Source organism: Emys orbicularis, chromosome 3 (genome assembly GCF_028017835.1).
Source record: "Emys orbicularis isolate rEmyOrb1 chromosome 3, rEmyOrb1.hap1, whole genome shotgun sequence".
Lineage (NCBI taxonomy): Eukaryota > Metazoa > Chordata > Testudines > Emydidae > Emys > Emys orbicularis.
The window spans coordinates 191,495,818-191,639,996 of record NC_088685.1 but is presented as its reverse complement, the minus strand read 5'-3'; the positions used below and the strand labels follow the sequence as shown (position 1 = coordinate 191,639,996).

Genomic DNA, 144,179 nt, shown 5'->3' with positions numbered 1-144,179 from the left:
TAATAAAGTTTGCGGATGACACAAAGCTGGGAGGTATTGCCAATACAGAGAAGGACCGGGATATCTGGATGATCTCGTAAACTGGAGTAATAGTAATAGGATGAAATTTAATAGTGAAAAGTGCAAGGTCATGCATTTAGGGATTAATAACAAGAATTATTGTTATAAGCTGGGGGTGCATCAGTTGGAAGTAACAGAGGAGGAGAAGGACCTCGGAGTATTGGTTGATCACAGGATGACTATGAGCCGCCAATGTGATATGGCCGTGAAAAAAGCTAATGCAGTCTTGGGATGCATCAGGCGAGGTATTTCCAGTAGAGATAAGTAGGTGTTAGTACCGTTATACAAGGCACTGGTGAGACCTCATCTGGAATATTGTGTGCAATTCTGGTCTCCCATGTTTAAGAAGGATGAATTAAAACTGGAACAGGTGCAGAGAAGGGCTACTAGGATGATCCGAGGAATGGAAAACCTGTTTTATGAAAGTATCAGAGGGGTAGCCGTGTTAGTCTGGATCTGTAAAAAGCAACAGAGAGTCCCATGGCCCCTTTAAGACTAACAGATGTATTGGAGCATAAGCTTTCGTGGGTGAATACCCACTTCGTCAGATGTTAGTCTTAAAGGGGCGTACGGGACTCTCTGTTGTCTTATGAAAGGAGACTCAAAGAGCTTGGCTTGTTTAGCCTAACCAAAAGAAGGCTGAGGGGAGATATGATTGCTCTCTACAAATATATCAGAGGAATAAATAGCAGGGAGGGAGAGGAATTATTTAAGCTCAGTACCAATGTGGACACAAGAACAAATGGATATAAACTGGCCATCAGGAAGTTTAGACTTGAAATTAGACGAAGGTTTCTAACCATCAGAGGAGTGAAATTCTGGAACAGCCTTCCAACGGGAGTAGTGGGGGCAAAAGACATATTTGGCTTCAAGACTAAGCTTGATAAGCTTATGGAGGGGATGGTGTAATGAGATTGGTCTTTGACTATTAGCGGTAAATATGCCCAATGCCTTGTGATGGGATATTAGATGGGGTGGAATCTGAGTTACTACAGAGAATGCTTTCCTGGGTATCTGGCTGGTGAGTCATTCCAACCCCTTCCCCAAATCCCCGTCCCCGCCTCCTCCCCCGGGCGCGCCGCATTTCCCCTCCTACCCCTCCCTCCCAGGCTTGCCTGGGAGGGAGGGGGGAGAAGCGGACCGGCGGCACGCTCGGGGGAGGAGGCGGAGGTGAGCTGGGGGGGGGGAGCGGTTCCTCTGCCCCCCCCCCCTTTACTTCCTGCGGCCCTTCCCACGCGCCCCACTGCCGCAGCTCACCTCTGCTCCACCTGCTCCCCTGAGCGCGCCACCACTGCTCGGCTTCTCCCCCCTCCCTCCCAGGCTTGCCGCAAAACAGCTGATTCGCGCAGCAAGCCTGGGAGGGAGGGGGGAGAAGCGGAGAGGCCGCGGCGCGCTCAGGGGAGCAGGCGGAGCAGAGGTGAGCTGCGGCGGTGGGGAACGGTTCCTCTGCCCCCCCCCCCCAGGGTTACTTCCTGCGGCCCTCCCCGCGCCCCCCACCACCGCAGCTCACCTCCGCTCAGGGCCGGCTCCCGGCTTTTTGCACCCCAAGCAAAAAAGAGGAGCCGGAGCGCCGCCCCTTGGAAAGTGCTGCCCCAAGCTCATGCTTGGAGTGCTGGTGCCTAGAGCCGGCCCTGGCTGGAAGATTCTTTGCACCTTGAAGTCTTTAAACCATGATTTGAGGACTTCAATGGCTCAGACACAGGTTTGATACAGGAATGGGTGGATGAGATTCTGTAGCCTGCGTTGTGCAGGAGGTCAGACTAGATGATCATAATGGTCCCTTCTGACCTTATAGTCTATGATTCTATGTCCCCCATTGGTCTACCCCGGCTCCCTGGCAGGGCAGCTCCACTACAGGCATGTTTCCCTTAGTCCTGGAAGTCCCTAAGACAGCCTGGAGCTGTATTGCCATTACTTTCTGGGTATGTATAGTTCACGGGGCATGGGGACGATGTGTGTCCCCACTGGTCCACCCACCTCTCCCACAGTCCACACATTTGCTTCCCCCTCCTTCAGTGTGGAACCCAGATTCCTAGAAGTGCTTCTACAGGTTTTAGGGAGGGAAGTGGCAGAGGCCACCTGGAAGCCTGTATTGCTGCGACATATGTTCAATGGGTAACAGGGGACTTCTGTACCCGGGGATGTTAGCCCTTTGTCTTCTGCCACCACTACATTCACTAAGAAAAAAATGAGATGAGTATGAAATATAAAAGAAAGTACTAAAAAGAGGGAATCACCCAGTAATTCTGTACAAAGGAAAACCTGATTAAATAAGTAGCATGAAAAGTGCTGATCAATTTACCTCACTAGATAGAGGTTTGCCCTTTTTATTTTAATCTTTTGAGGATTTTACACAGGCAATAAAGGATGATATATATTGTGGTTTTAATCTATATCCTTTATTTCCTGTTTTATTTTGCCCACAAGTTTTAAAATCAGCACTAATATTACAAGATAAAATATTTTGTAAAAATACATACAAGAAATGGAAAATATTTTTTCCAAAGATTCTCCCCCTGCCTCCCCGCACGAGCACATACATACGCACACACACACACACACCTTGTCATAGTGCTGGAGCTAGGGATGCTGGGGGTGTTGCCACACCCCTTGGCTTGAAGTGGTTTCCATCATATACAGAGTTCACAGTTTGTTTCAATGTCTCTCAGCATCCCTGCTGTACAAATTGTTCCAGCACCCCTGCACCTTGTTATCTCAAAAATACACTGAACAATTCAGTCACTCCCAAATTCCCACCTGTGGTACCCATAGTGATCCTGAAATATTTTGTTATTCCCAGAATCTGAACCTTAAGACAAATCTTTTGACTCAGGGCTCCTGGCCCTGCCAACTTGGGAAGGATTCAGATTTTTTTCAGAATCATTCATCCTATCCAGCCTTCTGTTTAAATCAAACGCTGCAACAAATATCACATTTAGCACAAGACATGCATGTAATGTAGCAGCTTCAGAAAATACCAACACAGGAAAACTCCAACTTTCAACTACCTGAAAGGGGGTTCCAAAGAGGATGGATCTAGACTGTTCTCAGTGGTACCTGATGACAGAACAAGGAGTAATGGTCTCAAGTTGCAGTTGGGGAGGTTTAGGTTGGATATTAGGAAAAACTTTTTCACTAGGAGGGTGGTGAAGCACTGGAATGGGTTACCTAGGGAGGTGGTGGAATCTCCTTCCTTAGAGGTTTTTAAGGTCAGGCTTGACAAAGCCCTGGCCGGGATGATTTAATTGGGAATTGGTCCTGCTTTGAGCAGGGGGTTGGACTAGATGACCTCCTGAGGTCCCTTCCAACCCTGATATTCTATGATTCTATGAACACCAGAGCTTTCCCTAACACTGTATGGAATGATAGTTTTCATTAAGATCATAGAAACTGAACATAAATTTCTGAGTAACTGTAACATTATAGTGTTACCCTTTTTGATCTGACTAGTTAGTCAAAATTCAGAGCCCTCGGGATGTCCCAGTTGCAAGCAGAAATTGACAATGGAGTCTGTTTTTTCTTTGATGCAATTTTGTTTATTTACGAGGAATGTACAAAGTCCTGCTTTTCTGAACACTGGAGGGACCAAAACCAAAAGGAGCAGTGTCTTAGCTAACAGGCCCATGCTTTCGTCAGCCAGCACCACCAACTCAGACCTCTCCCCAGGCTTCTCCAAGGTCACACCATCCTGACAGGCTGTTGCTTGGCTTTCTTACTCTGGCCCTGAGTCTCTCTCATTCTGTGTGTCCTGCCTTCCCTCTATCTCTCTTTGACACACATGCATGCATCCGAACCCAAACAATACTCAGTCAAACCCTGTGCCCACTCAATCCAAAACTCCTGGGTGGTTTTGAAACCCTTTTTTGCCTTAGATGGGGGATTTGTGATTAACTTTTCCTGACAATTACGTTAAATGAAGGGTGTGTTCACACCCAGACTCAGAGAGGTTTGTGATCCATGCAGAAACCAGTACCTCTCAGCATAACATGAGGATGAGTCTATGGCTTTGAAAAAGCAATGAATGAAGCCTCACAAAGCAAATTTCCTATAATGTTTTATATAGAGTAAAAAGCAACAGAGGGTCCTGTGGCACCTTTAAGACTAACTGTTAGTCTTAAAGGTGCCACAGGACCCTCTGTTGCTTTTTACAGATTCAGACTAACACGGCTACCACTCTGATACTATATAGAGTAGCTCATTTATATCTCCCTAAATCATTGAGACTGATTCTCTGTCTATGCCAATATTACACTGGTAAATTGACTTAAATGCTGTCATTGTTGATTTACATGAAAGGAAAGGAAAATGAGGCCCAGTGTACACATTATGTTATTCTAGGCAGCCACTACCCATAAGATACAGTCTTCCTTTGTCCTTTCTAGTTGAACCCATCAGTTCTGGCTCATGTCATTCATGAAGGTTTCTTTATCCATCACCTAGAATATTTTTTAGAGAATCACAAAAATTAAAAATGAAAAGGACCTAATAGTTAATCTAGACAAGGAGTACCCGACCTACAGCCCGTGGCTGGACACAGCCCAACAGAGCATTTAATAAGGTTGGCAGCCTGCTTCAACACAATATACTAATGGCCAATTCATTAGCATTTCATTGTCATGTTTACATAATTTTGGTTTACACAAGTGTGTAAATAGACACTACTGTACATAGGTTGTTTCTATCTACATATGAAACAAGCTGAACTTAAAATATAAATCAATACAGATGACCTTATATTTTATTAAAATATGTAGAATCTGTTTGGCTCACACAAGATTGTGCTTAGGTTTATGTGGCCCTCCTGTATAATAAGGTTGGGCACCATTGATCTAGACTATTCCTTTGTCAAGAAAGGCTTGTTCCATACAACATAGCAGAGGCCAAACTAAATAAAACAAAGCAGTCAATCTGAACGTTTCCAAACTTCAAAGCTGGCCCCTATGTCTAAAATGGACTGAACCAAAACCCCAGATCCAAACAGCTGCAAGTTTTCGAGAATTTTGAATCTGGATCCATAGATTCCAGCTTGGACCAACCTTTAACTAACAGTTCACTGTCAGGAAGGTGCCTTGGTATCCAGGTAAAACTTCTTTCCTTAATTTTATCCCAGTTTTTTCATTCTGGAGAGTGACTCATAGAAAATGTTCCTGTTAACCATGCTTTGTTTCTAGTGAGAGAATGGCTGTAGAACTCTTCTGTTTATCATATCATGAGAATTGTGTAATACAACATCTCCCTAGAATAATTTGCCTGTGCTCTGTGTTTAATTTTTCCACTTTTGGATTGTCACTTTGAGATTTCAACTACTATTTAAGTCATCTTAAAGTTACTATACATTTTAATTGGCCTTACAGTAAATTTGCTACTTTCCAAACAGCATTCTGGGATACAAAGGCAGACAATACCTCCATTTTGCCACTAGGAGGCAGCTGTCACATTTCTATATCCTTTCTGATAACTCAAAGCAGAATATTTGATGTAATCCCTAACTAATGGATCTGCAACATACATTTTAAAGTCAGTATTCCAAAATGTCCTTCATTGTTTAATAGCAAATTGCAGTGGTTGCCATTAAAAGTCTGTAGTTACCACGGCATGCTCTCTGGGACACTAGTAACGTCCCTATACAAAAAATTGGAAAGTAACTATGGTGTGTTGACTTTTTAATGGCAAACACTGAACAAGGAAAATCACTATTTTTCAAGGATTGTCTTTATTTTTATTAATCATGCATCTTCCTCTTCCTCCTCATCCTTATGACATTTTTGCTGTTTGTTAAGGAAGATCTTGGAAATGACCATGATGACAACTTATCAAAGGCTTTTAAAAATCAGCATGCCTTAAATATGCACTTACATTTAAAACCATAGATCTATTTTAGCCAGTGCTCACAAGAAAGGAACTGGCTGGTTAAAACTTCTGCTGTTGTTGTTTTTGCTGTCAAGTCCCATGACATTTGAGTATATCTTCTCCAGCATCAGACCATGCCCTCAATCAATATTTTCATTTAGGATTGTTTGTTTGTGTATTTTCTTCTCTAAGGCTCTACCATGCTGAGCCAACTGATGATTGCTGTCAATCAGCTTGCAAGAACTCTCCCACATGTTGAGTGCAGTCCCACTGACATCATAGTCAGCTGCATTCTTTATATAAGCATAGGGGTATGGCAGGCTCCCCAGCAGTTTAGGGTGTTACAGCAAAGTCAGTGGTCCACTGGGCTCTAAGCATAGAAATTTGAGGACATAAATCAAAAGTACATCCTTCAAGGGAGCCACGTTAAGTAATCCCCAGTGGGGTTTTGTGGTCACATCAATAGCTATTCTATTTTTTTTCACTGACCAGATAGATAACATACCGTATTAGTGCATCTGTAGTTCCCTTTAATTGAGAAATTCCTCCTAAGTTTGGTTCTTTAGTCCTTGATTTTTTGCTTAAAGAACAGTCTTTTTGTCAGAGACCAGAGTGATCATAGCAGTGATCCAAAGCACACTAACATCATTACAACTAACTCAGTGCTGTGCTAGAGGGTCCACTTGGAACTCCCAGGAGCCAGTCATTCATGTTATGTCACCAAACTGAAGGGAAGCTTGAGACGTTTTCCCTGCCTCTTACAGCGACCCCAATTGGGAGGGATAGCTCAGGTGTTTGAGCATTAACCTGCTAAACCCAGGGTTATGAGTTCAATTCTTGAGGGGGGCCATTTAGGGATCTGGGGGAAAAATCTGTCTGGGGATTGGTTCTCCTTTGAGCAGGGGGTTGGACTAGATGACCTCCTGAGGTCCCTTCCAATCTTGATATTCTATGAATTCCTCACCCCTGCTCCTCCATAGAGCACCCTCTGCCCCCTGGGTTTCTCAGAGAGGAAAATCTTGCAGGAGTACCTTGTTAAAATATTAGCAGCACATCAATGCTAATAACACTATGCTGTACAAGTTCCTTCATATGCTAGAACCTGTTACAATTCAGAGTGTTCATACTTTATCTGGATATCTTCCAGCGACTAATGGAAAAACACAATGACACAAACATTTATTTTAAAAGACATCAATCAGGCCATTTCCAGATTAGCCCAGATTGAATTTTCCTCATATTTTGTGAAGGTGTTCAGTGGATTCTGTGCAGCATTCCACCATTTGCTGCAAAAAAAAGAAAAATCTACTGTATAGAGTTTGCATATGCAAAAGCCTGAATGCCTCATTGTAGAAAATACCAACGTACAATAACACATCTTTTTGCTATTCACAAGAGAACCACTGAGTATTGCAAAACTTGATAATTACTGATTCATGTCAGATTTAGGAAAAACATCATCTTAAGTAATCAGGTCAGGGCACTGCTGTTGACCACAGTGTTGGCAAGAGAAGCAATTTCTTTCCTCATGTCTTTCATTAATGTTTAACATGTCATAGAATTTAGCTTTTAGCACTTCATTGGTCCAGTCCAATAAACAACTGATAGCTTGAAACTTCCAAATTACCTATGAGTAAACATCTATGTTTGGTATTAGCACTACATTCAATCACAACATTCAAAGACTCTTGAATTAGAATGATTGGAATCTCGGGGCCTCTCCTTCTGCCCCTCCACCCCCACAAACATGATACAGTTCTGCGGTGACCTGGAATCCTACTTTCGACGTCTCCGACTCAAGGAATATTTCCAACTGTAGCGGGGTGGTCACCCGCTCCTGCCTGGAAAGGCTTAAAACAGCCCTGGGAGAGGGCTGTGGCAGGGGAAAAGCTGAGCTGATTGGGAGGAAGAAGGCTCAGCTGGGGCCACACCCCAATCAGGGCCCAGCTGGCCCTATAAAGACTTGAGCCAGGAGCTCATGCAGACAGTCTCTCTCTGCTTGTAGAGAGAGGAGGGCCTGGCTGCAAGGGAGCTGAGCAGGGTACTGGGAGTGGAGCAGGGCTGGAGGAAGGCTAGAGGAGCTGGGGAGCTCCAGCCTGAAAACCCCCAGGCTGTGGGCCTAGCTGAGGGCCTAAGACCAGTACCAGGGCTGCAGAGGGGCAGCCCAGCTATAGAGAGAGGCAGCAGGTCCAGCCCAACCTTGCCTGTGATGAGTGGCTGATACTGCAGTCTGCCCCAGTGAACGGGGGTGTCAAGGCTGCTTCCCCACTTTGAACTTTAGGGTACAAATGTGGGGGCCTGCATGAAAACTTCTAAGCTTAACTACCAGCTTAGATCTGGTCCGCTGCCACCACTCCCAAAGCTAATTCCCTTCCCTGGGTAGCCTTGAGAGACTCTTCACCAATTCCCTGGTGAATACAGATCCAAACCCCTTGGATCTTAAAACAAGGAGAAATTAACCATCCCCCCTCCTTCCTCCCACCAACTCCTGGTGGATCAAGATCCAACCCCTTTGGATCTAAAAACAAGGGAAAATCAATCAGGTTCTTAAAAAGAAGGCTTTTAATTAAAGAAAAAGGTAGAAATCATCTCTGTAAAATCAGGATGGAAAACAACTTTACAGGGTAATCAAACTTAAAGAGCTCAGAGGACCCCCCTCTAGCCCTAGGTTCAAAGTACAGCAAACAGAGATAAACACTCTAGCAAAAGGTACATTTACAAGTTGAGAAAACAAAGATAAACTAACACGCCTTGCCTGGCTGTTTACTTACAAGTTTGAAATATGAGAGACTTGTTCAGAAAGATGTGGAGAGCCTGGATTGATGTCTGGTCCCTCTTAGTCCCAAGAGCGAACAACCCCCAAAACAAAGAGCACAAACAAAAGCCTTCCCCCCACCAAGATTTGAAAGTATCTTGTCCCCTTATTGGTCCTTTGGGTCAGGTGTCAGCCAGGTTACCTGAGCTTCTTAACCCTTTACAGGTAAAAGGATTTTGGAGTCTCTGGCCAGGAGGGATTTTATAGTACTGTACACAGGAGGGCTGTTACCCTTCCCTTTATAGTTATGCCGGGGGCTAGATGGAGACTGGACAGTAGCCTGATACTGAGGTGAGGTGGGGATAGTGGGTGGGGGTTCCCCTGGGAGGGGGAGACCCAGAACTGTGGGGGTACTGCCAGGGGGCAGCACCCAGAGAAAGGGGCACCGGGGTCCTGGGAGGGACACGGGGCTAATGGCAAGGCGGATCACCGGCCTGCAGAGGGCGTTCCAGGACGCTGGAAGAGCTAATTCCCATGGATGACCAGCAGGAGGCGCCGCAGGGGTAAGTCCGCACTGTCACACCAACACACCTCTGAACAGCACACTAGTCCACAGAAACCTTCCTACCAACACTACAAAAAAAAGGATTCTGCGTAGACTCCTCCTGAAGGTAAAAACAACAGACCGGATTTCTACATAGAGTGCTTCTGCTGACGTGCACAGGCTGAAATGGTGGAAAAGCAGCATCACTTGCCCCATAACCTCAGCCGTGCAGAACACAATGCCATCCACAACCTCAGGAACAACTCTGATATCATAATCAAAAAGGCTGACAAAGGAGATCATGAATAGGTCGGAATATGAACGAGAGGCTGCTAGGCAGCTCTCTAACACCACATTCTACAGGCCATTACCCTCTGATCCCACTGAGGATTACCAAAAGAAACTACACCATTTGCTCAAGAAACTCCCTGAAAAAGCACAGGAACAAATCTGCACAGACACACCCCTAGAACCACGGTATTCTATCTGCTACCCAAGATCCATAAACCTGGAAATCCTGGATGCCCCATCATCTCAGGCATTGGCACCCTGACAGCAGGATTGTCTGGCTATGTAGACTCTCTCCTTAGGCCCTACACTAACAGCACTCCTAGCTATCTTCGAGACACCACTGACTTCCTGAAGAAACTACAATCCATTGGTGATCTTCCAGAAAACACCATCCTAGCCACTATGGATGTAGAAGCCCTCTACACCAACATTCCACACAAAGATGGACTACAAGCCGTCAGGAACAGTATCCCTGATAATGTCACAGCAAACCTGGTGGCCTAACTTTGTGACTTTGTCCTCACCCACAACTATTTCACATTTGAGGACAATGTATACCTTCAAGTCAGCGGCACTGCTATGGGTACCTGCATGGCCCCACAGTATGCCAACATTTTTATGGCTGACTTAGAACAACGCTTCCTCAGCTCTCATCCCCTAACGCCCCTACTCTGCTTCCGCTACATTGATGACATCTTCATCATCTGGACCCATGGAAAAGAAGCCCTTGAGGAATTCCACCAGGATTTCAGCAATTTCCATCCCAACCTCAGCCTGGACCAGTCCACACAAGAGATCCACTTCCTGGACACTACAGTGCTAATAAGTGATGGTCACATAAATACCACCCTATACTGGAAACCTACTGACCACTATACTTACCTACATGCCTCCAGCTTTCATCCAGACCACATCACACGATCCATTGTCTACAGCCAAGCTCTAAGATACAACTGCATTTGCTCCAATCCCTCAGAGACAAACACCTACAAGATCTCTATCAAGCATTCTTAAAACTACAATACCCACCTGCTGAAGTGAAGAAACAGATTGACAGAGCCAGAAGAATACCCAGAAGTCACCTACTCCAGGACAGACCCAACAAAGAAAATAACAGAATGCCACTAGCCGTCACCTCCAGCCTCCAACTAAAACTTCTCCAGCGCGTCACCAAGGATCTACAACCTATCCTGAAGGACGATCCCTCACTCTCACAGATCTTGGGAGACAGGCAAGTCCTCGCTTACAGACAGCCCCCCAACCTGAAGCAAATACTCACCAGTAACCACACACCACACAACAAAAACACTAACCCAGGAACCTATCCTTGCAACAAAGCCTGTTGCCAACTCTGTCCACATATCTATTCAAGGGACAGCATCACAGGACCTAATCACATCAACCACACCATCAGAGGCTCGTTCACCTGCACATCTACCAATGTGATATATGCCATCATGTGCCAGCAACGCCCCTCTGCCATGTACATTGGCCAAACCGGACAGTCTCTACGCAAAAGAATAAATGGACAGAAATCAGACGTCAAGAATTATAACATTCAAAAACCAGTCGGAGAACACTTCAACCTCCCTGGTCACTCAATTACAGACCTAAAAGTCTCAATACTCCAACAAAAAAACTTCAAAAACAGACTCAATGAGAAACTGCTGAATTGGAATTAATTTGCAAACTGGACACCATTAAATTAGGCTTGAATAAAGACTGGGAGTGGATGGGTCATTACACAAAGTAAAACTATTTCCCCATGCTAATTTTTCCCCTACTGTTACTCACACCTTCTTGTCAACTGTTGGAAATGGGCCATCCTGATTATCACTACAAAAGATTTTTTTCTCCTGCTGATAATAACCCACCTTAATTGATTAGTCTCGTTAGAGTTGGTATGGCAACACCCATTTTTTCATGTTCTTTGTGTATATATATCTTCCTACTGTATTTTCCACTGCATGCATCCGATGAAGTGGGTTTTAGCCCACGAAAGCTTATGCCCAAATAAATTTGTTAGTCTCTAAGGTGCCACAAGAACTCCTCATTCTTTCTGCTTTTAGAAAATTACTACTGGGAAATTTATAAAATTTGTAACCCTTCAAATGCTCAGTAACACAAAATGCACTGTGTCACATATTAACTGGTGATAAATATTTCATTCAGGTTTTTAAGATGTTCATATGGCAAATAAAACCTACATTCCAGTGAAGGAAATGTGTGTTTGATCTTCATTTCTTTCTGGGAAAGTCAGCAGCTTTCCTCTAGTGAAAGTTATTCCAAATAAATCCAGTTTATACTCTTCCATGTCCACATGATTTTCCTTGACTGCATTACTGCCTTTGCATAACAATTTCTTAATGTCAATTAAAGAAGATTCTCGTGACTCTGAGATAAATCTTGTGGTACCTACTCAGCTAGAAGAGTCAGACACTAAGACCTTGTCTACACTATGAGGGGTAAGTCAACCTACGTTACGCAACTCCAGCTACCTTAGGTCGACTTACTGCCATGTCTACACCGCGCTGGGTCGATGGGAGATACTCTCCCGCTGACTTACCTTACACTTCTTGTTCCAGTGGATTACCAGAGTTGACGAGAGAGCAATGTGCGGGTGATTTAGGGGGTGGGACCCCCTAAATCGACCCCCGGTGCATCAATTGCAGCAGCGTCAATCCCCGGTAAATATGCCCTAAGAATTATTCTGTGAAGTTGAAGTTGGGGCAGTTGTTGATCTGCCCCACATAATTAATTGTTGTTTTTACCAGGAAGCTAACAATGGACTAGTCTTAACTTTCTGCATTATTCTGTTCAAATGTGTCTTATGCCACAAATAAAGTGTGTTTAATTAATTAAATCCAACCCTAGGGATAACTTTTAAGCACCACAAAACCACTATGCACTAGAACTAGAGCTGTCAAATAAGTGGGGGTTGGGGGTTGTTCATTTGTTTTTTATTTGCTGGCCAAACCAAAAACTCAGGGAGGGAATTAATTTTGGGTCAACCCAAGACATCATTTTTTTGAATAACCAAAAAAGTTAAACAAAAATAAGCTATTTCGGGTCAAACGAAACCTTATGTTTCATTTTCAAGGGGTGGGGGGTACCTTTTAAAAAAATAAAGCAAAATTCAAAACAAAAAGTTGTTATGAATCAAAAATCAAAATGTTTCATTTCTAAAATGTTGAAACAAAACATTTTGATATTTTCAAATTTTGTTTGTTTGTTTTGACTGGAACAATTTGACAAATGTGACATGAATTCATGAAATGCTTCAATTGACCCAAATCTGCATTTTTTGGAGAAAAAAAGATTTGCTCATGGGCACTAACATTTACCTAATCCAAGCCCCCACCCCACCCCTTCTCCAAGGCCCCGCCCCCCGCTCACTCCATCCCCCCTCCCTCCATCGCTCATTCTCCCCCACTCTCACTCACTGGGACAGGGGATTGATGGGTGGGAGGGGTTGGGGAGTGGGGCTGAGGGGTTTGGAGTGTGGGAGGGGGCTCTGGGCTGGGGCAGGGGGTGTCAGAGGGGGTGCGGGCTCTGGGAAGGAGTTTGGGTGCAGGAGGGGGCTCAGGGCTAGGATAGGGGTTGGGGAGTAGGAGGGGGTGAGGGGTGTGGGCTCCAGTTGGGCGGCACTTACCTCAGACCGCTCCTGGAATCGATCGGCATGTCCCTACTGCTCCTAGTCTCAGGTGCAGCCATACGGCTCTGCCTGCTGTCCCTGCCTGCAGGCACAGCCCCCACAGCTCCCACTGGCCGTGGTTACTGGCCAATGGGAGATGCTGAGTCGGCACTTGAGGCGGGGCAGCATGCAGAGACCCCCTTGCCGCCCATGTGCCTAGGAGCCAGAGGGACATGCCAGTTGCTTCCAGGAGCCGAGCAGAGCCAGGACAAGTAGGGAGCCTGCCTTAGCCCCACAGTGCTACCGGACTTTTAGCAGCCTATTAAAATCTCCCAGGTTGGTTTCAATAGCCTCCGGGAGGTCGAGGCCAGTTCCGGGAGACTCCTGGCCAATCTGGGAGGGTTGGCAACCTTACCTAAACTGTAGTCTCAGAGGGAGAGATTTATGTATTTTCTTGTTATAATTTCTAATAGTTAAAGAAAAAGAAAACATGATTTGGGGCTTCAGTAGCCCAAACACAGGATGTGGTCTCACTGAGGTGAGCAGGGCTGTGTTTACATGTTAATAGACATGTTCAACCACACAGACCACTTCTCTAGTCTGCCTGCTGACCCAGGTTCTAACATAGGAATATGAGGTTCAGGAAATGTAGTCCCCTGGTATCTATGAGGGAGTGTATTGCCAAATGAGCTGCTTTGAAGAGGAATCCAATACCCATCAAGGTTGCTGGCCATCATTCCAGGTAGAGGGATTGGATAAACCTCTGCTGTAAGGAAAACATTTCCCTTACAGGAGTGAGCTGGTAAGCGCATGCCAGAAGGCTGTTCCTGAGATGGAGAAATAAGACTCTGAAGTCTTGCACTCGACACCATCCTAAAGACTGCTTCTGCCAGGGGAGAGGCCTATGGAGCAACCCTGTTGAAAGGTACGTGAGGAGGTTTAGAGGAGTTTATTTGGATACATGAAGAAGAGAAACCCTGGGGAGAGAGAAAAAGAGGTGGGTGGGCAAGAATGGGGAGATACACAAGGAAAAAAGACAGAAAATGATAAACAGGTCATAGACTATAATAAAATGGAGTGAGAACCATTGCCAGCAGGAAAGAGAGATTGGAATGCCTACTATAGTAATGTGTCCCTGGGCGGTGTTTTGAAAGCCTTCTAGTGGTCTTTCTAATTACAGTACTGTTCACTGCAGGAGACACCTTCTGGATTACACTATCCAGAATCCTTAACAGGAAACTGGGCATGTCTGTGAAAAATAAAGCATATGGGATTGTTAGCAGCAAGCCTGTGTCTTTCCTTTAAATCAAACAAAAGGCCCACAGATATTGAAAACAAAAACAAGACATAGAAAGAAAGAAAGAAAGAAAGAAAGAAAGAAAGAAAGAAAGAAAAGTGCTGGAAATAGGGAAGGGAAAAAATTAATAATCAGGCAACTTTGGGGAAATAATTGTATTTATTTTTATTTATGTCCCCAAATGTTGCTATATATGATAACAGGGCCTCATGTTGTGACTCCTATGTATCCCCATTCTTGCTGAGGAATTGGTCTATGTCTGGTCTATGTAGGGTCTGTAGAGAGGTTAGCCGAGGCTCATCTTTCTCTGGGGCGGTGGGAAACCACACTGCCACACTAAACTTGGGAAGATGTCTTGTGGGGAATTAGTTTGGCCACAGGAGTCTTCCTCTGCGGCCTCTGTGAGGGCAGAAATAAACATAGTAAGCCCAGGCCCAAGGTCAGGGCGGGGCAATGGTGAGTCAGGCGCTCAGGCCCTCAGGCAGGGGCTGAGCAACAACCGTATATAAGAGTAAGCCCAGGCCCTAGGTCAGGGCCGGGAGAGGAGGAGACTGCCACCCGTGAGTTGGGTGGCAGGGAGGACGCAGGCCCTCCCACTCCACTGCGTCCCAGCCTGGGGCCCTAGCAGCAGCAGAAGACCCGCTGCTGCATCAGGATCCTGGCCACAACACTCTGACATGGGTTCTGGCAATGCTGCAGCCAGACTAGGGTCGGCAGCCCCCGGGCTACTTCCAGACTCCCCCTCTTGAGGTACCTGGGTCGGGTGTCCTCCGGGGGGTCCAGTACCATGGGTTCCTCAGGATAGCTGGCAAGGGGTAGACTCGGCAACTCCCCCGGATAGCTGGCATGGGGCAGGCTTGGAAACTCCTCCAGGTAGCTGGTGCGGGGCAGGCTGAGCAACTCCTCCAGATAGCTTGCGTGGGGCAGGTCGGGCCAGTCCTTGGGTTTACCGCAGGCCGCTGGGGTTTCCCAATCGTGAGCTAGGCTGGAGGCGTCTGGCCTCCCTGGCGGCTGCTCTCTCACTGAGCTCTGAGGTCGGGCCTTTATACTTCTGACCCTCTGGGGGGCGGACTCAGAGCTCCCTGGCTCCACCCACTCTGGTGTCTGGAGGGACTCGTCTCTCTCCGGGGTGGCGGGGAACCACACCACCTCACTACACACACACACCCTCAAGTCTGGCTCCCGCTCATCAGGGCCAGGCTCATCCATCCCTCCTAGGCGGGACAGGAAGTCAGCATTTGCATGGTCTTTGCCAGCCCTATGCCGGATGGTGAAAGCATAAGGCTGTAACGCAAGGTACCAGCGCATTAGTCTAGTGTTGTTGTTTTTCATTCTGGTTAACCACTGGAGGGGGGCATGGTCCGTGACTAGTGTAAATGGGGCCCTGAGGAGGTAGTATCGCAGGGCGTCACAGGCCCATTTCACCACAAGTGCTTCTTTCTCTATTACCGCGTAGTTCTTCTCACAGGGGAATAATTTCTGGCTAAGATATAAGACCAGGTGGTCTTCTCCGTCGATTTCTTGGGACAGGATGGCCCCGAGCCCTACCTCCGAGGCGTCGGTGTGGAGGATAAAGTCACGGTCAAAGTCCGGGCTATATAGGACCGGCTCCGGCAGAGGCACTCCTTGAGTGTCCGGAAAGCATCTTCACATTCTTGGGTCCATGACACGTGCCGGGGGCTGTCCTTAGTCAAAAGTCCTGTCAGGGGAGCTGCGATGGAAGCGAACTGGAGAATGAATCGCCGATAGTAGCCAGCGAGCCCCAGTAATTGTCACACTTGGCATTTCGTGGTGGGTGGCGAGCAGGCTGCCAGTGCTTGAACCTTCCCCACGAGGAGTTTCACTCATCCTCCCCCTATGCTGTATCTGAGGTATGTTGCCTCTTGCCATCCAATGCAACACTTTTTTGGACTGGCTGTTAGTCCCGCCTTTCTCAGGGATCTCAGGACCGTGGCTATGCATTCCAGGTGGTCCTCCCTCTGGTGGCTGTAGACTACGACGTCATCCAAATACACTGCTGCATAGTCTTGATGGGGCTGTAGAAAGGTGATCCATTAGTCGTTGGAACGTCACCGGGGCCCCATGGAGGCCGAAGGGCATCCGGGTAAACTGGTAAAGTCCCGTTGGGGTAACGAACACTGTCTTCTCCTTAGAGATGGGGTCAAGCGGGATCTGCCAGTACCCTTTACTGAGGTCGAGGGTGGTGATGAAAGGGCCTCCCCTAGGTGGCCAAGCAGTTCATCCACACAGGGCATAGGATATGCATCGAACCTTGAGATGGCGTTGACCCGCCGGAAGTCTATACAGAAGCACCATGTTCCATCGGGCTTGGGTACCAAGACCACTGGACTGCGCCACTCACTCTGCAACACCTCGATGACTCCTAGGACTAGCATGGCCTGTACTTCCTCCTCAACCTCCAGGTGGGGATCGGCCTGGGGCCCAAGGTCTGACGGATTAGCATCTGGCCACAGTCTGAATCGATCAGGGCCAGGGTTGGGTGGTCCCCGACAACTACCGGAACGGTGATCTTGGGGCCCTGTGGCAGCCGGGCCTGGGTCTCTCCCGCACAAATGTGGCCAAAGCTGCAGTCCATCTCAGTGCAGTCACACTGCAAGTGTTCATATTTCCCGCATTAAAAACAGGGCCCGAGTTCCGGGCAACCACCCCGGGTGGGGGCTCCCGTCGGGCCCCTGGGTGGACTCCAATTGGTCCACAGGACAATCGGTACGGGGCAGGGGGCGCGGATCCTTGTCGAGGTGGGAGTTTGGGGCGTCTGGCCCGAAGCCCCAAACGAGCCTCTTGCCCGTGGGGAAGACTCCATACTTTGGTCTGAATGCCCCCTTCTTTTCAGGGTTATGGTGTTCTGACCCTGGGGGGTGGGTTCTGGTAGCTGGCCCCACCAGCACTTCGGCCGTGAAGAAGTCTTCCATCAATGCGACAGCAGTGGCTAGCGTCTCTGGCCAATGGTGAAGCACCCAGACCCTTCCTCGCGCCGGGAGGATGTGTATGAACTGTGCTAAAATAATTTGTTCCGTGACCTCATCCGCAGTCCTCCTCTCCAGCTGTAGCCACCGCTTGCACACTTCCTTCAGCTCTTGAGCCACCAGCCGGGGTCTGGCGCCTGTGGGGTAGGTCTGGCTTCAGAACCGCTGCCGAAATATTTCCGGGCTAACATCCAAGGCATCCGGGATCGCTGCCTTGACCTGGCTATAGTCCCTTGCATCCTCCGTAGACAGCCCTCTGTACGCCGTTTGGGCTGTCCCGGTCAAGTACGGGGCCAAGAGAGTGGCCCATTGGTCAGGGGCCCACCCTGCAACCAGCGCCACCCTTTCAAAAGTTACCAAAAAGGCTTCAGGGTCATCATCAGATCCCATCTTGGTCAGCTGCAACAGTGCGGTGGTGCGGGGTAACCCGGCCGCGTCTCTCGGCTGGGGCGCCGCGGGGCGAGGCAGTACCATTGCCAGCTGCTGTATGCATTGCCACTGGTGTTCCTGGTTCTGAACCCCCAGGTCCCGAATCAGCTGCTGCTGCTGTGCTCCCAGCTGCTGGATGAGCTGCTGCTGCTGCTGAGCTGGACCGGATGCTGCTGCTGCTGGAGCTGGGTGGCCTTCTGCTGCTCCTGGCTCTCCATCACGAGCTTGATAAGTTTGTCTACATCCATGGCTCTTTCGGGGGTACGTTCCCCCCCAGATCCCTTCTCCAAGGGGTCAAGGGATCATGACCACATTCTCCACCATGTGTAGAGAGGTTAGCCGGGGCTCATCTCTCTCTGGAGTGGCGAGGAACCACACCGCCTCACTAAACTTGGGAAGATGTCTTGTGGGGAATTAGTTTGGCACCAGGAGTCTTCCTCTGCGGCCTTTGTGAGGGCAGAAATAAACACAGTAAGCTCAGGCCCTAGGTCAGGGCGGGGCAATGGTGAGTCAGGCCCTCAGGCAGGGGCTGAGCAACAACAGTATGTACGAGTAAGGCCAGGCCCTAGGTCAGGGCCGGGAGAAGGGGAGACTGCCACCCGCAAGTTGGGTGGCAGGGAGGACGCAGGTCCACCCACTCCACTGTGTCCCAGCCCAGGCCCTTAGCAGCGGCATCCATGGGGATCCTGGCCGCAACACACTGACATGGGTTCTGGCAGTGCTGCAGCCAGACTAGGGTCGGCTGCCCCCGGGCTACTTCCAGACTCCCCCTCTTCAGGTACCTGGATCGGGGTGGTGTCCTCCGGGGGGTCCAGTATCATGGGTTCCTCGGGATAGCTGGCGCGGGGCAGGCTCGGCAACTCCCCCGGATAGCTGGCGCGGGGCAGGCTCGGCAACTCCTCCGGGTAGCTTGCACGGGGCAGGTCGGGCCAGTCCTTGGGTTTACCGCAGGCCGCTGGGATTTCCCAATCGCGAGCTAGGCCGCAGGCGTCTGGCCTCCCTGGCAGCTGCTCTCTCAGTGAGCTCTGAGGTCGGGCCTTTATACTTCTGGGGCAACGCCTGACCCTCTGGGGGACAGACTCAGAGCTTCCTGGCTCCACCCACTCTGGTGTCTGGAGGGACTCGTCTCTCTCTGGGGTGGTGGGGGAACCACACCGCCTCACTACAGGCCAGAGAGGAATGTCCATTTAGCTTTGCGCCAGCGTTAGGCTGTGAATCCATGTCTATGTGGCTGCAGTAGCCCTAGTGCCCTGTGCAATCAGTATAAAAGGGCTGCAACTTCTCTTTCTCTTCTATGTCAAAAGGCTCGTGTTACAATCATGATGGGGGCTATGCAGCAGCCCCATACCCTGGCCCTAGATTGGGAAGGAGGTGTTTTCACCTTCCACACACAGAGTCCAGCTACTTGGGCTTTTTATGGGTGGAGTTGAATTTCACCCTGTGGGAACAGAACTGATGAGTTAAAGAACAAGCTCTGTCTAAAGCAAGTGAGGATAATGCTGCATTTGGAAGGTGAATAGAAAGGCAAGATTAAAAAAATTCTTTCCACAATAGGTTGTGGAAGAACTGGGAATGGAATATTTAAATACCTTCTAAATACCTTCTAAAATGTTTTCCCCTTGGAAAAGCCAGTCAGGCATAGTCCTGTGATGTGATCCTGTGATAGTTACATAGCTCCTTAAGGGACAAATTCTGTAATTTTGACTCATGTTTAGTAGTAACTGGTGACTAGTCACATTGATTTCACTAATACTATTTGAGGCATAAGTACTACTCAACATGTGTAAGAAGAGCAGAAGCTGGCTCTAGATGAGGACCCAAATTTGAACATGAGCACATTTGCCCCTAATCAGCAGTCCATCCCTATTCAGCAAAGTCTTATGAGCACATGCTTAACTTTAAGCCTGTGTTTAAGTCCCATTGACTTCAGCACATGATTAAATGCTTTGCTGAATAGGAATTTAAGCTTAAATGTGCTTAAATGTTTTGATGAACTGGGGCCATAAACCTGAGTGTATGTTTCAGATATATGAATCCAGGTCCTTGGATTGTCTAAAATTAATAAAAACAAAATAATAAATTTGAGCTGACTTTTTTGAACAGCAAAAAAATAGTTTGTAATCTGTTAGGTTAGAGTCGATGCAAAAGTTTGAGCTAGTTCACACTGTAATCAAATGGGCTGTACCCCTAGCTCCACATTAGATTCAAACTCCTGTGCTTGATGACAGCTCTGGTTTTTTGGGTAAAGGAAGAATAATGGCCACATTTACTTTACAGCACCTTGCTGTCATACAACTGAATTGGTGCAGGTTTCACAAACTGGAGTTTTTTCTACCAGCCACCAGAAAAAAAGCTGAGACAGTGGAAGGATTGTCTGAAGCACAGCTCCATACCTTATGAGGTCACTAATCATTTTAATAACCTGAGATGAATCAGTCTCATGCTAGAAAGCTGCATACGTTTTTCTGCCTTTACAGTTTTGGCGTTATCAATGTATAATGCAAGTTGGCAAAGAAGGAACTACAGTAAATGGATTTATATGCAGCCGAAGGATAAGTGGCATGATTTAAAGGTCATGCCTAGAAAACACACACCTGGAGTGTTTTGCGTCTTTTTATAATAACTGTTTGCATATTTTATCCCTCTTAGAGAAATTGTTATTTAAAAAATCATTTTATGTAGTTCTATTTCCTAATATTTAGGTATCGCCATCTCAAAACCAGTGCTACAAGTGGCACTAATTGCCATCTTTGTTGGCCATCTCAGTAGAAAGGCCAGATTGGTCATGGAGATTAAATTACCCTTTCACCTGTAGAAGAGTTCCTGAAGACTAGGGTTAGGATCAGGTAGGGTGGCCAGATAGCAAGTGTGAAAAATCGTGATGGAGGTGCGGGGTAATAGGCGCCTATATAAGACAAAGCCCTAAATATCGGCACTGTCCCTATAAAATCGGGATATCTGGTCACCCTAGTATCAGGACACATTAACGGGGCATCATTGGGTACTTAACACCACCAATGTAGCTGCTTGGTAAAAAATATAGAGGACTTCTGTCTACAGATGTGGCTCTAAATTCTCTCTCTCACACACATGCACGTGCACACAAAACCTATTATGTCTTATTTCCAGAGCTAATCAGGACAACATGAGAATAATCCTTGTCAAGGTCAGGAATCTTAGCACTTTCCTAAAAATATTATTTATAAATGATTCTACTAAATTAAACTATAACTCAACAGTTTGGGCAAACCCTAAGCACCAGTAATGCCACTGGGATATCTATGGGGGAAAGCAGGGGAAGAATCCTTCCCCAAAGGCGGCAGAGCTCTGACTCCAGGCTGGAGCAAACTCTGGTCTCAGGACTGGAGTAACCTTCGTGGCCTTTGTGCCCTATTCTTTACTGTGCACTGGCTGGTGGATCATTCAGCAGCAGGTCCACCTGCCCTACCCTCAAAAGCCACTATGTGTAAGGGGACTGTTGTCCCCTTACTAAAACTCAGTGGGGGTGTTCTGGTTGGCTAGCACCCAGTAGCAAAAGAAAGGGGAAAGGTCGATGGGAAATCAGGACCCTGAGACTGACGGTCCTCAGGAACAATGGGGAGAGGCCAATGCTCCAGGTCAGCCTGATTGACAGGGCGGGCAGGCTAATCAGGGAGTCAGGAGCCAGGGGGGTCCCGTCCTCCATGTGAGCTGGAATTGTCTGGGTCAGACAGAGTGGGGCTGAGCTAAGGAGAAAGCAGGGGCCCAGAGAAGCAGCCCAGGAAGCAGGTCAGTAGTGCTGGGAGCAGAGTCACAGAAGCAGCCCACAGAGCAGACCTGTCCTGGGAACAGAGCTGTAGCAACCAGAGCCAGAGGGGCCAGAGAAGCAGCCCAGGGAGCTGAAGGCAGAGCAGCAGCAGGGCTGAGGCAGAGTGGAGCTGGAGCTGAGACAGAGTGGAGCTGGAGCTGGAGCTGGAGCTGGAGCTGGAGCTGGAGCTGGAGCTGGAGCTGGAGCTGGCGCAGTCCGGAGCTGAGTGTGGTGAGCAGCTGGGGAGAGTGAGAGGGGACCCTGGGCAGCGGGCCCAGCGCAGGGAGATGCCCCCAGCCAAGACGCCTGGCAGGCCAGACTTGGAGGGGGATTAGGGTGACCAGATGTCCCGATTTTATAGGGACAGTCCCGATTTTTGGGTCTTTTTCTTATATAGGCTCCTATTACCCCCCACCCCCTGTCCCGATTTTTCACACTTGCTGTCTGGTCACCTTAAGGGGGATCGTAACCCCAACGGGGTGGGAGCAACGCTGGGAGGAAGGGTCCTGCCACCTATAGCCTTACAGCGTGTGGCCACCGCCTGAGCAAGTGTCCGACCCGCAGCATCCCTGCAGCACAGCCAGGGCCTGAGGAGTCCTTGGACTTGTGAGGAACAGACTGAACTTCCCTTACATTCCAGAGATGCTGGTTGTGATGTCTCCCTGCCACAGAGTGCGGTTATGTGTTTTCCTTTAACCTTTCCCATTTTTTTATTATTTTTTTAATTGATTGCTGTTTAATAAATTGTATTTGCTTTGAACTGTATGTAAGGATCAGTGGGTCAGGGAACCATCCAGTGCAGGGAGAGCATCCTGGAGTGGGGACATCCTAGCCCCTGCCCTAAGTGACCACGACAAGATTGCGGGTTGAGCCTCCCAGGAATCCTGGGCCCAGCCTTGTTGGGGTTACGAGGACTCTGCCACACAGGAGAGTGAAATGGGAGCCCTTGAGGTCAGGCAGGCCCCTGGGTAAAGGAAGTGGGAGCGAGGACTCAGATCCTTTCGCTAGCCTACTTCACCGGGGTAGTGTATAAGCCAGGAAAGTTCCCCACAATAGGGAGACCATTCCCCCGCTTACATATGTACACTCACCCAGGAAGCTCTCAGACTCATTTAGCCCATTTTGCACATTAGTGCCAATGTGTCCGGGATGCCCTGCACCTGGGGAGGACGGGGAGGAGAATTTGACCTTCAGTCCCATAGAAAGAAGAACCAAGGAAAGCCATTTTACTATCAAGCAATCTAGCAATTAACGTTCTTAATTTCCAAGATGACATGTTTCGAACTGAATGCACACAGACATCAGTCAAGAACTCAAGTAATGTACTTTAGAGACTTGCACATTAAATGCTTTCCCCAAAAAAATTCATAATTTCCTGTCAAATAATTAATAACTAAGCCACTACTTGCTGGCAAAAAATTGAGCCAGGATATTTCTTTACATTTGAAGAGAGAACAGCCAATCCTAATCAGTAATGCCTGTCTGGCTCTCGTGTTCTCCTTCAGAGTTTGAATTTATATGGTGAGGCCTGTTCTTTCTTACAGATATGTCTTTAAACAATGATTGATTAATGCAACCCTAGATGGCCAAGGCCTCAAAATCTGACATGTCAGATTACTGTTTCTAGAAGTCAAATTTCCTGCTGAATACAGTTCACAAATTTAAAATGCCATAAAATAAGATACATTTTGGGAAATGGGGGGCAAAAAGGAGTTGGAAAAGTAAATATTCTTTACACAAAAAAGGTTGAAAGGGTTCCTTAAGCAATAAAAAGGTGCAGAGCCGAGCGGAACACTTGTAAACAAAACACACTCCTCTTTTGGACCACAACATGCAATTCTTCCGAATGCCCTTTCTGACTTTCTGTTATTTCCTTATAAATCCAGAGAAAGGGGCATAGCTTTGGGATTTGGACTGCATGGAGGGTTTGATGATCCACTTATAACCTGTTCTGTACAAAAGGCTTTATATTTTCAAAGGCAAATGACTCTCCTTTACTTATATGGATTGTGTTCATGTACACCAGACAAACTGTTCTACCAGCTGTATGGTGATTTAGAGGAGCAGAAGGCACAACTCCAGCAAACAAAACACTCCCTGGCTGACATAAGAAATGGCGGATATATCAGTGAAGGAAGAGCTAATCCTCCCGTTAAGTCCTCTTTGAGTATGCTCCATATCAGGGATCATCAACCTTTGGCACGCGGCCTGCCAGGGTAAGCACCCTGGTGGGCCGGGTCAGTTTGTTTACCTGCCGCGGCCGCAGGTTCGGCCGATCGCAGCTCCCAATGGCTGCGGTTCGCCGCTCCAGGCCAATGGGGGCCACGATTGGCCGAACCTGCAGACACGGCAGGTAAACAAACTGGCCCGGCCCACTAGGGTGCTTACCCTGGCAGGCCGCATGCCAAAGGTTGCCGATCCCTGCTCCATAAGGTCACCTGAAATCACTGGGAGTTACCAGATTGCCTTACAAGCAGGGTGGAATCCCTAATGTGCTATTCTGCAGCCACCTAAAAGGGACATTTTAATATTTTAATCTCCTGAACTGTATTTACGATCTGCAGCTGTGGGGCCAAAGAGGCCCACAGTCCAGCACACACTGAGTCTATTATTGGCAGAGCAGAGCTCTGGGTCTTTTGGAGTGACATCAGCAATTTAACTCAATTATGCTAGGCTGCTCATGGCTGGGGGTTGTTTGTGTTTCTTTGAAGCATTCGGTTAATTTAGTCCTTTATCTTTTTTGGTGTAGCAATCATTTTTCTAAAGTTTTAATGGCCCTTAACATGTGCTAACTATTTTCTGGGGTGACCAAATAAGAACTGATTTCTGTATGGCTTCATGCTTTCATGAAAAGAGCCATTAAATTGTTTACGAAGAATGCCTACATTGAACATAATGAAAAGTTCTAATTCAGCTATAAAAAAGGAATATATATTATGCGTCAAGTGTTATTTACTATTAAAGTACATAGCTTGAAGCAAATATGCTCTACAGGTTTCCTTAGAGTTAATACTTAGCAAAACATAAAGAATTTTTTTCCTTTTTAAAAATTTGTTCTGTCTTGCACGTCACAGTTCTCCAGTGTCATCTTCTACAGCAATGTATTTACTAGCGTCTGATAAAACTAAGGAGTACTAGAAAAACAGAACTTTTAGGTTCCTTATGCTAGCAACAGCATCTTATTTGGCAAAGCCTGTTTCAAAAATCTAATTTCTTCAATTTCAAGTATCAATACCATGGGTTTCTTCAAATTTTATCTTCTTATAAAGGAACAGCCACATATCTGATTTTTAAAATCAACCATTGTTTGTTTTATTATTATTTAATAAGGGTGTATTCTTAAAAGCACTCAGTGTTGGCCTATCTTTGCTTACCCTTGGCAACCAGAATTAGGCTAATGCTGAGTGCTTTTGAAGAGCTCATCCTAATTTTTTTGGAAAGCAGAAGAGCACAATATAGAACATTGCACAAAAGCATTAGCAAAGAATGCAATAAATAAAAACAACAGACAAATAAATTAAAAAAGAAGGTTGGTTTTAACAATCCAAGTCTTAAACTGCTCAAATGAATCTGCAGTTTAATGATAGAATTCCACCATAAGGAAACAACATAGGAAAAGGAAGGAGATTCCAAGCAAGTGTATAAACAGAAATTAAGTAATTTTAAATAAGGCAACACACCAGAATGGGCTTGATCCTGCTTTCACTGAAATCAATGGCAAAACTCCCATTGCAGTCTCTCTATGTACCTTCCTGGTTCCTATCCTCATAGACTGAGATTTTCAAATAAGCCAGACCATCCAAATTCCACTGATTTTGAATGGGACTTGGACATCTATCTCCGAGACACCTTTGAAAATCCCAGATATCTGAGCACTCACAAATACTTATGAATTTATTCTCACCACACCCTTATGAAGCAGGGATATATTAGCTGCCACATTTTACACATTGGGAATGCAGGCAGAGAGAGATTAAATGACTTGCCCAAGGTCACATGGGAAGTCAGTGCTAGAGCTGGGAACTGACTCCAGATCTCCTGAGTCCTTCTGGAACTAAACCTTGATATTTCTATTTCATTTCCTGGACAGAACCAGGAATTGCATAAGAAACATAATAATAAAACAAAACAAAATAATAAATTCAAGCAGACTTTTTTCAACGTCAAAAAATAGTTTGTATTCTGTTAGGTTACAGTTGTGTGTAAAAGTTTGAGCCACTTCACACTATAATCAAACAGGTTGTACACCTAGCTCCGCATTAGATTCAAGCTCCTGTGCTTGCTGACACCTGTGGTTTTCTGGGGAAAAGGACAGGAAGAATAATGGCTACATTTACTTCACAGTACCTTGCTGTCACCTAAGCCATACAACTGCATTGGTGCAGGTTTCACAAACTGGTGTTTTTTTCTAGCTGAGACAGTGGAAGGAAAACAGGAATGCAGGAGGCAGTGATAATAGAAAAGACCTTCTCAGAGAAAGGTAATGAATGAATGGACCAGAAATACCAATACAAATAAAAGTTTTAAAAATACAGAAAGACTGTGAAAATTACACAGAGACTGATTAGGGAGAAAGAAATCTCAGAACAAAAGCAATTTAATTTAGGGCCTGAGATCCTGCAAATCCTTACTCCCATGTGTTAGTCCCTACTAACATGATTGCTATGTACTCATACGAGTTAGGATTGTTTATGTGAATAAGGGTGTGTAAGGTCAGGTCCCAATGTTTTATCCTTTTCAAATGCTGAGAATGCACCTGTAATCCATATCCTCTCTTTCCTCAGAGGCATAAGTAAGCCTGGAATCAGCTTATTGATATCAATCAGGACCAAGCTACGGTATGGAGAATACAAGCTATACAAGACACAGGCATAGGTGTACTGCACTGGCAGTGGGGAAGGGAGGGGCAGAGGGAGGAAAGGTGGATATGTCCTACCACCAAACCTTCATTTTGTATGCTGTTTACATGCCCTCCCACCAGCTTTATAACTAATTCCTGCAAGCCCTCCAACACCCTAATTCTTTATGGTTGCACAAATGGACCCAGGCAGAAAGGAAGGCTCATACAGAGGACAGCTAATTTCTGTGATCTCTCTCTCTCTCTCTCTCACACACACACACACACACACACACACACACACACACACACACACACCTGTTGATTGAGTTCTCCATGGGGGCACAATCCTGCATTCCCATAGCATTCAAAACTCCCATGGGAGCTTTGGGTGCATAAGGACCATATACTAAGTAAAATTCACATAGAAGAAAAAAATGCATGGCTGATGCACACTTTTGATTTTTTTAAAAGGCCAACATCACTGTACTTTATTAACTGGAAAGCATCACTAGTCTTTCACATGCTAAGGTAGCCAGAGGCAAAGCAGGTATCAGCACAGTAAAATGGGATGCATCAACTCCCATTCAGTTCATATTGTTAGCAAATAGTTAGGGTATGTCTACACTGCAATTAAAAACCTGCGTCTGGCCTGTACTAAGGGGCTGTTTAATTGTAATGTAGATGTTCAGGCTCGGACTGGAGCCCAGGCTTTAGGACCCTGCAAGAGATGGGACGGTCCTAGAGCCCGGACTCCAGCCCGAGCCTGAACTTTCACATCATAATTAAACAGTCCCTTAGCCTGAGCCCCATGATCCCATGTCAGCTGGCACGGGCCAACTGCGGGTTTTTAATTGCAGTGTAGACATACCCTGTGGGTAAAATCCTGACCCCATATAAGTCAATGGGAATTTTTCCTTTGTCTGTTTTGTCTAGTTAGATTGCAAGATTCATGGGGCAAGGACTGTTTCTTACTGTGGGTTTGTGCGGTGCCTAGTACAGTGCCTGATTTTGACCTCTAGTAACTACTGTAACACAAATGAATAAATATCGACAACAGTAAAAATATGCAATGCATTTCAACATGAGGCCAAAAGGAGAAAGGGAGAATATCCCTATGTTCCCCACTATCAACTTCCTGATCCTCACTGACTTATTTATAATCCTGGCATCAATGATCAGAAATTTTCTAAAAAAATTCTTCCATCTTACCATTCCCTGGCTTTCTACTGAAATCAGGAGTGATTTGCCATTAAAATTCTTCTTTTTAAAATTAGATTTACAATAAAGCAAGCAATCTGTAATCCTCACATTGTATGCAATACACTCACAATACCTCTCTTCAAGATAAACTTGTAATCTCTCACCTGAAATAAAAGTTCAACATTTGTCATGTTTAATCAGCAATAAATTCAGAAATGTAATTCCTCAGAATATATCCTTCTTCAACATGCTGTAAATTCCAAGTAGAAATGTGGAAAATGTTTAATATTCCCATGTACTACAGCAGACAAGCAGCATGCTATCTTATCAAAATAATTTATGTTCTAAAATTCCTTTCATGAATCCAACATGAAAATAACACCTCCATTCCAGCACCTAGTATAGACAACTCTACTGTTACATGATACATGCCCAGGAAAAGAAATCCTCCTAAACTGACACTGAGAGTACCCTGAGCTAATAGATACAAGTTACTTACATTCATTGTGTGCTTCATTTTTTGTTCAGATGAGCTACATTTGGCCCAGAAAAGGGGAACAGGGAGTGGGAGACAGAGGAGATTAAACCTTAAAGAATAATTTTTCTTATTCTTGGGCCAGTCTCTCTAGGGTCAATCTCAGGGCTACTCTACATTATGCCTGGCTGCCTATTGCCCCAAGGGGTAATTCCAGCAGCCAGGACTAGCTGTAGTACACATTCCTTCCTCAGCCATTCCCACCTCCTATCTGCCAGGCTTGTGAGGGAGGGTGGCATAGAGCTATTAGCAACATGTACATTTAAAAAAATAAATAAATTACTCCTTCCCCTTCCCAAAACAAAACAAAAAATGTACCAAAACAAAATACTGCACTGCACACACAATTATTCCCCGGGGACAGAATAAGAGAAAGAACTAACTATACGCGATAAATGTTAGTCATGTTGCTTGATGCACTACTGGAAGGCATTCAGATAGTACAGTTGTGAGGGCAGTGTAAGAACCTATAGAGAACAGAACAGAATTTTGCTAGTTCTACACCACCCATGGATCACGCCATGTCAGGGGAACTCTCCGATGGCTAGATCCACATTATTTAATTCCCTTTGAATCAGCAGAGCAGCATAAAGGGGCCATAACACAATGGAGAATCAGGCTCCTTAGATCGATAAGTGACAGGCCTGAGCTGCAGAGTCCGGAATTGAGCCTTAAAGTTTGAGGATTTGTTCAGATTCATCTCTGATATGAACCAGCCTGATTCTGTGAGGTGCTGGGTGCCTTTCACTCCCTTTGATTTAGTTTAATCCCATATGTTGTCAGTGAGATCTGAGTGCTTAGCATTTTGCAGGATCAAATCCTCAGATTTTAAAACATAATCTTATTAGGTGTGCTGACCATGCAGCCACCCTCATTTAAAGATGATCTAGAAAGTTTTCTTAAACATATTTTAAAGGTAAACTGGAAGGCTTTGACCTACCAAGATCAACTTTCAAGGTTCTGTGCAATAGACGATGAGGTCACTGACATCTAAAGCAGGGAACTGCACTTGATTGTTTCATGCATTAGTCAGTGGTGTAGCAAGACAAGCATAAAGGGCCACCAGTGCTTCTGATTTCACCCCCACTCAGATGTAAAAGGAGTGTCACCACTTAAGTCAAGGGAGACTGAGCAATGGTGCAAGTGACCGCAGAATCAGGCCTGAGAGCTCTAATGTGGAAATATAAGTGATACATAAAAAGGAGAAATATAAATAAATTTACACTTTAGAGCAAAATATATGAAAATCATATTTTTAAAATAATTGCATTATGGAAATCAGTTAGTTGAAGTGGAGAGTAATCAAGTACGTTAATATCAGAAAAGTGGGATAAAAAATAAATATGATGTGGAGTTATGAATTAGGGACCAACCTCTTGGGACTACTCATGGTAGGAAGCGTTATGCCAACAGTGAATGTTGGCAGGATCTGGCCTAAGGGATTCAATATCATAGAGTGGGGAATAAAAGACTATAGTAAAATAAATGGTTTAACCACACTTTTCACTGACATCTTCAAACATGTAATCTAACTTTAATTCATATTTCTAAAATAACAGGTAATCCACTGGCAACCAACTGTGACATTCCCCTCTGGTTTTATCCAGACCAATGATCTGCTAGGTCACTCCAATCCTTGACTCTGGAAGCCAGCCTTACCCTGCTCTGCTGTGAGAACCCCCACTCCAGGGCTGTTCACGCACAGCCTCTAGCATGTCAGCTGCTCCTTAGATTGTGCAACCAAATGAAACTAGCCAATATCTCAGGTCCCAGACACAACCCTAGGAACCTCCGTCTTGCAGTGTCCAGTTCTGGACGCTGCAAGCTTATATGAGTTCATCAATTTAACAAAGAAATTGATATGTATCAGGCTTGTTATCCCAAGGGGAGTCCCTGACACACTTAAAATCAAACGCACTGCTTGAGGTAGAATAAACAAACGGATTTATTAACTACAAAGATAAATGTTAAGTGATTATAAGTCAAAGCATAACAAGTCAGATTTGGTCAAACGAAATAAAAGCAAAACGCATTCTAGGCTGATCTTAACACTTTCTATGCCCTTACAAACTTAGATGCTTCTCACCACAGGCTGGCTGGTTGCTCTTCAGCCAGGCTCTCCCCTTTGATCAGCACTTCAGCATTTGGTGTGGTGTCTGTAGATGTAGGTGGAACACAAATGGCAAATGTCTCCCCCTTTTATCATGTCCTTTCTTCCCCCTTGGCTTTGCCCTCCCCTTGAGAGTCAGGTGAGTATCACCTCATCGCAGTTCCAAACTGACCAAAGGAAGGGGGTGACCCCCTCGAGAGTCCAACAGATTCTTTTGTTGCTGTCTAGGCCAGCGTCCTTCATTCCTGTGAGGCTGGGCTGGGTTTGTCCCATACACGCCCTGATGAGGTGTGAACTGCCTCTCAGCTCTTGGAGAGCTTTTGCCTGGGCTTATTTTAAGCCATGAGGATACACTTTCAGCCTCATTACTATATACATGAAATTATAACCTATAACATTACTATAACAATTACTGTAACTATTACTATAATATCACTATAACAACAATGCTCAGTGCATCATGAGCCTTCGAAAGACACCCAACATGACAAACTTTGCATTGGATACCACACAATCATTTTATAAAGATGAACATGGGGGTGTAGGGTGTTCCCCCAAGGTACAGAGCATCACACCAACACACTCACTCAGCTCTCTCAAATACTTCTTCAAATTGTCAAGGGTCTGAATCCTGCTGCCCTTTAAAGCCCCACTAAAGTCAGTGGAAACCTCCAGACTACAGGACTATGGCATGGACTTATCTCTATTTTTAAAAAGATATTATGGTTATTAATATAAAAGGGGAAATAATATTTCTTGGGATATTGTGGAGGTGTATTTCAGTGAATGTATCGCACTGTCTACAGGCTGGTACAGGGTACATGGTCTGCCAGTGTTCCTCAATCCTAGGCTTTTCCAGAGCAGGGACTATCTGAGATAGTTTTGTGATACAGATAACATTTTCCTTAAGTGCTAGGTTAAGACCAAACTGGTTTTTTTTCCTTTTTGACTTAATCTAGGTTTGAATCCAGATCTCCTGAGATGAAAGACTTACACATTCAAAATTCATTGACCCCTGCTTTTATCACATCTGTATTCTATATATTATTATTTTGCATCCATCGGATTATTGGGAAGACTTCTTTTGAGGAAAGGATGAAATTGTTTTCTCCTAATGTCTATGCTGCTGGATATAAGCACTGGTCAGTACATTTCCAAAGCACTGTGTAGGGTGTTAGCCACATGAATCCAATTGACATGAATCCAATCTAGGAGTCATGCAGTTAAAACCTATGCAACACTTTGAACTTCTGTTTCTAGGAGCTTTCTATACACTTTGAGGAAAAGAAACGGCTTTTGTCAAATGATAGCTTGTTAAATTGCCAGTTTCATGAAGATATATGCCAAATGCCCTTAAAAACTTGTGTTGAACATACATTTCTTGTACCACACTTTGTTGCCATTGCTATGCTGTAATTATCAATGAACTGTATGAACTTCAAATCCTGAATTTTTAGAGGGAGCCTCACTCACCTGTAACCATAGAAACTACAGTGGAGAAAGAAACAAGACAATATACTGTGCTTCTAAAGCTGTTTTGGAAGATGCTAACATGGCTCTTCTAAAGCAAGTGAGAAGAGACATAAATTTGGTTCACTGAATAAGAATTAGTGCAGTATATGGAGGTCAAACAAAGAGTTAATGTTTTGAATAAGGCAAGGCATGTTTTAAAACTGGGGATTTAGTAGATTATGTAAATAATCATGCTCTTGACCAGCTGCAGCAGAGTATTTGTTGCCTACCAGGCCGTGCAAATTTCTGATGGCCTCTACAAGCTCACCCGGAAAGATCAGCCTGCCACGGAAGGTCAAAAAATCTCACCCGTCTCTGATCTGTGTTAGTGATTCATAAGCTGCTGCAGAGGAGATGAAAACTCTTGTTAATGAAGTGCCTGCCTCCACAACTCCCTATGGACTCAGCTGTGGCTAGGGAGCTATGCAGAGCTGCACTACCCCAGCAGGAGGCTCAGGTGGCTTTATGCCACAGGCAGGCACAACCCCTGCAGGAGCACATCTGTTGAGCTATCCATTGGCCCTTATTATCCATATGTAGAGGGGCGTCCTTTTGCATGCGTATCTCCTCCTCCTACATCAACAGGATTCTCAACCACTTCCTCCACATTCCCCTACCCTCCAAGCTCCACAGAGGAATCTCACTGGCTTCAGGAGTGGAGGAGGTGGAAAGCAGGAAGGATGGGAGAAGAAGTGTCCGAGACAGGGATGATGCCCATTGTTCCCACTTCTGTACTGTGGGGATTCCCCATAAATAATAATGCAGCCCAGGATAGTATTATCTTTTCCATATATCTAGCCCCTAGCACAGGTGCTGGAATTAGGGGTGCTGGGGGCTAGATATATATACATCACCCCTGACTTGAAGTGGTTTCCATCATATACAGGGTTTACACTTTGGTTCAATGGCTCTCAGCACTCACACTATACAAATTGTTCTAGCACCCCTTCCTCTAAGCGCAGCCTGGAGGATCCCAGGGAGCAGAGCACCATTAGATTTGAGTGGCCTTTGAGTTCAGAGAAGCAGTTGGATTACCAGTGTGCCAGCCCCTGCACAGGGATACAGAGGAGCAGGAGAGAGAGAGATAGAGCAGATAGAGTGCACAGAATCCTATGTATTGAACCTATTCCTCTCTCCTCTCATGGGAACCACACAGCCTATGAGAGTTTCTATATCTCTGTGGAAACCCCTAAGAGACTGCCTACTGTCTAAAGGCAAAGCAGCAAGGCATTCATATGTACAGGTGCCCCAGGCTTGAAGGCCTAACACCTCATACACCAGATATCATATTCCTGAGCTTACCTGGGCACTGAAGGAGTCTTTTGAGCCTCTCCATTAATAGTCTTCTATTGATACCAAAGAGAGAAAGGGCCTCCCTGTCTTAACTATTGTAACATCTTCCTCTCTGGCCTTGACCACTACAATCTTGCTCCCCTCAAGTCTGTTCAAAGTGCTGCTGCTAAAATCATCTTCCTGGCTCCTCACTTGGACTATACCATTCCCCTATTTGAGTCCTCCCACTGTCTCTCCCTTCAGCTCTGCATCAACCACAAGTTTCCTGGATAGGATTTTCAAAAGCACCTCAGTGACTTAGGAGCACAAGTCCCATCGACTTTCAGTGGGACTTGTGCTCCTAAATCCTTTGGGCCCTTTTGAAAATCCCCCCTTTACTTTACCTTTAAGGCCCTTTACAACTTAGCTCTGCTTTACTCATTTGATCTAGTAATGCACTGCAACATCAACCCCTGCCTTCACTCCAACGTTCCCAGCCTTTACCACCCACCAGTCAGCTTCGTCCATAAACACCTCTGCTTTTTCCCATCTGCCTCTTATGAATGATAAAATCCATATAAACTTCTCCCTTATCCTCCTTCAAATCCGCCTGTAAGACTCACCTCTGTCATGATGCCTGCTGATCATGGCTGGCAGGTGCTGAGCTATAAGCATGCTTCTTCACTTTCCTTCCCTTTCTTACGCCCTAACTCTTACTGACTTCTCCATTTCTAACCCTACCAGTACCCCAATTAAACATATTAAAAGACAAAACAAAACCATCAACAAAATGTCACTAGTAAAGCTCTGCCAGTTCTTCACCATATACTTTGACTTTGTAACATTATATCCCCAAACCCTTGCTCTTCTGTTCTAGATAGGTTCTTTATACTGAGCTCATCACCACATTATCTGAGCACCTTCCGGTTGTGCATTAAGCAATGTGACTGCATATCTGTCCCATGTGTGCAGTGGAATGTTTTGTTTGGGAATTTTTATATTGATATATATGTAAGCAGAGGCAGGATGAGCTCTACCCTGACATTTGGTGGTGAACTGTGGCGAGTTGTGGAAAAGAACTTCAGGGGCTGATCTTGTTTGCATAGGCACACCAACCCGCCTAGCATGAGCCCACAGCAGCCCAAATGGTCACTTTAGCTGCTGTGGGATCCCCAGTTTCTCTGTTATTGGGGCAGGAAGAATAAAGTTTTGTTACCCTGATTATGTGAATCAAGGACAATGAAACTGTTTTATGACAGAGGGACTCGCCATCAACTAAGTAGCACTTGCTAGAAAAGGGACATGGGTTCCAAAACCCAGTGAATTGAGAGAGGCTGGAGACAGGGCCTAAAATACCAGTCATATCTCTTCCTCTCTTTACCGTGGAATATCAGAGCTAATTTTAATTCTATTAGGAGTCTAGTTACAGGCTACTGAGCTGAATTCACTTTGGGCTAATGGTGCACCAGCACTGAAGCTCCTCTACTACAAGCTGAAATCACTAAAGAGCTAAAATTACTAAGAGCTGAAATCACTGAGTGCTGTGGGGGGCCCTGAAGATATGTTGCTGAGTGGCTGGTGGAGCAGAGCAGTTTGCGGGACGACTGGAGCAGCTCATGGGACAGCTGGTGGAACGGAGCGGCTGGTGGAGTGGCTCGCGGTGAAGGCTGCAGCAGAACCCCCTGGAGAGACAGGGCAGTCGGCCTCGGACCACATAAGGGGCCCCTTAACACCACTGCCCCCCCCCCAACTGGGAGGTAAAACTCTGCAAATAAACTTTTGAACTCTGGGGCTGCACTGACCAGGGACAGAGACTTTTGGGTTGTTGGACTTTTGGGTGATTTTTGGGTTGCTGGACTCAAGAGACTTTTGGGGTGTTGGACTTTTGGGACTTTGGGTGATTTTTTTTGGGTTGCTGGACTTAAGACCCTGAGGGGAAAAGGATACTGCCAGACTTACTTGGGGGTAGGTCTTTTGCTCATGGTTGGTGTTCTGAATCCTGTTTGTGGTGTTTCCCCAACATAATGCCACATTGTTTCCCTCCTTTATTAAAAGGATTTTGCTAACTCGGACTCCATGCTTGCGAGAGGGGAAGTATTGCCTCTTAGAGGCGCCCGGGGGGTGGTATGTAATTGTCCCAGGTCACTGGGTGGGGGCTCGAGCCGGTTTTGCATTGTGTTATTGAAACGGAACCCCTAGATACTGAACCCGGCCCTTGTTGCTGCCAACTCAGACGGGCAGAAGGGTTACATATAAAAATACATCTACACACCTTCCTATGGGTTTATGTTAGAGAAGGCAAGGTCAAAGAAAGGCACCTTGCACTTAAAGATGAGAATGGTGAGGTGTGTGATGAACCTTAGTTCCTGTGGGAGTACATTCCAAAGTCTTGGACTGGCCCCCAAGAAAGCCCCCTATCCTCCATCTCTTTTATCTTTGTACAGCAAAAGCCCTCACTGCACTTATATCTTTGTACAGCACTCTTCACAACTGGACTCCAGTCACAATTAGGGCCTTTGAGTCTTTATCATAATACAAACATTTACAACTACTACTAATAATAATTGTGCTCTTCTGGCAGGCTCTCCAGCTGGAGGTCTGATATGTTGCTTCACTTTCTTCTTGTTTACTGATTTATGATTGTTTTTTACCCAATTCACCCATGCTTTTTCAAATTCAAAATGGATTGGCTGTAAAGAAAACTACTCAATACTTGAAGAGTCTTAGGCTGGATTAAGTTTTCAAAAGTGAACTAATTTATTTTGTTTAAATATACTTTTGCTTGTTTCACCCAAATCATTTTCCAAAAAGAATTGCACAATGCCCCATGAAAACAAGGGATGGATATAGTAATAATTCTTAAACACATCTTACATTACAAAAAGGCTTATGAAAAGATTTGAATACAGGATTTTTGTTTTTTTTAACATTCTAAAAACTCGGCCCCAATCCTGCAAATACTTAAACTTGTGCTTAGCTCTATGCATGAGTAGTCCCAATGGAACAACTCAGGTGCATAAATTTAATCATATGTATAAGCACTTATCTACAAACAAAAGTTGTACCATTTTAACTACCCCAGTATACTGAAAGCAGTACAACCCCCTAGAGTTGACAAAATATAGTGAAGGTTGCAAGGCATCTCATTCTAATCCTATCTTCATTCACAGCTATCCAAAAAATCTCCTTTCTATGTTTGGCCTCAACCCAATGGTGTATTTTAAAAAACAAGGGTAAGGAAAATCTCTTCATCTCTTTTTTCTTATTTGTTCAGGAAGGCAAATATAATTTTTCCATTAATTTGGACCCCAATGTCTCAGTGGGGTCAGCATGGATGGATCCTGATGGCTGGGCAGTTCCCTATTGAAGTCAGTTACAAAGATCCACCCATGCTGAACTCATTGCTGGATCAGGTCCAAGCCCACAAAACTGCACATAGTAGTTCCATTGGCCTCAGTGCATGATTAAGGTATTCACACAGAAAACAAAAATTGCCATGATCCATCTAGTCCAGTATCCTGTCTCTGACAGTGGTCAACATCAGATGCTTCAAAGAAGAGTGCAAGCAATTTTAGACAGATGTAGTTTAATCTGCCCCCCACATTATGTCTCCTCCTAATCCCTAATAATTAGACTTCACCTTAAACCCTGAATTATAAGGTTTACTACATCTTCCAAAATGCACATTAACATTCACTATAACAATGCTGGTTGTTACTGTTAGCCATATCAATATCCAATCCGGTGTTAAATCTTGCCGAGTTTTTGGCCTCAACAACATCCTGTGGCAATGAGTTCCACAGTTCAATTATACATTGTGTGAAAAAAAGTATTTTGATTGGTTTTGAATTTGCCACCTTTCAGTTCATTAAACACCCTCTTGTTCTTGTGTTCTGAGACAGAGAGAATGGAAACTCCTGATCTACCTTCTCTAGACCATTCATCATGTTATATACTTTTATCATGTCCTCTCTGATTCATCTCCTTTCTAAAGTAAATAACCTTAATCTTTTCGGCCTTCATATGAGTTTTCCCAAGCCCTTCATCATTCTCATCACCCTTTTCTTCATTCCCTCTAATTCTGCATTTTTTTTCTGTTAGCTAGGGTAACCAATACTGCACACAATATTCCAGATGAGGCTGCACCATTTATTTATATAATGGCATTATAATGTTTTCCATATTAATCTCCATCCTAGTGCACTCTGTGTCCTTTTGACCACAGCAGCTAATGCAGATGTGCCTGACTTCCAATGGCAAACTCTCTGGGGCAGGGACCTGCCTTTTATAGCCCCCAACTCCCACAAGCACTTACATTTGTGAGGAACTTTACACACAGTGGTCTGACTCCTGAAGACACTCCGGCACATGCTCAACTTGAACAGCACGAGCAGTCCCACTGCAACCAAATTGGCCCACTAAGTGCTGAAGTCTCTGCAGGATCGGGTTCTTCCCATTTTGTCTGGAAGGGGACAGACCGCCCCCCGGAGCTACCGAAATAACGACGCGTTCACATTATTCTCGCTTAGCCTCGGAACAGCCTCCTGCAGCCTGGTGCAAGGGGCGGAGGGGCAGCAGCTGGGGTTTCTTAACAAAGGTGACACGCTCCCCTGTGGGTGGCACCGCTGGGCGTGGGGAGATCGCTCCCTATCCCCCTGTCTGTCTCTCCTCCCCCCGCAGCGTGCGCCCTAGCCGAAGGGGTTAATGCACTGAGCACGGGGCCGGGAGGGGGCGTTCAATAGACACCACGGGAGCGGGCCCTTGTCACTGAATGCCAGGCCGGCGGGGGGAGCAGGCGCGCCAGGCAGCCTTGCGAGCGCTACCCACAGCGGCGTGCGCAGAGGACGGGCTCGGAGCCGAGCGCGGGGCCAACCTGCTACGGAAACTCGCTGTCCTCCCCGGCGGCGCTTGCCAGGCTAGCCCCGCTCCTAGGTGCCCTCAGAGGAGCCCTGCTCTGCGCTCAGGTAAGGCGCCCCTGAGCAGCCCGCGCGGGAGACGAGGAGTTGGGGGCGCACTGCGCACGGCTCGCCAGGGGCTGGTGGGGTGAGTGCGGGCGTGGGGCACACTCCTGCGAGAGCTGCTGGTGAATTGCTCTGTGGGCACCAGAGGCCGAGCAGACCGGGAGTGGGGATGGGATCACCGGGCTCAGGGCAGAACACGACTCCCGCGGGTTCGGGGCGCTGGCTTCCCCCGTTCCCCCTCTTCAGTGCGCAGGGGATGGGGGACTGCTTCAGTCTACTGCTTTGCTTGGAATCTGTCCGACGTTGGCAACGTTAATCAGGGCATGGGAGGAAGGTTGAGCAGAGAACTTTTCTGAGTTAATTGAAATAGGAACTAACCCGAACTGAAGTTGACTAGATGGGTTTATTTTTAAAAACCTTCGGAGAATTTAATACATTGGAACTTCCCACGCTTAGTTTATAAACTGGTTCTGCCAGGGACTTGGAGAAAAGTTGAATCCTGCCAGATTTTGGCCCCAGGCACATCATGGCACAACAGTGTCACCAACTCTGGATCAGGCACCTGGATGCTGCCGGATCTCCCATTTTCTGACCCAAATCTGAACACCCAGAGAACATGTTTAGCTGCTCCTAGCAACCTTAAAAACCCTGACCCTGATGCACCCCAGTGCAGCAGCACCACAAAAAGCATTTTTTGTGGCCACAGTATGTTGGTAAACATAAATGAATTCCTTGAAATGAAGGGTCAAATACAGTTGGGTGGTAATAGTGTGATTGGGAAGTTCATGGCCAAAACTCAGCCAGATTGCACTATAATAATAGGGTTCCAGATGATTGTGGTGGACTAAGAGAAACTGCATACATTTAGATGGGAAACTGGGGAGTAGGCAGCCAGCACTTAGCCAGATCCAGCAGAGTACATATGCCAAATTAGAGTTGTTGGTAGCTTCCTTGTACCTGGGTGAGTGGAGGTCCAGATTGTTTTGGTGGAATAATGGAAGATGGTACAGTTTCTGGGTTTGTGGAAAAATTGGGCAAGACCCAGCAGCATCTAGATTTCAGATTTTTGTGGGACTGTTGCATTAGGTTACATCAGGATTTGGATTTTTAAATTGCAGTCGGAGCAGCTAAACCTGTTATCTGTTTAGATGATGCAGTTTGGGGGACTAGGGCCAAAAATTGTCAGGATGCAGGTGCTAAATCTATCATTTTGCTGTGCTGTTTCATCAGGGTCTGGGATTTTTTGGTGCCGTAGATAGGGCTAGACTTAGTCTCTATTTTGATAGTATAGTATGGGGGTTGTTTACAAAAACTGGCAGGATCCAGGTAAATCCCATTTTTACCTTTTTTCCCCTGGTTCTTTTACCTGTTAGATCTCTCACACACACATTTCTGGTGGGACATGAAGTCATTTGAAAATTAATTTAAAAACCAAATCAGATAATTGTGAGGATGTTGTAAATATGTATGGTACTTGGGTTATGTTGTTTTAGAGAACAGACACTTGAGTGTGATGCAGTGTTAATTGTTATATTATTTTAATGTCTGTTACTTCAGCTGGGGAAAGATAAAACAGACTAAGACATTGCTAAATCTCAGCCACTTCCTCATAATCTAACAAGGGCTCCATCTTGTACTCCTTATTCTTCAGTGGAAGTCTTACCCTAGTAAGGAATGTGGGATATGCCCCCATAGCTGGTTATTCTTAGCTTTTTAACAGTAAAAGGTGCTAAAAATTGTTTTGTTTTATTTCTTTCTTTCAAGATTCATGATGTTGACAGTTATATTCTTAGCTGCTTTCACTCTTACTACAGTAAATTCACAGGAAACTGAAGAAACTATAACATACACGGTAAGGTTTAATAGACTTTGAGATACTTATTGCTTAGCAGGGATTCTTTTCTAAATAATCCTCGACAGAGAAACCATAGTTCTTTTCCAATATAGAGTGTTCAGTTCAAAGTTCTTAGACTAAGGGTGCTTTTATAGTGAAACCAAGTTTCAGACTTTGAACTTGTTGGTGATACCTTCTGTTTTGAAAGGTTTATTTAGGTACTGAATTATATGAATTGAACAAAATTATAAGATGAGGCTTTTTCCCTACCTTTCAGAAAGATTTGAACCCTCTGGAAGTATTTTTGTTTTGTTTTATGGATGCACAAAATAGACTGGAAAATCATAAATGTACAAAGTAAATGTCATATGACATATTGTTATATGCAATTCTAAGTTCTGTGAAATAAGATGCCCAAGCATCTTCAAAATTACAGAAATACTGTATATGACTTATTTAAAACAAATGTATTACATTAATTACAAATATATGAAACATCATATATGTCGGCTATTAGTCAAAATGTTTTGCTCCATTTTTGCTAGGGATTTCAAGGTGTTTTAACAAAATATAAGTACTGTGTAATGGTAGTCTTAAAATGTAATGCTGTATGTAAACTATGAAATTTTCTAGCTGGTATATCATCAGTGTCAAGAATAGTTTGGAACAATTATTTGAGTGGCTATGACCAGCTGCTAATAAAATATTGGAAATATGTTCTACTCACACCCTAAAATTGAAGTGATAAGAATAGAGGGGTAGAGCTGTCTCCTTTATATGTTACTTTTTCATCTATGTTTGCTCATTTACTTTTGTAATGAATATCACTGGCAAAGTAATGTTTACATTGGCTTGGATCATGAAAAAAACCACATTTTCATATTTGACCCCTATTACAAACAGAGGCCCTGATCCTGAAACTTGTTTCATGTAGGTGGACTGCTGTTCCTGCACAGAGCCCCACTGAAATCAGTGGGATTCCACACAAGCAGAGAAGTTTTTCCTTGTGTAACAAATTGTAGGATTGTGGCCAAAGGGCCTGAGATCATACAAGTGTTGCTCACATAAGTAGTCTCACTGAAGTCAGGGGACTGCTCACTTCAGTAAGTGCTGCAGAATCAGTCTATATGTTATAATTACTTATGTTACAGCAAAAAAACAATTTATAAAATGTTTAAAAGTGAGATTATGCCTAGTACCCAGGCTCATTTTCCATTTTTTATTGGGTATTCCCTAAAAAAAAATCTAGCATTTTTCCAGTAAGCTTGCCTAGTTTCATTTAGATCTACCATACATTTTTCGAAAGCCTCTAAGTGATGTAGGCTGCCAAGTCCCATTTTCCAAAGTGGCTTTAGCACTTAGAAGCCCAAACCTTATAGAATGTCAGTGGGACTTAGGCTTTAAGTGCCTAACTCAGTTTTAAAAATGGGATTTAGTTGCTTTTGAAAATTGTACTATATGCATTTAGGGCCAAATCTTGGTTCCACCGAAGTCAGTGGCAAAATTCCCATTGACTTTGATGGGAGCAGATTTGGCTCATTAGTATTAAGTATACATTACTTCTGTTGTGCATCAGCAGGAATTGGGTGATTCAGTACATACATGAATTTGCTTGTTTTCCTTTGGGCTTGGGTTTTCATAGCTACAGTAACTTTTGTGGTGTCAACTCAGCATGTAGTCATTCCTTTAGAGAGCTAGAATTATAATACAATTAGCTGTCCTCTTACCCCCTCCTAACACTAGAGGTTTTTCCCTCCAGCTCACTGCTACATTTGGCAGATCACTGATGTCACCTGTGAATAAACAAAAATGTTGTTGTTTCTACTGCTGATTCAATCTCTATTAGTAACAAGTTTCTCAAAACAACTTCAGCATAATACATTGAGCAATATGGATATCAACGTTCTGGGTCAAATTTATCCCTGATGTAGCTCCGCTAAAGCCAAGGAGATACAGCAAGAATTAATTTGGCTCACTGTGACTAGCTGATTTATTGAGTCAACTCCTTTTCTGCAACACTATGAGAAATAATATATCAAGCAGGACAGAAACACGTACTACATCTTAGTTTATCTGTTGATGTTTTACATCTGTATCCTCGTGCACTTCAATAGCACTACGGTGCTCAATCAGTTTCCACTAATTGTCATTTGAGATGATAATTAAGCCTCTCAAAAATTAGATCTTGTGTTCTAGAAAATGAATACTTTGGGGCAGAGGGAAGATGCCCTTCTAAAAAGTCCTGGACCTTATCCCTCAAACTCTTTCTCACATTTGTAGTCCATACTGATGTGAATAGATACATGGACTGCATGTTTTTTCTCATTTGAATCCTGCAAAGTCTTACTCACATGAGTAGTCCCAGTGTTGCAACTTACAATTTTATCATGAGTCTCACAATACTTGCTGTTTTTCCTAAAGCCCAAGCTCCTGGAGTCATATGATTATGTGAGAATCTCAACTTTCTTCTTTAAAAAAAGAAAGTAAGTCTCTAGCCCTCCTGGCTGCAGAAAAAAGCTTAAGAACGTGAACCTTAATGGCTCAAAATCAAGAAGGGAAATAAAAAAGAGCCCACAATTTATTATTTTTAAAAATCTCATGATTTGGGGCATGACTCATTCTTTTTAAGATGGCAATACTATAGTTACATTGACATCAACAGGACTATTCCTGTGGGTAAGGCTTGGCAGGATCAAGGTCTTGAACTGGAGTGTCATCTACACTTTTATAAATCAAAGAACTTAGGATCTGGTCCTGCGAGATCTTGAGAGCCTTCTGCAACAATTGACTTCCCTGGGAACAGAGGAAGCTCATGTCACCTTAAAAGATCAGGCCCTAAATTTGCCAATTTAGAATAGACATTAGGCCAACATTTAGGAAAGGATTATCCATTTCCTGTTATAAACTACTGCTTACTACTGAAGTGGGCATTCACCCACGAAAGCTTATGCTCCAATACTTCTGTTAGTCTTAAAGGTGTCACAGGACTCTCTGTTGCTTAGTTTTGTTACACAGCAGTATTGCACTGAGATCTATTTCCCTGATATTATCAAATATATATAACCAGCCTGGTTATTGTTTGTTCAGAACACAATTTTCTGTAGCAATAGCAAGTGCATGAAGTATTTAAAATATTAATTCATCGGTCATTTTTCTGAATCTCTTTTCTATACAGCAATGTACAGATGGCTATGAATGGGATCCTGTCAGGCAGCGGTGCAAAGGTATAGTAAATCTTTACAAGTGAACGAATTCTTATCTTCTACATCCCCTGTTTCGACGTTTTGGACAATACAAGTGTGCTTGCATGCCTTGTTACATTACTTACGTTAATGTCTGTCAAGGTCCTATTTTAAAACTTGACTTGTGTTGTTGCTAACCACAGATATTGATGAATGTGAAATTGTCCCAGATGCATGCAAAGGTGGGATGAAATGTGTTAACCACTATGGAGGATACCTCTGTCTACCTAGAACAGCTCAAATTATTGTAAATAATGGGCGAGAAGACACAGCTGCTGAATCCACTGGTGGACGAAACAATGTCATTCGACGGACCCCTGCTGATCCTCATCGACCACCTCCAAATCCAACTCACCAAATACAGTGTGCAACTGGGTATGAGCAAAGCGAGCAAAATGTGTGCCAAGGTAAGCAACTGCCTTCTGTTAACCTTTACATTCATGCTCAAAGTGAATGATAGAAAACCATATGTACACACAATGACAGCAGTGGAGTTTTGTCCTTGCCAGCAATTGCATTGCTACATCCTAGTATAGTACACATATATTTCCTCAGGATGTTCTTTAAAATTTGTCATTTATATATTTCACTGTCATAGTTCAAGGTAACAATATTTGCGATTTTCTGCAGCTTTACCAACTCTGGTCCTGCTCCTGCTCCCACTGATGTGAATGTGTAGAATCAGTCCTACTGTTTATACATCTTCATTTAAAATGTAGATAAGCAAATTCAGTTGTATTAAGCATCTTGGATTACATTAAATGTGTCTGAGATACACTGCATTGAAGAAAGTAGGAAACATAGTACCTGAGAAAGCAAGGGGTAGTCTTCCAGTTTCAGAGATTTCCTTAAACTATATATTTTCTCTAATTAAAATCTGAATGCATGAAAGATTAGTTGCACTATGAACTTTACCTTAGACTCAAACTATAATGTAGAATGTTTCATATATTTAGATCACATTTGCATACAGTCTCTATCTGAAAGACTAGGAACCAAACATCTGAACAACTTGTGCTCTTCCGATTTTAAAAGAGTAGATCGGCTGAGAGCCTGCCAGATTACTTCCAATATGAAGGTTAGCTAGCCTGTGAAACTATGGCAATGAACAACATCCATATGAGTGTACATACACCATGCACAGTTCCACAATTCTCAGAGTATTAGCAATGCTAATGTTAATTCAAGAGTCAAACTTGCAACACTATTCTAAACTGAGATGGTTTCTCATTTGTTATTTGTTTAAATAGTTTACTTGAACATCTGTTACTTTTAGGAAGTATACATTTATGAAAGAAAAGATGTTGGGCTAAATTCTGCCCTGGATTCATAAGCATTGTTTTCAAGCAAGTCAATAGGAAACTTGTGGAGAACTCATAGTGCCCACTGAAACTTGGCCTGTTCATTTTTTCCATCCTCTGGCTTCAAAATCAATGTAATCATATAAAATAGTAGTAAAGTGGCTATAATCAGGGCATGCTGTGTTACACAGCTGTAGTTCCTTTCTTCTTAGTATTCATTTATACAGTACCAACACCATTTACTTACTAATAAGTAGAAGCGTAGTTATTGTAATAGAAACTGTTTTTAGTTACTACCATAAATCAAAATTTCAACAATGATGCTTCGTCTGTCTGACCAGTGTATTTTATGTCTTTAATTTCAGAATTATGGTACATGGAACTGAACTTAATGTGACATTTGTTAACATTCATTTTGTTGAATTTCAATGTTATTTCAATTTAATGGATTATTTAATATATAATAATTATTATAGTGTTCATAAGTAACTCTAAAATGTTTTAAATAGAAGTGTGTTTCCTGCTACATACTTTTTTGGTTTACAATTACTTAAGGTGCCAGTGTGGAAGTGCTTAATTTTATGTAGTATTAATGCCTTTACTGTGTTCTGAGTATTTTGAATTTTCATATGAATTTATAAAATTCATGGTATAATGAAGTATTAATTTCGTAGTGTTGAACAAAACATTCTAATTTCTTATACCAGCATTTTTTGAGAGGAAGGGTGCTTGTGGTATTAATATTTTTGTCTATTCTTTGGCTTCCAGAAAGCTTTCCAATGAAAGATAAAATCAGTTTTGTAAAGGCTTTGTTAACTATAACAATAATTAACTAACTGTGGCTAAAATCTTAACTTTGGCTAATCATGTTGGAGAAGCAGAATGTATGAACTAGTGGCCCCACAGAGGATTTACTTTATTGTTGTTAAAAGTTCTTATTGCATATGACAATTGCAGGAAGTACCCAGGGAATCTGACTTCCATACATACAGGGCTTGTCTACATGGCATGGAAAAGTGCTCTACAGGGCAGGACATTAACGTGAACGCGGTACCTTTTAGAGCACACCAGCAGGGTCTACATGGGGAAGTTAGAGAACAACCCATTAGAGCTTTCTACAAAAAGGACCCTTGTAGCGTGCTTTGCCACACTGTGTAGATGAGCCCACAGTCACATTTAAGGATGTTTTATTGTTTAATTAATAAAAAAAAATAGTCCAACTCCTTCTAATTGTTTGCAGATGTATGACATTTTCCTTCCAGTCCAGCAACACTAAATAATATTTTACAACCAATGTGAAAGTTTGGGGACCTCTGTTTAAAACAATAGTATGCTCTGAGGAGCTATATTACTGACATGTTGAAGTAAGAAGGGCCTTCTGTTTTAATACAAATGTCCACTCCCTTTTTAAACATTGCATAGGTATGGTACGATAATCCAAATACATTCACTTTGGTCTATAAATTTGGAATAAATTAGTATCTAAAGATTAATCACATTTGCATTCAATTTACTTCAATTTTCAACCAATTTTAGTCAACGGGCAAAGTTTAAAGATACACAATGGGCCCAGATTCTGTTTCTACTGACATGGAAGGCAAAAGTTTCTTTGACTTCAATGGACACTGTATTCTAAGCTCTTCCTACAACAATGCTGCGACTAATGTGATTAGCAAAAAAGAGAAATTTAGCTATTCATCCATAATATTTCAGCCATTTTTGTTATTTAAAAGAAAAGACATGAAAATTATTAAGATATTTCACTTTGATTAGTATCTACTGTCCATATATGGTATAATAAGTACTTCTCAGGTGGCTTTTGCAACATACAATCTACCATATTTATCCAAAAACAAAATCTCTATTCATAATGCATCCTACATCAGATACATAATACAAAATTGAAAAATAGCATGAATATATACTTATATGATAGGAAACAGTAGTCTTTTGCCTTAAGTTGCAAAGCAAAGACCTTTATATAAAATGCATACAGTAAAATTAGGTGTCTGATTTAAATTCAAAAACTCAGAAAATTCAGAGTTTAAAAATAATCAATTAGGTTTAAAATATGCCCTTAATTTGCTCCATTTTGTCTGATTCATATAGACAACTTCCACTGACAAAACTGAGTTCACGTTACTTCTAAAACAGCTCTCCCTGTTGCATTCAAATTGTTACTGAATTGCTGAGCTAAGTAGACAAACCTTTATTTAGCATGCTGACTGGTTTCTAGACTTCTCAGCTCTTCTCACACTGGTAAATGTGAGGGCTAGTGGGAGAACATCACCCAAAGAGGGAAGAAGCAGCAAGATTACTGAACAGAAATAGCAGAGGAAATAAATTTTTAAATAAACTTTAACTAACGGCCATCAACATTTATTTATGATACGGGAGAGCAACATATTAAAGTTTTCCCATTGACGTCAATGGGAGTTTTGCCATTAACTTCAGTGGGGCCAGGATTTCACCTCTACTGTATACAAGGAGTATACATATTTTACTTTTACTTTATTGTTCAGATCACTGAGGGCCTGATCTCATTGAAGTCAATGGCAAAACTCCCAATGACTTTGATGGTGCAGGATCTGGCCTATATATAACTACTAGCTTTGGCTGGAATGGCATGACAATCAAAATGTACCTTAATGCACTAAGAAACTGCTACGTTTGAGAAGGAAAAATACATTTTGTACCATCCTATCATGAAAGCTCCACAAGCAGCTTAGTAAGCAAACTATTATTTTTCTCTCTAACCTGCCTGTAACCTTTGGTATTATGTACAAAACGTGTTTTTGTAGTAGTGTGGAACAAGCCCTGATTATATGAAAGAGTACCGTGTGTGTGTTACAAATACTTATATTTCATCATTAACAGTATCCTCTATAGCATGTAAGTATTTAATGTGTTCCATCATTATTTTCAGCCTAGGATACAAGTCTTGTAAAGGTGCATTTGAGTTTGTGCGTTTTTTTTTTTTTTAAACTGATACAGTTAGCTTCTATTTTTTGCATAGCCTCTTTTTGTGTTTTTTCTGGCCTATACAATTATCTACCGCATTCAATCCAGGACTTTACCTAGAGAAGTTGAATTAGTGCTAATTAATGTCACAATCCCTGGACCAATTTGTTTGTTGTTTTTTTCCACACAGAGATTAGTTTACATTATGTACATTAATTACACATTATGGTCTTGACTCAGCAAAACACTTAAGCAGTTGCTTAGCTTTGGCTTCAATGGATCTTAAGCATGTGTTTACTGAATTAGGGCCTATGTTAAGACACCTTTGTGATGCTTTGGTGTTCAAGCCAGACCAGTATGGGGTTGTGTCACTGCCTACCCTGCAACTCAGGGTGCCTTAAATGCTGTGCTACTGTGGCTTACAACCCTAACACCAACAACCAGCATATAAACATGCAGGTCACACCCTGGCTTCCACCGCCAAGTTACTCTTTGCAGGTTGACCCCAACATCCACCTAGTCCCAAATTTCCCCAAACCGTCTGCCCTATAGTGTCCAGCCCTCTTGCTGAACACTTACAGACATTATTAGGTTCGCTGCTTCTTTAAAGAGACAGTGCCAAGCAGCTTATTACCTTAACTGGAGTTAACAAACACTCTGTTTCAATCAAAGTATTGGATTGCATTCTAGTAAAAGTAAAACAAGTTTATTAAACAAAAAGTCATTGGTTTAAGTGATACCAAGTATAAGGAATAAAGATAGAAAGGGTTACAAGCAAATAAAAATAAAAATATGCTTCTAAATCTCTAAAACCTAATTTAACAAACTAGAGTCTCTTTTTTCAAAGTGTATCTCACCAAGTCTCTTCTCCAGCATGGCTGACCAGAATCTCTGGCCAGGACCCTTCACAGAGCTGAAAGTGGTCAGTCCCTTTGGCTTTTCAGGTGAAGGGGTTCTCTCCCCCTCTCTCTATAGTAGTAAATCTTCAAAATGTATTCTTCTGAAGGGTATCCCCAGATAAAGTTCCGTTTCCCTCCTGGCTGTAGACACCATGTTGTCTGGTGTAGACTTTATGCTGGTTCCTCCCCTTCTGGTGCTTTTTCCAATGCAAATGATGTCTTCCTGCAACCTCCATACAAATGAGTATCACATAGACTTTGGTCACACCTGGTTTGAGGTGCTGGTCTCTTTCCTCTGTCTGGATAAAACCAGTTTATCAACCTCCCTGACTCTCCTGGTTTAAACACACACATTTTAGTCACATGTGTCCAACACCGCTATAAAGTTCTTTGTGGGTTTGCCGTACATACGTGACACAAGAACATTAATGAACAGTGAGTTACTAATTTTCTAATGGTATATAACATGCCACTTTTAAGGTAAATATCATGACAACGGTGTGCCAGCTGGCAATGGGGTGCTCTACGGGTCATAAACTTCTTGTTCCCCTTAGCCCATCCTCTGGAGTCGGGTCATCCTGCAAGCATCTGCCATCTTTGTCTGTCCAAGGCGGCACTAAGGTCCATCCATTGCTTCCTAGGCTTTCTTCAGGGTCTCTTTCCTGCCAACATCTCCTTCCATGCTGTTTTCACCAGGCCCTCTTAATTCATCCTCAGTATGTGTCTGAACCAGCAAAGTCACACTTCCTGGATTTTGTTAGTCACATCAATGACTTTGACTTCCATCCTAATGATTTCATTTCAAAACCTGTCCCTTCGTGTAACTTGCATTGTGTGAAGATATCTTGAACACCACTTGTAGGCCATCTCTCTACCAGCCATGCTTTTACACCATATGACATGGTGGGGTGCACCATTGTATTATACAGTTGGGCTTTCAGTCTCAGTGTCATACACAATACCTGAGGTGTTATTCAGCACTATTCCAGCACTCCCCAGTCTGGACTGCGTCTCACATTCGAGCTCACCATCTTCCATAAACCTGCCACCAGGGTACTTGAACAGGTCAGTTTGGTGTAGGCATGCTCCATTAATCTCTACATCCAGTTTCCCTGTGGCACCTCTGCTGACCCACATTACCTCAGTCTTAGTCATGTTCATCCCATGTTCATGCCTGTTTAGCTGGCCAGACCACTGGTTTAATATTTCCTATATTAAGACACCATTTATGAAATATTTTATTATTTATTAAAGGGGCACTATCAAGCAGTTAAAGATTAACATTTGACCATTGTTACATGAATAAAGCATTCATATTGACCTCTTCATTGGAAAAGTTGCCAACCTTAACTGTAATGCCGTTGTTCTACTAAGAGTTCTTACACTTTTCTGCTGACATCAGTAAAAGGCTATACTTGCTCACTTACATGGTGAAAGGGTAATAAAAATTGTTGTAATACCCTTTTATTAACATCAATGAACAGGAATGGCCTTTTCATGACAGTACTGATCTAGCATTTCTAAAGCATGTTCAAAGAATCTTTGGAGAATCCTCCTCCCTTTGCTGTGAAATTAATATACCATCATGGTATAATCTTCTACCCTCCAGCAAGGAACTACAATAACTTCTTCATAGAGCCAGAACAAATATTTTTCTTTGGTTCACTTCAAATGGTTCCTTTTTGCCTCCATTTCTATAAAGGCTCTACGCCTAGGAGCAGCACCACCCAGATCCAGAACCCATGCCCCAACCCCCAGCCCCAAGCCCCCTCCTGCACTCAAACTCCCTCCCAGAGCCCATGCCCCGCACACTCTCCTGCACCCCAACCCCCAGCCCTGAGCCCCCTCCCGCACCCAAACTCCCTCCCTCCAATGGTAAGTATAACTCTTAGTTAACCGGAATTTTTGACTTACCGGCACCCCCCATTCCCTCAACATGCCAGATAAAGCTTTTACTGTACTAATATTGTACATCAATTGAAGGCTGTATCTAGCTTAATAGAAAACATCTTTATGGAAAGGTTGCTGCAGTCTATATTTCAGTATAAACATCCCCCAAATGGTATTCATTTGGAATTTCACTATTCACCAGTCAAAAGATTATCTTCCTTAATACGTATTGATTTATTTAGATTTATAAGGCTCCAGGCACGTTTCTTTTAATTAAAAGTATAGGCCATGTAATATATAAAGCCAAAATCAGAAACTAATGAACCAGAGAAGCCCCACCGGCTTCCTCTTCCCCTGTGATCCTGATCCTGTTTCTGCCTTCCCCACCCTTGTTGACACTGCAAGGGAGTTCTTATAGCCCAGTTCAGGGAGAAGCAGGACCAGGATATGCTAAGAGCTGCTCCAGATGGAGAGACAGTACACTTGCATGAGTTTCTCATCTGTTGAACAGCTCATTTGGAATACTTTGTGCAGCACTGGTCACCCCATCTCAAAACAGATATTGCAGAATTAGAGGCAGTTCAGAGAAGGACAAAGAGAATGATCAAGAGCCTGGGAAAGCTCTCAGATGAAGAGAGATTGAAAAGATTGGAATTGTCTACCTCAGACAGGAGATGAATAAGAGGGGACGTGTTAAAAGTATCTAAAATAATGAATACTCTAAAGAAAGTAGATCGGGGACTTCTGTTCTCCTTGTCTCATAACACAAGAACAAGGGGATATTCAATGAAATTGAGGAGGGTGACATATTCAAAACCAATAAAAGGAAATACTTTTTGACTTAATGTGCAATTAAATGCAGAAATCACTGCCACAGGAATTCATTGAGCCCAAGAATTTAACAAGATTTTAAAAAGGATTGGATGGGTTATTCAGATGAAAAAAAATAACTAGAACATTTTTTGATATAAACCTGATGACTCAGTGTTTAAAGCACTGGTGGACAACCTGCAGCCTGTCAGGGTAATCTGCTGGCGGGCCGCGAGACAGTTTGTTTACATTTGCACGGCTGTCCACAGCTCCCAGTGGCTGCGGTTTGCCGTTCCTGGTCAATGGGAGCTTCAGGAAGCGGCGGCCAGCACATTCCTGCGGCCCGCGTCGCTTCCCGCAGCTCCCATTGCCCGCGAACGGCGAACCACGGCCACTGGTAGCTGCAGGTGGCCGTGCAAATGTAAACAAACTGTCACGCGGCCCACCAGCAGATTACCCTGATGGGCCGCGTGTGGCCTGCAGGATGCTCACCACTGGTTTAAAGCAATCGCTAACTGCTAGAGATCAGGATGAGACCAAATACTGGAGGGACAGAGTACCGCACAGCTGCCTTCCTACCGTCAGATTCTTGCACCTTTCTCTGAAGCATCTGGTGCTGGTCATTTTTAGTGACATGGTAGTGGACTAGATAGACCTTGAGTTTGATCCAGTGTGGCAATTCCTATGTTCAGTGAGTGCTGTCCATGGAGCTGACATAGATCCTCTCCACCTCTCTGTGCACTGGATCTCAGATCAGTCAACCTAGTGAAAAACTGGTTTGTGTATTCATATGGGAGTCCTGTCCCCATTCTGCCACATGAACAAAGACCAGGATTAGATTTTCAGCTTCACTGTCAGCAAACCAGTTTATTTTTGTCATAAAACTAATATGCCATGAAGAAATCAGGGAAAAGAGAGTAAAATACAGACATTTTTCTGTAACATTATTAAGCTTATGTACAAATAATCATATATAAATCATATATAAATACATTAGCTACCTAATAGAATTTAATGTGTTTCCATATCAATAAATAGAAATCAGATAGGAAATCAGCAAAAGAGCCAAAGAGTCCTAATGGAAGGAAATATGCACAATACTGAAATATGTTAATTTAGTCATTTATATATTTAATGCCTGGAGTTCAGCTCTCAGACTAGTCTACATTACGGGGTTAGGTCGAATTTAGCCACGCTAGGTCAATTTAAAAATGACTGCATCCACACAACCAACCCCGTTCCGTCGACCTAAAGGGCTCTTAAAATCGACTCCTCCCCGATGAGGGGAGTAGCACTGAAATCGAGCTTGCTGGGTCGAATTTGGGGTAGTGCAGACGCAACTCAATGGTCTTGGCCTCCGGAAGCTATCCCAGAGTGCTCCATTGTGACCGCTCTTGACAACACTTTGAACCCCCATGCACTAGCCAGGCACACAGGAAAAGCCCCAGGAACTTTTGAATTTCATTTCCTGTTTGGTCAGAGTGGCGAACTCAGCAGCACTCAATAGCATGTGACCATGCAGTCCCCCCAGAATCGTAGAGCGTAGAATGTTTCTACGCTTCCCCTATCATCTCCGTCCCTGAGGTTATCGCAGATTAGAAGGCAAAAAAAATGCACTTGCGATGACATGTTTTCCGAGCTCAGCACTGATAGGGCACAGCTTAATGCATGGAGGCATTCAGTGGCAGAGGCCAGGAAAGAATTAAGTGAGCGCGAAGAGCGGAGGCAGGACGTGATGCTGAGGCTAATGGGGGAGCAAACGGACATGATGAAGCATCTGTTGGAGGAGCAAACGGACATGATGAAGCGTCTGTTGGAGCTGCAGGAAAGCCAATAAGAGCACAGAGTCCCGCTGCATCCACTGTATAACCGCCTACCCTACTCCCCATGTTCCATAGCCTCCTCACCCAGATGCCCAAGAACTCAGCGGGGGAGGCTCCGGGCACTCAGCCACTCCACTGCAGAGGATGGCCCAAGCAACAGAAGGCTGTCATTCAAACAATTTGATTTTTAGTGTGGCTACAATAAGCAATGTGGCCTTGTCCTTCCCTCTTCCCCCACTCACCTAGGCTACCTTGTCCGTTATCTCATTTTTTTAAATTAATAAAATGGTTATAGTTACTTTATTTAGAAGGGGGAGGGTGGTTGGCTTACAGGGAATTAAAATCAACAAAGGGGGAGGGTTTGCATCAAGGAGAAACACACACAACTGTCACACCGAAGCCTGGCCAGTCATGAAACTGCGTGCCTTGCTGTGCTCTTCTAATTGCCCTGGTGTCTGGCAGCTCAAGATCGGACGCCAGGCGATTTGCCTCAACCTCCCACCCCGCCATAAATGTCTCCCCCATACTCTCACAGATATTATGGAGCACACAGCAAGCAGCAATAACAATGGGAAAGTTGGTTGCACTGAGGTCTGACCTAGTCAGCAAACAGCGCCAGCGAGCTTTTAAACGTCCAAAGGCACATTCCACCACCATTCTGCACTTGCTCAGCCTATAGTTGAACTGCTCCTTACTACTGTCCAGGCTTCATGAGCAATGGGAGCAAGGGGTAGGCTGGGGTAGGTGCGACCGCGCGGTGCTGCCAGCTGGGAGAGCAGCCTGAGGCAGAAGCCTCCAGCTCGCATGATATTCCAGGCAGGACTGAATCTCCATGAGACGAAACTTAAAGAAGAGAATGACCTTATTAAGTTAAGTTAATGGAGATATCCTATCTCCTAGAACTAGAAAGGACCTTGAAAGGTCATCAAGTCCAGCCCCCTGCCTTCAGTAGCAGGACCAAGTACTGATTTTTGCCCCAGATCCCTAAGTGGCCATCTCAAGGATTGAACTCACAACCCTGGGTTTAGCAGGCCAATGCTCAAACCACTGAGCTATCCCTCCCCCCCGAGACCTGGAGTCCTGGAGTCTCTGGTTCCCATTCGGTGCTCTAAGAGGAGGATGGCCATGTCTGTCCAGGCGCCCCTGATCGACCTCACTGAGGAGGATTCCAAGGAGTCCTTCCAGAGCAGCAGTACCACGTCTGCCAGCAGCACCCAGGAGGACCAGAACAGATCCCCCGAGTCGTCGCTGGGCAGCAGGAGAGCAGAGTTGCAGGGGAAGTGGTGGAATACCAGGATGGGAAAGATTTTGGAATTGGGGAGCTCGTGTGGGGGAAGATCAAGGGCTTCTCCTGGTGGTCTGCAATCATCGTCTCCTACAGAGTCACGTCCAAATGTCAGGCAATCTCTGGAATGCACTGGGTGCAATGGTTTGGGAACGGGAAGTTCTCCAAGGTTTCAGCAGACAAGCTGGAGGGTCTGATGGCTTTTAGGCAGCATTTCAACCACTCCAGGTTTAATAAGCTGGTCTCCTATCGACGAGCCATACACCATGCCCTGGAGGTTGCTAGGATCCGGGCAGGGAAGACGTTCCCAGAACCCCCGGCCAAGTGGCTAAAAACTAACTTCTGCAACAACAGCAAGGAGCGGGTGGAGGAGGACCAGAGCAGAGAGCAAATGGTTTCCGAAGTCACAAACAACAACAGGAGCCTTGAAGACAATTGTTTATCTTGCGGGAGAAAAAACCCAGCCACATTCCACCCGCTGTTTGAGGGGGGCCTTTGCCAGACTTGCAGGGATCGATTCCTGGAGCTCTTCTACATGTACTACGAGGACGGGTACCAGTCCTACTGCACCGTCTGCTGCGAAGGCAAGGAGCTGCTGCTGTGTAGCAATGCCAGCTGCTGCAGGTGCTTCTGTGTCGAATACTTGGAGGTACCTCGGCCAAGGCAAAAGAGCAAGAGCCCTGGAGCTGTTACATGTGTCAACCACAGAAGTGCTATGGGGTGTTACAGCACCGACCGGACTGGAATGTACGGCTGCAAGACTTCTTCACCTTCGGCAAAGGACAGGAATATGATGCACCTAAAATCTAAAAAGGCCCGCACATTTCCCAGAGTCACTATCCTTGATAACAGAACGTCAATGATTGCATTGGCTACTTGGACCACAGCAGCCCCCACAGTAGACTTGCCCACAACAGCAGGGGTGACGGTCAGCTGAGCGGGCTCCATTCTTGCCGCGGTATGGCGTCTGCACGGGTAACCCAGGAAAAAAGGCGCGAAACAATTGTCTGCCATTGCTTTCATAGAGGGAGGGACAACTGATGACATGTACCCAAAACCACCCACGACAATATTTTTGCCCCATCAGGCATTGGGAGCTTAACCCAGAATTCCAATGGACAGTGGAGGCTGCGGGAACTGAGGGATAGCTACCCACAGTGCACCGCTCTGTAAGTCAATGCTAGCCATGGTATTGAGTACGCACTCCGCCGACTTAATGCGCTTAGTGGGGACATATGCAATCGACTGTATAAAATCAATTTCTAAAAATCGACTTCTATAAAATCAACCTAATTTCGTAGTGTAGACATACCCTGAAACTATAATTGTTTGTTCTGCAGTAGCACCTACAGACCTTAATGAGGGTTCCATTGTTCTAGGCAATGTACACATATAGAATGAACAGATGGTCCCTGTCTTACAATCTAAGACCCTGATGCTGCAAGCACTTACACATGTGCAAATGAATAATCAAGTGCTTTGCACTTTACACATGGGCCTAAAGTGGTTTCTTCCTCAACTGCTTTTCTTTGGATTTGATTCTTTAAAGTTTTAATGAATATCTCTTGTGTCCAGTGTAGCCAAAACATGGTCTCAGCAACTGATGGTTCGCAGAAGCTGCGTGGGCCTCTTGGGTTCCATATGCATGCCTCATCTGTGACCACATGGTGCCAGATGGGCCATTGCACATTGACCCCACCCTGAGGAAGAGGCAAACGCATGACAGTTTTGAACAGTAGGCTAAGAGAGAAAAAAAGAGACCAAGGGGACAATCTGGGTTTTCCCCAGACCAAGTACTCCATTCTGGGGGTTCAGCCAGGTAGAAAATTATATCTTCATTGCCTGAAAATAAGAAAAATGGCAATGGAGAGGAGGTTTTATCCATAACATTCCAAGCTGAATAGCCATGGGCACAGGATCTATCACAGGCTGACCTATTCAGAATACTGCAGAAACGTACTTAACACACCAAAAAAAACCCCACTCCTGCTCCATGCAGAACCTCCTTTACTCTACAACTTCAGATTCAAGATGGTATTAATATCCCCAGGAGATACAACGATGTGGATGGAGAGACTGATGGCCCTTAGAATCTGAAGTGAAAATAGGCAGTTTTGCCCATGCTTCTGTCTCTGTGTTTTCAGAGCATGTTAAGAGTAAACTAGGCTTGTTAACACATTTTTAAATATTCCGGTTCCATCTGCAGTATTTCCTGCATAGGCTTTATAGTTTACATTAAAAATCATTTACCAAAGAAGTCTAAGAAAATAGTGATGCACGATTTTGATTCTAAGCTATACAGATAATCTACGATTGAAAATTACTACGTGCCTTTGTGTATGTGAGCCTACCAGTTTTTATATTAATTTGAAAAACAAAATTTCTCTGTTCAGTTCTTGACATTAAGTATGCTTTTTGTCCCATCAACTGGGGTTGGCAGCTCTTGTTCTTCATCTCCAAGCATTCTTGGAAAAGTGTGTCTTCCAAGCTAACATCACCCTTCTTCATTTCCCCCTGCAACATCTTGAACCAGTGGGACGCTAGCTCATGTACACTTTGGCCATCATATCCCACATATTATCATCAACTCACATGACCAACCCATCTCAGTTGGAATGCCTTCAGCTTTTCTGTGATGTGGGCCACCTGCATCAAAGCTTGTATGGTTTCATTGTGCAGTTCTTTTTTGACCCAGCATCCACCTGAGCATTCTCCTTTCGGCAGTGTGAAGTAGTTGCTCTTCTCTCTTCCTCATTGGCCAGCATTCCAACCCATAAGTCATGGCTCGTCTAATCACAATCTTATACACGCTGCTCTTTAGTTTACTTAGCATATTCTTATCATAGAGAATTCCTGTCATCTCCCTCCATTTACACCAAAGCATTTTTCATGAAGCCTATAACATCCACATCATGGCTGAACACTGAAGTATTTAGATTGTTATACAGACTTTAACTCTATACCATCTAGCTCTACTGGCTGCTTCTCGTCCCTCTTAAGATATCAGAGACCATGGGTCTCGAACGCTGGTCCACAGGGTTCTTAGGAGCTAGTAAGTTCTGAACGATCACCCAGTGATCTGCTAACGGTTGCCAGAACTAAAAGCTCAACTCTGACAGAGGACTTCAATCCTGGGATCTGACTGGCAGAATTCTGGGGGTCTTGACTGGTTCCCTGCTTCTATTAAACCAAGTACAGGAACAGGAAGTTGTCCATGCAACTGGGTTTCTCCTGCTTAGGACTACCTTCCCTGCACTGCCTGCTCCTACTGCCTAACTCTGATATCCTGTTAACCTGATCCTGCCTGCCTCCTGACACCCAACTCTCAGTCTGTCCTCTGGCATATCTGAGAGTCTAATCTCCTAGTATCTGATGCAGCCTGGCTCCCGACTGACCTCTTGGTCAGACTGTCCACATCCTGATCATGACACAACAAAGCATTGCTCCTATTCTGTCTTTTCACAGATTTTCATTTTCTCATGGCTTACAATGTAAGCGATAGTTCTAGGTCCCTTTCCAGTTCGGATTTATCTTCACATCACCACATAGTGTCATCAGTGAAAAGCATGCTCCATGGAGTTTCTCCTCTAATCTCCTGCCTCAAGGTGTCCATTACAATCAAATAGGAATGGGCTTAAGGCTGATCCTTGATGAATACTTACTGTCACAATGAATGACTCACTGTAGCTACAGCTATAATACTGTTTTGCTACACTCGTACATGTCCATGATAGTCTGAATATACATCTCTGGCAGATGATATGGTATGACCACGGACACCACAATAACAGTTCTCTAGGAACTCTGTCATACGCCTTCTTTAAATCAACAAACACTAAGTGCAGTTCCTTGCATTTCTCCCTGTACTTCTCCTGCAATATTCAGTCTGCAAACACTGCATCCATTGTTGACCTTCTTGGCATAAATCCGAATTGGTTGTCACTTACTTGATGCTCCAGATCCTCCTAGTCTTTTCTTGATAATTCTTCCCAGCCATTTCATCATGTGACTCATTAACTTGATGGGTTGTTAATTACTACATTCTTGCATATCTCCTTTATGCTTGAAGATCGGGACCAATGTGCTCAGGCATTTTTCCAGTACAGAGAACTAAGTTTTAAAAGTTTGTCATCATCATCGCTCCCTCATGGCCTAATGCTTTGAATGCCTCCGTAAGCACACCCACTGTCTTCCCCATGTTTCATCATCTTTAGCACCATCTTTAGCTCCATGATGGTGATGGGCCTTGAGACTGTTGCTTGCTCATACTTCCCTCAACGGTTTCTGTGCATTCTCTTCACTGGGCAGTATTTCCTAAAACCACTGCCACCTGCTAGTGATTTCCTTGTCTTCCACCAGCACTCTTCCGTTTTCATCTTTGTCACACTTCACAGCTCCCAAGTCCTCTGTGCTTCTGTGCCAAATCTTTTCCCTTTCCTTCATTAGCAGTCCCGCGTATAAGACCCTTAGCTTTAACACTATTTTTACTATTTAGCATAATGGCAAGCAAATTGTTTCTTTTAAGATTTTTATTGACCTCTATTTCACAGCTGTCCTAATCTTCTTTAGTTTAGTGCTTAGTTTGCATAAGGATTAGATTTATGACTCAGTCTTCATACATTTATTATTGCAGAAATCTCACTAGTATCAAATATTACTTACAGAACACTGTATTTCTGTAAGAAATCTGGATCTTGGATTTAGCCAAGCACATAAAAGATACTATATATTCTGTTACTATTAACAGATGAAGACATGTATACCATTCATTATTCAGTTACAATAATAGACAAAAGAAGCTGCTGAATAGGAAAAGACCATTTGGACCAATAAGTCTAAATGTCTCTGTCTCCCCAACACTGTTATGTCACTACATTTTACTCCCCTGTCTCTCTCAATAATTTAAATTAGTGGGAGTTAGGTATCCAGGCACTTTTGAAAATCACTCAGGCACCTATCTGCATCTTTAGGCACCTAAAAATACCTTTTAAAACAGGTCCCAGTGGATTGTGTTCAGTCTGATTCGCAAAATAACCACCACCCTACTGCTCCACACCCATTTTTAGAAGTGAAATCTAGTCACGACGTGAAACATTCAGATAAGTTCCTTTCATTACCATTTGCTAGCCAGGATCAGAACTAGAAACGACAGAACACTGCAAGGACAGTTCCTCTGCCATTACTCCTGGCAGGGTATGGAAGTGTGAGTATCAGAAAGCTTACAAGAGAGTTGTTTTCTTGATCTTTTCAGACTAATTTTTCAGACTTAAGAGACCTGATTCTCCACTGCCTGGCACCTTGTGCAGAAACTCACACATGTTCAGAATAGGAGTGAAGTCTTAAGATTTTAACTACAGGAGTCAGTGACTACACAAGGTGAAAATGAGTGGAGATTCAGGCCCAGGAGGTTCAGAGAAGCATCCAAAACAGCCTCAAACCCTAAACTTTTTGCCGTATGCCCATTACCAGATTGTTGCTTTTTTCCCCCCAAAGAGCCTTCTACTTTTTTCTTATACTATTTGTTTAGTTCCTACTCATCTGTTACACTTTAGCCTCTTTTTTCATTTCCCTCCTCCCCATTTAAAAAAACGAAACCATTCTACATGTAGTCTTCTTAGAAGTCACTTAAATATGGACTTGGGCCTGAAAGGCACCGAGCATTTTCCACTCCCACTGAAATCCAAGGTACTAGAAGACACTCAGGATCTCTCAGGATGGGGCCTTAGCTTCTCCTGTTCTGAAGTATATTTGAAACCTAGAAATTAAGGCTGTCGATTAATAACAGTTAACTCACACGATTAACTCAAAACAATTAATCAAGATAAAAAAAATAATCACGATTAATCGCAGTTTTAATTGCACTGTTAAACGATAGAATACCAATTGAAATTTATTAAATATTTTGGCTGTTTTTCTACATTTTTAAATATATAGATTTTAATAACAACACAGAATACAAAGTGTACAGTGCTTACTTTATATTATTTTTATGACAAATATTTGCACTGTAAAAATGCTAAACAAAAGAAATAGTATTTTTCAATTCTCCTCATACAAGTACTGTAGTGCAATCTCTTTATTATGAAATTGCAACTTACAAATGTAGATTATTTTTTGTTACATAACTCAAAAACAAAACAGTGTAAAACTTGAGAGCCTACAAGTCCATTCAGTCCTACTTCTTGTTCAGCCAATCGCTAAAACAAACAAGTTTGTTTACATTTATGGGAGATAATGCTGCCTTCTTCTTATTTACAATGTCACCTGAAAGTGAGGATAGGCGTTCACATGGCACTTTTGTAGCCAGCGTAGCAAGATATTTACGTGCCAGATGCACTAAAGATTCACATGTCCCTGCATGCTTCTGCCACCATTCCAGAGTACATGCCTCCATGCTGATGACTCTTGTTAAAAAAATAATGCATTGATTAAATTTGTGACTGAACTCCTTGGGGGAGAACAGTATGTCTTCTGCTCTGTTTTACCCGCATTCTGCCATATATTTCGTGTTATGGCAGTCTCGGATGATGACCCAGCACGTTATTCATTTTAAGAACACTTTCACTGCAGATTTGACAAAATGCAAAGAAGGTACCAATGTGAGATTTCTAAAAATAGCTACAGCACTCAACCCAAGGTTTAAGAATCTGAAGTGCCTTCCAAAACCTGAGAGGGATGAGGTGTGGAGCATGCTTTCACAAGTTTTAAAAGAGCAACACTCCAATGCGGAAACTACGGAACCCAAACCACCAAAAAAGAAAATCAACCTTCTGCTAGTGGCATCTGACTCACATGATGAAAATGAATATGTGTCGGTCCGCTCTGCTTTGGATCATTATCAAGCAGAACCCGTCATTAACATGGACTCATGTCCTCTGGAATGGTGATTGAAGCATGAAGGGACATATGAATCTTTAGTGCATCTGGCACGTAAATACCTTGCTACAACAGTGGCATGCAAATGCCTGTTTTCACTTTCAGTTGACATTGTAAACAAGAAGCAGGCAGCATTATCTCCTGCGAATGTAAACAAACTTGTTTGTCTGAGCAATTGGCTGAACAAGAAGTAGAACTGAGTGGACTTGCAGACTCTTAAGTTTTACATGGTGATCTTTTTGAATGCAGTTATTTTTGTACATAATACTACATTTGTAAGTTCAACTTTCATGATAAAGAAAGTACTACAGTACTTGTATTAGGTGAATTGAAAAATACTTTTTTTTTACAGTGCAAATATTTATCAAAAATAAATATAAAGTGAGCACTGTGCACTTTGTATTCTGTGTTGTAATTGAAAGCAATGTATTTGAAAATGAAGGAAACATCCAAAAATATTTAAATGGTATTTGATTATTGTTTAACAGCACGAGTAATTGTGATCAATTTTTAAATCGCTTGACAGCCCTACCAGAAATCCATTCAGAAGTTCTTAGGCAGTTCGCATTCCCATAAAATCAACAATATTAAAGACTAGCTCATCTATTGCTTCCTCTGGTACTTTCTCATTTGGGTTTCAAAGCAAATAATGATGTTTATTGTAGATTGTAGGTGCTCTCATCAGTTGGGCTCTTTGATAAGATTAGGTCCAGATAGGCTCTATCCACGTAGGATGTTCAACAAATTAACAGAACTCAATCTTGCAATTGTTCTCTCATCTGTGTTTTGTAGTTATTGACTGAGCTAACATCTGAGTAATTAAAACAAGTCCTTTAAGCACTGTTCCAGCCTTCTTACAGCTGTAGAAACAATTCCCAATCCACTTTCTTTAACTGCCATTGATATCTGATATCACCTGGAAGAAGACCATAGAGCTCAAAAGCGTGTCTCTTTCACAAACAGAAGTTGGTCCAATAAAAGATATTACTGCAGCCATCTTGTCTCATTGATATCTACAATTCAAGAAGAGCCAACACTCACCTGACTAGTTTATTGTTTTTGCTGTCTCATTTTTACAGGCTCAACATTGTACCTAACCTGTATTTACTTTCCTTATCTCTTTTGGTAAACTTTTTAAAATTCCATAGGAAAGGTTTTCCATTTCCATATTCCTGCAGTGTTTGAACTCCCAGGCAGGTTTGTTCCTGGCTAAGTATATGCAGTTAGCCAGAGAAGAATTTTTAGGGGGTTGTGTTATGGCCTAGAAATGTTGTTTCTGAAAGATGAGGGCGCACCAGACCAAACATCATGCCCAACCCCAGAAAAAAGTTCAATGGGGGAAAAGGGCATCACCACTAACTATACTCCTTGTTGATGTGGGCAGATCATCCCTGGCCACCACCATCCCCTGGAATCAGGAGTGGGAAAAGCATCCCTTGCCACACAATTAAAAAATTTGCCCAGTAAATCAGCCAGGATCTGCCCTCTTCCCTGTTTGTACAAGGGAGTTTACTAATAATTCCTGTGGGGGTCTCAGGAGCTACCAATACTAGTAACCCCCTGTAGTACTTAGAGAGTTAATTCCTAACTATTCCCTGCCATACTACATATTTAATTTTAGTATGCTTTTTCGAGCACCTACATTTTCTGTCACAACCACAAATATTTTCAAAAACAACAATTTTCTCTAAGTCACTTATAAACTACTCTTTCTGGGATTTCATTAACTTGTGCAGAGTGGAATACACCGTCAGAGAAACTTCCCATCCCTTCATGGCCATCTTGCAGGGCTCACCTTCTCACAGAACTGCATTTTGCCAAAGTATGTTCTCTTTCAGTTCTCACTTAGGATCATTTTGAGACTAGCACAATGCTGTATCTATTTTAGTTTATTTTTGTTGGCAGCTAATTTATTTTACCATGTACCCACGTGAACAAGATTACAGATCCTGGACTTTTTTACAGAATTTCTTTGGCTACAACCTCTCTGTGGATTTCACTTGGCAGAAGTGATATCAAGCAGAAGTCTCTCCCTCGGCCTCTGATATAAACTGAAATATACCTTAGAAATAGAAAATACAGCTAATGACAGTAATGCCTCTGGGCATACGGCCACTTTTGGGCTATGAGAAAAATGCAGTTAGATATGATTAATAAATATAATTAATAGGATGCCATAGGCACTTTACAAACAGAGGAAGAGAAATTCCCTGCCCTGCAGTTTTTTGAAGGGCCGAACCAGGGAGAATAATATACAGAGAAAAATAAGAGGAGAAGGAAGGTGGGAGGTCAGAGGTCAAGCAAACAAACAAGGAGAAAATTTTGATTTGTCATAGTTGGAAGTACAGTTTTAAAGCTCTTTAGACAATTTACCTATGGTGGACTTAAATGAAATGTTAACTAGATTTAGATTTAGTGCAATGTCACCTATGTGTCTCACAAGTAATTTGGCAAAATTCAGAGTAAAACATTCAGCATTTTTAAAAGAAGCCAGTTTATCCTGTTAAAATTCAGTCCAATTGAAGGACTCTCATTGACTTCAGCTAAAGCTGAATCAAGCTCAGATCAACCAAGTCTCCTTTGCAAAATCTCTCATTAGTGAATATCTTCATTCTCATTCAAGAGAGATTATGATCTGCTTAGATGATATGACTGTGATTTACACAAAGACACTTCTTTGGGGTTTTCGCTTACAGAAGCTTCAGATCCTAAATCCTACCTAAATCCAAACAAAAGTGTTTTATTATGTTTGGAGGAATTATGAGAGAAATATAAAATTACAAAGCTCTAGTATAGCTTAACCAATCCATTATTGCTTTGCTCCAATTTAGTATGTTTAAACATTTTGCAAACAAACGTGCAATTTACCATGCTCCCTAATGTTCTCAACTGTGGAAGGGGGGCAAAGAAGTCCCTCAAATATGAGCTGAAAAGTCACAATTCCAGGGAAGCAACAGCACATTGCACCTTCTTCCTAGCCCTTTTTAGGGAGCCTGCCAAAATAACTCCATGTTAAAACTCTGCAAGTGTTGATCCTTGAACTTGTGGTTGGCACAGAGATGGAGTTGTACTGCAGGTGCTTTCCATGGCAGGCTACCCTGGGGATCCAGCAGATTTCCCATAGTGCACATGTGCCCAGCTCTCTTTAACTCAAAGGTTATGGGGTTTTCTGAAGAGCAGGGCTTCAATGCTGTGTTTTGTGGTCTCCCCATTAAGGAGAGACTTAAAACTACACTTAAAATTGACATCAATTTAGCTGTGCTGCTCAGGGGTATGAAAAAATTTCCCAAACTTGGGACGCCGCTTGTGTAGGGAAAGCCCCTGGTGGGCCAGGCCGGTTTGTTTACCTGCCGCGTCCGCAGGTCCGGCCGATTGCGGCTCCCACTGACCGCGGTTTGCTGCTCCAGGCCAATGGGAGCTGCTGGAAGTGGCGGCCAGTACGTCCCTCGGCCCGCGCCGCTTCCCGCAGCCCCCCTTTGGCCTGGAGCAGCGAACCGTGGCCAGTGGGAGCTGAGATCGGCCGGACCTGTGGATGCGGCAGGTAAACAAACCGGCCTGGCTTGCCAGGGGCTTTCCCTACACAAGCGGCATCCCAAGTTTGGGAAACACTGACATATACCAAGAGAGCTCTAGCCCTAGTGACACTGGTAGAGAGGCAGTGTCATAGGTAGGATAGTCCTAGGCCATTTAGGGCTTTTACAGGTCAAAGGCAACATCTTAAACTCCACCAGAAGCCAACAAACAGCCAGTTAAGATCATGAAGCATTGGTGTCATGTGCTCACAGCATGACATTTAACAAAGCTACTGCATTCTGCCCTATCTTCAGTCTCCAAGTGGTGTAAGAGGTAGCCATTGTAGGGCATATTGTAGTAATCTAATATCAAGGTGGCAAAGGTCTGGATCCTGGAAGCAGCGCGTTCGATATTTGAGAGAAAAGGATGCAACCTCCTGGCCAGACAATGACAGAAGAAAAGCTGTCATGATCACTACTGCAATTTGATCCTCTAAAAGCAGCAGGGAGTTAAACCAGATCCCAAGCCTGTGAAAAGAGCCGGTTGAATTTTTTTTAATTCAAAATATTTTTAGATGGAAAATGGCTTTTTCATTAAAATAGAAATTTCTGTGGGAAAATTTTCAGAGAATTTTTTCTGGTTTTCATCAAAAAACCAAAGTCCCAAATTTTTTCAGTTACCAAACAGTAAAAAGTGTGGCTAAAATCCAGAAAATTTCATTTTCTAGCCAAAATTTTTTGGTTTTTAGTTGTCAGAAACAGGGGGGGAAATCAATCATTTTTTGGATTTTCATCTAAATTTTTCATAGGAATAGAAAACATTTCCCAACTGGCTCTAGTTATGAACTTTAGTAACAAATGTAGAGTGATCACCATGTCAAAAGTGTTCTAATCTAATTTCAGCCAAGCCTTCCACTTGCTCCCCCACCCCAACCCACCGTACTCACTTTCATCTTATCTAGCTTGTTCTCATCCATGTCCGAGTCTTGCACAGACACTGGGAGACACCCTCACCTGCACTATCCAAGACAAACAAGATGGAGATATAAAGCTGTATGTTATCGACACTTCAGCCCACACCTCCTAACTAACACTCCTGACAACCTCATATACACAGTGAATAGGAGTATGATGTTCACATTTTGACAAGTACCTATAAACCTTTCAGACAAAATGTGAATATCCAAAGCATCAGCCAGGCCATCATTATGGTGTATTTTATGTGGGAAGCCAGACTAGATTGTTATAATGGTCCCTGCTGACCTTAAAATCTATGAAAGTATTTAATAAAGCAAACTTTTGATAAACTTTTTATCTATTAGGGACTCTTAGAGCTTAGTTATAATCCATTTTTCTTGCTAAAAAACAAGGCCATTAAATGAAAAAAACTTTGTTAATGAATATTCAAGTTGCACAATTCACATTTAAAAAAATCAGGTAATGCAGATATAAGGTTCCTGTGGCAACACTACTTTGTCGATATAGGAGTATATAATATTCCTCTTGTTCTTGTTAAATGATACCATATAATGTTGCGTGCCTGTGGGATGATTGAAACAACATTGCTATAGAAACTTTAACTTATGCATTTCCAAACATATTACTTGAACTCTGCAACCTTACCTTTGTCTTTTTCTCCCATCCCCACAAAGCCTGGGTTCTGGACCAAATCTACTGACATTGTTCCTTATAAAAAGTATAATTTCCATAATTTGGTTTTATAAATTAGTCATTTATAACGGCAGAGAGCAGAAGAATTAGACTGTATTCATCCCATCTTAACTGTTAGATAAGTTCATAAATGGGACAGTGTTTTCCAAATAATCCAGTTATAGTTTAGAAGTAAATATGTTTTGGAAATATTTCTTACAAAACAGCATACCTCTGTACACACAGAAGCACATTAAAGTATTACACAAGCATGTAGAAAAAATTCATGGCTAGCTGAAAGGCATTTTTTGAAGCTGGAACAGCATCAGGAATCTGCTTATTTACATAGGGAGTTGTAGAGATTTAGAATGTTGGTACTGCCAACAGATAGGATGATTAGTGCTAAAAAAATATCATCTTTTAGATAAGGCTTCTACTTCTGATAGTTGCTACTGAACTCAACTTGAACTTAAATGTTCCCAGGGAATTATAGGTACAGATTCTAAAAGAGCTCATTCATCGAAGGGAATTAATTTGGGGGAGGAAAATACACTCAGATACTCTGGTGTACGTTTCTGATAATTTTAAATGGCTTCTCATATGAGTTATCTTTTTAAAAAATTATTAAGTGATTATGCCCTGTGGGGATCTTCCTGCCAAATCTTAAGCACATGAGTAACTTTATTCATGTGAGTTGTCCTTATAGCGGTACATACCTATAACATCCCAACTTAGTAAAAGGAAAGAAATTCACTGACTGTTAAGTTATGTCTTGCCTGAGACATCACTGCTAGAAAAATTAGGCCACTGTAATTCAGAGTAAGCTCAGATTTTAAATTATTTTCTCTCAACACATCTGCTCCCTGTTGTGTTAACTAAGTATTATTCTTTTATAACTACTTTTAATAATCAACATATGAATAAGGGGTTCTGCCAATAAAAGTATGATTAGACCAAGCCAAACAACATCTCTTATTATGCACCATGGCCAGGGACATCCATGATGCAAATACCTCCCCTCCACCACATAGTGCATAATGGGAAATGTAGTCCAAGCCCAGCCCATACAGGAGAATGGAAACATGAGGCACCAGCATTTCCTAATCAAAATATTTCAGTTTTCAACCAAATTTAGTTTTTGATTTTTTTGCCAAAAATTTGAAGTTCTCTGTAGGAGTACAGCCTGTTTTCTGACCATTGCTACTGAATGTGCAGTTAATGAGCTTCTGGCATATAAATTAAGAGTTGATTTGTGTCTTTTAGCACTACATGGGACCACTTCTTGCATTAATTACAAAAAGATATGTAAACTAATAAAGGGATGGCTGTGTAGGAACACTGCAAACTATTTTTTTAAACCATTGTTTTTGTCCTTTTGGGATGTTGAACAGAATAATTGATAGTTATCTATAGTTTAATTAGATGTAGGGGCTAGGAAGGAAGGATGGACTTGTAGGAGATCTGAGTTCTATTCCCAGCTTTGCCATAGACATGCTGTGTGACCTACAGCAAGTCAGTTGATCTCTCTGCCACAGTTCACCATCTATGAAATGAGGATAATAATACTTTTTGTCTGTCTTGTCTATTTATATTGTAATTTCTTCAGGGCAGGGACTGTCTTTTCCTATACATTTGTACAGTAGCACAGTGGGGTCCCAATCTGGATGGTTCCTCTAGGTGCAACTGTAATACATATAATAATACATTCACAATAATTTTAAATGCTTGATGTTTTATATGCATGTAATATTTTCTTAACAGAATGTTGTAATATAATATCAATTTCTGTTATTCTCCCTGAGAATAACATCTATGTGCTTTTCAGTACCACTCTTTCATCCGGTTTGGGAAATGTTCCCAAATCCTGTCCTTTTCTCTCCATTCCTACCAGTAAAACCTTTTTATCTAATTATTTTATCTTACATTAACTAATTGAACCCTTTTCTTCGGCTCCCTCTTTCCTCATTCACCCCTTCAGTCTATCTAAAATAGTCACTCTCCCCTTGAAGAATGGCTCTCACTCCTTCTTCATGAGATTCAGTGTCCTTGTCCTCATTTTCCTCTAACTACAAATGCACTCATGCCTATATTGGCTCTTATATTACTCCTCTTCCTCCATAAAACACACTTTTCCTTGAAGCAATCATATTCCACTCAACAAAGTGTTTTTATTTAAAAATTTCTCTGTACTGCCCTGTTATTTCCACAGCTTCTTACTACCCAATGCTAAATGCATTGTTTTCTTTGTATACTTTAAGTTCTGATTGAAGAAAGTATCCCTATTCAGCCAGAGAGCCTAATCATAGGCTTAAAAGATGCCTTGTCCTTGTTGAACCTCATCAGATTTCTTTTGGCCCAATTCTCCAATTTGTCTAGGTCACTCTGGATCCTATCCCTACCCTCCAGTGTATCTACCTCTCCCACCTGCTTAGCGTCATCTGTGAACTTGCTGAGGGTGCAATTCATCCCATCATCCAGATCATTAATAAAGATGTTGAACAAAACTGGCCCCAGAACCGACACCTGGGGCACTCCGCTTGATACCGGCTGCCAACTAGACATCAAGTCGTTGATCACTACCTGTTGAGCCCAACAATCTAGCCAGCTTTCTATCCACCTTATAGTCCATTCATCCAATCCAAACTTCTTTAACTTGCTGGCAAGAATACTGTGGGAATGGAATCTGTCCCCATACCCGCTCCATTACTGCACAGTTGGCTCAGCTAGGGTTGCCAACTTTCTAATTGCATAAAATCCAAACACCCTTGTCCCACCCTTTCTCTGAGGCCCCACCTCCCACTCACTCCATCCCCCCTCCCTCCATCGCTCTCTCTCCCCCACCCTCATTCACTCGCTCATTTTCACTGGACTGGGGTAGGGTGATGGGGTGCGGGAGGGGGTGAGGGCTCTGCCTGGGGATGTGTGCTCTGGGGGGGGCAGGGATGAGGCATTTGGGGTGCAGAAGGAGCTCCGGAATGAGGGTTGGGGCTGAGGGTTTGGAGTGTGGGAGCGGGTATGGCCTCTGGCTGGGGGTGTGGGCTCTGGGGTGGGGCCAGAAATTAAGGGTTCAGGGTGCAGGAGGGGGATCAGGACTGGGGCAGAGGGTTGGGGTGCAGGGGAGGGTGAGAACTCCATCTGGGGATGCAGGCTCTGGGATGGGGCCAGGGATGAGGGGTTTGGAGTGCAGGAGGGGGCTCAAGGCTGCGGATGCAGGGTGCGGGCTCTGGGAGGGAGTTTGGGTGCAGGAGGGGGTTCTGAGCTGGAGAAAGAGGTTGGGGCGTGAGAGGGAGTGCGGGCTCTGGACGGCGGTGACCTCAGGCTGCTCCCGGGAAATGTCTGGCATGTCCCTCCGGCTCCTAAATGGCGGTGAGGCCAGGGGGCTCTGAGGGCTGCCCCCGCCTGCAGGCACCACCCCCACAGCTCCCATTGTCCATGGTTCCTGGCCAATGGGAGCTGCAGACCTGGCACTCAGGGCAGCATCTGAGGACGGGGGCAGCGTATGGAGCCCTCCTGGCTGCTCCTCCACCTAGGAGCCAGAGGGACAAGCCGGACGCTTCCTGGGAGCCATAAGGAACCGGGCACGGAACCAGCCTGCCCCGACCGGACTTTTAGTGGCCCGGTCAGCTGTGCTGACCGGAACCACCAGGGTCCCTTTTCGACTGGGTGTTCTGGTAAAAAACCAGACGCCTGGCAACCCTAGGCTCAGCAGAGGAGCTTGCACTGCAGACAGAGTTGCAGACAGACCTGGGGTTGGGGGAGGAGCTGGGGCTAGAGGCGGAACTGGCCTTGGGGCGGCAAGGGAATGAAGGCAGAGCAGGGGGCGGGACAGGATGGGGCTGCGGCTGGGAACAGGGCTGTGGCTGGGTCCTGAGCTGGGCTGAGAGCGGAGTGGAGCTGCAGCTGGGGATGAAGCTGGGCTGGGTGGCACTCCCTCCCCACCCTCCGTCGGGGCTGGCCCTGGCCCTGCCGTGCACGCTCCTCCTCCGAATGTTGCACCCCACTGTTTGGGGATCACGGGTGCCTAGTCCTGGTACATGACTAGAAATCCCAGGCACTATGATAAAACAAATAATAATAAAGGTGAAATGTTTCAAAACTTGAGTGCCTGAAGTCCAGCATCTAAGAAGAGTTATTTAATTTTGAGAAATGCCAAGCACCTACAGGTCTCTTTGAAGTCAATATGGAATGAGTGGAAGTCAGTGAGAGCTCATTATCTCTGAATAAAATCAAATTACTTTTATGTAGGTGCCTATTTTTAAGCATCTGGGTTTGAAACTGTTGGCCTTGCAGGAGGAGGGGCCGGTGTCTGTTCTTTGTTCTGTAGAGCACTGAGCACACTGTCTTGTGTTTGACAGACAGCAATAATAGAAAGCACTGCCTTGGGGTGGAGAGGGAAAGGATGGTTTTCCCTGAGCCCCCTATTTGAGAGGGCCCCCAAAACAAGTGGTGTAGCAGCCCTGCATGCTAGGTTGCAATGCCACTCACTGAAATTTGGCCTGGCAGCCCCTCTGTCATGACTAAACTGGAGTGGCACTGTGACCTTGTATACTAAGTTGTCCTGCAGGGAACCAGTCCCAGCCCTGCAGGACAAGAGTTGAGCCACCACTGTGGGTGAGTGTGGTGTGGGTTCACTCTCCAAACTCCCCCCTTCCTCCTCCCTTCGCCAGGGCTCCCCTCTGCGGTAATTTTTTGAAAGGGGGTTTCTCAGTTTCAGATTTTGCTCTGTGCCCCCATAAACCTCTGTGGGGCCCTGGTAATAGTGATGTTATAGTATAATAAATGGAAAATTATCAATTACTGGTGCCACACAAACAAGATGTTAATGCTTCAAATGAGAAACTTTCTTTTAAAGTGTAATAATGAATAGAACCCTGGGAAATTGTAATGCCTGTCATGTCCGATGCTGCTAAATTGGTAATATTTAATTTATTTACGTGAAAATTAAAAAGATGTTTGCAAAATTGATAACCTACAATCACTATGGATATAGGGTCTGTCTTTCTTGCATGCTCTTTTCACATTTTTCACCCATGCAATTGGGATGCCGTGCAGCTGGGGAAGGCATGAGGGCCAAAATACCAAACAGTAAACAGAGATTATGTATGTAGTTTCTTCAGCAGCCTAGATGCTGAATTTTATTTTAAAAGACCTTAAAAGTAGGCCTCAAGTTTCCCCAAAGCTATATAGTTTCACTCTTTAAAGCATTCCAGGGGTTGTTTCAGACAATTTGGACTGTTGTAGTGAACACTTCATTTGGCATTTTCTTGTCATCGTTGTAGTCCCTCTCTCCTGCCTAACAGCTGGTCATCCATTGACCTGTTTTAGCTACAAGACAAGTAGATCACTCCTATGTGGGTGACTGGGACAGTTGATAGCCAGAAGGTTGAAACAAAAGAAGCCTCCCTTCGACTTTCCTCTTGGTCTGCTACTGAATTGATTTTTCACCCACTCAGGTCTTTAAGGTGGAGGATTTGTTGAAGGATCTAAATTGGTCAGAGGTAGGACTTTGGTTATGATGATAATGAGCCATTATTATTATTATAGAAAAACTTCATTATCTATTTTATCAATTTTAATTATAATGCAACATCTAGAGCTAAAGAAATTGAAATCAACAATTCCTGTGGTATATTCTAAAATTTTGTTACAGCTACCTCAAGGGCCAGATTCCCATAGCATATCTTTGATTAGTGGGGAGAAGAAAGAGGGCCTACATTATTATCTGGTGGTGAAGGTACAGTACACTCAATACAGTTATCCAAATGGCCCAGGGGTTCTCGGGACAAATTATTCGGTGGCCTCAGAGTGTGGCCACCCACTCTTGCTGGTGGTTGCTCTTGCACTTTTTCCTAAAATACTTAATTAGCTTTAGGGAAAATAAATAAATACACAAATATACACATCCAAATCATTGTAATTTATTTATTGCTAGCTAGTAAGTCTACTGTGAAAAGTGATATTAACAAGCATACAAGTATCACTTTTCACAGCAGACTTACTCAGTCCCAGAAAGCTTGGGGACAAATTAAGCCATGGATGGGGGGTCGGGTGGATGCAGCAGGGACCTGGGGAGATGGGGGTGGGTGGGTGACTGGGGGAGGCAGTGGGGGCCGGAACCTGAAGCCCGGTGGATGGGGTCCAGGGATGGAGACCGAAGCCCTGTGGCCGGAGCCTGGTGCCTGCCACCGCACAGCCGGAGCCCAGGGCTGGAGGTTGAAGCCCCATGGCCAGAGCCTGCCACCCCACCACCCCAGGGCTGAAGCCCAAAGCCTGAGCCTCACCACCCCTGGGAAAGTGGGGAACTCACAAGCTGCCTGCTCCTCCAGCGTTGTGCCCTTGATATCTACAGAGGGGGTCAGGGTCCAACCCCTGCTTACAGCCCCAGCAGCCAACACCAAGGCAGTGCATTCAGAAGCAACAGGGAGGGGAAGGGGCCACTACTTCTTCTCCCCTCCCCCCCCAAATCACAGCCCAGGAGTCTGTGGCCGCAAGAAAAGCCCCTGGTGGCCACATGCAGCCACGGTGGCTGCATTTGAGAAACACTGGCCTAGGGGACAGCCATTTATCTGAATGCCTGGTTATCTGAAAGTTTCAGAAGTGCTATTTTGAGCTGTTGCAGCTGAAATGGAATTAGGTCTCAGTAACTGCAGATAACCACTCAGAACCACTATAGAAATACAAACCCATTGATTAGCTCTAACAGGAGTCAAGCAGCTAATTGAGAAGTTATTAGTGGGTGGCTAACTAACACAGGACTACATGGGAGACACACTATGGATTCAGATAACTAGGGATTTTGGATAACTGGAATTATACTGAATATTACACTGCCGTAGTATACAGCTGGAGAAGATTTATCGCTGAAAAGTGATGTTTCCCAGAGTGTTTTTTTAAATGTCATTATTTACAGCAGCGGTTCTCAACCAGGGGTACATGTACCCCTGGGGATACGCAGAGGTTTTCCAGGGGGTACATCAACTCATCTAGATATCTGCCTAGTTTTACAACAGGCTACATAAAAAGCACTAGCAAAATCAGTACAAACTAAAATTTCATACAGACAATGACTTGTTTATACTGCTTTATATACTATACACTAAAATGTAAGTACAATATTTATATTCCAATTGATTTGATTTATAATTATATGGTAAAAATGAGAAAGTAAGCAATTTTTCAGTAATAGTATGTTGTGACGCTTTTGTATTTTTATGCCTGATTGTGTAAGCAAGTAGTTTTTAAATAAGGTGAAACTTGGGGGTAGGCAAGACAAATGAGATTCCTGAAAAGGGTACAGTAGTCTGGAAAGGTTGAAAGCCATTGGGTCACAGCATGTGCAGTTTTTCATACAAACCAAATTGTTCTGTACACTGATAAACTACAGTTTATTTTAGTTTAAAATACCATTCTGAGCTAGTTGCCAAAAGGCAACTTCTGGAGTAACTGTTACCTATGGGATTCTTTATGCTTCCCCCCCCCCCCCCCAAATAATACACAGATTTTCATTTTAAAAGTATACTATGCAGGCTTTCCTTTGTGGGGAGATTTTGCAGTGGTAGTGTTGTGAAAAGCCTAGCAAAAATGTAATGTGATTCTCCAACATCCTAGTTAAAAAACACAAAAAACATTCACACTTTTACTTCCCAATATTGCAGGTTGTAACAGTAGTATTTTGTCCAGTCAAGCCTAGTAAAAGAAGATGCTTACGAGGTTTCCAAGGAGAGAAATAAACAAAAACTAAATGAATAGGGAACTTGGAATTTAAAATTATGTCATTAAGAAAAAATACATAGTTCAGATAATTCTGGAAACTATTAGAAGATTTTCATAATAAATAACTAGTTGGTTTTCTTTCATGCAAGGGTGACAGCTTTATATCAAACACTGGCTAGCTTTTCCATTAACTTAACTAAACAAAACATCATGCCTCAAGGAAGTGGTCATCTTTTTCATAACTGTGTGATTTAGTTAGAGAATGAGAACTAGAAGCTTACTTTTCGGATGTGAAATTGGGTTTGTATGCTATTACTTCATGTTAAAAAATACTTTGAAACACTGGTGAAAAAAATGGTAAACTGAATTTATGGAAATGTTTCATATCAGGTTTGAAAATGACATGCCAGATGTAGGGGGAAACTCTTTCATCTGCAATAATGGAATTTTTTTATCCACCCTTGTTGTTTTTGAATATAGTCCAATTGTATTGGTCATCATGGGTGGGTAATCCTTACTTGTCCTTTTTAGTTCGTGCCTTCCTAAGCTGTTAGTTCTCTACTATAAGATCATAAGGCAGTAACAGCAGGAAATACTCCACTAAATGTAAAAATAAGCTATTACAGTGTAAATCAGTCAGATTACTATTTTGACAGCTAGTATTAACATACCAGTCAGTGAGGCTTTCTGCAGCTTACTGATATATTGCATTCAACTATTAGATTATAACGTAAAAGTAAATATATCTCAATTTACAATCCCACTAGAACCAGGAAAGCCAAAAATACAGCCCTTAAAGTAAATGTATATCAATTTTACAATGTGGAATGTTTGTCTTGTTGAATAATGATGAAGATAATAGTTAATTTTACATTCTTGCATTAGGGGAAACTCTACTCTTCCCTCTGAGAGGCTTTTTCTTTTTTAATGTAACAACCATGTGCTTATTTTAAGAACAGGACCTTAAGTTTTTCCATTATCTTAATGAAAAGAACCTCAAATTGAAAACACTCATATGAAAAGCCTTTATGGAACAACTTTTATGCCCCTATACTGGATTAATATATTGGTTGCATACATACATATGGTCAACTGCTTAAATGTTCTATTATTTCAGCGATATTTTGCAGGTAGGATTCCTTGTACGTAGTTAAGAATTTTGACCAGCTCTAAAGTACTCAATCACATGCTTGATGTTAAGCCCATGCTTAAATACTTTGCTGAATTATGGACTTCTGTTCCTAGAGATCTGATGAAGTATAAAACACCATGCTAAAAAGTAAAATGCTATTACATAGCAATAAAAGCTTCTAACTATGGTATTACTAATATGGACAGCTGTCTACAATTCACAGTAAGACAGTTAGATCCCATCCCAGTTATACTTTGAAGAGCTAACATGGGACACAGCTATAACATGTTGATGCCTACTATGGTTACAATATCATTCCACTCTTACTGTATTTTCAAGGTTTTAGCACAATCTGTGCTTCAGCACACTTACATTTTAAGAATATGGTTAAATCACTGTTTGGTCTGGTCTGCACTGTAAAACCAAATTATGTTTTAACCTGTGTTTGGCACTACTGTGTTGTAACTGGGGTACACAATACTTAGCTGGTAGTGGATCAACCTAGGGTTAAATAATCACAGTCTGACCATGTTTGGGATTGTGTTTTATTTAACACATTAGCGAACACCTATTTTCCCAATGTAGACATGTGGAGGGTATAGTTGATCCCAGGACAGATTAATTCCAGGATTTGTCTCAACTTCAATTTAAAGGTGTGTTGTTAGAAGGTGTTTAGCTAACAAGTTCTAACTACTACAAGCGTAGTGCAGCCAGCACTACGCTTGTAGAATTGAAGCCCAGAAACAAGTAGCTTTGAATTCAACATGATCAGCTTTGCATTTGTCTACTGGAGAGTTTTAGAGCATATTAGCTAAAACCTTCTAAACAACACAACTTTAAATCCCACTCAAGACAAATCCCCAAGTAAAGTAAGAAAAGGAATATTGTTTCAAACTTACATTTTTTTAAAAGATGTTGGGTAGGTTAGAAAATATAAACTTCAATGGAGTTGTAGAGGCAGAATATGCACTGAGGCACCAATTCAAGAAAACGTTCCTATTTAGGACATCCCTGAACTTCTGTCCATGGATTTAAGCACATGCTTAAGTATTTCCTTAATCAGGGCTTAGGGAAGGAGTGAAGCATGTAGCACATGTTCAGTTCTATAGGGCTTGCATTAGTCTTGTACCAGGTCATATAAAATAGTATCTGAATCAAAAGCACTTTACCTTATCTACTCTTCTAATGAAGAAAGATGGTACCCCGGTGCAGGCAGAGGGGAGCAAAAAGGAAGTCATGCATTGGTTGACAGCTTCATTCACTGCTTTCCTTTCAGCTGCCTACCACTCCCAAACAAACATGTGGTAGATGTTTCAGTGCTGAAAACTATGGCTCACTCCTTTATTTAGTTAATCTCTGTGTTAAATCAATTCAATTTGGACATACCAAAGACAATACATAACTGTGACAAAGTACTCTAAACCAACCTTAACTGTTACAGCTCACTCCTTTGTTTAACAAATGGACACTTTTGCTATGTCTTCCTCTTCATAAATTCATTGTAGTGGATAGTTTTCTGTACTATATGCTCACTTTATTTGAGACTGTATTTAGGAATCTCATCTGGTGGTTATGGTTCACCTCTACTGTGCTTGTCATCCTGAAAGGGTTACTTTTACTCTGCTAGGAATGCCTGTAGCACTGAAAAAAATGATGAGGGTCCTCCTTAGCTGTGCCCAGAAAAATGTGAGAGTTCATATATTTATGCATGCAAAAAAATTGCATCTCTGCATGAAAATCAGGTGAAAACCTGTGTTTCCATTTGCTCACAATTACTTGAGGTGTGTGCACAAATACAGATTTTGGCTCACAGAAATGCAGGTATCTTGCCCATGCAAACAGATGTTTGTGCAAACTGTCTGCTCTTAAATATCTGAAAACTTCAGTTGCTAGGGCTGTCAGTCTGACATACACATAACATAAAAGGCAAAAAAAAAAAGCAAGAGAATTTGTTAGCTTATGCTGAATACACTAAAGCAGCACTGAAATATTAATAGGCTCCATCATTCCAGAACTGATAGTCAAGTAAAACTGTTAACCCTTTAGGTATCTGTTTATCTGATGTTATATAACAGTTTTTCCATTGGTGCTTGCCTTGGAGAATTCAGGCTCCCATCACCAATGAGTTAAAATTTGTCTGGGCACTATGCCCAGATGAATAACATCCCAAATGTTGAAGGAAGTAGCAAGGGAAATAGAAAAGCTTTTGACAGAATTTTTTGATAGCTTGCTAAGGCTGGGGAGGGAACCAGAGAGTTTGGAAGGTTACTAATGTTGTCCTTGTGTGTAAGAAAGGATCAAGGGAGGATCCTGGAAGCTACATAGCAGTGAGCTGGGCTTCAGTTGTAAGAACAATATGAGAAATTTAAGTAAGGGATAGAATACTTAATTTGGTAAAATACAGTGAGCATAAATTAATGGAAAGGTTATGGCTATTGTATTTCCTTACGTTCTTTGAATACTCTTTCCTAAACTGGTAGGCAATGCAAATATAATTTGCCAGTATTTCAAAGTGATACTATACAAAAGGTTGTCTTCCAAAGCCAGTAAACATTCAGAAAGGCTAGAAGGGACCACTGTGATAATCTAATCTGACCTCCTGCCTAATGCAGGCCATAGACCTTCCCTGAATTAATTCCCATTTGAATAGGGTTACCATACGTCCGGATTTTCCCAGACATGTCCGGCTTTTTGGGCCTCAAATCCCCGTCCGGGGGGAAATCCCAAAAAGCCGAACATGTCTGGGAAAATAGGGAGGGGCCAGCACCGCTGGGTGCTGGGCCGGGGGCCGGGCCGGGGCTGGCGGTACTGGGCCGGGGGTGCTCGGCCGGGGGCTGGCCCGGGGCCCGGGGGTGCGGGGCCGGGCCAGGCCCGGCGGTGCTGGGCCAGGGGCCAGGGGTGCTGGGCCGGGGGCCGGGCCGGGGCCGGCAGTGCTGGGCCGGGGCCAGGCCGGGGCCAGCAGTGCTGGGCCGGGGGCCGGGGCCGGGGGTGCTGGGCTGGGGGTGCTGGGCTGGGGGTGCTGGGCCGGGGGCCGGCAGTGCTGGCCCGGGGCCGGCACCCCAGGGCCCGAGCCGAGCCAGGCTGGAGACGCTGGGGCCGGGGCCGGCCGCCGGAGGGAGCCGCTCGGTTGCGGGGGCCAGACTGGGCTGCGCCTCCTCCCCCACCCCCCCACCCCCAGCTTACCTGCTGCCTGCTTCAGGCTTCCCGCGAATCAAATGTTCGCGGGAAGCAGGGGAGGGGGCGGAGTTGGGGCGGGGACTTTGGGGAAGGGGTGGAGTTGGGGCGGGGCATGGGCGGGGCTGGGGGCGGGTCCGGGGCCTCGTGGAGTGTCCTCTTTTTGGACACTCAAAATATGGTAACCCTACATTTGAACTAGAGCATCTCTTTTAGAAAAATATCCAATCTCAATTTAAAAAATACCAGTGATGGAGAATCCACCACAACCTTTGGTAAATTGCACCATATTTTGAATCTGAATTTGTCTAGCATCAACTTCCAAACACTGGATATTATTTTACCTTTGTCTTCTAGATCGACAAGCCCTCTATGATTATATTTCTGTTTCCTATATAGGTTCTTATAAACTGTGCTCAAGTCACCCCTTAACTTTCTTTGTTAAACTGAATTGATTGAGCTCCTTGAGTTTATCACTATAAGTAGGCTTGGCAAGATTTGGGTTTTTTATTCGGTAAATGCCATTAAATGTCAATTTCACCATGCACATATAAACCAACAAAAATATTTTAATTGATAATAATTGAAGGTTACAGATAGGCAAAGGAAGAAAAATTCAGAACTTCTTAGAGTTTGATTTATGGGTATCTATTTTGTATATTTTGACATGTGATACCGACTGCCCTTCCCTCCCCCCGTAAAAAACTTTTTTCACAGTTGTGCAAAATTATAAGTCAATAAAATAAAAAATCCTGCCTAAAAATAAACATTGATATTATCCATCAAAATTGTTTAAAAAAAATATCTAATTCTGCCAAGCCTAACTAAAAGGCATGTTTTCCAATGCTTTAATCATTCTCTTGGCCCTTCTCAGAATCCTCTCCAATTTACCATCATCCTTCTTGAATTGTGGACACCAGAACTGGACACAGTATTCCACTAGCAGTCATACTAATTCCAAAAACAGAGGTGATATAACCTCCCTACTCCTACTCGATATTCCCCTGTTCATACATCCAAGGATTGCATTAGGCCTTTTGGCCACACCACCACACTGGGAGCTCACATTCAGCTAATTACCCACCGTGACTCTTTTTCAGTCACTGCTTCCCAGGATAGAGTCCCCAATCCTGCAAGTAAGGCCTACATTCTGTGTTCCTAGATGTATAAATTTACATTTGGCCATATTAAAATGCATTTGGTTTGCTTACGCCCAGCTACGCAAGAGATCCAGATTGCTCTGGATCAGGGACATGTCTCCTTCATTATTTACCACCACCCCTCATCTGTGTCATCTGCAAACTTTATTAGTAACGGATTGTCCTAAATGTAGCATATAGCTGGGTTGATAGTGGATATTATTCTCTAGCCATGGCCTCAATACTTGGTAGTGATTAAAAGAGAAAAAGGAGCTTTGATTGGTTAGATAAAGGTGCAGAGTAGCTATGAACTGAATTCATTTTTCCACAGAAGTGTAAAGTACTGGTGAAATACACACTGAAATATTGTGTGCAGTTCTAATTCCAAATTATAGGAAGAAAACTGCAGGGATTAAAAAGTTGCATAAATGAGCAAGCAGCATGAGTCAGGGGCTTGGGAGGAATGAGTCACAGCATGGAAAGAATAGAACCAGACTTGTAATTCAGAAAGAGAGAGACTAAGAGAGGATTTTGTGGATTATAGATAAGAGACTTACAGGATAGATATAGTAGGGATTTTGAAAAACTAACTATCTCTACAGCAAGGAGCCGTGGATTAGATTTTGGGGAAACTATAGCTAAGATTATAGTTAAAAGCAGGTCAGGCAAAATTTCTGTACATAACTAGCAGTTGAAATATGGAGCAGGCTGCCAAAGTCAGCAATGGAAGGACATAATTGTGTAAATCACTTCAAGAGGGAGCGTGGGTACATTTTTGGAAAGTGAGGGAATCAGTGGGTATAGCTATTAGCGAAGCTTGTGGAATTAAAACTATGAAACGCAAGTTGATTTATATTTCGCAAGAATGCAAGGGGCAAGCTCTGCTGCCCTTAATGGTTCTCACATTATTTTTGCAGCATCCTGCAAACTTCAAACAGTAGCAATGCAAATCAATTAGCACTTTCTGAATCTATAGATATTTACGTATATGAAAGCCTTCTACAATAGATTTTTAAATGTCTTGGAGATTATTGCAAAAGGCAGTATTTATATTATGATGAGTGATTGGGGTCTGGTGGCAATACCATAGTATACCATCATAAACATTTCTGAAAGAGATGTTGAAATGCATTTTTACTCAGAGCCCATTACCCTAAATTTTAATGTAGTTAACTTCAGTTATTTTCCCCCCACCATCACTTTGACCCATAACATCTAACTAAGGACTTTATATACCATTAATCTTTTGTAGCATCTGGGTACATTCTGCTTGAATAGAGAAAGCCATGCCACCTGATCCCACTCTGGGAATGGTGGGGTTTGATTGAGTGCAAGTCTGTGTTAAAAATGTTATGTGATCATGTAATTCAATACTATTATAACGCGCACGCACAAGTGGGCTGAATTAAAGTTGAACACATTGCATTTCCTAACTTCTGAATGTTTGACTTTGCAACCTTAACATTCTTTTAAGGTAGTTTTTTGTGATGTAATAACTACAAACAGTACATGGTAACCAAACTACTCAATTCCAATGCAAGTTATAGTAAAATAAAAACTACCCAACACTTATAACTATGTAAAGCAAGTACAAATAAATCTAGCAACAAAACTTAGCTCTCAATGCAAGCCTCTTCAAGTAATATGACTGTTGTTTAAGGCACTGCAAATACAGAAAGTGGCTTAACTCAAAATGAATTTTAAAATAAATTAGTGTGTATCTATTGCTAGAGAAAATAAAGCTATTCAAAAGAAATTGTGTAGGGTTAGTGTACTTGTTGAGGAGGGGGAACTGGGTTTAAAACAAGATAAAAAATGGAGGCCCAGAATGTTGAGCTGTGACATGATAAAAAGCTTACTGGCTCTATTTGGGATACACTAGATAGCTTGATTAACCACCTTGAGGAACTGAGAGTCTCTTTGGAACACATCCTTGGATAGGAGGGGAAAATACATGAGAAATCCCTATCACAAAAAAAGATGAAAATTTAAATAAAGGCATATATTAGACACTACCATGTGCTCTCATGATGGCTGACATTAACCACTGTGCTTTCATTAACAGCTCCTAGATGTTTATGCTTGAGGACTGGAGACAGGGTAATCTCAGTGGAGGGTCCCTTACTATGAAGCTTACTTCCTCTGGCAATCTGTCAGCATTTATTATCCTTCAGAGAATGATGCAGAGCTCAGCTATTCAGCCAAGCCTTTGCTGGATGCATTTTGGCTATGATATTGTCTTATATTTTCTCACTTTTCTGCTATCATTTCTGGTGAGGGAGTGGCTAGTTGCCACAAAGTTAGTATCGCTGCCCAAACTTCTGTTTGTTTTTGTGAGTGATTTGCAATGATGAGACTGTGATAGATTCCATAAGTTATAAAATACTAAATACAATGTGTATGCTGCATGCTTCCACTATCAAACATGATACAAGACATTTAACAATTTGGCACAGTCATGCAGCTGTTGATTTATACACACCGTCATCAGCTAGAATGATAGGTGAGATTAGAAAATATAAAGGAATAAAGAAAGGATACTGGCAAAGTACAAGACAGTGTTAACTATGGGTTACTGATCTAATCTGAAGTGGCTATCAGAGTGTATATATATATATGTGTGTGTGTGTGTGTGTAACACTGACCGCTTGGAAATAGTGACCATAATATAATAACATTTAACATCCCTGTGGTGGGAAGAACACCTCAACAGCCCAACACTGTGGCATTTAATTTCAGAAAGGGGAACTATGCAAAAATGAGGGGGTTAGTTAAACAGAAATTAAAAGGTACAGTGACTAAAGTGAAATCCCTGCAAGCTGCATGGATGCTTTTCAAAGACACCATAATAGAGGTCCAACTTAAATGTATACCCCAAATTAAAAAACACAGTAAAAGAACTAAAAAAGAGCCACCGTGGCTTAACAACCATGTAAAAGAAGCAGTGAGCAATAAAAAGGCATCTTTTAAAAAGTGGAAGTCAAATCCTAGTGAGGTAAATAGAAAGGAGCATAAACACTGCCAAATTAAGTGTAAAAATGTAATAAGAAAAGCCAAAGAGGAGTTTGAAGAACAGCTAGCCAAAAACTCAAAAGGTAACAACAAAATGTTTTTTAAATACATCAGAATCAGGAAGCCTGCTAAACAACCAGTGGGGCCCTTGGACGATCAAGATACAAAAGGAGCGCTTAAAGACGATAAAGTAATTGCGGAGAAACTAAATGGATTCTTTGCTTCAGTCTTCACGGCTGAGGATGTTAGGGAGATTCCCAAACCTGAGCTGGCTTTTGTAGGTGACAAATCTGAGGAATTGTCACAGATTGAGGTGTCACTAGAGGAGATTTTGGAATTAATTGATAAATTTAACAGTAACAAGTCACTGGGACCAGATGGCATTCACCCAAGAGTTCTGAAAGAACTCAAATGTGAAGTTGCGGAACTATTAACTAGGGTTTGTAACCTGTCCTTTAAATCGGCTTCTGTACCCAATGACTGGAAGATAGCTAATGTAACGCCAATATTTAAAAAGGGCTCCAGAGGTGATCCCGGCAATTACAGACCGCTAAGTCTAACATCAGTACCGGGCAAATTAGTTGAAACAATAGTAAAGAATAAAATTGTCAGACACATAGAAGAACATAAATTGTTGGGCAAAAGTCAACATGGTTTCTGTAAGGGGAAATCGTGTCTTACTAATCTATTAGAGTTCTTTGAAGGGGTCAACAAATATGTGGACAAGGGGGATCCAGTGGACATAATGTACTTAGATTTCCAGAAAGCCTTTGGCAAGGTCCCTCACCAAAGGCTCTTACGTAAATTAAGTTGTCATGGTGTCATATCCTTGGGGGCAGCAGGTTTAGGAAGAAATTACTTAAGACCAGAGAGCAGCAAGCTTACAAAGCAACCATTTATTTACAGACACTCACTGACCTGGCCAGCCAGTTGGAACTGGCTGGCTATCCCCTAATAATCTAACTCAGTTGCCATAGGAACAAAAACCACAACAACCAAATACACAACATATTCCTCCCCCCTTAAATAAGAACATCCCCTAAATAAAACAAACACTAGACTAGAGAAGGAGGGTAGACTGCCTCCATTCCCAGCTAAACCCAGGGGTTATTTTGCCCCATAACTGTGGGTTCGCCCTAGCTAAAGATCCAGCCATTGAGGAGGTCTTCGGTCTCTAGGTGGATTACGGCGAACTTCTGGTGTTGTTGCACCGAAAAGTACCATGGGCGCAGGCCTGACAATGGGCTCAGGGTTCGCAGCACAAACGGGTGAGGAGATGGTATCAGCTCGTGCCGGGCAAAGGGGTATCTCAGCCGCCGGCAGTAATGGAGGAGAACAGTCAGGAACAGGTGATTCTTGATTCGGGGTCTCGCCAGAAGAGGTGAAGTCAGACAACTCAACTGAAGATGTGTCCTGAGGGCTGGCATGACCTGGCAACAGCTGATCTACATGTCGTCACCAGGTGAGATTCTCTGCAGTCCGGACTGTGTAGGAAACAGGTCCTGTTTGAGTGATGATCGTGGCAGGGACCCATTTAGCTCCAGAAGTATAATTCCGAGCCAAAACCGGCTGTCCCGGGCTAAAGGTTCAGTCTTTTGCTCTGGGTGCCCGTCTGATGACTTGATATTGCTGCTGACGTTGCACAATTTGTCGGGGTTCAGAAGGTTTCAGCAGATCAAAGCAAGTGTGCAGCTGTCGTCCCATCATTAGAAAGGCCGGGGATGCCTTGGTCGTAGCATGAGGTGTGTTTCTGTAGGAAAGTAAGAAGGTATCCAGACGCTTTGGAATGGAGTGTTGTCCCCGTGCCGATTTCAAAGCTTGTTACATTGTCTGCACAAATCTTTCAGCTAATCCATTGGTGGATGGATGATATGGTGCTGAAGTGATATGGTGTATTCCATTTGCCTTCATAAAATTTTGAAACTCCTGAGAGACGAACTGCAGTCCGTTGTCGCTCACAAGTTGTTCTGGCAGACCGAAACGACTAAAGAGTCCCCGTAGTTTTTGGATAGTACTCTCTGCAGTAGTGGACTGCATTATAGAGACTTCGGGCCATTTAGAATGGGCATCTACCACCACCAAGAACATGCTTCCTTCCAGGGGCCTAGTGAAGTCAACGTGAATACGTTGCCACGGGTTTTCAGGCCAGTCCCATGGGTGTAGGGGTGCCCACTGGGATGCATTCCTCACACCCTGACATGACATACAAGCTTTTGCCTTCTCTTCAATAGCACTGTCCAATCCAGGCCACCAAAATAGCTTTGTGCAATTTCCTTCATGCGCACTATTCCACAGTGACCGGAATGTAGCTGTTCTAACATCTGTGATCTCAGTGGTGGTGGGATAATGACATGTCTCCCCCACAACAAACAACCAGATTGAATCGATAACTCCGTCCTCCTGGATATGTAGGTAACAAGGTCAGGTGAGACCGGAGAGGTGTGTCGAGATTTTCCATGCATCACCAGGTCCATAACTTGGGACAATACTGGGTCAACGCGAGTTGCCTTCTTTATCTGAGTAGCAGTGATGGGTGTATTCTCTACCTGTTCAAAGTAGAAGATTTCCTTTTGGGCACTAGCTTGATGTTTGACTGGCAAAGGCAACCTTGAGAGACCATCTGTATTGCCGTGCAGAATGGATTTCCGATATTTAATTTCATAGGTGTGCGCTGAAAGTAACAATGCCCAACGTTGCATACGACTAGCAGCTAATGGGGGAATGCCTGTGTAGGGTCCAAAAATTGATGTCAGAGGTCGATGGTCTGTGAGAAGAGTAAACTTCCGCCCAAACAGGTACTGATGAAACTTCCGAATTCCAAAAATGATTCCCAATGCCTCACGTTTGATTTGGGCATAGTTAGTTTCTGCTTTGCTTAGAGTGCGTTAAGCAAAAGCAATAGGTCTCTCTTCTCCCGAAGGCATAATGTGTGACACGACTGCTCCCATTCCATAAGGGGATGCATCGCAGGCCAATTGTAGGGGTAAGGCTGGATCAAAGTGCGTTAGAAATTCAGAATTTATCAATGCATCCTTAGCTTTGTTAAATGTAACGTTACAGGCTTCAGTCCACTTCCAGGTCTTGTTCTGCCCAAGGAGTTCGTGAAGTGGTTTTAGCAGTGTGGCTAACTGTGAGATGAACTTTCCAAAATAGTTCAAGAGTCCTAGAAACGAGCGCAGCTGGCTAACATTTCGAGGTGGGGGAGCCTCCACAATAGCCTTAACTTTTGCAGGGGCCTTATGAAGACCTACAGCATCAATGATGTGTCCCAAATATTCAACAGAGGGCTGGAAGAATTCACACTTGTCTTTGCGGACTCGTAGGCCATACTCTTCCAGTCTTTGTAGGGTAGCCTCTACATTCTTTAAGTGATCCTCTTCATTCCTTCCAGTGACCAGGATGTCGTCCAGATAGCACTGAACTCCTGGCAAGCCATACAAGATCTGGTCCATAGCCCTCTGGAACAGGGTGGGAGCAGACGTTATTCCGAAGGGTAGGCGACAGTATCGATAAAGCCCCTTATGAGTCACAATCGTCAACAGCTCTTGAGACTTTTCATCAACGTGCATCTGTAAAAACGCTTGACTCAGATCAATCTTACTGAACTTTTGTCCCCCAGCCAGGCCCGCGAAGAGGTCATCAATGCGGGGAAGTGGGTATTGCTCTGCACACAACACTGGGTTGACAGTGACTTTAAAATCACCGCAAATCCGGAGGGAGCTGTCTTTCTTCACTATTGGAACGATAGGAGTGGCCCATGGGCTATGGGTAACTGGTATTAGAACTCCATTGGTGACCAGGCGCTCCAGGTCCGCTTCAACTTTTGGCCTGATGGCATATGGCACAGTCCTGGCTTTCAGATATTTTGGTCGACTATCAGGTTTAATGTTCAATGTCACAGTGATTCCCTTCATACTCCCCAGATCCTCTCCAAAAAACAGCAGCATGTTTCCTTAATATAGTGGTCAGACCGGTTTCTTCTTTAGTCATTCGGTGCACTTCTGCCCAGTTCAGCTGAATCTTCCCAAGCCAAGACCTACCCATTAAGGCTGGGTAATTACCTCTCACCACAAACAGTGGCAATTTAGCAGCCTGTCCATTGAGCTCCACCTTAACATCAATAGTGCCCAACATGGGCACAGCTTCTCCCGTATACGTCTTCAGAACAGTTTTTGTTGCCTTAAGCGGAAGATGCTGTAGCTTTTCTTTATACACAGTCTCGGAGACCAGCGAGACGGCTGCACTGGTGTCCAGTTCCATGCATATAGGTTTGCCATCCAACAACGGGGTTACCCAGTATTCATGTGAGCCCACTGCCAAAGACAAAACGTGCAGTGGCACTTCTTCTTGCGATGAGGTGTCACCTTGGTCATCCTGGGTCTGCTCTAGGGTATGCAGGGTTCCCCTTTTGGTCGGCCAGACCACAGACCTCTTTTTCTTTTGTTTACAGGCACACTCAATGTGTCCCTTTTTGCCACAGTGTCGACACACCAGGTACTTACACCAGCATTCTGATGCCTGGTGACCCGGCTTACCACAGTGGTAACATTCCTGACTCCCCACAGTTTTGTGGTTAGGTTCTTGTGACACCTTATGCACCCTAGGGGATGCACCGATGTATTGCACCTCCTTTGTAGCCAATTCCATGGAGACAGCAATATCAACAGCGTTCTGTAAGGTAAGCTGAACCTCTGTCAATAGGCGCTTCCGTATAGCTTCACTGTACAGGCCACACACTAACCTGTCACACAGGGCATCATTTAACAACTCCTTAAATTCACAGTGTTCTGCAAGCTTTCTCAAAGTTGCTACAAATTGTAGCACTGTTTCATCTTCTTTCTGGTCTCTTTTGTGGAACCTATATCTTTCAGCAATTACCAGTGGTTTTGGGGGAAAATGGGACCCCAGGATTTCCACAATGTCACTGTAAGATTTGGTCTCAGGCTTAACAGGGTGTAGTAAGCTGCGTAGCAGGGAGTAGGTTTTAGCCCCTACAACACTTAAGAATAATGGCACCTTCTTCGCTTCTGTAATGTCGTTTGCAATAACAAAAAGCTCAAAACGCTCAGTATACACATGCCACTGCCCTATATTCTCATCAAAAGGTTCCAGTGTCCCTGTAAGGGTAGCCATGGTTTTAGTTTCAGTTTCACAGTCAGTGCAAACAAGCAACAGCTAAAAGAGTTTGGTAGGTTTTTTTTTTCTTTTTCTTTACCTTGACTTCTACTTCCTTCTGTTGCTGGGGCAGCACAGGTATCCCATCCTCGTCGCCACTTTGTCATATCCTTGGGGGCAGCAGGTTTAGGAAGAAATCACTTGAGACCAGAGAGCAGCAAGCTTACAAAGCAACCATTTATTTACAGACACTCACTGACCTGGCCAGCCAGTTGGAACTGGCTGGCTATCCCCTAATAATCTAACTCAGTTGCCATAGGAACAAAAACCACGACAACCAAATACACAACACATGGGATAAAAGGGAAGGTCCTTTCGTGGACTGAGAACTGGTTAAAAGACAGGGAACAAAAGATAGGAATAAATGGTAAATTCTCAGAATGGAGAAGGGTAACTAGTGGTGTTCCCCAAGAGTCAGTCCTAGGACTAATCCTATTCAACTTATTCATAAATGATCTGGAGAAAGGGGTAAAAAGTGAGGTGGCAAAATTTGCAGATGATACTAAACTGCTCAAGATGGGTAAGACCAAAGCAGACTGTGAAGAACTTCAAAAAGATCTCACACAACTAAGTGATTGGGCAACAAAATGGCAAATGAAATTTAATGTGGATAAATGTAAAGTAATGCACATTGGAAAAAATAACCCCAACTATACATACAATATGATGGGGGCTAATTTAGCTACAACGAATCAGGAAAAAGATCTTGGAGTCATTGTGGATAGTTCTCTGAAGACCATGCAGTGTGCAGCAGTGGTCAAAAAAGCAAACAGGATGTTAGGAATCATTAAAAAGAGAATAAGACGGAGAGTATCTTATTGCCCTTATATAAATCCATGGTACGCCCACATCTTGAATACTGCGCACAGATGTGGTCTCCTCATCTCAAAAAAGATATACTGGCATTAGAAAAGGTTCAGAGAAGGGCAACTAAAATGATTAGGGCTTTGGAACAGGTCCCATATGAGGAGAGATTAAAGAGGCTAGGACTTTTCAGCTTGGAAAAGAGGAGACTAAGGGGGGATATGATAGAGGTATATAAAATCATGAGTGACATGGAGAAAGTAAATAAGGAAAAGTTATTTACTTGTTCCCATAATATAAGAACTAGGGGCCACCAAATGAAATTAATGGCCAGCAGGTTTAAAACAAATACAAGGAAGTTCTTCTTCACACAGCGCACAGTCAACTTGTGGAACTCCTTGCCTGAGGAGGTGGTGAAGGCTAGGACTATAACAGGGTTTAAAAGAGAACTGGATAAATTCATGGAGGTTAAGTCCGTTAATGGCTATTAGCCAGGATGGGTAAGGAATGGTGTCCCTAGCCTCTGTTTGTCAGAGGGTGAAGATGGATGGCAGGAGAGAGATCACTTGATCATTATCTGTTAGGTTCACTCCCTCTGGGGCACCTGGCATTGGCCACTGTTGGAAGACAGGATACTGGGCTAGATTGACCTTTGGTCTGACCCGGTACTGCCGTTCTTATGTTCTTATGTAACATATGGAAAGGGAATAGAAAAATACAGTCACCAGTAACTAAGAAAGTGATAGGGGTCAGGGGCACCAGAACACAGGGGGCCAAGGGACCATGGCCCTCCCAGTTTTTAAAGTGAACGGGCCTGGTCAGTCCACTTTTTGCCACGGGCCCAGCCCCTTGCCCCTCCTCTTCTCCCCGAGGCCTTGCCCCCTGACCAGGCCGGAAGCTGGAGCCCAGCCTGGGTAAGAGCGGCCCTGGGTCTGGGAACTTGGGCAGCTGTGGGGAGCCATGGACCCTCCACCTGCCCAGGGTGGGGGGCCCCAAGAACAGCTCCCCATGTCCCCACCCCCCAGACTCCCCGCCCAGGGCAGGTGGAGGGTCCACAGCACCCCACAGCTGCTCAGGCGGCTCTTACCATGGCCCAGCTGCTGCTCTTCAGCCCCTGAGGCCCCACCCCCTGGCCAGAAGCCGGAGCCAGGTCAGGATAAGAGCCACGCAGAAAGCTGTGGGAAGCCATGGACCCTCCACCTGCCCTGGGCAGGGGACCCGGGGGGTGGGGACATGGGCCTTCTTGTTGCCCTGGTGGGGATAGATTTAGGCATTTCCCAGGAGAAATTTATATAAGATAGCAGCTATTCTGAAACACTCAAGAAAACAAACATTAGTATGATGATGACACTGAGTTTTGGGGCGGGGGGGAAGAGGATGAAGAGGGAATAGAGAGATGTCCAAGAATGAGGTCATAAAAGTACATTCTTTTCTATTCTAAAGAAGTTCTTATACCACACTCATCATCATAGTATATGAATGCCTTCCAGTAGTGCACTAAATAATGTGACTAACATCCATCATGTGTTTGTTCTCTCATCGCCTTCCCAAGGAGAGAAGTGTGTGTGCAGTGGAGTGTTTTGTTTTGGAAAATACAATTTATTTATACACACAAACATACACTCGCATTGCTATATGTTTATGTTAGAGAAGGCAAGGTCAAAGAAACATGCCTTGCACTTAGAGCGGAAGGTTTGTGATGATTCTTAGTTCCTGTGGGAATTCATTCCACAGCCATGGGCCAACCCCCTAGAAAAGCCTGTCTTCTGCAAACTGCACTCCCTCAGTGGTGACAAATAAGCTCCAGTCATAGGTGTCTGCGTTAGGTAGAGGCCCAAAGGCATGGATTCCCAATAGCCTCATTGCTATTCATATTCTGCTGGAGAGGGTTTGTCCTGAAAGATCAAGTGGAACAAAGAGGTGTGGTCCATGGAATAGCATGTGTAAACTGCTATTTTTTAGCATGTTAACTCAATTAAACCTAGCATATATACATCTACCTAAGCTGGAAGTATCTTCTCCAGCTTCAGTGCAGACATACGCAATGAGTGAGCTGGTACTAAATGAGATATGTGGTTCATTTGATAGCTGCTTTCAACTACCTGAGCGGGGGGTTCCAGAGAGGATGGAGCTCAGCTGTTCTCAGTGGTGGCAGATGACAGAACAAGGAGCAATGGTCTCAAGTTGCAGTGGGGGGAGGTCTAGGTTGGATATTAGGAAACACTATTTCACTAGGAGGGTGGTGAAGCACTGGAATGCGTTACCTAGGGAGGTGGTGGAGTCTCCTTCCTTGGAGGTTTTTAAGGCCCGGCTTGACAAAGCCCTGGCTGGGATGATTTAGTTGGGAATTGGTCCTGCTTTGAGCAGGGGGTTGGACTAGATGACCTCCTGAGGTCCCTTCCAACCCTGAGATTCTATGATTCTAATGTGAAGAAGCAGAAGTGAAATAAAAATGACTGGAAACATGACTGATTTGTCAGATTTAATGACCCTCTCGGATCAGACACTCTTGTTTCTGTGTTTGATTCTGAGCTGGATATTCTATACCATTTATCCTAATAAAAGCTTTCCATTTAAACAAAAATAGTGATCAGAGAAGATAGATGGTACAAAACAATGTGAATGAAATAGTCTGGGAACAGAAAACTTGAAGCTTATATTAGTTATATATAGAATTGAAGTGTATGGTCTATTGCCATCACCAACCAAAGGATAGATGGCAGTAGGAGGATCCCTATACTATATACAGAGGAACAACCCGCATCATCAGATTGACACAAGGCCCTATATTTGAGGGCTATTATCACTTAAATGAATTATTGATAGTTCTGACAAGTTGTCTTCAGTTAAGAGCTTAGGAAATGCACATATCAAGTTTAATCATAGAGGGTAAAAAACCAATGGAGAAGTCCACACAATGGTGTTTGCAATAGCAATGGACTTTAAAATGACCTTGTAACAGAGCCCTTGGTGATTCCTCCCTCAGGAAGTAGGGGAACTTGACCACATCCAGTTGTCTACACGGGGTGGTCACAATATAGGCCCACTTCCCTATTTGCAAGGGGAGCTCTGCCCTTTATAGTTAGTTGGTTAGTTAGTTCCCATTACACCTCTGGTGTTTAGGGCAGCGATGAAGTTCCTCCACGCCTGTCTGTTTCTGGCAAGTCATTCAATGGTTCCCCAGCTGTGCCCCAGGTTTTTCAGCTCAGCTTCCACAGCTCTTCACCTTGTTGTTTTTGGGCAGCCTCATTTTCATTTGCCTTCAGGTGTCCATCTTATTGCTATTCTGGTGATGGAATCAGTTTTTATCTGAAGCACCTGCCCAATCCATCTCCAACGCCTCCTGGCAATGATGGTGGTCATATCTTCTTGGCTGCACTGTGTGAATAGGTCTTGGTTTGAAATTATTCTGGGCCAAAAGATATGGAGGATTTTTCTGAGGCAGGCTGTATGGTTTGGACATGTCATACTTTGTCATTCCCCAGCATTCTACACTATAAAATAGTGTTGAAAGTAGTCAGCTCTGATAAAATCTTGAGTTTCGTTTTGGTGTTGTATTTTGATGATTTCCAGACTGTATTTAAGCTCCTGAAGGTGTTCCTGGCTTTATTGATTCTGTTCTGGATGTCCTGGCTTGTTCCACTGTCCTTGCTGATGGTGCTGCCCAAGTATGTGAATGTTTCTACATTGGTGAGAACATGATCCTCTATCTGTACTGGTGATGGTGAGGCAATATTAAAGGTCATGGTATCTGTCTTATTGTGGTTGATTTTCAGTCCAATTTGCTGGCTGAATGTGTTGAGTCAGGTTGTTTATTCTTATATATGATGTTGGGTATTGTGATAGGAGAGTAAGATCATAGAATATCAGGGTTGGAAGAGACCTCAGGAGGTCATCTAGTCCAACCCCCTGCTCAGAGCAGGACCAATCCCCAGACAGATTTTTGCCCCAGATACCTAAATGGCCCCCTTGAGCACTGAAATCACAACCCTGGGTTTAGCAGGCCAATGCTCAAACCACTGAGCTATCCCTCCCCCCTGATTAGCTGCAAAGTCCAGGTCTTCAAGGGATGAGAAGGGTGTCCATCTAATGCCTCTTGGCATGTCTTCTGTTCTACGCCACATTACCCAGTCAATGGGAATGCTGAAGAGGATTGCAGACAAGACACACTCCGACGTACTCCTGTTTCTGGTGTCTGTGCCTTGTCTAAAGATCCCCAGAGTCTGTGTCGGTGGGGGCTTTCTGCTCCTGGCACGTTCAACCATACCAGCTTGGTCTGTGAGGGAGGGGCCAGACAAAACAGACACTCTGGTCCTACAGGTTGGGGGTTAGCACAGGGCTAGGGAACTGGCTAGTCTATAGTGCTACCAATGATCCAGCCCCAGTGTAATGGGTTTGGGGAAATCGCTCTGACTGGCTCTTTGAGACAGGTTCAGCCGGTCTTACCTTAAGAGTCCGCTATATCCTAGGCAGGAAACCTTCACCCTGACCATGAGGAAGAGTTCCCTGTACAGCTTCAGGAGTCACTCCTGCAGTCTGCTGTTTAGGACAATCCTTCTCTCCTCTCCTGCCCGTGCCCCCGCCTGCTTTTTCCTCCCTTTTAAAGGCCTCCTCCCTATCATGCATAAATGACAAGGCTGGAAGAGTGGGGCTAGCCCTGCTGCCAGGACCTCTCTGGCCCCTTACTTGTCCATGTGGGCCTATACACCCCAGCACAGACCTACTTGTTAGAGCTGAAGCTAAGTTTTCCAGCAAAGGTAGCCACTACTTACAAGACTAGTCTACTTCACAATCCTATAAAGCAAGCATTCATGACAAACCTAACTCTCCATTAGTGAGATAGTGTTAAGGTGATTTAAAAACTGAACTCTGGGACAGCAACAATAGCACAAGATGTGATGGAGTAGGTGTAAAAGCCTTTATCAAAAGTGAGTTGTACAAAGTTTCTCATGCCAGACTGATGAGTTCATAAAAAAGAAATAAAATTAATATTTATTTACACTGTCTTATTGCAGTATGCTTTTGGAGTGCCTGTTACTGAGAAGACTGTGTCCCTCTAGCAAGGCTGTTTGTCCAGAGCATTGCTTGCTCTGGAGCAGTGACACTTCTACCCATTTAGTTGTCATCAGAGGTTAAATGTGCCTTGTTCCAGGAATATTATTGAAAAGGTGAAAGTATATAAGCAGTATAAACAGCTTTCCTCCATTTTTATGCAAAGACTAGGCATCCCATACAAAGCACATTGAAGTCAATGCAGTCATATTGACTTCACTGCACTTTGGATCAAGCCCTTAATGGCCTGTCTGTTCTGTGCTAGGCAGCCTGGTCTAGTGCCTGAAAAACCTGCTCTGCATCTGAACACGAGCTTCTCAGCTGTCAGTCCAGGACAGTGGAGTCAGCTACTTCTATATTAGTATGCTGTATATTAGTATGCTGACTTCAGAACTGATAACATGCAGAAATGAAAAGGACAGCACAAGAGTTAGACCTTTATTTGAGCTGTCAGATTTAGAGGAAGTATATAGCAAATATTTGGACATTTGAGAAAAGGGCAAACACTGAAAATTAATTCAAACTGTTGATAGTTTATTTTTTATTGAATTTTGTGGTCAAAATTATTTTCATTTGATATGTGAAAGAATCCATCACTTTTTCCAAAGCACCACCCAGAATCTGCCACAGGTGATGTTCTAAGATCCCCAGTGCCTGTACAAATAGAGAGTTCAGCTGAGATTTGTAAACTAGAGATCATGAGTTTTAAGGAATTTGTTTATTCAGCCTACAGCTTCCAGTTTGTGTAGAAAGCCAACATTACAAAGTCCTTTCACTGTTCTGTGTCAGGTTACAATAAGAAACTCTAAGAAACAAGTTGGATGATCAAGTGATAAAGCAAATTGTAATTTAGTTGTATACAATCCTTATCAACACACAGAGCGTAATTATAACTAAGTACACCAAGATATTATGAAGAAAACAAATCAGAATATCAGAAAAACACAATAGTTACTCTTTTGTATACTTTTATTTATCTGCATTCAGTCTGACTTATAAACTGCATGGAATCGTACATATAATTACATACACAAAAAACTACATTAAAAGAACATTGTTAAGATTACAAAGTTAATCATTTAAAAGTTAGGAAATGCCAGAATTCAGTTGCCTGTGCAAACTTCATTCAGCCCCCTTGTGTGTGAGAGAGTACTATTGCTTTACAGATTGGGAACCGAGGCACACAAAATAAGGTCAAAACCATCCACTAATTCTGGGTGCCCAATTTGAAATACTCTGATTTTTCAGAGTACTTAACATTATATAGCATGTATATGTTCAAACCACAGCTTCCATTGGCTTCAGTTGCAGCTGTGAGTGCTCAGAACTTCTGCAAATCAGACCACAAGGTCTCAAGTCAGGCAATCAGAAAATGAGGAAGATAATTAGTGGCCACCCACTTGTGAAAAGTTTGGTTTAAGTGATTTGAGTAGCATCATGTAGGTTCTCTCTGCCAGAAGCAGGGGTAGAATCCATGTCTCTAGGGTAGGGGTTCTCAAACTTCATTGCACCGCGACCCCTTTTTGACAACAAAAATTACCACACAACCCCAGGAGAGAGGACTGAGCCCTGAGGCCGCCCAAGCCCCTCCACCCCAGGCGGGGGCAAGCCAAAGCTGAAGCCTGAGCTCCACCACAGAGGGTGGGGGTGCCAAAGCCAAAGTCCAAGGACTTCAACCTTGGGCGGGGGCCTGTAACCTGAGTCCCGTCACCCAGGGCTGAAGCCAAAACCCGAGGCCCGCCGTGAGGGCTCGGGCTTTGGCTTCAGCCCCAGGTCCCAGCAAGTCTAATGCCAGCCCTGGCAACCCCATTAAAATGGGGTTGTGACCCACTTTGGGGTCCTGACCCACAGTTCGAGAACCGCTGCTCTAGGGCATCATTCAGCTGCCTTAACCATGAGACCCTCCTTTCTCTTCCTGCAATTCCCTGCCTCATTCTCTACACATTTTCCATCCCTGTTCCTCCTGATCTATGCTAGGGTAACCAGACAGCAAGTATGAAAAATTGGGACAGGGTTGGGAGGTAATAGGAGCCTATATAAGATAAGACCAAAAAATCGGGACTGTCCCTATAAAATCAGGACATCTGGTCACCCTAATCTATGCACACCCCATCCCTGGCCCCACCAAGTCAAAGGACCTCCTCCTCAGTCTCCTCCTAGAACTAGCCAAGATGGCCATCCATCACTTCAAGAGGAGGAAGCTGGGCAGAGGGCACCCAGCGACTGTGGGGCCTATTTCCTGTACCTCGTCTGCTCACGTCTCCAGGCAGAGTTCCTCTGGGCAGCATCCACTGACTCCTTGGATACTTTAGAGAAGCAGTGGGCGCTGTCCAGGGTTTGCTGCTTGGGGTTCTCCTCTGGATCCCTCATTTTTAAAATCTTACCTCACTCCTGCTCCTGTTTTTTTCGTTTGTTGTCTCAAGAACTCAATTGTAGCCTGGGCTTTGTGGTCCCTCCTCCTTATCTGAAGGGCAAGCCTTTAGTTATGGGCAGGCCTAGACCCACCTGCCCCAGTGGTACAAATAGTACACACTTTCCAGCTTCTGCAAGAAATGAGGCAGGGATTCTACAGACAACAGCCTTCTTTGGACACTAACCTGATCATCCCCAGAGCAGATCCATCCTGTGTACTAAATGTGGCCAGGGTTCTGTGAAAAAATAGAATCATAGAACTGGAAGGGACCTCGAGAGGTCATCTAATCCAGTCCCCTGAACTCATGGCAGGACTAGGTATTATCTAGACCATCCCTGACAGGTGTTTGTCTAACCTGCTCTTAAAAATCTCCAATGATGGAGATTCCACAACCTCCCTTGGCAATTTATTCCAGTGCTTAACCACCCTGACAGTTAGGAAGTTTTTCCTAGAGTCCAACCTAAACCACCCTTACTTCAATTGAAGCCCATTGCTTCTTGTCCTATTCTCAGAGGTTAATGAGAATAATTTTCCCCTCCTTTTTGTAAAAACCTTTTATGTACTTGAAAACTGCTATCATGTCCGTCCGTCCCCCCAGTCTTCTCTTCTCCAGACTAAACAAACCCAATTTTTTCAATCTTCCCTCATTAGTCATGTTTTCTAGATCTTTAATCATTTTTATTGCTCTTCTCTTGCATTTTTCCACATATTTCCTGAAATGTGGCACCCAGAACTGGACACAACAGTTGAGGCCATATCAGTAGGGCCATACCAAATTCACAGCCATGAAAAATGCATCATAGACCGTGAAATCTGGTCTTCCTCTGTGAAATCTGGTCTCTTGTGTGCTTTTACCCTATACTGTACAGATTTCATGGGGAAGACCAGTGTTTCTCAAATTGGGGTGTCTGACCCAAAAGGGAGTTGCAGGGGGGTCACAATGTTATTTTAGGGGGGTTGCAGTATTTCCACCCTTAGTTCTGTGCTGCCTTCAGAGCTAGGCGGCCGGAGAGCAGTGGCCATTGGCTGGGCACCCAGTTCTGAAGGCAACGCCCCGACAGCAGCAGCACAGAAGTAAGGGTAGCAATACCATACCATGCCACCCTTTACTTCTGCACTGCTGCCTTCAGAGCTGGGTGGCCGGACAGTGGCAGCTGCTGACTGAGGGCCCAGCTCTACAGGCAGTAGCGCAGAAGTCAGGGTGGCAATACTATACCATGCCATCCTGACTTCTGCACTGCTGCTGGTGGTGGCTCTGCCTTCAGAGCTGGACTCGCAGCCAGCAGCTGCCGCTCTCCAGCTGCCTGGCTCTGAAGGCAGCACCACTGCCAGCAGCAATGCAGAAGTAAGGGTAGCAGTACCGCAACCCCCCTTACAATAACCTTGTGACCCTCCCACAACTCCTTTTTGGGTCAGGACCCCTACAATTACAACACCATAAAATTTCAGATTTAAATAGCTGATATCATGAAATTTATTATTTTTAAAATCATATGACTGTGAAATTGACCAAAATGGACCTTGAATTTGATAGGGCCCTAATTATCAGGGCAGAGTAGAGTGGAAGAATTACTTCTCCTATCTTGCTCGCAACATTCTTGCTAATACATCCCAGAATGATGTTTGCTTTTTTTTTTGCAACAGTGTTACACTTTTGACTCATATTTAGGTTGGGATCCATTATCATCCCTTTCTGCAGTACTCTTTCCTAGGCAGTCATTTCCTATTTTGTATGTGTGCAACTGATTGTTCCTTCCTAAGTGGAGTACTTTGCATTTGTCCTTATTGAAATTTATCCAATTTACTGCAGACCATTTCTCCAGTTTGTCCAGATCATTTTGAATTTTAATCCTAACCTCCAAAACACTTGCCACCCTCCCAACTTGGTATCATCCACAAACTTTATAAGTGTACTCTTGATGCCATTATCTAAACCATTGATGAGTATATGATCATATAACTGAAGACTATCATAATGTGTATGCAGAAGGAGGGCAGATTCAGGTGTACAGACAACCTTAATTCTGTCATTTCCTACCTTTAAGTGCTTTAACTTTGCAAACTTAATAATGTTCTCTCAATGTCATTTTGCGTGTGTAATTTCCTAACTTTAAAAAAAGAAATTCATCATGTGGCCTTATAATGACATCCACATCAGCAGGGTTGGAATCTTTAGATGTGCTGCACAGACCTCTGCCACTTGAGCTGATGTTCGTCCATCGTTATCGATGAAGACCTCAACAACTCATTCTTTCGATGACCGGGCTCTGTGCGTCCGGAGATGACTGATCAGTCCGATTCGGGCGTGAAACGTCCTGTCACACGTCGGGCAGACATATAATGGCACTGTCGATGGTGTACGAGCAGCTCTGGACTTGCGCAGCTCACGCTTTTTTTCAGCCTCAGCAATACGCCTCGCCTCAGAGGTATTACTGCCTGTGTGAATGAGGCTGTACCATACTGAACGGTTCAGTGCGAAGGTTTCCCATGTGGCGGTGTTGATCTCGAAGGACTTCAAAGAGGTCTTCAGCGTGTCCTTGAACCGCTTCTTTTGTCCTCCATAGGAACTCTTTCCCTGAGTGAGTTCTCCGTAGAAGAGCTGTTTAGGAATGCGTTCATCTGACATTCTCACAACATGTCCGGCCCACCTGGTCTGGGCTCTCATCAGCAATGTGTAAACTGACGGCAGACTGGCTCTAGTAAGGACATCAGTATCGGGCACTTTGTCCTGCCATCTGATTTGTAGAAGCTTTCGCAGACAGGAAATGTGGAAGTGATTGAGCCTTCGTGCATGACTCCGATAGTCCACGTCTCGCAGGCATACAGCAGAGTTGGAAGCACCACTGCTCGGTAGACCTTCAGCTTCGTTGGTAGGCTGATTCCTCGACGTTCCCAAACATTGGAGCGCAATCGGCCAAATGCAGAGCTGGCTTTAGGAATTCTGCAGTTTACTTCATCATCGATTGACACTGCTCGGGAAAGTAACTGAAAGCAGTTTGTTTAATCCTGTACATGTACCAGCACTACAGAAGGATGAGACATTTTGCTAATGGATTTGAGATGGGGGACACTCACCTCTCAGGAGCACCTTCTCTCAGTTGGGTGTGACCCTGCACTCTCTCTCTTTCTGCTCCCAACACCCCCTGTCAGCTATTAACCTCATCAGGTGGGTCTTCAGTGGCCCAGCCCTCCAGCCAGTTCACACACTTTCGATATGTGAACAGACAAGCAAGTCCCTTCCGAGGTAACAAAAGTACAACAGGGCCTATCACTATGCCCTTGTTGCTACCTGCAGCACTGTCTCTGGGCTCAGTCCTTAGCCCCTTCTGAGCTAGCTTTAAGTCTGTCCCTGCCCTATATGGAGCAATGCCCCCAGGGCTTTCTCCCTGAAGACTCTTCGCCTTTAGGGTTCTGTGATGTCCCCAGCTCTCCAGCCAGGTCACTCCTTCACTTCCGTTGCCTTCCCGGGGTAACAAAGTTTAACAAATGGTTAGCCCACTGCCAGGTCTTCAGTCCCATCCTAGAGCCCTTTAAACTCCAGCCCTGTGCTTGGGCTTCTAAATGAAACTTGTCCCCTTCTCAGTACAAAAAGAGGTCACCAGAATATTTTTTAACATGCACAGAACAACGTATTTTTCGCTTGTCTCATTCTTGGAAACAGTTGAAGCATTGTAGCTGAATATTCAACCTACAAAAGATACCCAGCAGTGACAATTTCAGCCCAAATAGTTAATATTTGGAAAGTTGTAAGCAATTGAAAACAGGTCTAATAATAGGTGGCGCTACCAGCCCAACCTAGAATAAATTCCTATGGAGAAAAAAATTAATATTGGAAATATTTTAAGATACAATCGGTCAGATTTAAGTATTGTTAGAAATTTTTGGTTTGTGACCCAAAGGAATCAAACAGTTGTGACACTCTGTAGCTCAGGGGAACACCAAGCACCCCCATGTTCATCCTTGTAAAATGATTGTGTGGGATCCAATGCAAAGTTTGTCATGTCGGGTATCTTTGGAAGGCTCACGATGCACTGAGCATTCTTGTTACAATAATGTTATAGTAATGTTATAGGTTATAATTTCATGTATGTAGTTATGAGGCTGAAAATGTATCCTCATGGCTTAAAATAAGCCCAGGCAAAACCTCTCCAAGAGTGGAGAGGCAGTTCACACCTCATCAGGGCAGGTATAGGACAAACCCAGCCCAGCCTCACAGGAACAAAGGACACTGGCCTAGGCAGCAACAAAAGGATCTGTTGGACTTTTAAGTGAGTCACCCCCCTTCCTTTGGCCAGTTTGGGACTGTGATGAGGTAATGCTCACCTGACTCTCAAGGCGGGGGGGGCAAAGCCAAGAGGGAAGAAAGAATATTATAAAAGGGAGAGACTTTGCCATGCTCTTCCTCTCTCTTCCACCTACATCTACAGACACCACACCAAGCTACTGAAGCGCTGATCAAAGGGGAGAGCCTGGCTGAAGAGCAACCAGCCAGCCTGTGGTGAGAAGCATCTAAGTTTGTAAGGGCATTGAAAGTGTTAAGATCAACTTAGAATGTGTTTTGCTTTTATTTCATTTGACCAAATCTGACTTGTTATGCTTTGACTTATAATCACTTAACATTTATCTTTGTAGTTAATATTATCTGTTTGTTTATTCTACCTGAAGCAGTGTGTTTGGTTTGAAGTGTGTCAGACACTTCCCTTAGGATAATAAGTCTGGTACATATCAATTTCTTTGTTAAATTGATGAACTCATATAAGCTTGCAGCATCCAGCAGGCATAACTGGGCACTGCAAGACGGAGGTTCCTAGGATTGTGTCTGGGACCGGAGATATTGGCTACAGTCATTCGGTTGCACAATACAAGGAGCAGCTTACATGCCAGAGGCTGTGCGTGAACAGCCCAGGAGTGGGGGTTCTCACAGCAAAGCAGGGTAAGGCTGGCTCCCAGAGTCAAGGATTGGAGTGACCTAGCAGATCACCGGTCCAGATAACACCAGAGGGGAACGTCACAACAGTGTTGTGTGTTCTGTAAACAGAATAAACCCTGGCATAAAAATCTTTTGAATGAATTTGAAACTTGCTATCTTCATTTAAAGTATGGTTGGAGATGGGTAAAAATTTTTAAATTTGAACCAAAGTTTCTGACTAACGTTGTATTTGCTGTTTTATGAAGATATAGATGAATGTGCAACAGGAACCCATAACTGCAGGGCAGATCAAGTATGCGTCAATTTAAGAGGGTCTTTCAGCTGCCAGTGTCCCTCAGGTTACCAGAAACGCGGGGAACAGTGTGTTGGTAAGTTCTGAACTAGCATAAGCGATGTTTGTTGGTTATCAAGGTTCATTTTCAAACTTTATGTGGAACTATAACTCCATATAATTTAGAAACAGGCCCGCCGACGGCGGGGAGGGAGAAAGGGGGCAATTGCCCAGGGGCCAGGGCAATTTAAAGGGGTTGGGGGGGGCGGGAAAGGTTGGCTGCCCGCCCTCCCCAGATGCCTGCTCAGGGCACTCAACCCAGCAGCCAGCCTTGGCTGGGGAGAGGAAGGGGCGGGGCCAGAGCCGGAAGGGAAGAGGTGGGGCCAGAGTCTCTCCTCTTCCGGCCACACTGCCCGGTCCAGCGCAGCAGCTGCCCTGGGGCTCAGCTTCTCTAGTGACAGTGGCCGAGTGAGCCGGAACCCTCCCCGGCATGCTCAGAGTCGGCTCCTGTCCCCAGAAGCTGAGCCTGGGCAAGGCAGGGAGCAACAACAGTGGCAGCCCTCTCCCTCCCTGCCCAGGCTCAGCTTCTGGGGACAGGAGCCTACTCCGAGTATGCCAGGGAGGGCGGGGGGACTCCGGCTCACTGGGCCACTATCACCAGAAGCGGCGAGCTGCTGCCGCAGCCAGGAGCTCTCCCAAGTAACTGCTGTGCTGCACCGTGCATCATCCGGGCGTGGCTCCGGAGCCTGGCGGCCAGAAGAGCAGCGAACAGCAGTGGGAGCCAGGCTGGCACAGCAGAAGGACAGAGCCCCCTGCTCAAGTAACGTGGGATGGGGAGGAGGGGATGGGGAGAGCACGGAGGGCCCGGGCTGGGGGCAGGGTGGGGAGGAGTCCCATGGAAGGGGTCATGTGGGGGTGTCACGTGTCCCCCCTCTTAGCTGGTGCCCCTCTTTGAGTTCCTCCCACTAGTCGCCTCTGGCAGGGCTCCTAGGCATGCGCAGGATTGTACCGGCAGTGGCGAAGGCAGCCAGCCAGGCACGGGGAAGCCATGGCTGTGTTGGAAGAGCATGCCCAGCAACACAGCCGGCAGCTCTCTGGGCACCAGCAGTGCAGCTGGCAGCAGCTTGCTGGGCACCAGCCAGCACAGGCGGCAGCAACTTGCTGGGCACCAACCAGCGTAGGTGGCAGCAACTTGCTGGGCACCAGCCAGTGTAGGTGGCAGCACCACCTAAATGTCAGGTGGACCGCATCCACGTGGGCTGGGGTCCCATTGACTGTTCTGCCCTGGGACCCAGAATTGCTGTTGGAGGGTCTGTTTAGAAAGATGATGGATGAAAAGTAAATAGTCTCTAAAGGATGGCGCTACAAACTATTTTAAGCATATTCAATACTTTTAATTGAATTTAGCTGTTACTATATTTATTACTTGTATGGGGGTAGTGCCCAATGGCCCTCGGCACAATTGTGAGCCAAGTGCAACTCCCAGTAAAATCAATGGGAGTCTTTCCATTGACTTTAGTAAGAGTTAAATCCAGTGATACAGGCCTAGGCATTGTGCAGACACACAAGACAACACAGTCCCTGCCTTGAAGAGCTTATACTCAGTGGAAATTTTGGGTCCAGATGTCTGATCTTTGTGACATATCAGCCACTGTTCTGAATCCCTGAGAGCCAAGAGCAGGGGCTGTAAACTCTAAACTACTAGCATAATAATAAGCCCTAATTCATGAAGGAACAGGATTCAAATCTTGACTTCACTGGAAGTTTTGCCTTCATAAGGGCCACAAGATTGGGCCATACATTTGTCAAATGTAAGAAAACAATTGTGAAATAGTAGAATAAAAGGCATATCATTAGTTGATGTCTAATAGTACCTCTGTAATATACACTGGATCAGACAAGGTGATGGCATAGGTGCTGGAACTAGGGTGCTGGGGATGCTACCACACCCCCTGGCTTGAAGTGGTTTCCATTATATACGTGGTTTACAGTTTGGTTCAATGGCTCTCAGCATCCCCACTATACAGATTGTTCCAGCACCCCGGGTGAGAGAAAAGCCTTTTCACATCCTCAAAATAGAGACAAAACCAAAATTGAAGGTGTTGTCACAAATTGCAAGATCCCTAATATGTGACTAGAAGGCTCACTGTGATGAGAGTCAGTTCCTCTCAAAAGAAAACCTTGGGAGGGAAGCAGAGGCACTATCAGCGGCCATTTAGATGGATTGCTAAAAAATTTTATTTGGTAAGAAAGATATACCTCTTCTCTTTAGGGGCCTGATGCAAAGCCAATGGAAGTCAATGGAAAGATTCTCAATGACTTAATTAGGCTTTACTGCAGGCCAACAGACTTCTGTATATATAACTCCTTCCAATATTTGCCAGTTTTCTGTGCAGGACTAGGATGGGGAGTTTGGCATATAGGTAGGGGAATCATTTTGACAAGTTGTTGATTCTTATAAAAAAAGTAATGCTTTCACTAGAAGGTATATTCCCTTTGTACAGTAACTCCTTTTCATTTCAACAGAATTAGGGTTCAGCTTGTACCTAAAGGTCTAATGTAACATTGAAAATAAAGAACCATCATGATAAATTACTAAAAGTCAAAGTTTTGTATGTATATTTTAATTTAAACATACATATGCTCTCTAGAAGGAAAAGTTTCCCTTCTCCTACTTCCCCCTATGTGACTTAGGTCAGAGTATAAAACAGCACAAACACAATACTACAGTTAAGTACTGTCAGCACTTCATAATAAAACCACTCCTTTGAGACTTTAAAATAAGTGAGCTAGAAAAAATCATTTGGGGCAAAACCTTGATAAAGTCTCTTATCCTGGGAGGAAATGATCCTTTAACGTTTGAAAAAAATTGTTCCAGACTTTTTCTGGCTTGAAGACAGAAAGAGACCCTTTTCTAACTATTTTATTTTTAATTTATTCTAAAAACGTGTCTGGTTGGGTTTTTTTTTTATTATTTGATTTAAGGGTTTGTTTTTTAAAAACAGTTTGTTCAGATGTCACAAAGATGTTATTTTCTGAAACATGGAGACTGCAGATACAAGGAAACTTTTTTTTGGCAACATTCTTTCAAACAGATGATTTGGTTCTATGATCAAATCTTGCCTAGCTAAGGTTTCCCATAGTCTTTCATAGAATCATGCACACAAATGGTATAGCCTAGTCCTTCACACTAAACTCACACTGACTTAGGGTCTGAGCTTGCAAATATGTACACACAGGAGTAACTTTAAGCACAAGCGTAGTCTTATGGAACTCAAAAGATTCAATGGCACTACTGTTTCCCTTAATTAAAAGAGCTGTAGTGAGCTCCCCCCGTAGTTAAGATTGCCAAACACTGTCCAATCGAAGCCCTGTTTCCCATCACTCATAACTGTCTAAAATTCTCAGCTTTTGGGCATGAGGCTAGTACATTTTCCAAAAAAGGGGTTAAGTCATTTTTGAATATTCAAGTGAAAAAATGAACACTTTCCCCATTGTAAAAAAATACATCTTTAAAAACATATCTACAACAGAAACAGCTGGGGGTAGGAAATTCTAAATTTGTCATGAAAATGAGAACTGCCTTTCACTGTGTTCCAGTGAAAACTGGGATTTATTTGACTGAGTGCTGAGCCTTTTAGAGATCATGTTCTCTACAAGCATAGGACTTTGCATGGATTTCTTTTGTTAAGCTTGTAAAGGTCATAGCTAAAGAAGATTCTCCCATGCATGCATGGCCAACTTAGCTATGTAGTAGAAACTGTTCTGCAGATGCACATGAGATGAGGCAGAGGTCTGTGGCTTGACCCATGCATAGCTTGCAACGTGCCAAGAGGTCAAGGTAGGGCTGTTGAACACTTTATACCGTTTGTAGGTGGAATACCCGCTCGGCTGCACTTTAGGAATGCTGAAACTGGGAAAGGCAGCATGCTCCACCCCAGAATTATGGCCAGTCTGCAGGGAAAGTTAATACTGCCTGAGATAGCATTGGCTTCAATCATGCAATCTTATTTCCTCCACTGAGTCAGAGAGCACAGCCAGGGGCTGGCAGCCAGTGGCTATAGGGAACTGCTGTGCTGTCTTGCCTAGGAAGGGATGGAGGGGGATGAGGGGAGTCCCCCCTGTGGGGGGATGGAGCCCACATTCCCCTGAAATCCCAGCTCTCCACTTCTTTTCCAGGCCTGATCCCTGCTCACTTCACACCCCTGTCACTCCCATGGACTCGGGACAGAGAAAGTGCTTGGATTCTGAATTGCTAATGGATCCACAGAGGTTTAGCATTAAGTTGTTGATATGTGTACTTTTGTACAGAAAAGGAGCATAAGAGCCACTCTGCTGGTCCACTTTATGTCTGGTCAAGATAGACTCATAGACTTTAAGGTCAGAAGGGGCCATTATGATCATCTAGTCTGACCTCCCGCATGATGCAGGCCACAAAAGCTGACCCACCCACTCCTGGAATAATTCTCTCCCTTGACTCAGCTGTATACCTTCTCCTCCAATGGAACTCCCACTCAAACTCCCCTGTTAGCAGCCCTGTTCGCCGGCTCCTGTGCCGCTGCCTGGCTGGGTGGCCGCTTTTATAGGCCCTCTCCTCAGCCAAGCTCCGCCCCCTAATCAGGGCTCAGCTGCCCTCCCAACACGCTGCCCCTACAGGCCTCTACACATACAAGCACTACAAAGACAGACGCAAATACAGATACCTTCTCCTCCAATGGAACTCCCACTCAAACTCCCCTGTTAGCAGCCCTGTTCGCCGGCTCGCAGCCCTGTTCGCCGGCTCGCAGCCCTGTTCGCCGGCTCGCAGCCCTGTTCGATGTAGTCAGGAAGCATGTTCTAAGTTACATAACAAATACAGAGATCAATACTACAGTATGGGTGTGATTTAAACACCAAATAAAGGATAATGTTTATGTGTATTGACATCATTGGCTGAGCAAACATACTCAGTGTAAAGCTGATTTTAACAAAACTTAAGACATGAAGACGAGAAAGAGCACAATGCTGTTCCCATTGAAGTCAAGGAGGGAACTTAAGTAGGAGCAGAATCGAGCTGCAAATTAGCTTCTCTCTTTTCATTTAATCAGATCCAGCTCACTTTACACTGTTTATTTGGGCACAAGATGGCAACAGTGAACTTTTGTTATTACATTTGAGCTAACATTTTTACTGTTTTGCTCTTGTTATGGTAACAGACATAGATGAATGCAATCTCCCTCCATACTGCCACCATAGATGTGTGAACACTCCAGGTTCCTATTACTGCCAGTGCAACTCTGGGTTCCAGTTAGCAGCCAACAACCACACTTGCGTAGGTAAGCACTTCTCTGTATATCCATATGAACCAGCCCATGTGGTTACAAAAGACAACTACTGACCCATTGCTAGCTTTCATCAGCTCAAGTCAACAGGCAGAATATTTTAAAGTATGTCATGCTTTCCTAGGCTTACAGACTCTTGGAACTGATCAAAGTAATAATCTTGAGGAACACAGAATCCTTGGACACAAAAATGGAGACTCGCTTTGAAAATGGATTATTTTGTTGGCAGACTGGTTTCTGTGGGCCATGATTTTGGCAATCTGGTCATCAGGGTGCTGAACTCATTATTAAATCTTGGGCCTGACTCTCCTCTCAGTTACGCTGGTTTTATACTAGTGCTCCATTGACTTTAATGGAGTTACTTCTTATCTACAGCAGCTTAAATGAGATCAGAATCAGGCCCTAAAACTGGAAACTGGAGAAAGCAATGCCAAGTTCTTACAGCTAAGGTTAATTCGCAGCAGCACGTGATAAATATATTGATGAAAGAAAACGTGTCTCGGCATTTCAAATGTGAATCCTTGGGAAATAGTATTAAAAATTAAAATGAGTGATTTGGGGCACACCGAGGACTAGTGCCATTGTAAATAAAATGATAAAGAAATCCTAGTAACTGAGCCATAAAACCGTTACTGAGTTTGATGGAATCTACAGGATTTTTTATTGGAAGACCTAGAGTTAATAAGAAGAAAGGAGGACATTAGGCTGCAAGCAGATTTGCCTAATGAGGTGCAAGATACATTCAACATGACTATTTCTTTTAGTAACTTTTTGGTAGAGGGATGTTATTTCTAAAGTGAAGCAGATAAGAAAGGTGATTTTCCAGGGGCCAAGCATAGATTTATTTCCATATGTGGCAAAAACTACTCAGTCACACCAGTGAAGATACATGCAATCCATGAAAGAATTTATGAAGAAGGGAACTAAAGTTTCCATTTCATCCACTGCTATTGTGTGGGTTCGAATTAAGAAGTGGGGTGGGGGAGGAAATCTGTTTTAACTGAATATGACTAAGCTAAATGGTTATATGATACATAAGACTAAATCATCCCCCACTTTGAGCTTGAAATGACCATAACGGGAAAACAGATCTTCAGCCCCCAAGAGAGGATGTTGCAGAAGTCCTGGTCCCACTGAAATCAATCGAGTTTTTGCCATTAACATGAGTGGAGCTGAGATTTTACCCAGGGTATGGTGGATTTGGGAAGGGAATTGGCCATTGAAATCTACGGATGCTGTGACTGGCAGGGAAGAAGCCCACCAATCACTGGGCTTCTCCAGAGGTTTCACAGCTGCCACCACTGCTCCAAAGCATTGCCATGTGATATTCCATATACATACAAAGGCCTTCTCCATGGTGTTGAAATGCCACAGAAGGTAAGTTACTGCTACTTCTACAATGGTTTAGTTATAATCCCAGATTGTCTTGAGGTGGTATACATCACACAGAGCTGCTATCCCCTCGCTCCACTCCACCATCGCTGAGTAGAACACATCTACAGTGTCTGCAACGGGGAGAGGCAGCTTCCTGGGGTGGTTGTGAAAAGGAAGCCACCCTCCACACACTTTCCCATCCCCAGATCCCTTCACAGGTACTGAATCGTTCTCCTCCAGACTGTGTGAGCAGAGGGGAGCCCATAGCTTACAAGAAATATTTCTTCAGATATTTGTATGACTATAGCACCAAGAAACGTGAAAGGTCCTTTACAGCACATCCTTCTCCTGTTACCAACCTCGAAGCACAACATGTCTCATCTGAAAAGGAAATTTTACAAATGGCTGATTGCCATTTTTGCTATATAATGTGGCGAACTGTTTGCGATGGGTATATCTGTTAACTGTTATATTCCTATGACACCTCAGAAATCCACAGTGGATACATTCGTGTAACAACTTTTGTATCTCTTGAGAGTGGATGAACTTTAGAGAAGCATATACAATAGATACATTTGTTTTTTCTGTCTTTTTGTTTAGTGTTTCTGATAACATTGCTCTCACAAATGTCACTGCACTTTTATCAAAAAGTATTTAACAGAAAAAATGCTTCAAAGACATTCCTCCCCATCCACATCTTAAACATATATGGGCTAAATGTTTTACTCCCTAGTTGAATTTTTTGTGAATGGTTGATTTTAATAGACATTTTGATTGTAGAGAAGTGAATTTTGTCAGTTGTATTAGTTGTATCTGCACCTGAATATTTCTGACATTGTTTATATGCATTTTAAAAGCCCATGAAATAAAAAATATATTAAAACTGTAAAAGTTCAATAATGGTTGCATCTGATAAAACACATTAGGATGTGAATGAAGAGTATTTTCTCTTGTATTCCTCCTCTGTGTACACTAAAAATCTACATACAAGTTGATACACATAAATAAATTAATCAACGGTGTATGGAAAATAAGTGTTAAAGACTCCAGAGAGGGGTATTGCAGGTTCCTGTACATAACTTTCCATTGAAAATGCCTCCTTTTTCAGATTGCAGTATCCTCACACATGTTCTTAAAATGGGCACATCATAGAAATAATCTAGCATCAAAAAATGCCTTCCCCCAATATGGTCTATGCCTTAGAGCTTTGCAAAACCCTCTATTGGTCTCAGTGGCTCATGTTATAATTGTAATGGAATTTAAAAGAACAGATTTTAAGAGTAATAAATAGCTCAGATAAAATCTTAACCACTGCATGCTGAGAGGTCTTATCAGTATGTGTTCCTTATATCAATTACACTGCTCTACAGCCAAAATGCTTCTTAAATGTAGTCAAACTTTACTAATTCTGGGTCACTGAGAACGAAAATGATGCTTAAAATTGTTGATTGGCTCTAGTTTTCAAGATATGCTATTGGGTCAGTATATACGACCCTTGACTTGGGAATGGCGGAGGATAAGTGAGTTATAAAGGGAAGGGATCTCAATTTAAACCAGAAATGACTAAAATACACCTTTGACTGGATCTATGAATAAATCTATGACTGGGTTTGGACAGTACTTGCTTTTTAGGCAAAACAATGAATGATGCAATCTGAAGCTGGTATTGCATCATACATGATATGAATTGCATCATGTTATTCCTAGAAGTCATGGATGATGCAATCATAACGAAGCTTACATCACTCTGCTGAACAAATTGCCCTATATCAGCTCTAGAAATCATACAGTGTCGTGCTCTCTTATTTGTCAGTGTTTGATTTTGCAAAGGGACACATTTCTGTTTAGCCAAAGTGAGCAGAGATGCCTCGTACTTGTGTGAACAGTGCAGATAACTTCTGCTATGTTTGTGGTGAAGTGACTTTTGCATCACAAAAGCGCAGTATAACCACTATGGTTAAGAAAGCCTATCACCTTTATTTTGGCTGCAAAATTGGAGATCAGGACAAGAGGTGGGCCCCACACATATGCTGCAACACTTGTGCAACAAATCTTCGCCAGTGGTTGAACAGGAAAAGGAAATCAATGCCTTTTGCAGTGCCAATGATTTGGAGAGAGCCAACAGCTCATACCAGCAATTGTTACTTCTGCATGGTGCCTCCAGTTGGGAAAGGTGTGTCAAAGAAGAAAAAGTGGACTGTGCATTATCCAAACATTCCATCAGCTATACGCCCAGTACCCCACGGAGAAGGACTGCTGGTTCCTGATGCACCAAAATCATTCTCACTTGAGTCAGACGAGGAAGAGGAAGAGGATGAAACTTCTGGTCCTGAACCATCAATGTCACAGGACCCACATTTTCTCCCATCCTCCTCCTCTGAACCACACCTCATAACACAAGGTGAACTGAATGACCTTGTCAGGGATTTGGAACTACCCAAGAGTAAGGCAGAGCTGTTGGGCTCCAGACTACAGCAGTGGAATCTCCTGGCAGGTGATGTTAGGGTTTCCATGTTCCGTGACCGTCAAAAGGATCTTGTCCCATTCTTCTTCATGGAAGGTGATCTTGTAGCCTGCAACAACATCGATGGTGTGATGGCGGCCCTCAACATCGTTCACGATCCAGATGAGTGGAGACTGTTCATTGATTCATTGAAGACGAGTCTTAAAGCTGTTTTACTGCATAATGGCAATGTTTTGCCATCAATTCCAGTTGGTCGTGCAGTCCATATGAAGGAAACCTAGGACAACATGAAACAACTTTTGAGGTGCATAAACTATGACCAACATCAGTGGCAGCTTTGTGGCGATTTGAAGGTTGTTGCTCTCTTGCTTGGTCTGCAGACTGGATACACAAAGTACTGCTGTTTTCTCTGCGAATGGGATAGTCATGCAAGAGATTCCCACTACATCAAGAAAGATTGGCCACTCCGACAGTCATTGGAGCCTGGGAGGAAAAAAGTGTTCAGCATCCACCACTTGTTGAATCAAGGAAGATTTTGTTACCACCCTTACACATCAAGCTGGGTCTGATGAAGAACTTTGTCAAGGCCATTGACAAAACACAAGCAGCTTTCAAGTACTTCCGTGGAAAATTTCCATGGTTAAGTGAAGCGAAGATAAAGGAAGGTGTCTTTGTTGGTCCTCAGATTCGTGAACTTCTTCAAGATGATGCATTTGACCATGCACTGTGTGGCAAGGAAAAGACGGCGTGGAAAGCCTTCCAGTTAGTGGCAATAAATTTTCTCGGAAACAACAAGGCAGACAACTACAGGTTGTTGGTGGAAAACCTCCTCAAGGCATACAAAAGCCTTGGTTGCAACATGTCACTAAAGATACATTTTTTGCACTCTCATCTAGATTTTTTTCCACCGAACTGCGGAGCAGTGAGCGACGAGCACGGCGAGCGATTTCACCAGGACATTGCAACAATGGAGAAACGCTATCAGGGCAAATGGAGCCCATCAATGCTTGCAGACTATTGCTGGACAGTGACAAGAGATGCTCCATTTAATGAATTCAAGAGACAAGCCAAGAAGCGCCGAGTAGACACTGAATAGGACTAAACTATGTACATAATAGTTTTTTGCCTTTTGTTTCATAATAAATTTTATTTATATAACCCTTTTGCTGATTTTTAAAGTGTTACATAAACAGGACAGGTGAATTATTATCATGTAAAGCAACCATAAACACATGAAAAGACCTAGGTTTACAATTTATGATTAAAACTCTACTATCTACACAATATACATAGACATAAAATGTAAAAACTTAAATATCTTAGAAACAGTAGCCAATCAGTTGTTTTAATTGTCATATTTGAATTCAGCACATCAAAATACATAATAAATAGCACATTTTATCTCTGAAGCAGACGACTTCTCAAAAATTGTAGACCAGTGTTATTTATAGACTTGGCATTTCATACCTGGAAAAAAAGATGCTGGAATGTGGAGTTTAATAGCTGTACTAAACATTTTTGGAAGAGTTCATTACATGTTAGAATAACTCTCATTCCTGGAAAAATATTCCAGTTTTTCTACAAGGAATGAAGAGCACAGATCTGACACTGTTCCAGCAACTGCAAAATCTTTATTGATACAATCTACTAACTTTTGCAAAGTGGTGGACCCAATCTAAGGACTAATCAATTTGATCAGCTTAATTATCAGATACAAAGAACAAGATGTGCATGAAGATATGTAACCTTTCTTTTCAGACATAAACGAATGTGATGCCAACAACCCATGCGCACAACAATGCTACAATATACTTGGTTCTTTTATCTGTCAGTGTAATCCAGGATTTGAGTTAAGCAGTAACAGAATCAACTGTGAAGGTAAACTATGCTTTATACATAATGTCATAATAGAAAGATATTGGTACATGATAACTGCCATTTTTCTGATTCTGCAATTTTTCTGAGAAGTTATTCTGTGAATTAAAAGGTATGGGTGGTTCTAGTCAGACTGAGGTCTGGCATCCCTATTGGTGGGTACAGTTTGCAGCCATAAAATTTGATATCATATTTTTGCACCTGCCAGAATGAATTGCAGACACATGTGTGAGTAGTTGTACCTATATTCAGGTAGGCAGAGATGCTGCTACTCAGTTGTGCACTCACAATTCAGTTGCAAGCACAAAATTGCATATACACATTTTTCAGGCAACACCTGGGTCGGGGGACACACTTCTGAAAACTTACTCCTGAAACTAACTTGAATGGTGTTTGATCTAATACAGAAGATCATGACAAACTAGAAATGAAGGCAAACCTAAACAAGGATAACTCTGTGTGGTGTAAAATTGCTCTAAACAAATCCTCTTAAACTTGTCATTCTAAAGAAGAGACAGTTGTGCCTTTGAGTTGCTTTTATGCAAGTGGATGTCCAAACAGCATACATCTCCTGACAATTATACAATCAGCACTTAATTTTCTCTGTCCGAGCCCCACTGGTGTCCTCTAGGCAACTTTGGAGACATGGTGATTGTAGGAAGCAGGAGCAAGCCTTCAACATGATGTCTCCAAAGAGCCCCCAGCCCAAGAATAAAGGACTGAGCTCAGGTCTCCAATATGATAAGACACATTACGGTAATGTCAAGACACCCCCTAATTCTATTGATTCAGCTATTTTTTCAGAAATATCACATAAGTTGTTAAATAAAATTAAATTCCATCCTAAATTGCTTTTGCTGACAGCTAATCAATTAGGCAAAGCTACAAAAGCCAAAAGAGAATGGCATGCAGCCTATACTATTTGAAGGGAGAAAATGGTCCTTATCCTCTTCCCAAGACCAGTTCACATTGATTACAGTGGGAGTTGCATACATATGTGAGGGCAAAACATTTTCCCTGAACTAAATATCCAAAGTGGTCAATACTTTGATCAAGGGGGGGGAAATCACATTTTGGAACACTAAAAAATGACTTTCTAAAATTATTTTCCCAAACATGTTCTGAAGGCTTTTTCATTTAATCTCAGTATATTTCATTTAATCTCTAGAGTATATTTCTTAAAAATCTGATCTTTAGAGATAGTTAAATATACCGAGTAGAATTAGCTTTTTTAGTGACAACTTTAAGTTGCTTAAGCGTAGCATTCATTTCAGATTATGGAGAACTTCCTTCTTTCAGACTGGATATATTTTACTTCTGTTAAAGCTAATGTGTAGTAATTGTAAATTAATATATTAATACTTCGAGTGCTTGCTCATATCGATTCCAATTAGGTGTGTGCGCGCCCCATGCACGGCTGTCGGAAAGTTTCTCCCCTAGCAGCATCCGTCGGGTCGGCTGTGGAGCCCTCTGGAGTGGCGCCTGCATGGCGCTCAATATATACCCTTGTCAACCTGGCACCCCCTCAGTTCCTTCTTACCACCTATTGATGATGTTGGAACTGTGGTGTCTTGTTCTGCAAGTTCTCCATGTTTCCCTAGCTTTGGTAGATAGTTGTTGTTTGTTTTTTGTTGGTAGTTCTTTGTTTTTGTTTTAGTTAGTGGCAGTTGGGTTGGGGAGTTACCCTCCACCCCGACTATTTTTCCTCGGGGCTTCATGCCCAAGACCGCGGGATTCAAGCCCTGCAAGTCCTGCTCCACGCCCATGCCAACAGGCGACCCCCATGACTCTTGTCTAAAGTGTCTGGGGGAGGCTCACCAAGCCAAGAAGTGCAGGATCTGCAAGGGATTTCGTCCTCGGACTAAAAAGGAGTGGGACTTTCACCTGAAGCAGCTCCTTATGGAGGCGGCACTTAGTCCCCAGCCTCCTTCGGGGCAGCAGGACCCGGCACCGAGTTCTTCGGTGCGCAGCGCCCCGGTGGCAGTACTGGAGGTGGCACCGCGGTTGGACTCTGGCTGAGACCCGCGGCACTGCACTCCCCGGCAATGAAGCAGGCAACATTGATTCAACACCGCTCCCACTCTCCGGCACCGAAGCGGCACCCAAAGCTAGAGAAGGGTGGCTCTCCTTCACAGAGACCCACTTCCCTGGAGCCAGCCACTGTGGCGCGTCCCCAAGGGGAGAGCCCAGCAGCAAAGGTTGTGGAAATGGCACCATCAGCTTAGGCCCCATTGGGGGAACCGTTGAGTCTGGTGCCATTGGACTCCCCAACCCGCAGTGTTGTGGAAGTCCAGCTGCCTTCCACCCCGCTCACCTTTGCGGCTGCGAGGGACCTCATTGCCATGATGGCATCGAGGTCCCCTCTGCTCTATGCCAAGCCTCTGGTGCCCCAGCGGATGGCACCGTCTCAAGGCAAGCCAGCGTTGATCCGACCTTCGGCACCGTCGGCTCCAGTGGTCGAGCCTTGGCACCGCTCCCATTCCCAGCACCGCTCCTGTTCCCAGCACCTCTTGGAGTCCCAACACCGCTCTCCATCACGACACCGGTCGGACTCGCAGCATCGCTCCGGTTCGTGTCGACGCTCCCGATCACTGCGCCACTCCGCCCGCCGGTCGCAGAGCAGGTCCCAGACCCAGCACCAATTCCGGCGCTGCTCATCATCTCGACGCAGCTCCATGCCACGGTACCTCTCCAGATCCCGGTACCGCTGCAGGTCCCAACACCGCTCCCCAGTCTCGCAGCACCACTCTCTTTCTCCTTGACACCGCTCACCGGCTCAGATTTGCTCAGCACCACCCTGGCCCTCATGGTCCGGTTCTCGTTCCTTGGGTTCGGAGACAGGATTGCGGTTTTCAGACCGGGCCCGCCGCCAGTTGGACTGTGGCTGCCCTGATGCGGGGGCAGGACCATGGCAGCGCACAGGCAGGGGCCCACCCAGTGGCTGTTCTGGACCCCATGGGCGTAACACCAGGCCCAGGGTGCACAGTCTGGTGCTTCCTGGTTGGCCACTTCTGAACCACGGGTACCGGAAGCCTCCACCGGTTGGCCTGCTCCTGGGGCACTGGCACCTGGAGGTTGTGTGCGCGGAGCTGGTCACACCAACACGAAAACCATTTCCAAATTGCCAGATATGTGGCTTGAATAGAGGGCTTCCTGCTGCCCAGCCTTATGGGGTCCGAACACAGAAGCTCCATGGGGTTCAGCCATGCAGCTTCCAAGCCGCGAGGTGGAGGGACCGCAGGTCGGGATGACAGAGGCGACCATGGTCCTGAGTGAGCAGGTTGGGAAGGACGCTGAAGCTACCAGAATCACCCTCGCCCCGTCCCTGCGGATCTTGAGCAGGACCTTGTGCACGAGGGGGAATGGAGGAAAGGTGTAGAGCAGGCGACCTGTCCAGGGAAGGAGAAACGCGTCCGTGAGGGAGCCCGGGCTGCGACCTTGGATGGAGCAGAATGCTGGGCACTTCCTGTTGCTGCAGGTGGCAAACAGGTCGACCTAGGGAAACCCCCACCTTTGGAAGATGGGGTGGACAACATCCAGTCAGAGAGAGATCACTCGTGCGAGTGGAAGGACCTGCTGAGGTGGTCTGCCAGCATGTTCTGGATCCCGGGAAGAAAGGACGCAAAACCCCTTGCCCCTTAGTACTTACAGAACCTCCTCTATCGCCCCCATGGCGAGGAGTGCCTGAACCTCCTGAATAAGGAGTTGCTTGTGAGAGGGGTCCCTGAAGAGGGATGGGGAAGGGGGGTGGGAGGGCGGGAAGGAACAAAATTTGAGAGAGTATCCCGCTTCCACCATGCGAAGGATCCAGCGGTCCAAGGTTATTTGAGACCATGCACGGTGGAAATGGGATAAGCGATTAAAAAAGGGTGGAGAAGGATCTGGGAGTAAGGCTGGTACGCCGTCCTTGGGCGTCCCTTCAAAAGGCCTGCTAGGAACCTGACGATGGTTTGATCAGGCCCTGGCCTTGCCCAAACGGGGGGTTGGAGGGCTTCCTCCTGCCATTCTGCCCCCACTGCCTGTAAGAGTCCTGCCTTGGATGAGGAGGGTAGGAGCACTGCTGCGGCTGTTGGGGCTTTAAATGCTTCTGCTGGGTTGCTGGGGTGTGCATACCCAGGGACTTCATGGTCGCTTGAGCCCTTAAGGCTATGCAGCCTAGAGTTAGTCTGCTCCGCGAACAGGCCCTCCCCATCAAAGGCTAGGTCCTGCAGCATCTGCTGAACCTCAGGTGGCAGGCCAGAGGCTTGTAGCCAGGAGGTGCACCTCATGACAATCCCCGAGGATAAGGTACGTGCGGCTAAGTCTACAGTGTCCAATGAGGCCTGTAAAGAGGTCTGTGCCACCATCTTGCCCTCATCAACAAGGGCCCCAAACTCCTCCCTGGACTCAGGAGGCACAAGCTCCTTGAACTTCAGCATGGAGTTCCAGGAGTTAAAGTTGTAGCGGCTCATGAATGCCTGCTGATTGGCAATCCGGAGCTGGAGCCCACCCGTGGAGTACACCTTGTGGCCAAACAAGTCCAGCCACTTGGGGTTCTTCAGCTTGGGTGCTGGGCCTCTCCTTCTCATTCATGGCCACAACCACCAGTGAGCAGAGCTGCGGGTGCATGAGCAAATAGTCATACCCCTTCGAGGGGACAAAGTATTTACGTTTGACTCCCTTGGCTGTAGGGGGTGTCGGCTTTTCACACCAGCTAGGATAGTTTCTTGCCCATTTTTTACCTGAAACCTCATGCTGGGCCCCGGCAACAGCAGCTGCATTCCCTCAATGTCCGCAGGGCCCTCGCTTTCTACATCGAGCGTGCCGACCCCAGCTCTCACCGTACAGTCCACTAGGGCCCAGGCCTCGTCAGCGGCATTCCTGGCCCAGGTACCGATCCAAGAAATCTGCAGGGCAGCAACTTGGTCCTTGGTGCATACCTTTGCCTCAAACTACGCCATCGTCCAGCACACCAGAGACGGTGCAGCTTTCGGTAGAGCGGTGCTACAGTCAATATTCCTTCACTCCGACCCCACCCCCTAGGTAAGGCTTGGGAGTCACCTAATTGGAATCAATATGAGCAAGCACTCGAAGAAGAAAAAACAGTTACTCACCTTTGCAACTGTTGTTCTTCGAGATGAGTTGCTCATATCCATTCCACACCCGCCCCTCTTCCCCACTGTTGGAGTAGCCAGCAAGAAGGAACTGAGGGGGTGCCGAGTTGGCAGGGTCATATATTGAGCGCCATGCAGGTGCCACTCCTGGGGCTCCACAGCCGATCCAACAGATGCTGCTAGGGGAAAAAACTTTCAGACAGCCGTGCATGCAGCATGTGCACAGCTAATTGGAATGGACATGAGCAACATATCTCAAAGAACAACAGTTACAAAGCTGAGTAACCATTTTTTTCTGTGAGAAGATAGGTTTTTAAGACAATAAATTCAAACTATTTTGCTGTTCTGCAGATATTGATGAATGCAGAACTTCAAGTTACATATGCCAGTATCAGTGTGTCAATGAACCTGGGAAATTTTCATGCATCTGCCCTGAGGGATACCAGGTGGTAGGAGCTAGAACATGTCAAGGTAAGTGTACTGATCTTTAACATTTTAAACTACTGCAATATTAACATTTAAAACAAGACTATGACTACAGGTTTTGTGTGTGTCTGTGTGTGTGTGTGTGTGTGTGTGAGTGTGTATCTTTTGTAAAAGGATTACCCATATACTAGAGTAAGAGAGGGTACAACATTGCTTGACAATTGCCACATAACTTACATGAGTTACATTTTATTAAAAATTCTGATCTCTCTCTTGGGATTTTTATGATTTCAGAACAAAATTTTCAAACTTGGGTGTGTAGTAAATTTAGATCCCTACATCCATAGTTCGGCACTTAAACAAGCAGCCTGATACACAGAGAGATGAGTACCTCTGAAAATCAAGCCAGTTGTTCAGGTATCTAAATATGGATTTACATCAGCTGTTCCATTTTACATAGACTCCTGAGTCTCATCACACCACAAGTGAAAGACAACTGTTCTTTCCAGTAACAGAAAAAAGGTGTGAGAATTTTTCAAGAGCATATTGAATGTATAGTATATTTATAAAACAAAACAAATGTACATATATAAACATTCAAATCAGTTTTCTTTCCCTTCTGCTACTACAGGCCCGGTGGGGCTTATGTTAAATACATGAAGTGATCTCTCTCACCTGGGCAAGTAGTCTGTATTGTGAAATCAAACAAACAGCACAGTATACTAATTACAAGAACTATATGCTATATAAGCCAGAAAATTGTTGATGCAGTCTGGATTTTTAGAATTTAATAATTTTGCAACTTATTCTCAATAAAGAACAAGGAAATAACACAAATGGATTCTCTGTCACTATTTTGGAGGCTCCGCAGTAACGCCATAACTGAAGTTGTAACTAAGCTTCTGTTCTAAATCTGAATATGACAATTCTTATCTGCAAGCTACCCTCCACCAGAAATTTCTCATGCATACTGTCTTCTTAGACTAGGTTGGTTTTGTTTGTTTGTTTTTAATTAGAGCTTAATTTGACAAAATATTTTGGAGAACTTTTTGTTTTGGTTTTGTAAGAGTAATTTTTTTTTAGAAACTCATCTCCTTTAAGAGATTTGGTCTAGAAACTTCAAACTTATTTCATTCAGTTCTTCTCAAGGATAATGAGTACTTTTGAGTATTTTGAGGATGGATGGGTGATTAATTTTAGAGGGTTATTTGTTATTATTATTTGGTGTTTTGAAACCTTTGGTATGTTTTGGCAGAAATTATAGATTCAGCTAACCCTTCAGACTTGTGTGATCTCATTTTTGCAACTTTAAAAAAAAAAGTCTTGAACATTAATACTGACTACATGAGCAGAAAGTGCATTACTCATTATTTCCTTAACATCCACACCTCCCCATAACCCAGCGTTCCCCTTACCTGCACTTTTTCTGCTCCAGACACTCTCAGCTCCACCCACAGCTACTCTCTCGTAACTCATAGCTCTCATCAGGAGGGTCAGAGAATGATGAATCTTCACAACCCCACTCACTGCCCTCAAACCCTTGCTCTTTGATATAGCAGCTCCTCCAGCACCACTCTTAGAAGATTCTCCCTGCTTCTTCCAACTCCTGTCTGGTGAGATAGAGCAGATACTGCTGTGCTTTGCTTTCTGGGACAGGATCTTCACCTTCTGCAAGAGGTGAAAGTACAAGAGGCAGGTGAGGGAAGATTTTCACAAACACACCCAACCCCATCAGAAAGGCAGAATCTCCATTCCTGTCTCTGATGATTTGAAGCCTTGTGGCATATTTACTTCCCTACCAGTCATGCAAGACAAAGATGACTTGATGTTTAGAACAAGCCACAGTGTACAGATCAATGGGGTTGGCATGGCATACACTGAATGCAACACATCACAGGAGCCCAGCACAGGGCAGCTGGGCTCCAATGTCATTTAGAGAATAAGTTCTGGGCATTGTAGGTATGGGTACAGTGGGGCAGAAAGGCTGGGAGAGAAGAAACAGCAGGCACAGCAAACTGGCAGAACCACTAGAAGGCATATGGATAGGGGCAGGAGACTGGAAAGTCACGAAGGTAGGTGAGGCTCACTGAGCCAGTTGTGGCCTTGGATGGGTACAGGGAATGTCAAAACCCCAATTCACCCCCTGCAAGTGACCCTGTCAGTGCTGGAGCACAGGAACTGCCTCTGCCCCAGAATCAATCTACTACCTTCCTTACTGCCACCCATACAGAGTTTAAGTGCTCTACCAGCTTCAGGTTCAAGAAACCTATGAAAGGAAGGTGGTCGGGGGGAAACCCTGGGTCAAATTTGCACCTATCTGTGTTTTAAACACTTTCTATAAAACCAAAGGGTATTCTCAGATAAAAAACTTTGAGAGTTAAAGATGAAAAATATATCAGTTAAATAAAGCCTAATTGACAGTTAGGATGTTCTATGTATATAAAAATAAAATAAGCCTTTGAAAGCCAGGCAATTCATAAATGAGGCCACACAAACTAAGCCTGACCCTTTTCCTCTATTGATGCCCACCCTTACCTGTCCACCAGAAATCTTCCTTCTAACAACAAATATCTCAACAAGCTGTGTTGTTATGAACTAGGACTCTTAATACATTGGATCATTTGTACTATATAGTATAATTCAATATATTTCTTTAGTCTATTGCAGTGGTTCTCAAAAAAAAAAATTTTTGCAGACCACTTGAAAATTGCTGAGGGTCTCGGCGGACCACTTAATGATCTTTCCAAATGTTGTTTGTACCATTAGCTAACTATTGTAAAGCGCTTTGAATAAAAGCGCTATATAAAAAAAACCCTTAATAATAATTAACTTTTTTGTTCTACAAATAAAAGCACACAACTCGTATTTTAATATCAGTAGTATTACCTTTCTAATGCAATGGATGTGCCCTCTCTCCCCCGATGTGGCAGCCCCCGAGCTGGGGCTGGGAAGGAGGGGGGTCTCTCCCCTGCCGCAGCAGCCTCCAAGCTGGGGCTGGAAAGTGGGGCCATCTCTCCCTGGCAGCCTCAGTCCTGGAGATGGGGAAAGTCGCCACTTTCTCTGGCTGTCACAGCCCTGCACATCCCAAATTACCCCCACCCCCTCTTCTCACCCCACTGCCCGCTCACACCTACCTCTTATTCCCCCAAGGCCACCACCTCACCTTACGTGTGCGTGTTCTCCAGGGTCCAGGCACCTAATTAGTGGAGCCACGCATGCTTGACTCCACTAATTAGATGGGTGGCTCTTCATTCTCTCGTGTGCGGCTGCCCAGGTGCGCACCTTAGAGGGAACTATCCACGGACCACCTGAATGGAGCTCACGGACCACAGTTTGAGAACCTCTGGTCTATTGGATGTGTTCAGTCAATTTAAACCAAGAGTCAACTGGATAAATACATTCAGTTTCTGCATAGAAGAATCCTACTCCAGAAGGCCTTAGAAGAAAGGTGGGGAGCAGGGGTGTTGGGTTTCCTCAGTGCAGAAGCAGGAGGCATTTTGTCTGTTTTTAAACTAAAACACTCCCTTATAGGTTTTTTCATACCAACTTTGCATTCCATCTACATTTACTTAGACTGGGAATTGATATGGTTCCTTCCTTCCTATCTAGATATAAATGAATGTGAGACTACTAATGAATGCAGAGAGGATGAAATGTGCTGGAATTATCATGGTGGATTTCGTTGTTACCCAAGAAATCCTTGTCAAGAACCTTATGTCCTGACATCTGAGAAGTAAGAAAAACCACACATAGTTTGTAGGATTATCCTTAATAGGCAGCATTACTAATTACAACTGAAAGAGCATCTTGCTAGTTTGCACATGAACGAAGTTTGATCCATTTTTGTTTGTTTTTCAGTCGCTGTGTTTGCCCAGTTTCCAATGCCATTTGTCGAGAGCTGCCATACTCTATTGTGTACAAATACATGAGTATCCGTTCAGACAGAACTGTGCCCTCTGATATCTTCCAAATTCAGGCAACAACTATTTATCCCAATACTATAAATACTTTCCGGATTAAGTCTGGAAATGAAAATGGAGAATTCTACCTGCGAGTAAGTATTGTAGGGGGCCAGACCAGTGCAAGGGTGCAAAGAGAATTGGGAGACATGTTGGTAAAGCCAGTACTACAGCTTTGGCTGTTTTTCATAGCCATAAAAACAATTCTGCTCTGTAAAAAATGTTATTTTGGCATCCTATATTTATTGTCTCTCTATAATTCCCTATCAAATGTGCTAAGTTTACAAGTAAAAAGATGTTCTCTTCTATTAGCCCTGCAAACTCAATCTCTGATCTGAGAATCAAGTGGGTTCTTTTCATTCGGTGCATCATCACTGATAATAAGGTTCAGCAAGACAAATTAAGACCCATGTAAACCCATTGTCGTCAAATTATGTTCCCTTTCATAAGAGGAAGTATTCACTATAATCACCTGGAAAATAAATACAGAGGCAAGTCCTTGATGAAAAAAGGAGAGCTATAAAGACGGTTGTGGTCTTCATAGCTATAGACGCCCAAATGACCATATGACAACCAAACCGCTAGGAGAAGAATTCTTTGGTACCGGAAAATGAACTACTAGACTGCTGGTTTGGGGAAACTGAGATGTGATTTAGTGACAGTCTATCCTTGGGGCTGAAAGAAGCCCTCAGTGTAACAGGTCAAAGCTGACGTTCAATTATGACTCTTATAAGGCAGAGCTATGCTGAGATTGGGGAGGAGGAGGTGCTGCTCTGTGCCCAGCATGGTGTCTGTAGGCATTAAGTCCCTGAAAGGGGGAATGAGGGAAGGGCTTCCCCCCTTTACTTCAGCTGCTTAAATATACCCACCATAGATATCGTAGCATGCAGAGAGGGCAGGGACATGCCCCTTGAGGGGTTGCTATCCCTGCCAGAGGTCCAGATGGCACCCCTCTACATCTTCCATTCCCAAGGTCAGCACCCAGGTTATGGCTGTCCTGCATTTGGAGGGGAGAGTTATGAAAGGATTCCTTATGCCTCACTCTGTTCCCCAGTGTATCTGTACTGTAGTGGTCACCATTGGCTCTTAGCTTTTAATATATTTTATTGCATAACATTTCTTTTCTCTACTGTAAAAAGTAAAAACTGCCATAGTCTGTGATCTAATGCTCTGACCTCAAACCAGAGCTGGATTAATAGATTTGCCTATCTCATAGAACTGGAAGGGACCTTGAAAGGTCATTGAGTCCAGTCCCCTGCCTTCACTAGCAGGACCAAGTACTCTCCCTGACAGGTTTTTTTGGCCCCCGTGATCCCTAAATGGCCCCCTCAAGGATTGAATTCACAACCCTGGGTTTAGCAAGCCAATGCTCAAACCACTGAGCTATCCCTCCCCTCAGATATGAATTATATATATGGGGCCATAGGCATGGATTTATAGTATATATATATAAATATATAAATCCATGCCTATGGCCCCAACTCCTTCACTCATATGATGAGATCAGAATCTCAGCTTTCATTAAAATATACATAACATATATGATGGAGTGGTAGCAATGCCGCAGTTAAGGCTGCAGCAAAGGTTTCATTTTGATGGGGTTTGAAGACCTTTATTTTTCAGGAGTGTTATAAAAGTTTCAGGAAACAAAACACAGAAATTAGAATTCATGTGTCATTTGACTGTTTCGTGATGGTTCTCTGTAGACTGGGCTGATGCAAATAGAGTAATAAGATGTCAAAAACAACTACTTTTTAAAATGTTTGAAAGAGGTCTCACCTTTCTCTGGTCCTTTTGGAAAATTATTTGTAAGCTCCTGAGATCCAATTTTTGCCTCACATATTACCTTACATCTGCTATGTATAATCATCAAAACTAGGTTTAATATAGTCATAGTTATTTTAAAATGTTAAAATAATGCTTGAGTTATGCATTATGATGATGGCTGAGATGAATTATTTTACAGTGAAGCAATGTATATAGGCAGCGTCTGGAGGTAACTAAAGAATGATTTCAGATTTGCCTGAATGAAACAGTTTTATCTTTGCTATTTTTTTTTTCAGCAAACAAGTGCAATAAGTGCAATGCTCGTACTGGTGAAATCACTATCGGGACCAAGAGAACATATTGTAGATCTGGAGATGCTGACAGTCAACAGTTTGAACTATCGTACAAGTTCAGTGCTAAGATTAACAATAATAGTGGGACCTTACTCATTTTAGTTATTAACCCTTCACAGGCACCTAAAGCAGCCAAAGAATATTATCTTAAAGAAAGCACTTACTATTTTATTTATAGATTTTGCTTTTTTTTTTAAGATTTATTTAGTAAATCAACATCTATAATCCACACATTATACCTGTTATTCAAAATTAATACGTGTGTTCCATATTATAATGTGGGTGTTGTCACTTGCTGTATAAAGACTAAAGTCTTGCCTTAATTACTGTACTTGGATTAGACATCTACATATTACACTTTTGTACAAGAAAATATATGCTTACACTATTTTGTAAAACTTCACTTTTCCTAGCCAAGTAGTCATACAATTAAAAGGTGATCTCCTGTGTTGTTTATAATAGATTTTAAGTTCTAGCACAGTTACATTGAATCTCAAAAAGGATAATATAGCATTAATGAAATACAAAATAAAAGCTTTCTAATAGGTTACAATGTATTTCTCCTTTTTAATTGCCTTGTAAGAAAGGATAAAGGTCAATAAAAATCTATTTCTTTAGACACTTATGTGCTATCAAGTTGGTTTTTTAATCTGGTTTGGCGTAAATTAACATTGCAACAAATATTTTGCATTAGATGTTTCTTAAGGATCTGATAAATGTAAAGACTTTTTTAAAACATACCAGACAGTAACATTTGATCTTTCCAAGAAAAATGGGATATGATAGGAAAACTTCAACAGTAAGTGAAACTCTCAAAGGAAAATCATCAACTGAGAAATATTTCTCTATGTGTATGACTGCTTGTTTATGAGAACGGTACTACTAATTTTTGTGTAGAGGTATACTGCATTTCTAGACAGAATTTAAATGCTACTCTTCCAGAAATACAAAATTGTATGCTTAGAATTCAGAACATTTGCTTGATGATTACGTTTTATGCCATATTTTCAAGCAATTGGTCTTATTCCTGTTTTCTATAACTTGGATTTTTGTTTCTCATGTACAGTGTTCATAGTAATTCAAGAATTAATACATCTTCCTTGTAATATGTAAGACCTTCTCTTATTTCTTGTTTAAAATGTAATAGTTTATACTTTGGTGTACAAAGTTTTTTAATAAATAAATCTCTCTCCCATAGTGAGTTATTTAGTCTTAAAATATTTTATAGTGAATAACTGTAAATTGGCCAAATCCTCAGCTGATGTGAATCAGCATAGATCCATTGACTTCCATAGTGGTATTCCAATTTATACGCGATTGGCCCAGAAAGTCTCGACCCATGTATTATTTCAGTTAATAGAAAACTGAAAGGGGACTATTTATTGTCATAAACAAGAGTAAAAAGCAAGCTTCCTAAATCCAGCACCTCTCACAGGCACGTCTGTTAAAGTTTTATATGGTAATTACAAACAAAGTATTTTAAAAATAACATTTCACTGTTCGTTCTTGTTCTCTTTCTTAATCTGAATTTTTATACAGGTGGGCTGAGCATATTAGGGTCAGTTTTCCATTAATTTATTAGTAATTTACTGACTTACCTTTGGATTGCTTATTAACCCTTACAACACTCTTCCATTAACGGTTCTGTTCCCAGTCAGACCTGTACATTGAAGCACTTCGAATCTTGCCCAGCAATTAAACCCACTAGTTAACCACAGACATTCCAAACATCTTGTCCCTGCTTCCTCCACTGCCCACCCCTCCCACTCCCAGCCCCTGGTCTAACCTCAGAGACAGCCTCTTTCCTCTCCCCCCAGGAAGCCATCCCCACCTCTCATTCTCCCTGCCAATAGGCTAACACCTGATAGTAACTCACCTACCAAAAAATTAATCCACCGACAAATCTCACTACCCCGCATCCATTGCTTTGGATCCTCCCACAGTTTCTCCACCTCCAGCAAATGGCACACATTCCATTTCACACCATCTCAGTTGCCAAGCTGTCATATTTGCCCTACCCATATTCTACCCCCACAAATGAAGAGAGTTGCCCCCAGCCGGTTCCAAAACACACCCACTTACCCCCATCACCACAACACCCAAGAGTTTGGTCCTAACTTCTTAAACCATGTTTCCAGAGATTATCCTCTTGGAAATGACATTGTTTTTACTAAGGTTAAAATGAAGATTATTATACATACTGAGTTAGATTCTCTCCCATCCAGCAGAGCTGCACTTGGTGCAAGACCAGAGATTAAGGTGGCTCCAGCCACCTTTACACTCCACCAATCCTGGGGCTGACAGAGAGCAAGTCTGTTCGCCATCATAAATTAAACAGTCTCAAGGTTGCTCCAATTTATGCCCAGCTGCCCACAGTTCCAATGAGCTATTCTGGCAGCCAGGGACTGCTAGTACATACACTTTGCCAATTCACCGATTTCCTCACTGACACTGTCAGAAAGCATAGGCTCATTGTGGCAATATAACACCAGTCAGACAGTCCCCTAGGCTGACGGAGTACTCTAATACACAGGTAAGCACAGAGCCAAGAAGCCACATTGGACCCTAGGATTGAGACCATTATATCTAGCTCATGTAAATTCCACAAAGCTGTGTATAGTCTGTTAATTAACATATGGATCCAGAATCCCTTGTGGATGTCACCAATCCACCTGTTGTCTGCATGATGGATTTTGCATTTGGATCCTCTGGATTAACTGAAAGAGACAAAAGTCCATGTAGGTAGATAGATCCCTAATGATTGTGCATCTAATAAGGTTCGTGTTTATTGACGTTACTGTATGAAATATACTGCACTCATTTTCACATGCTATTTTCACACATAAACATGAAAATAAATGGTGCAGAAGACTATAACCTCCTACTTTTGACCTAACCATACCCTACTTACCATACTTACCTACCATACCATACTTGGTAGATCTCCAAGTCTCAGCATACTCATATATTTGGCTTAATACACTGCAAGGCAAGATGGAACAACTTTTTGGCACAAAGCATACTCCTAGCCATCACACACGCTGACTGTGATACACATTTATTATATGAATCCTCCATGTGGTTGGCCTTTTGGTATGTAAAACTAGATAAGAATTTTACTGAGGCTAAAATACAGCTCACTAGTGCAGAGTAGGCTGCTTGCAGCATATCTGTATAGCTTGAGTAATCAGATATGCATAAGCAATTCTCTTGTCTACGTTATCTCTTACAAAGCTATAGTAAAACCTAAAATGCATTTTAGTGAAAAATCCAATGCAAATTTCTGTTTGCCTTCATGAGCACAGTGCTAAAATGCTTCATGTCTTCTCAGAAATACTGATATTTTCTGTCAAACAGAACTTTAAGTAAACAAGACATAAGGAAATAGAAACCAAGTTCATTCACTTATCCTAGACCACCTGAATATAATGCAATGGGATTATTTTGTTTGGAAGACTCACAAATAAGAGTTTATTGTTGAATCCTGTTTCCATGACTGCAAGCAGTTGCTTATGTTTTGAATGGCTATACATGTTGCTAACTTTATAATTCTCCTATTAAAATATAGAGCAGCTGCTGCCCTGGTCATATGCTAGGCACATGGAGCCCACCAGGGACAAAGCCCACTGTTAACATGTAGAATTATTTTTAACACCCTCACATTTCTAACACAAATCCTCATCTCAGCAAAATGGCAAGTGTCCATACTTTCCAGCTGGGGGAACACCTGCATAATACAAACTTCAACTGTGCTACATCTGATATTTAAATCAATTTTATTTCATCTGGCTAGCAGAATAAGTTATCAGTACTGGTGAACAGAAAAAGGGCAAAAAGTTAACTGCCGTTTATATTTAGGTAAAGATAGATGTCTAGATAAGCTGTTTACACTGCACGCATTTCTGTATATGTTAGGAAAAGACAGACCTGTTTAATAAAATGGAGTTGGCATATAGTTGCAAGAGGAAATTTAAGAGCAGAACACAACAGTTCAGTTGTTTTCATCTTTGCATGGGAGAAAGACGAGAACCTGTTTTATACTGGACATGTATATGTAACCAATAACTTTTTAAAGCAAATTAGCAGTCACAAAAGTGTTCCTTTCCTTAAAACTTCCCATTAATTATCTGAAAATGCATCTCTGTTTGGCAAGAAAAGCCTTTTCCCTATGATTTTAAACATATAATGGTCTCTGCAAATCAAGTAATAGGCTTGCTCTGGCTCATATCAATAAGTCCAAAAATGTAAAAATCTTACTTTAATTTACCCCTACTGTCTAGATGCTGTAGGTGAGGTGACCCTCCTGTAGGTACCTGCAGGCTGGTGAGCTCTGTAGACCAAAATATTGAACTTAGACCTCCAGTTTTGTTTATAAATGTGTTTATCTTGTGTCAACTGCTTCCTCTTCACATCCTTTTGGTAAGCCATTGGGGTAACCTAACATTCTGAGCCTGCACTTGATTGCTGTGAGTATCCATAACTCCCACTGTCTTCAGTGCTCAACACCTCTCATTGCTCCCAGAATCAAGCCCTTTGATAGTAGATTCAGATCATGGAAGTATTACTGTAGTATATCATTTTGCATTGTTTAACCTCTGGGTTCAAGACCAGGAGAGTACAATGTTCTCCACGAAGTTGTCTACTGATTGAAGGCAAAAGCCCTAGACCCTAATCCTAAACCTAAACCTGCTCTAGAATGTTTCACTAAAGATGAATGTTTATAAACTGATTATTATTACATACTTTCAATAATAAATAACAGGTTAGAAATTTAGGGCTCCTCTATACATAGTGTTTATACTGCTTTAACTAAGAACCTGACATAAAGTGGTACAACCTCCTATCTTGGATACAGTTATACTAGTATAAAGGTGCTTACCATTGGTATAGTATATTTCTGTTATGATTCATACCTATTAATAACAGCAATAATTAAAACCTGTTTAATTAGTACTGTAAGGCTCTCAGATCACTGGACACAGGTTGTAAGAGAAGTGAAGAGTACATATTCTTAGCTTTATTTTTGTCATTCAGAGTTTATACAGAGTAGCATTTTGGAAAACACCCTCTGACAACTGGCTTATATAATGTGTGCCTGCTTGCAACCCACAGACTACCAGTTATTAATTGCAATGATCCAAAGATACTGGGACAAATTTTTAAATCAGCCTCAAGCCACTCTCAATTTCTGTGCATCCAGTCACAGAAGCAATCAGCTGCATGTGCAAAGGAAATGTACAAAAGAGAGACGGGCTGGAAATTTGGCCCATTATTATGTTTACCCTAATTTATCTGTCCAGATAGTAAGAGACTGATCCTGGCCTCAGATATGCAGACATATATTACCACATATAGTCTCTTTTGAGATCAACTGCAGTTGAGCAGCTGAGTATACATGAAAAGAAGGGTCTCAACTCATCATTCTAGAAATTTAACAGATAAATACAGTTGGCATCTACAAAGCTGGCTGTACTTGCAGAATTGACTGATTTTTGCTGTTTAGTCTTGGGATCTTCTCCCTCAACTGCTAGCACACACCAATAATATCAATCAGAAACCATCCTGTAGACTCTCTCCATTATTTTAGCTCTGTGCACTTCCAGCACACTTGCTTGTGCCCAGGAATTTGTCCCTCACACAGAGGTTAACTTGTTCACCCAAGCTATAGTAAATCTATGAAAATAGAGGCTTGAAGTTGAACTGTTAGATGGGAATGTGCCATCTACTCCGGAATTAGAAAAAGAAAACACAACAGAAGCTAAGCATGGTGGCAGAGTAATGCAGCAAGCAGCAGCCTGTTACAAAATGTTCATTTTAGAGTTGCAGTTTTTTGTCTCTGTCCAATTTCAAGGAACAGCCCACAGAAAGACATACTAAGAAGAGCTAGTAAGGACCAGACAATTCAAAGAATGGTGCTCCTGGGGAACACAGGCAGTTTCTGTACCAGTCCCATATCACACATTAATACACCCTGGGAATCTAAACTGGGGGTCCAAATATGTAGCTTAGTCTCTCTCCATATTAACTCTGGGAAAATTTAAATTCAGATCTGTATTTTGAAACACCACGCTGAAAAACACCCAGATTCTGGGTTTTGGTATATATCTCCTTATCTAAACAAAGTCCAGATCTGGTGGAATAGGGATCCTTAACCTAAATCTAATCCTGCAAGGTGCATTTTCAGTGGGCCCTAGGAGCCTTTCAGAATCAGGTCCTTAAGCAACAGCAGACTGACAAGCACAACTAAAAGAACAAAGCCAATACTTAAAAGGTGTCAGCTAATACACAGCAACTTGTTGAGGGCTGATTCATTGAAAGGATCACAAAATTACTAAAATGTCTATTGAACCATCACATTTTACATCTGTGTACAAAAGATTAATGTATTAATCAGGACCTCCCTGCTTTTCAGCTGCCCAAACTTGTTAGAGAAAACCAAACAACACAATAAGCGCTGAAAACCAAAATATTTTGACTGTTAACCAAAATATTTTAATTAAGAAATGCCACTGGAGTGCGTCATGGGAATTGTTCAAGTTCCTCATGTTCCCATTCTCTTCAATGGGCTAGGGTCTGTATCCCCAAACAGTTCAGTATCTCCCATGATGCACCTCGTCCCCTTACCTATATAGGACATCATGTTGTATTATGGGAGATGTAGTATGACCATTTAACACCTAATTAGTCATAAGGGCAAACTAAAATCCTAGTTTTGAATACGGTACACTTGCATTTTGAAGGGAATAGAAATGTGAACCTGGATATGGATCTAAATTTCACAGCTGCTCCCATTTCTATAATGAGTAAAACCAAAAACCCCGATTCAAACAACCCTTCTCCTGAACTGTGGGGTGTCTGAAAGCCCAATCTGTATTTTGCAACTCAGACCCCATCCTACCCTAATCCTTAATGAGGCTATTTTGTTTCATGAGTTCTTTAAAAGAACTGGCAAAGGTAGATAGTGGAAAACATGAAGCAACATGCTGAGCAGTCATTGTGAGGCAAGCTATTTTATGCTTAAAACCAAGTCATGAAGATCAAAATAGTAACATGAAACCTTATTGGGATAGGAAGAATTCTGTATTTGCTCTGGAATGCTGAAAGGGGAAGCCCTAAATTATACAGTGAACATCTTTAATCAAGCACTAAAATTTTATGGAATTCAGGCTAGGCTGTCAAAGTGGGGTTTGTTTGTTTTCAGAACATATTATGTAAATGCCACAACAAGTCCCTTTCCTTCTCTTTTAATAAATGCACAGCAGAGCTGAGTGTCTCTCCAAACTGACCCATGTATCATTTCTCCACTGTTGCAAATAAATGTTATCTGATTGGAACTGTAGTGAAACCTTTACAAAAGAATACACTGTTTTAGGGGACAGCCCAAATTATCGCCAAATGTATTGGGTACAATTCTGCTTCCCATTTTTATTTGAAGGCTATTCCTAACAAGCAACTGATTATTGTCAATCCCTTAATGCAGGCTTTGCTGTATTATTATTTACAGCATACCTATGCTAAATTTTGTTCTTGGTTCTATCACAAACAAGCAGTTTAATTATTCATGATTATCTTATTTCACTCAGTTTAAGGCTTCTTAAAATTTATTTTGGGGATGGCAAATAATTGGAAAATTACCAGACAGGAAAAATGCAAAAGTAAATGGTGTACAAGGACTATTCACATACAGATGCAAACATAAGTTGGAAAACAGGCACCACCTATTTTTAATAGGAATCAAAGGACAATAGTGTTTCAGGTTTTTAGATAAATACACTATATTAGATCCAGTAAAGCATAACAAATAGTGCCCACATAGCAAGATAATATGGATTTTTAATTATTGTAAGTGAGGAAGTTTCCCCGCTGCAGGACATTCCATGCTTTACTAAACAAGACACTCCTAGAAGGAACACAGGGATTATGCCATTGGACAGCAATAGAAAGTCTCCCAGCTAACAAAAGAAAACAGAGGAAGGAATCAATTTTCCTAGTAGGAACTTCATTAACCACCTCCCAGCAAGGCTGATTTGTGATACAAATTCTATTGTCTCCGCTTGATGTAAATTCCTACTCCTATTTTCACTAAGATTTTTTATTTTTGCCACAACAGTCACCAGAGGACTTGAGTTTGTGAAATTACTTCTGCAGTATAATTAATACCATCAAGCACCTGCTCCTATTCTGACTGAGTTTTGCCACTGACTGTTTCGGTGGTACATGATGATCTGGTAGAATATGCTGTTCGGGCACAATACTGAATTTCTTGCATACCCAAACCTCCCATTGACTTTTGGTGGGAGGAAGCTGAGGCAAGAAAGAATTTAAGAGCAAACATGTATCATAGAATCATAGAATATCAGGGTTGGAAGGGACCTCAGGAGGTCATCTAGTCCAACCCCCTGCTCAAAGCAGGACCAATTCCCAACTAAATGTAGGGAGGACTTGTCCATGAAAAGTAAATGTTCACTTGTCTACCTCTAAAGGAGTTCTTTTTTTATTTCAGAACTAATTGCACTGAGTAAAATCAGACCAGTTTATGGGAGGGAAGGGCTAACAAGCATTAGGAGAAATACTGTTACTTTGGATCCTAAGAAGAATTGTGTGGAATTTATATATAAAGTAGAAAAGACTAACTTGGCCTTTTCTCATATTACATAGAAAGTTTCTTTAACAATCCACTTTTGCTAATTCAGTTTTGTTCCTTTACCTCACAAATAAAACTCTCCTAAAAGATATCACATCGTTCAGAAAATAAATGAAGACTCAAAATTGTTAGTGTTCATGTTCATGTCAAATAAAATTGATATTAATATTCCAAGCAAAGACATTCCCAAAAGCAAAAGACACCTGCAAGGCACCTACATAATTAGAATACAATTTCTAAGATGGCAGTTTGTAGGCATATCCCTCTGCTATCATAAAAATAGCTGTTAAGTAACCATTCAACTTGTAATAATTTGATGCTTGTACTAAGTCCAAAAAGTCATTAAAACAAGATACTTTAAAACTGTAACTCTAGTAATGTTGACTGTTTTTTTCTTTCCTGTGCTCCTTTTGCTGGAGGGGTGTGACATGGGAGAAGATTAACAGCTATAACAAAAGATTCTTTGTAAAGTTTCCTGTTGCTGGCCTAACTGCCAACATTTTCATCTAGTATGCAATTCCACATAATATTCTTAGCATTTATTAACAATGCGATATACAGGGGAAGCCCAATTTGTACTGTATTTTATATGTTTGGGGATTATTCTAGATGAAATGCACTAGATTATAGACATGTAAAATATTTTAATTATTTGCTTCCCATGCCCTTGTACTGAAGTGGTGCTTTAAAAGAACCCCACAAATCTAATTATGACCCTGACTATGACCCCATTTGCTTCAATGGGATTACTCATGTGGCATAAAGTTATATACACTCTCAAGTGTTTTGCTGTGTCAGGGCCTAATGAGCATTCAGAGCTTGTGTGCAAAGGTTAGCCATATACTTAGGCTGTGTCATAACTATTAAGGGAAGGGCAACAGCCCTCCTGTGTACAATACTATAAAATCCCTCCTGGCCAGAGACTCCAAAAATCCTTTTACCTGTAAAGGGTTAAGAAGCTCAGGTAACCTGGCTGACACCTGACCCAAAGGACCAATAAGGGGACAAGATACTTTCAAACCTTGGTGGGGGAAGGCTTTTGTTTGTGCTCTTTGTTTTGGGAGAGTTCGCTCTTGGGACTAAGAGGGACCAGACATCAATCCAGGCTCTCCAAATCTTTCTGAACAAGTCTCTCATATTTCAAACTTGTAAGTACAGCCAGGCAAGGTGTGTTAGTTTTATCTTTGTTTTCTCAACTTGTAAATGTACCTTTTGCTAGGGTGTTTACCTCTGTTTGCTGTAACTTTGAACCTAAGGCTAGAGGGGGGTCCTCTGGGCTCTTTAAGTTTGATTACCCTGTAAAGTTATTTTCCATCCTGATTTTACAGAGATGATTTTTACCTTTTTCTTTAATTAAAAGCCTTCTTTTTAAGAACCTGATTGATTTTCCTTGTTTTTAGATCCAAGGGGGTTGAATCTTGATCCACCAGGAGTTGGTGGGAGAGAGGAGGGGGGATGGTTAATTTCTCCTTGTTTTAAGATCCAAGGGGTTTGGCTCTGTATTCACCAGGGAATTGGTGAAGAGTCTCTCAAGACTACCCAGGGAAGGGAATTAGCACATTGGGAGTGGTGGCAGCGGACCAGATCTAAGCTGGTAGTTAAGCTTAGAAGTTTTCATGCAGGCCCCCACATCTGTACCCTAAAGTTCAGAGTGGGGAAGGAGCCTTGACATGGTGGCAGAGCGGTGGGATCATTTTAAACCAAAAGCCAGTAAGATTTTTTTTTCTCCTTTCTAGCTGCTTGGAAAGCAGAGCTGAAGGTAGATGCATATCTGATCTCTCCTTGCCTGAAGGCAGAGGTGTTAAGTTTTTTTTAACAAGGGTCTTTGTTAAGAGAAGGGTTCAAGCAGTGAGCAAACAGCTGGCAAAAAGAATTTACAAGCTGAATTGTTTTTTTTCTTTCTACCTCTCAGGGATAGCTAGTTAGAAAGTCTCTGTTACCTAAGCAGCCCTGAGCTGAGTGCATCCCAGTTTCAGTGAACTGCAGAGGGGTGTGGCCCAGCACAAGAAAACAGGAAAATGACTACCAGTGAAGCAGCTAACAAACTAGAACTGGCCAGACTAGAAGCAGAAGAAAATGAAAAGAAACATCAGAGACTGCTCCAATTTAAAAAAACTCGAGAAAGAAGCTGCTATGGAGCAGAGAGAAAAAGAGATGGAGGAGAGAGAAAGAGAGGAAGCATGAACTGGAATTAGCAAGGGCTAGGCAGGATATACCAGCCAACCCTAGCAACCCCTCTCCAGGTACCACTTCCCATCCCAGACAATTCCCCACCTACAAGGCAGGTGATGATACTGAGGCCTTCTTAGAAAATTTTGAAAGGGCCTGCCTTGGGTACAGCATCACTACAGACCAGTACATGGTAGAGCTGAGGCCGCAGCTCAGTGGACCCTTAGCAGAGGTGGCGGCTGAAATGCCTAAGGAACACATGAACAGTTATGAACTTTTTAAAAACAAGGCCAGAATCAGAACGGGGCTAACACCTGAGCATGCCCGTCGACGGTTCAGAGCCCTAAGGTGGAAACCAGACGTGTGATTTACCCGACATGCCTACCACATTGGGAAAAATTGGGATGCCTGGATATCAGGAGCAAATGTTAAATCTACGGAAGAGTTGCCCTTCCTAATGCAAATGGAGCAGTTTTTAGAGGGTGTTCCTGAGGAAATAGAAAGGTACATCCTAGATGGGAAGCCCAAAACTGTAACCGAGGCGGGGGAGATTGGAGCCAAATGGGTGGAGGTGGCAGAAAAGAAAAAAGCTAGTAGCAGTTGGAGCGAATATCAGAAGGGGCAAGCCGAAACAAAACCTTACCACCGGGGACAACCCAAGGCCCCACCTACATCCCAAGGGAAACCCCAGACGCCTTCTCAGCCCACCACACCAGTCTCCACCAACCAACATCGCCCCGGTGATACCGTAGCAGGGCGATGTTTTAAATGTAATGAACTGGGACATATAAAGGCCCACTGCCCCAAGAACCCCAACCGATTACAGTTCATTACACCACAATCACACCAAAGATCCCCAGGCCCAGATGCCTCTCTCATACCCTCAGAGCGAAGGGAAACCTTGAGAGTGGGCGGAAAGAAGGTTATCGCGTGGAGGGACACTGGGGCACAAGTGTCGACTATCCACCAATCCCTAGTGGACCCCAAACTCATCAACCCGGAGGCTCCGGTGACAATTCAACCCTTCATGTCACACTCTGTAACCTTGCCTACAGCCAAGTTACATGTCCAGTACAAGGGCTGGTCAGGAATGTGGACTTTTGCAGTCTATGACAATTATCCCATCCCCATGCTGCTCGGGGAAGACTTGGCCAACCATGTGAAGCTAGCCAAGAGGGTGGGAATGGTCACCCGCAGCCAGGCTAAGCAAGCTTTCACACCCATCCCTGTTCCTGAGCCGTCCAAGAGGGCCCCGTCTGTGTTACCAGAGACCCAGACAGAGGTGGTGGAACTGGATCCCCTGCCAACGACTGCAACAGCCGTAGTGGATCCAATCCCAGAGACCCAGCCAAAGCCAGTCCTAAAACGGGAACTGGCAACACAACCAGCACAAGAACCATTGCCAGCACTGAGTACAGCGTTTGCAAACCTGTCTACAACTCCAAAGCCAGAGGGCACCAGCGAGACTGAACTCCCCGAAGCAGCAGATAACCCTACCCAAGAGGCTCAGCCAGAGCCTGAAATACCACATAGTGCACCAGCGGACAGCGGTTCACAGTCAACGGAAACAGCCCCAGCACCTGCATCGCTTCCAGAGGGACCAAGCCCAAGTCCACAGTCCAAGGAGGAACTGATGTCTCCAGCATCAAGGGAACAGTTCCAGGCCGAGCAGGAAGCAGATGACAGCCTTCAGAAAGCTTGGGCGGCGGCATGGAGCACCTCACCGCCTCTCAGCTCTTCTAACCGATCCCGGTTTGTTGTAGAACAAGGACTTTTATACAAGGAGACTCTTTCTGGTGGGCACCAGGAAGACTGGCATCCTCAAAGACAGTTGGTAGTTCCCACTAAGTATCGGGTAAAGCTCTTGAGCTTAGCCCATGATCATCCCAGTGGCCATTCTGGGGTGAACAGAACCAAAGACCGGTTGGGGAAGTCCTTCCACTGGGAGGGAATGGGCAAGGACGTTGCTAATTATGTCCGGTCTTGTGAGGTGTGCCAACGAGTGGGAAAGCCCCAAGACCAGGTCAAAGCCCCTCTCCAGCGACTACCCATAATTGAGGTCCCATTTCAGCGAGTAGCTGTGAATATTCTGGGTCCTTTCTCAAAGAAGACACCCAGAGGAAAGCAATACATACTGACTTTCATGGATTTTGCTACCCGATGGCCGGAAGCAGTACCCTTAAGCAACACCAGGGCTAAAAGTGTGTGACAGGCATTAGCAGACATTTTTGCCAGGGTAGGTTGGCCCTCCAACATCCTTACAGATTCGGGAACTAATTTCCTGGCAGGGACCATGAAAAACCTGTGGGAAGCTCATGGGGTGAATCACTTGGTTGCCGCCCCTTACCACCATCAAACCAATGGCCTGGTGGAGAGGTTTAATGGAACTTTGGGGGCCATGATACGTAAATTCGTAAATGAACACTCCAATGATTGGGACCTAGTGTTGCAGCAGTTGCTTTTTGCCTACAGGGCTGTACCACATCCCAGTTTAGGGTTTTCACCATTTGAACTTGTGTATGGCCGCGAGGTTAAGGGGCCATTACAGTTGGTGAAGCAGCAATGGGAGGGGTTTACGCCTTCTCCAGGAACTAACATTCTAGACTTTGTAAGCAACCTACAAAGCACCCTCCGACACTCTTTAGCCCTTGCTAAAGAAAACCTAAAGTATGCTCAGGAAGAGCAAAAGGCCTGGTATGATAAACATTCCAGAGAATGGTCCTTCAAAGTAGGAGACCAAGTCATGATCTTAAAGGTGCTCCAGGCCCATAAAATGGAAGCATCGTGGGAAGGACCATTCACGGTCCAGGAGCGCCTAGGAGCTGTTAGCTATCTCATAGCCTCCCCCACCTCCAACATAAAGCCTAAGATATACCATGTTAATTCTCTTAAACCCTTTTATTCCAGAGAATTAAAGGTTTTCCAGTTTACAGCCCAGGAAATAGATGTCGCGGAGTGGCCTGAAGGTGTCTACTACGAAGGAAAAAGTGACGGTGGCGTGGAAGAGGTGAACCTCTCCGCGACCCTTGGACGTCTGCAGCGGCAGCAGATCAAGGAGCTGTGCACTAGCTTTGTGCCAATGTTCTCAGCCACCCCAGGATGGACCGAACGGGCATACCACTCCATTGACACAGGTAATGCTCACCCAATTAGAACCCCACCCTACCGGGAGTCACCTCATGCCCAAACTGCTATACAAAGGGAGATCCAGGACATGCTACAGATGGGCATAATCCGCCCCTCTAACAGTGCATGGGCATCTCCAGTGGTTCTAGTTCCCAAACCAGATGGGGAAATACGCTTTTGTGTGGACTACCGTAAGCTAAATGCTGTAACTCGTCCTGACAACTATCCAATGCCACGCACAGATGAGCTATTGGAGAAATTGGAACATGCCCAATTCATCTCTACCTTAGACTTAACCAAGGGGTACTGGCAAGTACCACTAGATGAACCTGCCAAGGAAAGGTCAGCCTTCGTCACCCAGGCAGGGGTGTATGAATTTAATGTGCTCCATTTCGGGCTGCAAAATGCACCCGCCACCTTCCAAAGACTTGTAGATGGTCCCCTAGCGGGATTGGGAGAATCTGCAGTTGCCTACCTCGATGATGTGGCCATTTTTTCTGATTCATGGGCAGAACACCTGGAGCACCTGGAAAAAGTCTTTGAGCGCATCAGGCAGGCAGGACTAACTGTTAAGGCTAAAAAGTGTCAAATAGGCCAAAACAGAGTGACTTACCTGGGGCACCAGGTGGGTCAAGGAACTATAAATCCCCTACAGGCCAAAGTGGATGCTATCCAAAAGTGGCCGGTTCCAAAGTCAAAGAAACAGGTCCAATCCTTCTTAGGCTTGGCCGGATATTATAGGCGATTTGTACCACACTACAGCCAAATCGCCGCCCCACTGACAGACCTAACCAGAAAGAAACAGCCAAATGCAGTTCAGTGGACTGATGAGTGTCAAAAGGCCTTTAACCAGCTTAAGGCAACACTCATGTCTGACCCTGTGCTAAGGGCCCCAGACTTTGACAAACTGTTCCTAGTAACCACAGATGCGTCCGAGCGGGGTGTGGGAGCAGTTTTAATGCAGGAAGGACCAGATCAAGAATTCCATCCTGTCATGTTTCTCAGCAAGAAACTGTCTGAGAGGAAAAGCCACTGGTCAATCAGCGAAAAGGAATGCTACGCCATTGTGTACGCGCTGGAAAAGCTACGCCCATATGTTTGGGGACGGCGTTTCCAACTACAAACCGACCAGGCTGCGCTAACGTGGCTTCACACCACCAAGGGGAATAACAAAAAACTTCTTCGGTGGAGTTTAGCTCTCCAAGATTTTGATTTTGAAATACAACACATTTCAGGAGCTTCTAACAAAGTGGCTGATGCACTGTCCTGGGAAAGTTTCCCAGAATCAACTGGTTAAAAATTGTTCTTGGAATGTGGGACATATTGTTAGTTTTTATATAATCAGTAGTATGTCTAAAGGTGCATGTGTCTTATTAACTCCATTTTCTTCTAGAGCTCCAGGAAGAAATCACAGCCAGTGTGGAACCGGCTGTCCAACACTATCTGTGATTTGGGGGGCGTGTCATAACTATAAAGGGAAGGGCAACAGCCCTCCTGTGTACAATACTATAAAATCCCTCCTGGCCAGAGACTCCAAAAAATCCTTTTACCTGTAAAGGGTTAAGAAGCTCAGGTAACCTGGCTGACACCTGACCCAAAGGACCAATAAGGGGACAAGATACTTTCAAATCTTGGTGGGGGGAAAGGCTTTTGTTTGTGCTCTTTGTTTTGGGAGAGTTCGCTCTTGGGACTAAGAGGGACCAGACATCAATCCAGGCTCTCCAAATCTTTCTGAACAAGTCTCTCATATTTCAAACTTGTAAGTACAGCCAGGCAAGGTGTGTTAGTTTTATCTTTGTTTTCTCAACTTGTAAATGTACCTTCTGCTAGGGTGTTTACCTCTGTTTGCTGTAACTTTGAACCTAAGGCTAGAGGGGGGTCCTCTGGGCTCTTTAAGTTTGATTACCCTGTAAAGTTATTTTCCATCCTGATTTTACAGAGATGATTTTTACCTTTTTCTTTAATTAAAAGCCTTCTTTTTAAGAACCTGATTGATTTTCCTTGTTTTTAGATCCAAGGGGGTTGGATCTTGATCCACCAGGAGTTGATGGGAGAGAGGAGGAGGGATGGTTAATTCCTACTTGTTTTAAGATCCAAGGGGTTTGGATCTGTATTCACCAGGGAATTGGTGAAGTCTCTCTCAAGGCTACCCAGGGAAGGGAATTAGCACATTGGGAGTGGTGGCAGCGGACCAGATCTAAGCTGGTAGTTAAGCTTAGAAGTTTTCATGCAGGCCCCCACATCTGTACCCTAAAGTTCAGAGTGGGGAAGGAGCCTTGACAGGCTGCCTTTGGAAGCCTCCCACAAATTGAGGAAGGACTGGTTCAAGACCATTTCCCCAGCTGCTGCTGCTGCTGCTGATATAAGTCTGACTCAGTCCCAAGTTCAGGTAGCTTTCATATTGTGCAAAAGTTTGTGTCTTCTGCAACTCGGAGTTCAGGACTAGAGGATTGTGATTTGTTTCTATTGCATTAGAACTGTAAATGAAGTTTCAAATTTACAATCACTAATTATAAGTATCTTGTGCCAACTCACCCATGGTCACTATGCATGGCATACTGGAAACTCCATTATAGATTCTTCAAGATATTCAGTCACAGCCATTAAGCTGCTCTGAGGAATATAGGGATGAGGATAGAGTATTTGCAATCCAATGTTATGGCAGCTCTGAACTGCCTCTTGTCGATAGAACTCCAGATTAATCCTAACATAATTCATTGCAGACTTTTCCTGCCTTTGAAGTTCAATTCCTCTATCCCATCTATCTGGATACTGTTAAACCATCCCTGCCAGGCATAATTTGAAAACTCATGGCGATCGGGGGGAGGTCCCGGATGACTGGAAAAAGGCTAATGTAGTGCCCATCTTTAAAAAAGGGAAGAAGGAGGATCCGGGGAACTACAGGCCAGTCAGCCTCACCTCAGTCCCTGGAAAAATCATGGAACAGGTCCTCAAGGAATCAATTATGAAACACTTAGAGGAGAGGAAAGTGATCAGGAACAGTCAGCATGGATTCACCAAAGGGAAGTCGTGCCTGACTAACCTAATTGCCTTCTATGATGAGATAACTGGCTCTGTGGATGAGGGGAAAGCAGTGGATGTGTTATTCCTTGACTTTAGCAAAGCTTTTGACACAGTCTCCCACAGTATTCTTGCCGCCAAGTTAAAGAAATATGGGCTGGATGAATGGACTGTAAGGTGGATAGAAAGCTGGCTAGATCGTCGGGCTCAACGGGTAGTGATCAATGGCTCCATGTCTAGTTGGCAGCCGGTTTCAAGCGGAGTGCCCCAAGGATCGGTCCTGGGGCCGGTTTTGTTTAATATCTTTATTAATGATCTGGAGGATGGTGTGGACTGCACTCTCAGCAAGTTTGCAGATGACACTAAACTAGGAGGCGTGGTAGATACACTAGAGGGTAGGGATCGGATACAGAGGGACCTTGACAAATTAGAGGATTGGGCCAAAAAAAACCTGATGAGGTTCAACAAGGATAAGTGCAGAGTCCTGCACTTAGGAAGGAAGAATCCCATGCACTGCTACAGACTAGGGACCGAATGGCTAGGTAGCAGTTCTGCAGAAAAGGACCTAGGGGTCACAGTGGACGAGAAGCTGGATATGAGTCAACAGTGTGCTCTTGTTGCCAAGAAGGCTAACGGCATTTTGGGCTGTATAAGTAGGGGCATTGCCAGCAGATCGAGGAACGTGATCGTTCCCCTTTATTCGACATTGGTGAGGCCTCATCTGGAATACTGTGTCCAATTTTGGGCCCCACACTACAAGAAGGATGTGGAAAAATTGGAAAGAGTCCAGCGGAGGGCAACAAAAATGATTAGGGGTCTGGAGCACATGACTTATGAGGAGAGGCTGAGGGAACTGGGATTGTTTAGTCTCCAGAAGAGAAGAATGAGGGGGGATTTGATAGCAGCCTTCAACTACCTGAAGGGAGGTTCCAAAGAGGATGGAGTTCGGCTGTTCTCAGTGGTGGCAGATGACAGAACAAGGAGCAATGGTCTCAAGTTGCAGTGGGGGAGGTCCAGGTTGGATATTAGGAAACACTATTTCACTAGGAGGGTGGTGAAGCACTGGAATGCGTTACCTAGGGAGGTGGTGGAGTCTCCTTCCTTGGAGGTTTTTAAGGCCCGGCTTGACAAAGCCCTGGCTGGGATGATTTAGTTGGGAATTGGTCCTGCTTTGAGCAGGGGGTTGGACTAGATGACCTCTTGAGGTCCCTTCCAACCCTGATATTCTATTCTATGATTCTATTCTATTCTATGATTCTATTCTAATTTCTATCCCAGAGGCATAAAGATAATTCAGAAGAGCTTTTTACCCCCTTTGGAATACACCACATATGCTGTGACGAAGTTGGAGATTTTTGTAGTGTTTTATATGAATAGTGTGTGCGCTCCTCAGTTTCCCTGTGAGCTGCATGTTTAACAAGGTGGCGGGAGACGGTTGTTGTTGCAGAGGACCAGGTGTGACCTCACCTAGCAGCTGGGACCCCCAGACAACGGCCTGGAGATGGGGAACCCTAACAACCGGTGACCTGGTGACTAAGAGGCCCACCCCAGCTTGGCAGTCAGCCGGTTCTGGCCAGTGGTAGGACAAAGGGCTGAGGAGACAGGACCCCCATGACCTGACCAACCAGTTCCAGCCAGAGGGGAACGAAGGATGGAAGAAAGAGGGCTCCAGAGACCTGTTTACCTGGGACGGAAGACAAAGGACAGGAGAGGAGCTGTTGCGGCTGATGATATAGGATGCCTCGGCTGGAAGGAGGGGGTCTCTGGGCTTGGAGAAGAGAGCAGCCAGAGCCCACCTGTAGGCTGGAGAGACCTAGATGTTCTGTTGTGAGGGTTGCTAGGCATGAGGCCCTGAGAGTTTCCTATGCTGTGTTCAGACGCTCAATAAACCCTCCTGTTTTACGCTGGCTAAGAGTCACTCTGGTCTGGAGATCAGGGTTGCGCTATTCCCTCTGGGCGTGGAGGCCCCAGGGGTCCAGAGCAAATGGACTCCCTGAGGGGGCCCACAGTGAGAGACAGGAGTGCTGAGGACTCAGAGAGGTGTGGCTCCAGGAGGCGATGGGGCCAACAGCTTAACCCCCGAGAGAGAGTGGATCCCCGAGAAGGGCTGTCGCACTGAAGGGGGTTCCTCCCAGAGACCATATGGAGCCGGTAGAGTGCACGAGTCCTGTGAGTCCGTGACATATGCATGCATTTTTTAAAAATTCCCAAGGTAAGGTTAGCCCCAGTTAGTCAACCACCACCAAAGGGATTCCCAACCAGCATCATTCTCCTCCTCATTGTCTAACTAACTCATCATCCTCATGCAAGGCCCTACTTAAACTCTTCTGCCATGATCCCTACAAAAAACTTGACAATGGTTTCACTGCTAGTGGGCTGAAACCACAGCCCATCATGCTGACCAATACTGTCTCATTGTTTCCTCGCATGCTCCTGTCTATATCAATCTGTTATCCCTTGTCGTATACTTACATTGTAAGCTCTACAGGGCAGGTCTTTTTGTTCTGTGCTTGTACAGCACCTATCACAGTGAGGTCCTGGTCCATGACTAGGGTTCCTAGGCACTATGATAATACAAATAATAATAATATCACCACCCTGGTAGATTATAGATTTCTGAGATGTTTAGAAAATATCACCTAGGAAGCTCATACCTACCAATCTAGCCATCAAAATAAAGGATTGTTTGTTGTGAGAATGTGATATTACACATTATTATGGGATTCTTAAGATAGCCCTGAATCAGCCTGCAATCTGGGGGATCTCCATCACTCATAAAGGCAGGAGGTGGAAAGAGCTCCTTGGAATTGTCTACAATCCCAGCAAGATTTTTAAATCTGCACTGCCTAATTCCCTGAATCAACCCAGGAGACTTCCTTGAAGTAGAGTCCTCAGCTCTGTTGACTTGTGTTCTAAAAGGTAATATCAATTCCACTGATATTGGTTTGTTTTGATGTTGTAAATTGGTCTCCATAGGTATGGCTGAAATCATGCCCTAAGGCACTGATGCTGGAGCCAATAACCACGTAGTCATTTAGTCTGTGCAAACATTAAAAAGGTTTTAAGGTGTTAACGCCTATCCATCTATTTCAACAGTGAAAGGCACTAAGGAAGAGATTAACATGAGGTACAAGATAGGGCTTTAGGAGGGAACAGGAGATCCCCTGTGGTACAGAAAAGTAACAGCTGAGCATGTGTCCTACTAAATGACAATCGGGGAGGAATGTTGTTATAGCTGTGTTGGTCCCAGAGACAAGCTTTTGAACTGAGCTCTTCTTCAAGTCTGGGAAAAGAAGAGCTCTGTGTGGCTTGAAAGGGTGTCTCTCTTCAACAGAACTTCAACCAATAAAAGATATTACCTCACCACCTTGTCTCCCTAATCAGGGGAGGAGATCTATAGTACTATACCTAGGCTACATCTACACTACAGGGGGGGGTCGATTTAAGATACGCAAATTCAGCTACGCGAATAGCGTAGCTGAATTCGGCGTATCGCAGCCGACTTACCCCGCTGTGAGGACGGCGGCAAAATCGACCTCCGCGGCTTCCCGTCGACGGCTCTTACTCCCACCTTCGCTGGTGGAGTAAGAGCGTCGATTCGGGGATCGATTGTCGCGTCCTGACG

The 144,179-nt window shown here is 43.7% G+C and overlaps 1 protein-coding gene across 1 annotated transcript; it reads left to right on the top strand.

The window, feature by feature from the left end:
* The first annotated feature begins 39,832 nt into the window (after positions 1 to 39,832).
* Positions 39,833 to 123,696, top strand: EFEMP1 (EGF containing fibulin extracellular matrix protein 1). Its single transcript, XM_065401550.1, has 10 exons — positions 39,833 to 39,916; positions 43,074 to 43,122; positions 43,284 to 43,547; positions 100,937 to 101,059; positions 106,158 to 106,277; positions 111,880 to 111,999; positions 117,441 to 117,560; positions 121,125 to 121,248; positions 121,374 to 121,569; positions 123,538 to 123,696. Exons 1-10 carry the CDS (start codon positions 39,833 to 39,835, stop codon positions 123,694 to 123,696), a joined length of 1,359 nt encoding a protein of 452 aa, XP_065257622.1.
* Positions 123,697 to 144,179: the final 20,483 nt, after the last annotated feature.

Excerpts from the sequence above, each read along its gene's own strand:
- EFEMP1 (XM_065401550.1), top strand. The coding sequence starts at position 39,833 with ATGATGTTGACAGTTATATTCTTAGCTGCTTTCACTCTTACTACAGTA. Across the intron at positions 43,548-100,936 it reads CGAGCAAAATGTGTGCCAAG|ATATAGATGAATGTGCAACA; the intron begins GTAAGCAACTGC and ends TGTTTTATGAAG. Across the intron at positions 121,570-123,537 it reads ATGGAGAATTCTACCTGCGA|CAAACAAGTGCAATAAGTGC; the intron begins GTAAGTATTGTA and ends TTTTTTTTTCAG.